This window comes from Rhinoraja longicauda, chromosome 11 (assembly GCF_053455715.1).
Source record: "Rhinoraja longicauda isolate Sanriku21f chromosome 11, sRhiLon1.1, whole genome shotgun sequence".
Classification (NCBI taxonomy): Eukaryota; Metazoa; Chordata; class Chondrichthyes; order Rajiformes; family Arhynchobatidae; genus Rhinoraja; species Rhinoraja longicauda.
Window position 1 is genome coordinate 43,539,149 of NC_135963.1, and position 135,573 is coordinate 43,674,721.

Here is a 135,573-nt window from a genome sequence, read left to right on the forward strand (position 1 = left end):
GCTTGTGTCACATAACTGAGTCAACAATACAATCATCAACAAATTTGTAATTTTACCCGACAATATAAGGGAATTCAATGTGGATAGCCAAAGTATCAGACAACTGGAGATGTGTCACCAAGGTCAGATTGCAATGGGAATCTGCTCAGAAGTTTAAGAGATTTCTTGATTACTTTTTAAAATGTGATACTGATATTAGGTATTGTATATATAATATTCAATTCATGAAGTAGCCGTTATCCGTTACCTGTACTCTTTATCCATAGTCTTTATCGTTTATCTGTACCCTTTAACTGTACTCTTTATCTTGAATAGCTTGATTGTATTCATGTAGAGTCTTGTTTTTAACTGGATAGCACACAAACAAAACCTTTTCACTGTATCTCGGTACACGTGACAATAATAACTAAACTATCTATCTTCCAGGGATCTCACATGCTGGACCTGGGTGTAAGACGAGGCCATTTACAAACCAAGTTCCATGTTGATGCAACGATAATTTAAAACATGGACCTGTTACTCCATCTCCCCGTAAGCAAGGATACAAGAATAGAAATAGCAATAAATTGACACGTAACTTACGCCAAGATTCGAAATATTACACCGGTGTATAAGTGGATGGTAAAGAGCAGGGCACATTGTTAAAACAAAATAATTGACAATTGAACCTACTTCCAACCACATTTTAATATGGTTGCTATCAGTGTTGAAATGGAAAGCTTGATTCCCCAGTATTAATCCCTCTGATATATAAACAATTCAAATAGCCCAAAAAAAAGCATTTTATTAACATATATTTAAATTCAAACACAAAACTATAAGAATCAATTTGAGATAACAACTTCATTCATCGTTTTACAATTAGTTTAATATACACTGTGTAAAGTGGAAAAAAAGGGTTGAAAATTTATTAACAATAACGATCGGTAAACAATTCACATACAAAAGTTTAAAAGCAATATGTGGCATTTGAAGCTTACAATATTCTTACAGTCATAATAAGAAACTTCAACCAAAGGGGAAACCCATTAAAAAAAATTCTGCCTCCACAAAAAGTCTATTTAAAAAAAACCAAGTCTTCTAAATTTGAAAGTTATTCATCAATGCTATTCTTGAATGTTTTATTATATCAAATGAACGTGAATAGTTAAAATCAGTTACCAGCTTAGTGCGACATTTAACAATCTGAAGGTAAGGAAATGATTTATAAGTAGGAACTGCAGATGCTGGTTTATACCGAAGATAGACACAAAATACTGGAGTAACTCATGAAGACAGGCAGCATCTCTGGAGAGAAGGAATGGGTGATGTTTTGGGTCTCAACCTGAAACGTCACCAATTCCTTCTCTCCAGAGATGCTGCCTGTCCCGTTGAGTTACTCCAGCATTTTGTGTCTATCTTTTGAATTGATTTATAAGCTGTGTCCCATCAGCATACAAATTAAAAGTGTTAATTATTTTGCACACACTATTTCAATTTTTATATGGGCAATGACAAAAGGCCATTAGTTAAGATGTGCATTTTCTTCATCCCGAAATTATTTTACACCCGACTTTAACATTTGATAAATGTTAGATTTACAATTTAGTTTTTCCAGAGACTATAATTTAAGATATCAAAGAGGCAAACAACACAATGCAGAATGTTTTTCTCCAATTAGATTTTAGACACATTTGAAGGACAATGCCAAAAATTAGTTTGGGCAATATTAATGTATGAATATGGAAAGCATGTTTTTAAATACTTAATGCCTGCATTAAAAAAGAGACAAATATCATACAGACATATTGGACATTCATGTAATATTATCAAACTCTAACCATTTATAATTTCATTTGACATATGCTATAATGTGTAGTCAAAGCGTCCTCCAAAACAAAATAAGCTTCCCCCATGGACTAGCCTGCAAGTTACAAGATCAATCTGGGAAACAAATACAGAAAGTGTCAAGATGGTCACATGATTCAAATTTAATGAATTTCATATACCATATGAAAAAAAACAGTAAATGTTATCAACACCAATAGGTAAAGCATAGCAGCAATTAGATGCCACATGTATGGCATTTAATGTTGCATTTATACATGGACCTTTGGGCCTGGTTTAATAATGAAATTAAACCCATCTTAGAGTACACAATAACCAGTATGTCCCTCTGTAATTTACTGTTATATCAGTATTAGCAAATAGTTAATTTTCCATTATCCCATCAACTACTTTCCAGATATTTACATTTCAAAAGTCTGTTTGAACTGGGCACAGTATATTCCTCAAGGAGACAATCTTCTTACATAATGTTCATACACAAAAGAAACAATAAATGTCAAATTACCCCTTCTTCAAAATATGAGCCAGTAGGTATTAGAAAGGGCAATATAAAAGCTGTCAAGATTTATTTTGAGTAGTGCTACTGTTGCTTACCAATTCAAACCCTTTGACTTGCACATAGCATCTTAAAGAAAAAGATCCTGAACATCTTAAATACTTTGCATTTTAAATAATACAATCTGGCTCTTTATGAATCTGTATAAACATATCAAAATGGCAAAGACTGAGATTTCTAAAGGAGTAAATGATGGCATTCTATTCATTAGAACGAATATATAGTTGATAAGATGCACTTTAAAAAGTTCTGACACCAAGCTAAATTCCATGTCAATAGAGAGGACACAGAGGGGGAGCAGCGAGAGAGCATGTTACTGAACTCTCGTCGAAGAGAGGACACAGAGGGGGAGCAGCGAGAGAGCATGTTACTGAACTCTCGTCGAAGAGAGGACACAGAGGGGGAGCAGCGAGAGAGCATGTTACTGAACTCTCGTCGAAGAGAGGACACAGAGGGGGAGCAGCGAGAGAGCATGTTACTGAACTCTCGTCGAAGAGAGGACACAGAGGGGGAGCAGCGAGAGAGCATGTTACTGAACTCTCGTCGAAGAGAGGACACAGAGGGGGAGCAGCGAGAGAGCATGTTACTGAACTCTCGTCGAAGAGAGGAACAGAGGGGGAGCAGCGAGAGAGCATGTTACTGAACTCTCGTCGAAGAGAGGATACAGAGGGGGAGCAGCGAGAGAGCATGTTACTGAACTCTCGTCGAAGAGAGGATACAGAGGGGGAGCAGCGAGAGAGCATGTTACTGAACTCTCGTCGAAGAGAGGACACAGAGGGGGAGCAGCGAGAGAGCATGTTACTGAACTCTCGTCGAAGAGAGGACACAGAGGGGGAGCAGCGAGAGAGCATGTTACTGAACTCTCGTCGAAGAGAGGACACAGAGGGGGAGCAGCGAGAGAGCATGTTACTGAACTCTCGTCGAAGAGAGGACACAGAGGGGGAGCAGCGAGAGAGCATGTTACTGAACTCTCGTCGAAGAGAGGACACAGAGGGGGAGCAGCGAGAGAGCATGTTACTGAACTCTCGTCGAAGAGAGGACACAGAGGGGGAGCAGCGAGAGAGCATGTTACTGAACTCTCGTCGAAGAGAGGAACAGAGGGGGAGCAGCGAGAGAGCATGTTACTGAACTCTCGTCGAAGAGAGGATACAGAGGGGGAGCAGCGAGAGAGCATGTTACTGAACTCTCGTCGAAGAGAGGATACAGAGGGGGAGCAGCGAGAGAGCATGTTACTGAACTCTCGTCGAAGAGAGGATACAGAGGGGGAGCAGCGAGAGAGCATGTTACTGAACTCTCGTCGAAGAGAGTTATGTCTTCTTCCTAAAGTGGGGCAGGATAAATAATTAACTACTTGACAGATTTATATCTTCCTGTAGCTCCAAAGGGGGGGGAAATGATAAATCCAAAGTCAATTACAATTGACATAATCATGCACTCATCGCATCAGATCTTTTCTGTTAGTTTTTGTTTTGATAATAAGGTGCATTAACAAAAAACCTGATGCAAGTTTGAAGGGGCCAAGTTGTATTTTCTTCTCTCAACTAAGTAGATGGCAACCTATAATTAATTCTGTTTATTGGTCCACATGAGCAAATGTATGCAGGGATACTCTTTTGCTTTACGAAAAATTGCCATTTTGGAAATGAGACAGATTAGTAAAAAGCTAGGGTATGAACTCACGAAATTAAGCACATTAATGAATCTTGGTTCTTAATGCTTGGTTACTTTTCAATGTTATGCTTGCAGGTAGTGTACACTGCACTTTGGAGTTGGGAGCTTCAGCTTCAATGCCAATCAAAGGGTCATCATATCCAGGGTCCATCACAACACTACCACTGCTCCCAACTAAAGTCATCACCTCTACCAAACACTAGGAAAAAGCCCAAAATGGTGAGAAAGATTACAGCATTGCCTGCCAGCACGAGTCCACAGGCTCCCCACTGGATCTGAAATATGCAAAACAGAATAACAATCTCAGCATAATAGATTTAAAAAATGGAACAATACCTGTACCATGGTGCAGCATGCACATTCAAATAAATATTTCCACACAAAATAACTACCCATAAAACTGTTATTACTTGATGGCTCCATTTCAATCTCTTCATATTTGTCCTCTCCGTAATGAAGAAAATTATTCCCATTGAAGAATGTACATTGAATCAATTAATGTAGTTTGTAAACTATGAGAGTTGACCAGATGACAATCCATGGGTCGATTAAGTAATTAACATTTAATTCAACATATCGATTAAATTACATAGAAATTCAAATAAATAGTTATGTTTACATTTTCTCTTTAATGTAGATTGCAGCAATCTCTAATTTTTTTCTGCTTTTGCAACCCTGAACTAATTTTTTTTCTTTGTGTGTGCAGCTGTAGGTTCAGGCAACTGGAAACGAATTCCATATTGCGTAAAATGATAGTATCGGGCTTACATCAGAGATAGAGAAATTAATGAAGAAAAAGCAAAGTCATATGATACATGTTTATTTGGAAAGGCTGATCAAGCATAGTTAGTATGGCTTTATATGGGTAAAATACTGGCTCATTAATTTGAATGCATTTTGTTTTGAAGAGTCAAGGAAGAATATTGATGAAGATAGGGCGACAGTCACATGGGCTTTAATAAGGCATTTGACAATGTCCTGCCTAGTAGGCTGGTCCAAAAGGTTGAGGCACATGGCATCCAAGACAGTCTGGTTAAATGGATCTAAATTTGGCGTGGTAATAGGAGGCACAGGGTAGTGGTGTATGGATGCTTTTCTGATTGGAAGTCCATGAGCAATAGTGTACTGCAGGGACTGGTGCTGGACCTTTGTTGTTTGCAATATATTCTAATGATATTCCAGCAATAAAGTTGCAGATGATGTTCAAGTTGGTGATGTTGTGCATTAGCATGGAAATTATCTAATGTTAAAGCAACATATTGACCAGATGCAATGTTGGGTAGAGCATTAGTAGATTGAATTTAAACCCAACCAAGTGAGATGAGATGCATTTTGAAAAGTCAGATAGTGTTAGGACATATATAGGAAATGGTACAGTGCTAAGGAAAGTTGATGAACAGAGGGACCTTGGTGTTGAAGTCCACAGTTCCCCGATAGTGGTGACACAAGTTGATGAAAAAGACATGGCATACTTCATGGGCTGAAGCAGAGAATATTAAAGTTGGGATGTTTTGTTTCAACTTTATAAAGCACCTGGGAATTGTGTGTTTAAAGTGTACCCTGAATCTGGCCCTCGCATAGTCACAGTTGACCTCTTCATTTTGGTTCAGATAGGGACAGACACAAAAAACACCTCGTAGAGCAGTGGTAATTTTCTCAAACAAGTCGGTTTTTCAAGTTCTTAACAGTATATACTGGGGAATCACTCTGAGAGAACCTAAAGTTTTTCAATGATTCACAACACCTACAGACTTTTTATAGACGTGTGACACATTGGTGACATGCAGATTTTACATTTTTTAAATAATTAATTGGTGATCAACGTCTCTTTAAAGCCTTTCAATCTTGTTTTTCCCAGTTATCTTTAACTTTCCGTGTCCTGATATTTAGAAAACCATTCTCCCACTTGTCTGATAAACAGGTGCAATAAAGGGCTTTTCTGTTTTTTCCTGGTCAGTTTTATTGCCTTCAGCCTAGTTTACAAGCTGCTATGGTTTATTTTTACTCTACCTAGCTGGGCCATGCAATCAAAACATTTCCTCTATGTCTGCAAGTTACCTTCACTATGTTGGTCTCTTTTCCCATCATTTTCCCAGTGCATAAGCTTGTGGGTTGAATGTATTACAAACTTGCCAAATTCTCATTATGTTTGGAATTTCTTACAGCAACACCATTAGGCCATACTCAGAGTATTGTGTGCAGTTCTGATTACTGTGCTATAGAATGTAAATGGTTGTATTGGAGAAAGAGCGGAGGGGATTCATCAGGAAATTGCTTAAACTGGAGGTCTTTTATGAAACAGGCTGGGTTGTTTTTCCTGGAGCAAAGGACGCTGGAGGGGTGACCTGATTGAGGTATACAAATTTTAATAGGCATAGATAGTCAGAATCTTTTTCCAAGCAAGATTGTATAAGTTTAAGGTGAGAGGAAGCTGTTTTAAAGGGAATGTGACAGAAACATTTTTGTTTGAAAACAGAGAATGTCTCAAATCTGGAACTTGCTGCTTATGACTGTGAAAATAGATGCAATCAATATGTTAAGAGGCACTGAAGTAGGCACGGTCTAGAAGGATATGGACCCAATGTGGGTAAATGGAATTAGTGTATATGGGCAAAATGTATGGTATGGATGTGGTCGGGCGACGGGCCAGTTTCTGTGCTGCACAACTCTAAAACAGATAAGGTTAACTATTTAATCTAATTTAGTGTCCACATTTTCCAACCTTTAGCCATGTTATCATGTGAATACTGCAATAAGGGAATAATGGATTTTTTTTTTTAATGGATTTTAAAAGGTCATTTGTCTTGAAGTTTTAACTGTTTCTTTCTCTGCAGATGTAGCCTGACATGCTGAGATCCAAATTTGATACAGGTGTCAACTGCTAATAGCTATTGTGGCAACAGAAATATTCTCTTGCAGAATTCACAAATTTCCACATAAAAAGTTAAATTACAGAATAAAATTCACTCTTGCGGAATTTGAGAAATAAATGAATAAATACACTTTTCTTTTTCTCAAGCCTCTTGACACATACATAGAAGACATGGCTTTGCTTTAACGAAAATCATAATACGGATTTGCATTTTGTTTTGAAGAGTTAAGTAAGAATATTGATGAAGACAGGGTGATAGTCACACAGGAACACAAAACCCTCTCCCCCAGTAACACAAAGGACCCCAATATATTTACTTTAAGATTTTCAGTATCTGCAGATATATGTGAGGATTCTCTTACATTAACTGTTACACCAACCAAAGAGCAAATACTTATCTTAACGACACAGATATTTTTGCATATTTATTAATTTGTTGTTCTGCATATTTGAATCTCTCTCTAAAATATTCAACGAAAGATTACTTAAAGCTATTTTGAAACCTAAATATATTAATTTATTCTCAAACTTTAAATACTTTCTTTGATGTACAATATGGAAAAAAATGTTCAAAGTATGTTCACTATTCATGTGCTATTCTGATCTATGTTCTGCATTCCTTGGCTTATTACTGTCATTGTTGTAAAATGTCCCCTCAACAGCGTCAACCAAAAACACTGTCAGTTTTTGCATGTCCAAAAACATCACCCTAGTCCTAACTCACTGCTCTCTGTGTTACGAGAATGCTTCAACATTCAATAGAGAAAGAGTAGAGATCAAATGTCAACTGTTTGGAAGATGTAGTCACCATTAAAAAATCCTTTCCCCAATCACGAAATTCCACCCCATTTCCTCATTCCATCCCTCTCTCTGGCAACTGTTTCTGTTTAAACCAAACTGTTTGCAACCGTGCTGAATGACATTGTTGAGTTGATGAACTGCAGCATCACTAAGACCACCTGCTTCCACCTCCATATTACAAGAACCTGCCAAGCTCAACTTCACTCTTTAAACTATGCTTTTGACTCTTTATTTCACCATGAACCAGGTTGATTTCCATCCTTCACCACATACATCCTATTTTTGGCAAACAAAAAAATACAAGCAGGTGACAAGGCTGAATTACAAGACATTTGTCAATCAACATTTAGGGAGGACTTACCACTGAAACTCGAGCAAGAATTACCGGGAGCCCAAAGGCAGAAACAACAATCCCCGTGGTGAAAAAATACGCAAGCTCACGACAGGCACTGCTTGCTGCATCGGAGTCATCACCCAATCTTCGTGCAATAAAGCTCGGGATAGGTGACAGGAGGTAAAATATCAGCACGAACAATGGCCAGTAAACTCTGTAGTGGATTTAAAAGAGGTTAAATAATGTTAAATTAGTATGATAATTGAAACTTGCAGTGAATTCTACAGGAAAAGAGGTTTGTCTATGCTTCTAATTAAAGACAGATTGTATAATGGAGGCACAGAGCCTTCAAATGCAAGGATCAGGTGCAAATAAATGAGCTGCTGGATGAGATGCGTAGGTCAGACAGAATCTGTGGACGCAAAGAAATGGTCGACCCTTCAAGTCGAAACCCTGCATCAGGACTGAAAGTGTAGGGGTGACTGTCAGTAGAAAGAGGTGAGAAGAGGGGTGAAGCAGGAGATTGCAACCAATGGGTGGATGCAAGGGAGTAGTTGATGGGCAGATGGAAAGATGGTGATAACAACAGAGGCTGGGAGGTGTATAGGAAACAGAGGAGCAGATTATGGAATTTGATAGAAAAAAATATGAGGAGTGAAACCAGACAAGAGAGGTATGCTGGGCAGATAAGAACATTGGTGGTTGTTGGTCGGGGAATGGATAGGGACCAAGTTGGCTGAATATGTCAATGGTAGGCAGATGGAACCAGGCAGGGGCGGGGAAAGAAACTGGTAACTTGGGGCCAGGAGGTGAAGAGGGCGTTTGGAAAGAACAGTGTGCAAGAGGACCTAGATTGATCACAAGAGAGAAACGAACCAAAAGAGTGTGGATTACTTGAAACTGGAGATTTCAATATTCATGCTGTTGGGTTGTAGACTACCCAAGCGAAATACAAGGTGCTGTTGCTAGAGTATATGTTTGGCCTTAATGTGGTAGTGAAGAAAGGCTAGGGACAGACTAGTCAGTGTGGAAATGGGGAGGGGAGTTGAAATGGCTAACAACCAGGAGCTCAAGATGGCCATTGCACAGAGTGGAGACCACTTGGCAAAGTGTTTGCCAGACTGCACTTGGTCTCGTCAATGTTGAGGCCACATCAAGAGCACCAACTGCAATAGATAGCCCCATAGCAGAAGCGTCCACCTCACGGGGCTGGAAACTGGAAGTGTCCCGAGCTAATTCTGCTACCACCATCGTCTACTGTACAAGTGAGGCTCCCACTGATTGTTGCCGGAAGCTTGCGCCCTTTTCAGGACGGACGATGATAGTGATATAACGTTTGAATGATGGACATGAAAGAAGAAGACTGCAATAGACGAGGTTGCAGGAGTTACATGTGACTTACATGTGAATATTTGAGTCACCTGGTGGAATGTTTAGGTCGTAGATGATGGTGAGGGAGGAAGTGCAAGGTCAGGTGTTGCAGATCCTACCATTGAAGAGAAAAGTGCCCGGGGACAAGGACGGATGGACAAACTAGGGAATCACGGAGAGTGGTTCTTGCAAAAAGCAGAAGGGGGGGGGGGGGGAGATGTGACTGGTGGTGGGGTTGTGATAAACTAGCAAAAATGATAAAGAATGATGTGCTGGGTGGGTGAAAAGCACCAAAGGAACTACGTCTATTTGATACTGTCCAATTAATTTAGTTTTAGTTCCATAATTTTGTTCATTTTACAAACTTTCAGGCCTTTCATTAGAGGAACCTTAAATTAATATCCATAATGTAGAGTAGAAAAACAGTAGGCAGCAAATCTATTAATCTTCAGACTGTGGGAAAAGAACAATTGAAAGAAAGCTAGAGTCCCAAATTTTCATTCAAGGAGAATGAAAGGTACATTAACAAGGAATGATAACACTGAATTTCTAGTCAGCACCATTTGATCCATTCATTTGGAATGCCAATTCTTTGACAACAGAGATCTTGTCCTTCTCCTGTGCACATGATGTCTGCATTGTTTCGACTTAAAGGCATGCTGCAAAATTATCAATTCCTAGAAATATGTAAAGTGGAATGAAAAGACAACATTGTAGATTTATTCACAAAATGCTGGAGTAACTCAGCAGGTCAGGCAGCATCTCGGGAGAGAAGGAATGGGTGACGTTTCGGGTCAAGACCCTTCTTCAGTCTGAAGAAGGGTCTCGACCCGAAACGTTACCCATTCCTTCTCTCCCGAGATGCTGCCTGACCTGCTGAGTTACTCCAGCATTTTGTGAATAAATCGATTTGTACCAGCATCTGCAGTTATTTTCTTATACAACATTGTAGAGACAGGGAAGAGGTAATGGTAGCAAAACAGCAGTCGATTAAACAAGAGGCACAAAACAAAGTAACAAATAAAGGAATAGCATGAGAGGTACAATAGCTACCACAACCCAAGTGAGGAAGAATTTAGACACAAAATGCTGGAAGTAACTCAGCGGGTCAGCATCTCTGAAGAAAAGGAATAGGTGATGTTTCGAGTTGAAACCCTTCTTCGGAATTAAATGGAAGGAAAGAGGCTGCTGGACCTAGACCTTCCCCCGAACTAGCATCTACAACTCCCTGCAAAATTGAGACATTGTCTCACGTCTCAAACTGGACCAACTACCAGTAATCTGTTCACACTGAATATCCTTTCCTTGTCCTTTCCCCAGTTCTGCTGGATCCATCAAAACTTATAGACATTAGAATATTTCCCTGCATCCTCCTATCCTAGTACCACCAATATTCTCTTAACATGGATTCAACCCTCTTCCAGTCCCTTTCCCAATATTCCAGCAACGTCCTTTGTAGAATACAAATGTCCTAGACCTATAATTTTTCCTCAAAGCTTTGACAGGCCCAAAACCATCTTGGTCCAACCAGAGTCCAGGCAACATTTCCAGTGCCCAAATAGCCCAGGATCACAAACAGCGCTGATAAACCTGTGATGAACTATTACATAGAAGGACATTATCAATAGACAATAGACAATAGGTGCAGGAGTAGCCCATTCGGCCCTTTGAGCCAGCACCGCCATTCACCGAGATCATGGCTGATCATCCACAATCAGTACCCCGTTCCTGCCTTCTCCCCATATCCCTTAACTCCGCTATCATTAAGAGCTCTATCTAACTCTCTCTTAAAAGCATCCAGGGAATTGGCCGCCACTGCTTTCTGAGGCAGAGAGTTTCACAGCTTCACAACTCTTAAGGGCAAGTGAAAAAAAATTTCCTCATCTCCGTTCTAAATGGCCTACCCCTTATTCTTAAACTGTGGCCCCTGGTTTGGGACTCCCCCAACATCGGGAACATGTTTCCTGCCTCTAGCATGTCCAATCCCTTAATAATCTTATATGTTTCAATAAGATCCCCTCTCATCCTTCTAAATTCCAGAGTATACAAGCCCAGTCGCTCCAGTCTTTCAACATACGACAGTCCCGCCATTCCGGGAATTAACGTCATGAACCTACACTGCACTCCCTCAATAGAAAGCATGTCCTTCCTCAAATTTGGAGACCAAAACTGCACACAGTACTCCAGGTGCGGTCTCACTAGGGCCCTGTACAACTGCAGAAGGTCCTCTTTGCTCCTATACTCAACTCCTCTTGTCATGAAGGCCAACATTCCATTAGCTTTCTTCACTGCCTGCTGTACCTGCATGCTTACTTTCTGTGACTGATGAACTAGGACACCCAGATCTCGTTGTACTTCCCCTTTTCCTAACTTAACACAATTCAGGTAATAATCTGACTTCCTGTTCTTACCACCAAACTGGGTAACCTCACATTTATCCACATTAAACTGCATCTGCCATGCATCTGCCCACTCACACAACCTGTCCAAGTGACCCTGCATCCTCATAGCATCCTCCTCACACTTCACACTGCCACCCAGCTTTGTGTCATCTACAAATTTGCTAATGTTACTTTTAATCCCTTCATCCAAGTCATTAATGAATATTGTAAATAGCTGCGGTCCCAGCACCGAGCCTTGCGGTACCCCACTAGTCAATAGCCTGCCATTCTGAAAGGGACCCATTTATCCCTACTCTTTGTTTCCTGTCTGCCAACCAATTTTCTATCCATGTCAGTGCCCTACCCCCAATACCATGTGCTCTAATTTTGCCCACTAATCTCCTCTGTGGGACCTTATCGAAGATTTTCCGAAAGTCCATGTACACTATATCCACTGGCTCTCCCTTGTCCATTTTCCTAGTTACATCCTCAAAAAAAATTCCAGAAGATTAGTCAAGCATGATTTCCCCTTCGTTGATCCATGCTGACTCGGAACGATCCTGTTACTGCTATCCAAATGTTCCACAATTTCTTCTTTTATAATTGACTCTAGCATCTTCCACACCACCAGTGTCAGGCTAACTGGTCCTGTTTTCTCTCTCCCTCCTTTCTTAAAAAGTGGGATAACATTAGCTACCCTCCAATCCATGGGAACTGATCCTGAATCTATAGAATCACCAATGCGTCCACGATTTCTAGAGCCACTTTCTTAAGTACTCTGGGATGCGGCCCATCAGGCCCTGGGGATTTATCAGCCTTCAGTCCCATCAGTCTACCCAACACCATTTCCCGCCTAATGTGAAATTCCTACAGTTCCTCCGTCACCCTAGGATCTCTGGCCACTAGAACATCTGGGAGATTATTTGTGTCTTCCTTAGTGAAGACAGATCCAAAGTACCTGTTCAACTCGTCTGCCATTTCCTTGTTCCCCATGATAAATTCACCTGCTTCTGTCTTCAAGGGACCCACATTAACCATTTTTTCCCTCTTCACGTACCTAAAGACGTATCCTTGACCCAAAGCTTATTACACATCATAATGTCAGATATTTTTGTTTGACAAGATAAAATATTATACTATATAATTATTTATTTGTTTCTTCTGACCTGAAGCTAGGAATTACCAACATCTGCCCATCTCCAAACTTCACTCAACATTTTAAATCAACTAATTAATTTAAAAAAATGTCTATTTATAAACAACAAAGCTCACTTTCAAGATAGTCACACGATGTTCACACAATTACGTTCTGGGCCATAAAGCATATTGCTCTGGGGATCACAAGGCACATATGCATCATTCTTGAACAAGGACAGAACCAACAACATTTATTTTTCAATGTCGCACTTGCTTTATAACTCGAATGCTGTCCCTCTTCAGACGACATCAATACATGCTGAGCTCCACTTTAACTAATCCTCACCGTCTTGTATCACCCAAGCAGCAGTTCTTCGTGTGTGGATCTAGGCAGTTTTGAGACCATACATGATCCTAACTTCATCCAACTTATCACATTTCTGCAAGAACCACTGAAGAATAATTAAGACTCCTATCAGTTTTTTTTCTTCCATAACCTCTGCATGTTAATGTTGATAACAGCATGGTTGTCAAACGTATGAATTCTGGACTTTCAACACCACAATAATCCTTCTGGGAATCCATTTGCTTTCTGGGGTATTTTAAAAGTCGTAGAGTGATACAGAAAATAGTGATATAGAGCGATATAGACTAAAACGTTCAGACAATAAGCATACTAGGCGTTCTTTGTCAGGGTGGGGTTTGTTTCAGCCTGATGATCTCTATAAATTGGAAAGCAAAAGAGAAGCTGCTAAGGAGTGATAGCAAATCAGATTGTGTAATTTCTGACTTGTAAGAAACAGCCCCGTGAAAGGAACAAACAACATACACGGTATTAAAAAAAGGTAGAAATCTTTTTCGATAAACTTACCCATATTGTTCAAGAGCACATCCTAACATGAGAAAAGTCAGGCCAATGGCACCACTGAAGGATAAACCAACCAGAGCTGCAACAGAAATGGAAAGGGCATGTTATCTTGCCATGCCGAAACAAGGAACTGCAGATGCTGTTTTACCAAGGAAAAACACAAAATAGTAGAATAACTCAGCAGGTCAGGCAGCATTCATAGAGAACATGGATAGATGACATTTTTTAGGTCAGGACCTTTCTTTAGACTGAACATAGAACAGTACACACAAGAATGGGCCCTTCAGCCCACAATGTTTGTACCGAGCATGATGCCATGCTGAACTGACCTCATCTGACCGTACATGATCCATATCCATCTATTCCTTTATTTCCATGTGCCCATCCAAAAGTCTCTTACCCGCCACTATCAAATCTGCCTCCAACACCACCCCTGGCAATGCGTCCACCCTGTGTGTAAAAAAAATGCCCCGCTTATCTCCATTAAACTTTCCTCCCCTCACCATATAGCTATGCCTTATAGTGTTGGATATGTCCACCCTGGGAATAGGTTTTGACTCTACCTCTCATAATTTTATATATTTTTATCAAGTCTCCCCTCAACCTCTAACGTGCCAGAGAAAACAATCCAAGTCTATCCAACCTGTTCCTGTAGCTGAAACCATCTAATTCAGGCAACACTGGTAAACCTCCTCTGCGACCAAAGCTTCCACATCTTTCCTGTAATGTGGCGACCAGAACAGCAGCCAATATTCCAAATGCTGCCTAACCTAAGTTCTATAGAGCTGCATCATGACTTCTTGTACTCAATGTCCCTAGCAATGAAGGCAAACATATCATATGCCATCTTTACCACCTTATCTACTTGTGTTGCCACCTTTAACGAGCTATGAACTTGGACTCCATGATCCCTCTGCACATCAATGCTGTTATGTGCCTTGCCATGAACTATACTCTCTCCTTCCATTAAGTCTCCCAAAGTGCAAACCCTCACACTTGCTCGAGTTAAACTCCATCTGCCATTTCTGCAGCTGATCTATATCCCGCTGTATCTCCTGAGAGACTTCCTCATTGTCTGCAACTCCTCCAATTTTGGTGTTGTCAGCAAACATACTCACCAACACATCTACATTTACATCAAAGTAATTTTATATATATCAAACAGCAGAAGTCCCAGCACAAATCTCTACGGAATTCCACTGGTCATTGACCTCCAGCCAGAATATCTACTTTCTACCACAGCACCTCTGTCTTCTATGATTGATCCAGTTCCAAGTCAACACAGATCCATTCGACCAAGTCATTATGAATCACATACATCTTAATCTGCTGGATTAGTCTACCATGAGCAACTTTATCAAAAGTCTTACTAAAATCTGTGTACAACATCCACCGTCCTACCTTCATCAAACTCCTTTGTCACCTCCTCAAAAAACTTAATCAAGTTAGTGAGACATGACCTGCAAACATACAAAGCCATGCTGGCTATCCCTAATTAGCCCATTCTCTTCTAAATAGGAGTGAATCCTATCTCGAAGAATTCTGAAGACAGTCCCGACCCGAAACATCACCTATCCATGTTCTCCAGAATACTGCCTGACCCACTGAGTTACTCCAGCATCTTGTATCTAGCTATGCATCGTCTCTACCACTTACATGATAAATTTTGCAATCTCATTGTTTCCACTTAATGGGATTGATTAAAAGTTGTTCACTGATGGCTGAATTTTCTCTCAGCTTTAACTTCTCCATTACAAATGACATGTGCTGCATCTTAATTTATGAATGCTGCAGTGGTCACAACCTCCCATCAACTATTTCCTCCTAAAATGTTCAAACTGTGGTATTAAATATTGAAGAGTCTGTGTTAAAACCTACATACTTTTGAACACGAACTAACTTCTTAGTCTTGTTTTTGGCCTGCACTACAAATCTTGGTTCTTACAGTTAAATTTTATTCTGGAATTAAGAAAATGTGATTAGCAAAGATGACCACAAATCTGCCAATCCTTATCAGTCTGGCCCAATTCTAGACCAACTGATATAGTGACTCTGAAATATACTAATTAGCCTTTAAATGAGAGGATAATTAGAGATGGTCAATAAACGCTGGCCTTGCAAATGACACCCACACCCTGAAACATATATAAAAACAAATTTCACCAATTCAGAGTGTACACTATACAATATTTTGGATTGACTTAGTGTACACCCCTCAGCTTCCTTCGCTCCAGGGAGAACAAGCCCGGCCTATCCAATCTCTCTCCATACCCAAAGTACTCCAATTCAGACAATATCCTGTTGATTCTCCTCTGCACTCTTTCCAATACAAACACATCTTTTCAATAACGCCGCGATCAGAACTGCAGGCTGTACTCCAAATGTGGCCTAACCAGTGCAACCGGATTAATATTTCAAGCAATTTCCAGTTATAACATTTTCTTTAAAATAAAGAATGTGAACACTCTTTATGTAAGATTTCATTCTGCACACTCCAACTAAAACATGGATAGATCAAAGGGAATCAGGTCTATTAAGTCACATTGTTACACAATGGTCTCTTCTATTGGACACAGTGATCCAAGCATAAATTATGTCCAGAGTTGTATTCATTTAGAAAAGCATTTTCCCCTTTGTTGCTACTCAAATTAATTTGCATCTCGCCAGTTGTAAAACGCCCATGAATCAAGCTGGATTTTGGAATAATTTTTTTTTTTTTTTAATTGCTTTTAAAATATTCCTTGATATGTTTAAGAGTAGCAAAGGTGTAGTCAGAAAATGAGTTGAAACATAAATCATTTCAGGATTCCTGCAGTGCATGGCAAGAAGTAAAGCCATTGGTACGAATAATAATATTATTGACAACTGGGCCATTAGCTGTGAAAAGGTGCAACTTCAAGTAAGCAATACAATGGAAAGGCATTGAAAGAGGATGATGTGGTTAATTACATCAGTGCTCAAGGAAAGAGAATGGAATAATACACCACAGAAACAAAATATCAGTTAATGAAGCAACAAAGAAGCAAAGTTGGGTGGTGCTGGTCAAGGACAGCTGTTTCGAAGTGACAATCCTTGTGGACCTTGTGGATAAGTATTTTAGAACAACTATGGGTTCAAAGATGTAAATGACTTGGATATAAAGGTAGATTTAGGGATGGTTAGTAAATTTGCAGAGGAGCCCAGGTTTGCTGGGACTGTGAGGAATGTTGTCGAACTGTACAGCAGCAGAGAGAGATCAACTACGGAAGTGGGCAAATAAATGGCAGATGGAATTTAACCTGAGCAAGGCGTTTTACTTTGGCACACAAAGGGAATGCAAGGGGAAACGATACAATTAATGGAAAGACCTTTAGTTGCAGTGATTTACAGAGGGATCTCGAGATCCAAGTTCATAACTCTCTGAAAGTGGCAACAAAAAAAACGAGTGGTAAAGAATATATATGACATTCTTGGCTTCATTATTTGAGGCATTGAATATACGAATCAGGAAGTCATGATGTAACTTTTGGGGGCTTTGGTTAGGCCACATTTGGAGTATTGCTTGTGGTTCTGGTCACTTCAATGTAGGAAGGATGTGGAGGCTTTGTAAAGGGTCCGGAGCGGTTACCAGACAGATGCCTGGATTAGAAGGCATTGGCTACAAAGAGAGGTTGTATCTGTGGCGTCCAGAGGGGGAGGGGAGGGGAGGGGGGAATATGCCCAGGGCAGGGAGGGAGGGAGGGGGGAATCTCTCGCTGTTGTGCGGTGATATTGACCGGCTCCCATTGTGTTTGTGTGTATGTGAGAGAGGAGCCACATTTGGGAGCAGGCCCGCCGTTGCCCGGCGTCGGGGACGAGCCGAACGTTTTCACGGTGAACGAGATGACCCTCGGTGCGAGTGGCCGGTGGCGCCCGGTCTCCCGGGCCTCTCGGCGGTGATGGAAGGAGACGCGTCCTACCTTTAATCCCCGCCATCTTCCTGTTGCTCCAGCCTTCCCCCCTGCCGACCGACGGCCGTCCAATCAGCGGCGCCGGCACTGCGCGGCGACCGCTCCTCCAATCAGCGAGCACGCTCCCGCAGACAGCTGGAGCAGCGAGCCCACCAATCAGCGCAGGGCTCGGCCTCCCACGACTAATCAGGTGGCAGGACCAGGCTGACGCTACTCCTCGCCGTCGACCAATTGCATCGCTGACGCGGAGTGGATGCATCTTGCAGGATTTATCCAAACACTTCCTTCACTTCCTTCAGCGCTGCAATTAAAGGTCTACGGTCTAAATATGCCAGCATAATTCAGAAGCAAATTTGTTGTTTTTTTAGAAAACAATAATTAAAATATTCCATATCCGCAAAGTATGCAATTCCATCTTCAAACAAAGGTACATTGTACAATCAATAAAGATTAAGACGTAGAGATCCCGGAAATAAAATGCTACTATCCTCGAAAAATGACCACGAAGCTCTTGGGTTGTCAGAAATCACTTACACATGGCCCCTCCGCCAAATCATTAACGTTTCCATGTTTGTTGATGACACTGGTCTAAGTGGAAGTGTCGCAGTGATAAGAATGGAAAGAAGCTGCAATCAGAACATGGATAAAGTGAATGGGTAATCATAAGGCAATGTGGAAAAAATTGTAGAAAAACCAGAAATGCCAAGCAAAGGGGGCTGGGTGTCCTACAGACACACTGAAAGTTAATATGTCGGCGCTCCTGCCAATTAAGAAGCCAAACGATTTGTTGGTGTTTGTTGAAAGAGGATTTGTGCATAAGACTAAAGATATCTTGCAGAAACAAAGGACATGTGAAATGGCAGATGCAGGCCATACAGTCCTTCAAGCCACCTACGCAACTCATCAAATCATCACTAATCTTATTGCTCAGTTCCATTTTCCAGCTTTATCTTCATGCCCATTCATTCATTTCATGGTCAGAAATCTATCAATAATCCTGTAGCACATTGTCTGATAGTACATATTACATCCGCTGGTCTTTCTGTGCCTAGACCTGTGTGTTTTTGGTGAGTAAATTTCCCCAGTATACTCAAGTGAGCGGGCTGAGGTCAATGATGATCATTGAAAATCCAAAATAGATGGACACAAATTGCTGAAGTAACACAGCGAGTCAGGCAGCATCTTCGGAGGAAAGGAATAAATGATGTTTCAGATCCTGATTCTTTGTACCAAGCTAGCGGAGAAAGCAGAGTCAAGGGATACGGGGAGAAGGCAGGAACGGGGTACTCATTGTGAATGGCCTGAAGGGCCGAATGGCCTACTCCTGCACCTATTGTCTATAAAAGTCAAATGTATTTGGGAAGACTGTCTCTTATTAGAGATGGTTATTCCCTGGCACATCTGTGACATAAATGTTACTTATTACCTATTAATCTCTGCCTGAAAGTTGCTTAGGTCTTGAAAAGGAAAGGAAAGGGTCCCAATCTGAAATGTCACCCATCCTTTTTTTCCCCAGAGATGCCGCCTGACCCGCTGAGTTACTCCAGCAATTTGTGTCTATCTTAGGTGTTAACAGATGCAGACGTGGACTGTTCATTTGCTGAGGACTTGTGAACATGGTGAAATTATTAAAGAACATACCCACTTCTGACCTACTTGTGGAAGGAAGTTAGAATCATAAAGCTCTTCAGCCTACCTTGTCCATGCCAACCATCCCATTTAGCCCAAACCTTTCTAAATCTTTCCTATCCATATATTTGTCCAAATATCTTTTAACATTTCCAATTGTATCCACTTCTATATCTTCCTCTGGCAGCTCATTCCCGATAGGGACTATCCTCAAGAGTGAAAAAGTTGCCCCCAAGGTTCACCTTTGCTTTCACTCTAAGTTTAGAAGCCACTACCTGGGGAAAAACTTTATCCATGTCCCTCATGATTTTGTACACCTCAATAAGGTCACCCTTCCGCCTTCTATGCTTGAAGGAAAAATTACCAAGCCTATCCAACCTCTCCATATAACTCACGCCTGTAAGCCTAGAAAACACAATTGTGAATCTCTTCTGCATCCTTTCCAACTTAATCAGATTTTTTCTATAGCTGGGCGACCAGAACTGCACAAAGCTTTCCAATCATGGTCTCAGCACTTGCAAGCAGCAGAACAAGTCAAGATCAAACCTAGCAGTTTTCAACCTCTCCAGTTAAAAGAAACAGCATAAAGCTGTGCTGTAACTGAGAAGTTGCTGTCCATTTAAATGGGTTAGCATTTTTGCATGGCATGGGATTACAAGAATGCAATGACAGTGTGTACAATACCTGGGGTTAGACAGCAAGGCCAACGTCACAAGATCTTCATGAGGTTGAACCCTTGGAAAGAGTCCAGCACCGATGGTGTACCTGGCCACATTCTTAAAACCTGAGTGGACCAACTGGCTGGAGGTTTTGTGGACATCTTCAACCTCTCATTCCCAACGTCTGAGGTTCCCACCTCCTTTAACAGGACATCAAAAAGGGTGCCCAAGAAGGGTAAGGTGACACTAATGTCCATGGTTTTGAAGTGCTTTGAGAGATTAATTATGATGCATATCAACTCCTACCTTAGCAAAGACCTGGATATCATAATTTGCCTACTGACACAATAGATCAACAGGAGATGCAATCTCGCTGGCTCTTCACTCTGCAATGGACTACTTGAACAATAAAAATACATACATCAGGCCATTGTTCATTGACTACAGCTCAGCATTCAATGCCATCCAAACTAGAGATGAGCAGAGACCCAGTTCCCCTCCAAACTTGTTATCAAACTCAGAGAACTGGGTCTTTGCTCATCTATATGCAACTTCCTCATCAGCAGACCATGATCAGTACAAATTGGCAACATCATTTCCTCCACGATAACCATCAGGAGTGGAGCACCTCCATACTTTGCACTCAATCCCCTGCTCTATTCCCTATACACCCATGTGTAGCAAGACAGTTCCAATTAGGTCTTTAAATTCATTGACAATACCATTATTGCTGGATGAGTAATGGGCAATCATGAGTCAGAGTATAGGAAAATCCGAATACTCTCTTGAATTTCCACAGGTGTAAGGTAAAGAATACACTGACTGGTTGCATCACAGCCTGGTTCTGTAGCTCAAATGCCCAGGAATTAACAAGATTACAGTGGTAGACATTACCCTGTTCATCACAAATACTCCCCACCATCAAAAACATCTATGTGGCAGCACTCCCTCAAAAAGGCAGCCAGGATCATGATTGCATGAGATCACTTATGAGTAATACTGATCAGTGCTATTGGGAATTGAATACATGAAATGATTCCAGATAATACTGTAAAGTTTTGTTTTACATTTTCACAGAGTCTGTAATGTTACACTGTCCAGCAATTAGTAACGGTAACTATTGCAAAATAAATGAAGCATGATGGTAGGGAAACGTTTAGGCTACTTTATAGAGCATTGCATAGTATTTGTCTCAATATTTAAGGAAGAATAATATTTCTTTCAGATTCTGGGATAAAGGATTGACATAGTGAAGGCTAAACCTATAATCAGAGTTTATTAGGGTGAGAGACAGACAAGATTCTGAGGAGTATTATCATGGTGGGTGTATTAAAGATGTTTCTCTTTGTGGGAATATCTGACACTAGGAGGCAGAGATCAGAATAACAGGTTGCCTATTTAAATCAGACAAAGAGGAATTTCAATAGAGGGTCATGGCTCTTTGGAATTTACACCAGAAAATAGTGGATGCAGAAATTAACAGGAATTTGAATTTCAAGAGTTGAATCAGCTGTTATCTTGTGGAATGGTGAAGTAGGTTTGAGGGACTAATTCTACTTTTGGTAGAAACTCAATTAGGCCATAAAGTCTATCCAGCTCCTAGTGGAGTAATCCCATTTCCCACTCATTCACCATAGCCTTGTAATTAGTTCTCTCTCAAGTACCTGTTAAATTTCTTCCTGAAGGCATGGAATGATCATATTTCTATGATTCTCCAGACCCCGAGTTTCAAATCTTAAACACTTGGTGTAAAATAAATAGTTTTTTCAGCACCACTACTCCCAACACACCATCTCCTCCCCCTAGCCCATCCTTCATCTCGTTCAAATCTTAAATCCAGCTTCCTTGGTTCCTAAACAATGTGTAAATGGAAACCACAACTATTTTTCCTAGTAAAACCATTCATGAATTTGTACACCTCTTTCAGATCAGCCCTCAAATGTTTTTCCTTCATGATGAATGTGCCAAACTTAATTTAACGTTATAATAATTCAACCTTATAGCCAAAGTCATTCATTCCTGGAAATATTCTCAGGAATTTCCCCTGTAGTTTCCCTCAAACATTTTGATCCTTTCTAAAGTGTTTTAAGCAGAACCAGATGCAACACTCCATGTGTGGACCCATCAGTATTTCATACAGTTTGGCATAACCCTACATTTGCAAACACCCCATGGATACAACGAAAAAAACCCAGAATCGCCCTTATAAACACTCCCAACGTGGTTATCAAGTTTGCAGTGACACCAAAATTGGTAGTGAAGTGGACCGGAAAGATAGTTCTCCAAGGTTATAACAGGATCTTGATGAACTGGGCAAATGGGCTAACCAATGGCAGATGGTATTATATTTAACTCAAACAAATCCAAAGTGGTGCATTTTGACAAGCTAAACCAGGCGGAACAGGGCCATGGAGAATGTTGTGGAACACTGAAACCTCAGAGTACTGATATATTGTTCTCGGAAAGCGAAAACTATATACCTGTTCTCACAGGTATGAGAAAAGTATGTGAGGTAGAGAGTATGGCGATAAAGGCATTTGGCATGCATGCCTTTATCAGTCAGGGCATTGAGTATAGGAGTTGGAACATTATGTTGATTTTAAAATGTATTAGTTGATGGCGTCTTAACATTTTAACTTGTTTTAATGTGCAACCCATTTAATCAAAGTAACTTTGATTATTAACACATTTAGCATAAATACATTAGGTGGTTGGTTAGTGACCATCTACCTCCATAATTCACTGGAACATTTGTATCTTCACTGTGTAAATTCAGATTTCGTTCACAATACTATTTTAAAAAGTAGTCATTGTTAGAGGAAATGTTAGAAACTAATTGAACGTGCAGTGCAGATAAAAAGAGTCAACTTTGAGCAATACACACATTTATTTCATGTCAATTACAGGCAGTATTATGTACAATTTGGAATGAACATAATTTAGAACTTAGACATTTTCCTAATAGTCACATTTCAAACAAAGACATCAGACATAGCAAACAAAGTTCAACATGAATTTAATATTCAATCTATCCTTCCTTTGTGTTCCCCTGCCCACCACCCCCACCCCCCATCCCTCATCTCAACCTCAAGAATACACAAGTAATAAATCAAGGTTAATGTGACATTTCATGGACTGTAGGTTCAGGCATAAAGATTAAATTGTTGTATTCTTGTACTCTGTAATCATATTAATCTGCATGATTCACAAAATTGAATGGACAACACATCTTTTAGCTCTTCTGTAATACCACAGACTACAGAATAAAGCACCATAAAAAATGGAGAATTCAAACAGATTACATGTACAGATAAACAAAATGGCATGTTAAATAAAACATTTGAAATAATGTTTGAGAACTAAGAATTTTCCAATTAAATAGATACAAGGAGGCATCTGAAAATTGGGTTTCTATATTTACAACTGGTGCTCACATTGCAGCCTGGGACCAATTTGCAGCCACTCTTGCCATGACATTCAACGTGCCACAGTCTTCATTCACAACTTTCCTAGCTTCAGAATGTTGATCTTCCAGGTTATCAATAATCTCCCTTTATTAAAAAAACTTTGCTTCAGCAAAAGAGCCAACGATAGCTTTTGGTTATTTTAGCTTTTGCAAAGACAATATTTCAGTAAAGTACACTTAAAGGATAACTATTTGTCCTATATTTTTCCTCTTGTTGTCGTGAGACTGCCTAAACTCTCATCTTGGTAAATGGCTCACAAGAGCATTATTAATAACTGTAGCTTTGTATGCAAGAGCCACAAGCACAGTTCCATTTTAATTCACAATGCAGCATATTGCAACAATCCCAAGTGGCTGTTAAGCAAGACACTTATGAGATTGCCCAAGAGTAATACTGATCAGTGCTATTGGGAGTTGAATGCATGAGATGATGATTCCAGATAATACCGTAAAGCTCATTGTTCAACGTAGACAAGGTGTTTTTATCACATATACACAGACTCTGTAATGTTACATTGTCCAGCAATTAGTAACAGTAACAACTATGCTAATACACTAATTTCAAATGGAGTGAAATGAAAAGCAGAATTGTAATGTGATAAATTTCAAATCACATGCAACCAACTCATTTCAGAATAAAGACTGTAAATATTAAGAATCAGGCAGTATGTTACAAAATGCATTGCAAACAAAGATATAAAAAAAGTTCACAGGAGTTATTTCTTACCTTTGTCCCAAAAAAGGTCTTGTATTAGATTTTTTTTTCCACAGTTATCATTTACTTTTAACTAAATCCCATGTAAAAGGACGTCATTAAAACAGGCGTTGTGTGGATGAGTGATATCTGCACAATTAAATGAGTGCCTGTATAGAGAGTTACCAAGGGAAGGCAATATACGTCAACATTAAAGCAAAAATGGGACTACACATTCACACAGTTACACAGTTAACAGTAAACACAGGCAAATTGTTTGCATTAAATTAGTACAGAGGCTTTTGCCCTTGAGTTTCAAATTCTGACCAGGCATCGTTCAGTTCTATGAATATCATCTTGGCATATTGTTCATATGGCTGACCAGTAGCCTGTGAAAATAAAATGAAAATGTATACATCAAAGCAGAATGATACCGAAAACCATAACCAGGCAGTAGTGTGGTATTCCATTTGCTGGATTTCTTTATGACTAGTTCAGCCAGAATATAAGATGTGCACAGATGATTACCTACCAAATTATGATTACCAAATAATTAGTCATTTGAAACATTCTTCACAGGAAGAAAATTATACGAGTGAGAAAATGGCATTAGACACTGAGCGTGCATGCTCAAGTTCTTCCAGTTACAATCTATCTTACCATTTTTTGTAATCAAATGTAATCTATTCAATCTTGAGAGAAGAGTTCTTTAACATACATTTGTCGCCAGTCTTATCCCATAGGCTTTTGTCTAAAATAACAATTATAATTTAATGATTGTGACACCATTGTAAATTATTTATGTGGACCTTTACGAAGTTGGAGATGGAGTGCTATTACGAGTACATCTTTTGAGTCAAATAACTTATATTTCCCACACATCACTGTCACGATCCTACAAGCAAAACTTTATCTCATGGTATTTTTAAACATGCTTTACATAAATTTATTCTGATATCCCGCAACTCATTTATGACCAGATATTTACCTGACTTTGTAAAATCAAATATGTAATTTTTTTAAATATAAATGAATTAAATGTGAAACTAAATGCTCTTTTAACTATTTATCACAAATATGAGAAATGTTAGGGGAATTTCTCATTATATTTGCAAAGTTTTGTTTCCCACATCTTTTTTAATGTTACACAAGTTTATTTTAAAATTATAATAAAATGATTGAAATGATAAAATGAAATGTTGATCAATGGAGAGGAATCCTGGTTGATCTGGGCAAAGATGGGTGGCGAGAATGTGTGTAGATCACAGGAGCCAAATTTGTAATGCTAATCCAAATTCGTTTAATTGCCTCAACTAATTCCTTTCACCAAATGGACTGCAATAACTCTAGAAGAGGTCACTACCACCTACAGGGCAACCAAGGATGAATAGCCACTTGTTTGTGGTACCCGTGTTCACCAAATTAATTTCTTCTTATTTCTTGGCATCACCACTCAACAAGCCTGGAAATTATAATCAGAGTAATACAGCATGGAAACATGCCCTTCAGCCCAACTTACCCATGCCAACCAAAATACCCCATCTACACTCGACCCACGTTTGGCCCATATCCCTCTGTCTTTCCTATCCGTGTACCTATCCAAATGACTTGTTGTTATAGTAAAGGCAGAGAATTTAACTCTGCTCTTCTCTCATGGCACTCATGATCATATGGCCAAGTGCAGCTCCAATCCCATCTATAAAATTGCCAATGACAGTATTCAGGAGAGAGATAGAACACCTGGTTGAGTGGTGCCGCAACAACCTCGCTCTTAAGAACAAGAAGACTAAGGAGTTGATTGGCGTCTTCAAAAAGGGGAAATTTGGAGATGGTCAGTCAGTTTTTATTGGTGGCTGGTGGCGAGGAAAGTCAGCAGCTTCAAATTCCTGGGCAGTAACATATCAGATGACCTCTCCTGGACCCCGCACATAGATGCAGTCACGAAGGAGGCTTGCCAATGCCTCTACTTTCTTAGGTTTAAAGAATCTTTAGGTCTCAGAATATACTAACAAGCTTTTAAAGATGTACTTATTCACAAAATGCTGGAGTAACTCAGCAGGTCAGGCAGCATCTCAGGAGAGAAGGAATGGGTGACGTTTCGGGTCGAGACCCTTCTTCAGACTCCAATTTAGAGGAATTTAGAGATGTACTGTACGCAGTATCCTGACTGGTTACATCATGGCCTAGTATGGCAATTCCAATGCTCGGAAAAGCAAGAGGCTGCAGAGAATAGTAGATTGAGTTTGGTCCATCTTGGGTATAGCCCTTCCCTCCATTGAAAGCATCAACACAAGGTATTGCGTCAAGAAGGTGGCATCTGTGATCAAGGATCCCTACCATACAGGCCATAACCTCTGCTCACTGGTACCATCAGGTAGGAGATATAGAAGCCTGAAGTCCAACACCACCAGGTTCAGGAACAGCTACTTTCCTACAACTGTCCGTGAACCACCTATGCAAACCTAACCCTACCTCGACAATTGAATACTACACACCACCTACTATGGACTTATTTCCCTTTTCTAATATTTTTGTAGTAATGTTATTGAACATTCTTTATTTTAGAATGTGTGTAATTTGTGTACAATTTATATATTTTTGTGTATATCCGAGTCTATGTGCCAGTGATGCTGCTGAAGGCAAGACTTTTCATTGTACCACTGCCTCGCCACACTCATGCACACAACAATAAACGTAAACTTCATTTACTTGTGGAAAAAGATCATTGTAATTATAAGACACAAAAAGCTGGAGTAACTCAGCTGGACAGGCAGCATCTCTGGAGAGAAGAAAAGGGTGACGTTTCGGGTCGAGACCCTTCTTCAGAAACATCCTTCTACTCAAAATGTCACCCTTTCCTTCTCTCCAGAGATGCTGCCAGTCCCGCGGAGTTACTCCAGCTTTTTGAGTCTATCTTTGGTTTAAACCAGCATCTTCTGGTTCCTTCTTACACATTGTAATTATAAGTATTGTTTCATGTGTGCCTTTCCACCTTACAATAAATCCAAAATAAAAGTGGATTGGAAACAAACAGGAACTGGATCAATGACAAACTGTTCTTGCACTGACAAATCTAGATCCCTTTTTGTGGATGTGTCTTTTCATCGTTATAACCTCCATTCTAACATTACCCTGATTATGCTCATTCCATTTACCATTATCACCTCCAACGGGATCCCACCTCTGGGCACATCTTCCCATCTCCACCCCTTTCTGCTTTCCGCAGAGACCATTCCCTCCGTAACTCCCTGGTCCACTCGTCCCTTCCCACCCAAACCACCCCCTCCCCAGGTACTTTCCCCTGCAACCGCAGAAGATGCGACACCTGTCCTTTTACCTCCCCCCTCGACTCATCCAAGGACCCAAACAGTCTTTCCAGGTGAGGCAGAGGTTCACCTGCACCTCCTCCAACCTCATCTATTGTATCCGCTGTTCCAGATGTCAACTTCTCCACATCAGCGAGACAAAAACGCAGGCTCGGTGATCGTTTCGCTCAACACCTCCGCTCAGTCTGCCTTAACCAATCTGATCTCCCGGTGGCTCAGCACTTCAACTCCCCCTCCCAGTCTGACCTTTCTGTCATTGGCCTCTTCCATTGTCATAGTGAGGCCCAGCGCAAATTGGAGGAACAGCATCTCATATTTCGCTTGGGCAGTTTACACCCCAGTGGTATGAACATTGACTTCTCTAACTTCAGATAGTTCCTCTGTCCCTCTCTTTCCCCTCCCCAATTCTCCCTCTCTTCCTGTCTCCTACTACATCCTATCTTTGTCCCCCCCCTCCCCAGACATCAGTCTGGAGAAGGGTCTTGACCCGAAACGTCACCCGTGCCTTCTCTCCTGAGATGATGCCTGACCCGCTGAGTTACTCCAGCATTTTGTGTCCACTTATCATTAATATTCTTTGAGAAACAGAGCTCCCAACAGTTTGAGAGCATCACTTCACTGATGAAACCGAATACACACATATCTCACACAAACTTGAACAGTAAACCTATCGCAATTTATGAGGCACCATTTCAGGGTAGGTGCCACCACTACCACCTCTAAACAAGCATCAATGAACTGAAAAGCCCAAGCTGGGCTTATAAACTCCAGAGTCACTTTATCTTGAAAATATTTAACACAAGACAAATTTCAAAAAGATTCACTTTCTTCAAAACACAAGGTAATCAAAACTCTAATACGGTTTTCGCAGAATATCTCTGGTTAATCTCAGTACCACAAAGGGTCAAACACGATTTTTATAATTCCTACGAAAAAGTCTTCAACTTGAAATCTTAATTCTGCTGCTATCTTTACATTCCATATAATTGAAGCCAAAGACAAAAACAAAAGTTCAATTTAAATTCCAGAGAGTTGTTTGATTGCAATCAAGATTTATTACACTGTTAAAATTGTACTTGGGCTGGAACGGGTAGCCAGTAATTCATAATGAGTTGAGCCTATATTGTGGATGTTTGTGGAGAGAACCTTCTCTTATTCAATATATCCGAGTTAAGTGGTAGATTGAGAGGTGTTATGTTCAAAACAAAACTAATCGAGTGGTGCACCTCAATATTAGTATATTAGTAATTTCTTCAAGGCAAATAACATTAAAAGGAACCTCCCCCCCCTAATCATCACAAATTTACACCCATGCACCCACCTTCCAAATCCACACTGATCAATTGTAACTCCTCTGAGTTGAAATGTCACTTGGAGGTTGCAAAAGAACAACCTGCACTACTGATGGGAGATTTCAATGGCTATTAAGAATATATCAGCAGTGCCACCAGCAGATTACTGGAGGATAATTGTCATATTGAGCCAGCATCTGCTGGCAAAGAAATCACTCCGGCACACTTGTGAATGGAAAGTGAAATTGCAATGTGTGTGGGGAATTTACATCGAGTTTAATGACTAGAAAATAGTTTTTGGCAAATTAACACACCCCTTTTTCCAAATCAACTCCAGATCTTAAACATCAATTATCTTCAATTGAAAGGAATTTAAGAAGAATTCAAAATATATATTTCTGTGTTTATTGTATCTTAATTAAACAAATAAAATTGTTTTCACGGGTCGCACAATGGCACAACGGTAGAATTGCTGACTTACAGCAGCAGAGACCAAGGTTTGATCTTAATTACAGGTGCTGTCTGTACGGAGTTCGCATGCTCTCCCCGTGATCGCGTGGGTTTGCTCTAGGCAGTCTAGCTACCTCCAATACTCCAAAGACATATTGGTTTGCTTTTTAATTGGCTTAGGTAAAATTGTAAATTGTCCTCGGTGTGTAGGATAGTGCCAGGGTACAGAGTGATCGCTAGTCGGCGTGGACTCAGCAGGCCTGTTTCCGTGCTCTATCTCTAAAGTCACTATGCTGTGTAGAGTAGAGTTAAGAACAAGATCACAAACTGGACAAGAATGAAATATTACAGGGCACCAGCGGAATTGTATTACTTTAAATTGCGATGTCATAGTGAAGCACACTCTCTCTTAAACCCAGAAACCAAATTAGGTTCAATGAGAATGCACAAAGGGTTTGACAGCAGCTTACCAGGTTTATCTTGCTTGGGACTATGTACCCGCCTGCTGTAGCAATGACAAGTTAAATTTGTTTATAAGTAGCAGTTTAATGACAAAGCAGAGCTGTCCTGACATTTAATGGGGGAAAATCACAGCAAAGCTCTCACACCATTGCACATTAGGCCAAGAATGGTGGACGTTCAGCTCACGGTGAATATTAATACTCAACTTTAACATGCAAAAGGACAAGTTGGGGCCGTCAGTACTACAGCGAAGGCTGAAGTGTGAAAGCAAAATCATTAGCCCATCCTATTCAGCCTGCTATACTCATAGACATGGGTAGTTATAAAATGGCACTAACTGGTTGAATCTATTTTTCTATAAGAAATCGTAAAAAGGTGCAGAGATGATTTACGAGAGGATGTTGCCAGGAATCGAGGGGCTGAGCTATGGGGAGAGGTTAAGCAGGTAGGACACCATTCCTTGGAGTGCAGGAGGGCGAGAGCTGATGTTATAGAGGTGTACAAAATCATGAAAGGAATAAATCAGGGAGACAGAGTCTCTTGCCCAGAGTAGGGGAAATCAGGAACCAGAGGACAGGTTTAGGGTAAGGGAGGAAAGATTTAATAGGAACTAGATGGATAACTTTTTCACACAGAGGATGGTGGGTGTATGGAATGAGCTGCCAGAGGAGGTAGTATCACAATTTTTTAAGGAACATCTGGACAGGTGCCCATATGGATAGGACAGGTTTAGAGGGATATGGACCAAACACAGGCAGGTGGGACTATTGTAGATGGGACATGTTGGTCAGTGTGGGCAAGTTGGGCCGAAGGGCCCGTTTCTACACTATGACTATCAACATTCCCCATGTACTGCACACAGACTGGTTGTGAAATCTCATAACAGCCTGGCTATCCAATTATACTAGAGCCAACATTTTCCATTATAACTGTAACACTGGCATCTAATGGGCAAAAACTGAAATTACACATGGATCCTATCCTGATTAACACATTCCAATCAACTGTTTGACTAGCCAAACAACTATTATCCAATCGTTAAAAGGGACTTGAGTAACACTTGCTCACCAACACACTTGGCTCCAGTGCGTGTTGTAGAACAGAGAGACCCAGGAGTACAAATTCATAATCTCTTAAAATTGATGGCACAGGTAGACATAGAAACATAGAAAAATAGGTGCAGGAGGCCATTCGGCCCTTCGAGCCAGCATTGCCATTCAATACGATCATGGCTGATCATCTAAAAACAGTACCCCGTTCCTGCTTTTTCACCATATCCCTTGATTCATTTAGCCCCAAGAGCTAAATCTAGACAAGGTGGTGAAGGCAGCATATGGCATGTTTGCCTTCATCGGATTAGTAGTGTGTGCAGTTTTGGTCACCATACTACAAAAAGGATGTCATTACGATAGAGAGGGTGCAGAAAAAATTCACAATGATGTTTCTGTGTTGCTGGGATTGGAAGGATTGAGTTATGAGATTAAACAGGTGGTGGCTGTTTTCCATGAGCAAAACGAGGCTAAGGGATACATTATAGAAGTTTACAAAATCATGAGGGGCATGGGTAAAATAGAAGGTCACAGTGTTTTCCCAAGTTAGAAGAGTCTAAAACCAGAGGGCATATCTTTAAGGTGAGAGGAGATAGGAGACCTGAAGGGCAACATTTTCACACCAAGGATGGTGTGGATATATGGAATGACGTACCTCGCAGAGGAGAGTACAATTACAAAGGTTCAAAGGCATTTGGGCAGGAAATGTTTTGGGGTCAGATGGGACTAGCTCAGGAAGGCACCTTAGTCAGCCTGGATGAGCAAGGCCAAAGAGCCTATTTCCATGCTCAAAACCTCTGCTTCAATGACCTGTTGTGGGTCACAAAAAAAGGTCAAATTTATAATACGCTAAATGGGAAGCAATGATTATCAATAAGAAAAAGCCATCCAACCTGGTTATCTTCAATTACAGCATAGTAATTGAATCTTCCAGCATTTACATCTCAGAAGTTAAAATGGATTAGTCCTTTCAGCACTTTGGCTACGAGCCGGGAAATGTTTGGGCAGTCAAGTGACTTCCTTCCTGTGTTTGCAGCATCATGAGTGTAGTAAAACCAACCACTTGTCTGGACAGGTGCAGCCGCAGCACTCAAGGCTTGAACGCTATCCAAACGAAAAAAATATTGGTGATTGCAACTCCCCCTCCCATTTATCAATGCACTATGATTACAATAGACAATAGACAATAGGTGCAGGAGTAGGCCATTCGAGCCAGCACCACCATTCAATGTGATCATGGCTGATCATTCTCAATCAGTACCCCGTTCCTGCCTTCTCCCCATACCCCCTGACTCCATTATCCTTAAGAGCTCTATCTAGCTCTCTCTTGAATGCATTCAGAGAATTGGCCTCCACTGCCTTCTGAGGCAGTGAATTCCACAGATTTACAACTCTGATTGAAAAAGTTTCCCCTCATCTTCGTTCTAAATGGCCTACCCCTTATTCTTAAACAGTGGCCCCTGGTTCTGGACTCCCCCAACATTGGGAACATGTTTCCTGCCTCTAACATGTCCAACCCCTTAATAATCTTATACGTTTCGATAAGATCCCCTCTCATCCTTCTAAATTCAAGTGTATACATGCCTAGCCGCTCCAGTCTTTCAACATATGACAGTCCCGCCATTCCGGGAATTAACCTAGTAAACCTACGCTGCACGCCCTCAATAGCAAGAATATCCTTCCTCAAATTTGGAGACCAAAACTGCACCCAGTACTCCAGGTGCGGTCTCACTAGGGCCCTGTACAACTGCGGAAGGACCTCTGATCCTATACTCAACTCCTCTTGTTATGAAGGCCAACATTCCATTGGTTTTCTTCACTGCCTGCTGTACTTGCATGCTTCCTTTCAGTGACTGATGCACTAGGACACCCAGATCTCGTTGTACGTCCACTTTTCCTAACTTGACACCATTCAGATAATAATCTGCCTTCTTATTCTTACCACCAAAGTGGATAACCTCACACTTATCCACATTAAACTGCATCTGCCAAGCATCCGCCCACTCACACACCTGTCCAAGTCACCCTGCAACCTCATAGCATCTTCCTCACAGCTCACACTACACCCTAACCCTAACCCTAACCCTACCTAACCCTAACCCTAATGCACTACCATGCAAATTTGCTAATGGTACTTTTGATCCCTTCATCCAAGTCGTTAATGTATATTGTAAATAGCTGCAGTCCCAGCACCGAGCTTTGCGGTACCCCACTAGTCACTGCCTGCCATTCTGAAAGGGACCCATTTATCCCCACTCTTTGCTTTCTGTCTGTCAACCAATTTTCTATCCATGTCAGTACCCTACCCCCAATACCAAGTGCTCTAATAAGCATATTAATAACAGAATGTCATTTCCATTTCATGTTGTCATGCGAGCTATCAGTGGGTTGGTGGTGGATTGCCTTAAGCAAACTGCTGCAATTGAAAATTTTAGGTAAAAAGCCAAGTTAGAACACTCAGTACTCAAACAATAAATCAAATCATGCTAAGTGTGTCTGTGATTTCAAAGCAAACTGCTGCCATTTAGCTATCTGTGTTCAAGATCAAGCTTGCTGCAAGCCCAGGATTTGGTGACAGATACTGCTGCTCTCTCACCACGTTCTATCAGCAAGCTGAGAACACAGCCCCCGTCCTGTTAGGAGCCCAACATTAGGGTGGAAAAATTGTCACTCAGATCTAGTTCTCGGTCAGACAGGGTTTCAGATCAGAGCTCCCAACCAATTGGATGTGGATTCTTGACCTCTGGAATGGGAACGGCAAATGATATACGAAACGATACTTTATTTATCCCAGGAGGGAAATTGGTCTGCCAACTGTCATAAAACACAAGATACATGAAATTAAAGCGACGAGTCGAAAGTCCAAGATTTGGCGGAGGGGGTGTCAGTCTACCGCACGGCAGAAGGAGTTGTACAGAAGGAGTTGTACAGTTTGCTAGCCACAGGGAAAAAGGATCTCCTGTGGCATTCTGTGCTGCATCTTGGTGGAACCAGTCTGTTGCTGAAGGTGCTCCTCAGGTTGGTCAGTGTGTCATGGGAAGGGGTGATCTGTATTATCCAAGATGATCCACAGTTTGAGGAGCATCCTCCGCTCTAAGACCACCTCCAATGAATCCAACGCCACCCCCAGGACAGAGCCAGCCTTCCTGATGAGCTTGTTAATTCTTTTGGTGTCCGCGGCCTTCACCCAGATATCCCAGCACACGATAGTGACGAAGATGGCACTGGCCACCATTGATTGATAGAACATCTGCAGCATCTTACTGTAGACATTGAAAGAGCGGAGCCTCCTCACAGTGCCTCAGCGTTCCTGGACCAGTCCAGTTTACTGCCCAGGTAAACACCAAGGTACTTATACCCCTTGGTAAACTGCACATCCACACCCTTGATGGAGATAGGGGACAGGAGTGTTCCTCTCCTCCTAAAGTTCATAACTAACTCCTTAGTCTTGTCGGTGTTGAGCTGCAGGTGATTCAGCCCACACCACTCAACAACTTCTTCAGCTCAATGATTTGCAAGTGATTATGTTTTTAAATATCTTATTTTGAATACTTACATTAATTTCAATAGTTTTTAATTTCTTTACGCTCAAAATATATACAAATAGAAAAAGCTACTTCACAGGTTGTTTGGCAGAAGCTAAAATCACCTTTGGCTCCCTCTTTTGTCAGCATCATTCCAATGTTCACGACTATGTTATCTACGGCCTACTCATTGCGATGCCTCAGCAGCTGCAAAGGCTTATTCAAATTATATCAGCGTATCAGTACCTGTTGGAATGTTGGGAATTACAGATACGAGGACTAAAGCGAGTGGAAATTCTGAGTCATTGGCCAGGACCTGCTTGGCAGAGCGATGATTCTAATATATTGAAGAAATTACAAGCAGGAGCATGCTTTAACATTTGCAGGTGGGATTAACTTACTTTATCAGGATGAACTACAAGTACTGCCTTCCGATAGACTTTTTTCACTTGTTCAGGAGTTACCAGATCTGCCATGCCAATAGGCCTCCATTTTGTTTCTCCTTCCCACAAAACAGTATGCATTGTTGACAACAATGCTCGAATGTTTCTCTCTTTTCCTTCAATCCAATCCAGAAGCTGAAATTGAAAAGATTAATATGTAATATTTAACACAGGAATAGCAGGATAAATGTGAAATTTATTTCTGGGGACCAGGTGCGATAGTGAAAAACTTCAAGGTAAATTATCGTTAAGTTGAAATATATTTTAGTCACAAAATATTCCACAATACTTTCTAATTCAGCTTTTTGCTAAGCATATACACAAACATACATCACCTACAAATTTTCACGTGTGCTGTGGATTTGAGATTTTCTCACTTAAACTGCACATTATCAACATATAAAAATACTGCATGTTAGATGATTTTAGAAAATGCTTTAAATGATCACCTTAAGCGCAGCATCAGTTAAGAATTTAATCTAACAAAGTACGTTACTTCCCAAACCAGAAAACTATTTAAAGGTTTTGATTTAAATAAGGAATTTAAAGGATTCTCAAATTTCTGGAGATTTCCCAAATTCATTTTATACATGACGCATTTAAACAGTAAAAGGGAACGTATGATCTCATCAATCTTTGTTACATTGTTGGAACTTTTCTACTGGTGACAAGACAACATTCCAACAGAGCGATGTAATCCAATCCATTTACAATAAATGCTCTCAGGTATCTGGACTCTTCCTTGAACCATAATCTTGAGGCGTCTCTTTTCTCGAGTCCTGACACAAAATCATAACTAATGCAGGTATACAAGTCTTAGTTTAGCTGAGATGTGTTTTTAAATACCACTATTTTACTTATCATTCTTACTATGATAATGCCATCACATACAATATGCAAGTATTCCAGAAATACCATTTTATATGGAATCTCATAAAGGACAGAGGCACGTGAGAGGCTAGAAGTTGGTATGGAGGGTGGTGTGGGAAAGGTTAGTAGACAGAATAGGCAGGTGAAAGGCGGAGAGCGAGGAAGGAGGGTTGGTTTAAACTGCACATATTTTAATGCAAGGGGCCTGACGGGTAAGGCAGATGAGCTTAGGGCATGGATAGGTACGAGCGACTGGGACGTTGTAGCCATGACTGAAACCTGGCTAAGGGAGGGGCAGGACTGGCAGCTCAATGTTCCGGGGTACAGGAGCTTCAGGAGAGACGGGGGTGAGGGAAATAGAGATGGGGGGGGGGGGGGGGTTGCATAGTTGGTTAAGGAGGATGTCACAGCAGTGATCAGAGGTGACATTACGGACAGGTCATCAAGTGAGGCTATATGGGTGGAGCTGAGGAACAAGAAAGGGATGATCATCTTGCTGGCGGTGTACTACAGACCCCCGAATAGTCAACGGGAATTAGAAGAACAAATTTGGCAGGAGATTGCAGGCAGCTGCAGGTCAAAAAAGGTTGTTGTAGTAGGGGATTGTAACTGAGAGTTTTCTTAAGCATTATTGGTAAATTGGGAAGGGCAAGTTAATGAAGTGTTTGTGGAAGAGCCTTTTGGGACCAGTGACCACAGTTTGATTAGATTTAAGATAGTTATGGATAGGGACGGGGAGGGTCTACCTGTTTAAAATACTCAACTGGGGCAAGGCCAACTTTGAGGGTATGAGAGAAGGTCTCGCTCAAGTTGACTGGAGCAGGTTATTTGAGGGGAAAGGAACATCGGCCAAGTGGGATGTTTTTAAAAGTGTGCTGTTAAAGTACAGGATATGTACGGCCCTGTTAGAGTGAAGGGCAAAGTAGGCAGACGTAAAGAAGCTTGGCAGACAAGGGAAATTGAGGCATTGGCCAAAATCAAGAAGGATGCATGGGACAGGTACGGGTAGCTGGGATCAAGTGCATCCCTGGAGGTGTTTGGGGACCTAAGGAGTAAACTGAAAAAGGAAATCAGAAGGTAGACAAATCTCCAGGGACTGATCAGATATATCCGAGGACATTGCAGGAAAATTAAAGGGGAAATTGCGGGAGCCCTGGTTAAAATTTACGAGTCGTCCTTAAATACAGGAGAGGTGCCGGAAGACTGGAGGGTGGCAAGTGTTGTGCCTCTTTTCAAGAAGGGCTGCAGGGAAAATGCTGGGAACTATAGGCCGGTAAGCGTAACATCTGTAGTTGGTAAGTTACTGGAGAGTATTCTGAGGGATAGGATATACAGGCATTTGGATGGGCAAGGGCTGATTAGGGATAGTCAGCATGGTTTTGTGCGTGGGAGGTCATGTCTCACAAATCTGACTGAGTTTTTGTAAGACGTGACCAAAAAGGTCGATGAGGGCAGAGCTGTAGATGTTGTGTATATGGACTTCAGTAAGGCATTCGACAAGGTTCGGCATGGTAGGCTGCTCTGGAAGGTTAGATCGGATGGGATCCAAGGAGAGATAGCTGAATGGATAGCAAATTGGCTCCATGGAATGAAGCAGAAGGTGATGGTGGAAGGATGCTTCTCGGACTGGAGACCTGTGACTAGTGGTGTGCCTCAGGGTTCGGTGCCGGGCCCATTACTGTTTGTCATCTACATCAATTATTTGGATGAGAACATGCAGGGCAAAATTAGCAAGTTTGCTGATGATACAAAAGTGAGTGATTTTGCAGATAGTGAAGATGTTTGAAAGATCACAGCAGGATCTGGATCGATTGGCCAGATGGGCAAAGGAATGGTTGGTGGAATTTAATACTGAGAAGTGAGAGGTGTTGCATTTTGGGATGTTGAACAAGGGCAGGACCTCCACAGTAAATGGTAGATTTCTGGGTAGTGTTGTAGAGCAGAGGAATCTAGGAGTACAGGTGCATGGTTCCTTCAAGGTCGATTCGCAGGTAGATAAGGTGGTAAAAAAGGTTTTTGGCACTTTGACCATCATCAGTCAGAGTATTGAGTATAGAAGTTGGGAGATCACGTTGCAGTTGTATAAGATGTTGGTGAGACTGCATTTAAAATATTGTGTTCAGTTCTGGACATCATGTTTTTTTAGTTTAGAGATGGAGCGTGGAAACAGGCCCTTCAGCCCACCGGGTCCACGACGACCAGCGATCGCCACACATTAACACTATCCTACACCCACCAGGGACAATTTTTTACATTTACCAAGCCAATTAACCTACAAACCTGTAAGTCTTTGGGAGTAAACCGAAGATCTTGGAGAAAACCCACGCAGGTCACGGTGAGAACGCACAAACTCCGTACAGACAGCACCCGGAGTTGAGATCAAACCCAGGTCTCTAGCACTGCATTCGCTGTAAGGCAGCAACTCTACCGTTGCGCCACCATGACCGCCGTAAGAAAGATTTTGTCAAGCTTGAAAGGGTTCAGAAAGGATTTATGAGGATATTGCCAGGACTAGAGGGTGTGAGCTAAAGGGAGAGGTTGAGTAGACTGGGTCTCTATTCCATGGAGCGCAGGAGGATGACGGGGATCTTATAAAGGTGCACAAAATCAAAAGAGGAATAGATCGGGTAGATGCACAGAGTCTCTTGTCCAGAGTAGGGGAATCAAGGACCAGAGGACATGGGTTCAAGGTGAAGGGGAAAAGATTTAATAGGAATCCGAGGGGTAACCTTTTTACATAAAGGGTGGTGGGTGTATGGAACAAGCTGCCGGAGGAGGTAGTTGAGGCTGGGACTATCCCACCGTTTAAGAAACAGTTAGACAGGTACATGGACAGGACAGGTTTGGAGGGTTATGGACCAAGCGCAGGCAAGTGGGACTAGTGTAGCTGGGACGTTGTTGGCCGGTGTGGGCAAGTTGGGCCGAAGGGCCTGTTTCCACACTGAATAACCCTATGATTCTATCACTCGAATTGAGACAAACTAAAATGAGAAAATATATTTTTTCCTTTCCATTTAATTAAGTTTAAGAACGTTGAGTAGATCTGGAAAAAGGGGAGTGTTCATTTACCTAAAGCTTTTTCCTAGCCCTTAAATTAATGTGCATTCCAAGCAAATTCTTTTTTGTTTGAATAAAGAACATTTTTGCCAACTTTTGTTCATTTTGATTTTGAGGACATGAAATGGCCATTTAAATGTGTCCGAGGAAACAACAGGCTTTTCCATTTGCTTTCATCAAATTGATTTAGCCTTCAGATGCACCCGTCTTTCTTTTATTTCCACTCTCCAAAGATGTACAGGTTTGTAGGTTAATTGGCTTGGTAAAATTGTAAATTGCCTCAAGTGTATGTAGGATAGTGTTAATGCGCGGGGATCGCTGGTCGTCACTGACTCAGTAGGACGAAGGGCCTGTTTCCATGCTGTATCTCTAAACTAAAGCAATCATTCTCCCCTAAAATACTAATTAGACTGGAAACTCAATGAAAGTTACTAAATGCATGCATTTGTTTAATGCTGCGCCAGGAATCAAAGCCAGCAATCATTCAGCTCCCAAGGACTACTTTCAGAAATTTTGAGGTGAGAAGGGAAATATTTAAGAGTAATCTGGAGGGCAACTTTTTCCACACATAGCGTAGTGGGTATATGGTACGAGCTGCCAGAGAAGGTAGTTGAGGAAGAAAATAACAACATTTAAATTAATTTTACCCAAATGCATGATCTCATAGTTCGTCACATTAAACTACAAGTTTTCATCCACTCACTTAATCACCTTGTGTCCCATTGCATAGTAATTATAATAATAATAATAATAATAATAATAATATTCATTTATTGTCATTGCAACGAGTACAACGAAATTAAAAAACAGCCAATCCTGACGGTGCGTACAAACATATATGCAATAAATGCAAAAACAAATAAATACATAAATACAATTAAATTAAGTACAAGATTTTTTAACGGTGTTGCCTAGTGCACAGGTAGTGTTCAGTTCTCGTATGGCCCTGGGGTAAAAACTGTTCTTAAGTCTGTTTGTTCGGGATTTGATTGACCTGAAACGTCGACCAGAGGGCAGATGAACAAACAGACGGTGGCCGGGGTGGGATATACTCTTCAGTTGCACTTCTGCCTATTTTTGTATCATTCGCAAACTTGGATACCTCAAAATCTGCCCCCTCTTCTAAGTCAATAATCGCACATAACTGAGGGCCAATAATTGATCCCTGGGATACTCCCAATAGTACATATTCCAGCCTGAAAAGATTCCATTTATTCCAATTCTGTTTTCCATATGTAACAAATTTTCAACCCATGCTAGCACACTTCCCCCAATGCCACCTACTCTAAAAATGCAAGACAGCATTTCAAATGACTTGGTAAAATACCATTTTCGACAACTGAAACCAGTGTAACATTTCCTAGCTTTTATTTTGAATCTCATTAAAAAATAACAGTTCACCTTCAATTTCTCTGGATCCATGTCTTTAGCCATTTCTTCCTTTCTCATTTCAGATATTGTCTTAGGACCCCTCCTGTCCTTCTGGGAAGCAAACCCTTGGCTTGACAGCAGGTCTTGAAAGTTACTATCTGCAACCTTTGGACGAGTTCCTAGGATAAATTAGAAAACCCTTACCACAAATCATGAAGTTTAAGTTGGCTGATCAAAATAGCAAGATAATCCATCAATTCAAAGGCAAATCTTTTGGAACTGTCATTATTTGAATGAATTGCAAAACCAGCAACTTTAAATCAAATAAATGCCTGTATTACATTATTCCCAGAGACCCACAATCACAAAAAAAGCTCTTGCTTAATTACAGCAAGATCACTTCATTATGTTGCATTACTCCATGGATGGGATGTGTTTAAAGTGGACTTATCTACCAACCATGCCACAGACAGAACCCCAGAGAAAGACAAAAAAAAATTGTTTCAACTTGTGTGCTTCACAAGACACATGGAAACAAGAATAACCGCCCTGGCCAAATTCACCCATTGGCATTCTTTATTCCGATGAGAAAAAAATGTCGATAATTTTAATTTTTATACCTAAAGGTGTAAAGTAAAGGCTGAGACACAAGTTGGGCAACACTTCTTACTTCAGTACTTGGAGATAATGATGGAATTACTTACTCAATAAACGTATCAACATTACACTTAAGAATTACTGTAAGATAAACCACAGTGAAGTTTTTCCTCCTCTTCCTACCCCTACCCCATTTTCTTATATCCTTTACTTGGCATCTACTCTTGCTGGTTACAGTTTAGTAGCAGTCAACTGTAACCTTCCATTCAACTAGCCCCACACCCAGATTCTATCTTTCACATGATAGATAAGACACCCACTTGGCCTGTGGAAATCAATAACTGTTTATATACAGCATATTTTAGGCGATGTCCATGGATAGAAGTCAGAAACCAATATTGTGCTTATTTTGCTTTCCTCCCTTCTCAGTTTAAATGAATTGATTATTATTGCAACAATCCTACTACCTCCCCCAAAGAAATCACCTAACAAGACTTTTTGCTCCTTTCCAGTCATCTTATAATAATAATAATAATAATAATAATATTCATTTATTGTCATTGCAACGAGTACAACGAAATTAAAAAATAGCCAATCCTGACGGTGCGTACAAACATATATGCAATAAATGCAAAAACAAATAAATACATAAATACAATTAAATACAATTATATTAAGTACAAGATTTTTTAACGGTGTTGCCTAGTGCAAAGGTAGTGTTCAGTTCTCGTATGGCCCTGGGGTAAAAACTGTTCTTAAGTCTGTTTGTTCGGGATTTGATCGACCTGAAACGTCGACCAGAGGGCAGATGAACAAACAGACGGTGGCCGGGGTGGGATGGATCTTTTATTATTTTGCCTGCTCTACTGAGGCAGCGTAGTCTGAACAGGTGCTCCAGGGAGGGCAGTGAGCAGCCGATGATCTTCTGGGCCGTCGTGATGACCCTCTGAAGGGCCTTCCTGTCCTTTTCTGAGCAGCTGGCATACCATGTGGTTATACAGTATGCCAGCACACTCTCGATGGAGCAGCGATAGAAGGACAACATGAGCTTCTCCTGCAGGTTGGTTTTCCTGAGGATCCTCAGGAAGTGGAGTCTCTGCTGTGCCTTCTTTACTGTGGTGATGGTGTTGGTAGACCAGGTAAGATCCTCTGCGATGTGCGTACCCAGGAACCTGAAAGCTGGTACCCTTTCCACACAGACCCCATTGATGTAGAGTGGGTCGTAATCTCCACTGGTTTTTCTAAAGTCAATTATAAGTTCCTTTGTTTTGGAGGAGTTCAGGACCAGATTGTTCACTGAACACCATGCTGCCAGCCTTTGGATTTCATCCCTATAGGCTGTCTCATCTCCTTCTGAGATGAGTCCAACCACAGTCGTGTCATCCGCGAACTTGATGATGGTGTTGGTGGGATGGGTGGGGGCGCAGTCGTGAGTGTAGAGGGAGTAAAGGATGGGGCTCAACACACAGCCCTGTGGTGAGCCGGTGCTCAGTGTAATGGTGGAGGAGAGGTGAGGGCCTATTTTGACGGTCTGGGGGCGGTTGGTCAGGAAGTCCTTGATCCATTGGCAGATGGTTTGGGAAAATCCAAGGTCGGAAAGTTTGGTGACCAGTCTGCTCGGGATGACCGTGTTAAAGGCAGAGCTGAAGTCGAGGAAGAGCATCCTCACATAGCTCCCCTGGTGTTCAAGGTGGGTCAGTGCAGTGTGAAGAGCAGTGTCGATGGCATCCCCTGTAGACCTATTTGCTCTGTAGGCAAACTGGTGTGGGTCGAAGGTGGGTGGGAGGCTGGCTTTGATGTGCTGCAGGACCAGTCTCTCGAAGCACTTTGTGATGACCGGTGTGAGTGCTACCGGACGGTAGTCGTTAAGACCGCTGATGACAGACTTTTTCGGCAGTGGGATGATTGTGGCGGACTTCAGGCAGGGAGGGATGGTGGATTTTAAAAGGGACAGGTTGAAGATTTTTGTGAAGACCTCAGATAATTGGTCTGCACATTCCCTCAGCACTCTGCCCGTCACACCATCGGGGCCTGCAGCTTTCTTATGCCATGTTCCCAAGGATCAAGAAATACTATTTATATTTTCTTTTGAACTAACTGCAGGAAAGTACACACTAACAGAGCAAAGCACTTTCCCAATTTATAAAAATGCCTGCTCTAGTTAAAAAAAACAATTTGTCCATCAAAAATTAACCAATTGAAATCAGAAATTGATGTAATAAAGGAAATCAACTGTTTGCCAACAGTCTGCATTGTACAAAAAGCAGAATAGACAAATCTACACATTTAATTATGTATAAAGTAGATATTGAAGACCAGTAAGCAGAGCAACAAGTAGCAGTAATAATTGGATACAATTTATGCTCCTGTTAATTTATAATTTCTGACCTGAACGAATTGTGGGATGTATCCCAAAAGGTTAAAGGCAAGGGAAAACGTGCCATTCTTTGCTAATTCTTGTACCTACTTTCCTATTTATTTGCATGAAAGTTTAAAAAGTTGAGGTGAACAAAAGCCTTCATACTTACCTCCAAAAGGAGGTCCTCGTGCACCACGTTCATCTCTAGAACCAATCACACTAGCAAAGCTCACGTTATAGTTGGGTCTATTTTGTGGAGAAGATTGGGGCACTGGTTGCTGGGGCTTTGACTGTTTAGTTTGTGGCTGTTGCCGGGCTGATGAACCTTGTTGCCAACCAAATCCTGCATTCTGCTGCCAAGAGCCTCCTCCTGCTGGTTGAGGGGATTGTTTCTGTGGAGACCCCACTGGTTGAAATGATCCTGCTGATGTTCCAGTAGGTGTGGTGGGTTTGCTTGAAAATGATGAACCACCTATTTTTGGATCACATTCAACATTTAAACATTAAAAAAAGTGTTTGTAACATGAATGATGCTTCCTCTCCAATTCTGTTCTAGTTTATACTTTATCCAACAACAATTTAAATAAAGTATTGTACATTTTCCAGCCCCCAAATTAATACTTTTCCTTGCTATTACTCTAGATAGGCAATCGAAAATCGACCAAGGTGGCAGATTCAGATATGACAAAACTCTCCAAGCTTGGTCGACCTTGCAGATTCCTCTTTTGAATATCTAAGGACTGATGTCCAAACTGGAGAACTATTGCATAACTGGTCTTCATCACCAATTCATATCTTACAGAAAACATCAGACCCCTCCATCACGATGCCTGGCTTTGTTCGCATCTGACAACAAGACATATCCACCAGGAATTAGTAGATCAGGCTATACAAGCAGAATGGAGAACCTCACAATCAATTCCAGAACCTATGAAGTTCCGAGGCATTGAGTCAAGGAAAGGCAGCGAAAACTCCTGGTTACCACTCCTTGCTCCTTCTTCAAATCAGTGTTCCTTGTTGAACAACACTCAAGAACAATGAAAGTAGAAAGGGCTACAGTGCACTCTGACTTGGGGACTTCAGTGTCCATTATCCAGACTGGCTTGATAGCATCACCATTTCCCAAGCCACACAAATCATGAAGGACATAGTTACCAGATTGAAAATGAGAATTCAGCTACAGTACAACATAAACAAGCACAAATTAGTATGAACTGTTGCACATGGGAAGCACCAAAGTAAAGTTTTTTTGTATAGAAGCAGGAGAAATTCCAGCAGATGGTGTTTATTATGTGTTAATAAAAATTTTTTTTGTCACTGACTGATTCTCTACAACTTTCAAACAATGTATGTGAAATTTTACGAAAAAACTACTACCGGGAAAGAGGTTCAACTTATACAAATTTTGAAAAAGAATTAACCTTAGTTTTCCACCAACAGTATATGCATTTGTAAAGATTCTAAATTTTGTTCCATCTTCTGTCTATTGCGTTGAGATTTAAGCTCTTTGAATGTGGATCTTACTCAGCGAGAACAATTTCTATAATCTTCTTGGCTTACAAGGGAGACTATACAGAGAGTTTGTAAGATCTGTTCCACAATCCTCTATTGGAATCACACAAAAAATAATTTCTGAATAATTAGTTTTTTGGATAATTTCTTAAACAAATAAAACATGAACTATTATTATTCTGATTTGGAATAAAAACAAGTAAAAATAAATGCAGATCATTAAACTTAGTTTGGTCATACCACATTTTTGCAGAGATTTGAGTAGTCCTTGTTTTAAACAGTTTATGTCCTTTTTTAATATAAAAACGAATTCTGTCAATACAGTAAAGTTTTTTAAATGGTTCCGACATTTCTACATGTATATTTACTTATACAAATTTAGTAGCTGAAGGGATCGAACATTATCATCAAGCAGCAATGGGCTAGGACAACATCACTAATTTAAAGAATTATATGCACTTCTTTCACTGTTTATATGTACAACTCCTCCCTCTTCTGTCGTGGGGTAGACTGAGAACGACTCCCTTCTTCCCCCCCCCCTCCCCCTAGCACATCCCCAATCCTTTCCACTCATCACTTTAATTTAATGTATTTTGTGTTTTTATGACGGTTGGCAGATTTCAATTTCCCTCCTGGGATAAATAAAATTGTATTGTATTGTATCGTATGAACTTGTTTCCAAATACAATGCAATGACGATGGAATATGTGAGCTATGAGCTGAAATGATCTGCTGATGGAGGTAGCTGAGACAAGTACTATTGCAACATTTGAGAAACATTTAGATGGGTATATGGATAGGGCAGGTTTAGAGGGATATGGGCCAAATGCAGACAAGTGGGACCAGTGTAGATGGGTCAAGTTGGCCGGTGTGGTGATTTTCGGCGAAAGGGCCTGTTTTCACACTGTAAGACTCTACTGCAGGAAGTTGGCTTTATTATCAATCTTTCAGTATTTATTTCATACCATTTAAAATATGAACTAACATCCGATAACGTTTGCATGTTTTACACTATTGAAACAGAAAGAAATTAAATGAGCACATGAGATGTACAAAACAAAACGAGCAAGACAATGGCAAAGCAAGTAGAGCCATTGTCGTAATGCCACAGAAAGACAAAGTGACCTGAAACGTCACCTATCTGTGTTCTCCAGAGATGCTACCTGGGCCACAAAGTTACTCCAGCACTTTATCAATTGTTTTGTAAATCAGCACCTGCAGCTCCTTGCATCTGTTTTAGTTCCAGTGACTCTGGTTCAATCCTGATCTTGGGTGCGCTTTGTGTGAAGTTTGTTTTTTTCCCCCTGCAACCACATGGTTTTCCTCTAACATTGTGCAGGTTGGTAGGCTAAATTCCCATTGTAAATTGCTCCCAATTGTCTAGGTGCGTTGTAGGATCTAGGGGGCATTTAATGTGAATACAAGAAGAATGAAATATGGAGGTTAATGTATTATTAAATGGATTGTTAATGGTCAGAAGGGACTCGGTGGGCCGATGGGCTTTGTTCCACAGTCTCTATGATTCCGAAATCAGTAAAAGGTTAAATACCCATCATGGATACTTGTCCTGTTTTGAATATTTAATGATATTCATCTCACTTGTATCAAAGTTATGAATTTTTTCTTCAGTTCCTTTCTGTTACAATAAAATGATTTTGATTAGTACAAGAACAATGCAAGATCAATTTTGTGTAAATGTGCACTATTGTAGGCAACTCCATTTATATCTCTGACACCCCCCGACCTCCACCATCTCATAATGCACTCTCTTGATTTAATATTTGCAGCAGATTCTGTCAGTTCTAAAATAGCTTTTGTGCCACTTCAAAAGCATTTTACTTTCTTCCAAAAGCTCTGAGTAAACGTGTGAATGCTAGGCTTAGATTTCAGTTCATTTATGCCTTTAGCTGCAGGAACAGTAACAATTTGTATGTTCTACAAATTATGCTTTTGCATTAATTTCATCAGCAATCACACACACAAAATTCAGATCGGCCAGTGGATTAATTCTCTTGGCACAATGGTATTATAATATAGGGACCATCAAACACTCCCTCCAGTCTCTTTTGAATCTAGCTGAGAAGTTACTTCAAATGAAATGAAAAGATTAACAAAGTTAACCTAAATTAATTACTGGCACTGAACAAAATAGGCTACCAAATGAAAAATATATCATAGAGATGACAAAATGTCACAAAATGCTGGAGTAACTCAACGGGTCAGGCAGCATCTCTGGAGAGAAGGGTGACGTTTCCAGTCGAGTCCCTTCTCACCCACAGACACATCAATGAAAGCACGAACCCCAGGATAATGTGCATTCCCTAGCTATGTTCTAATTACCAGTCTGGAAATTGTTTTATACTTGCATATATACAGTCTGGGGTTCTTTCAGTGTATTATTAAGCATATTACTGAATAATATTTCTCAGGACAGACAGCAAGACATTCTCAATTTCACCAAGTATAGATCCTCAATTATGATTAGTGTCAGAGCCTACATCTTATTTCTACCTTAGCTCTCATCTCAACCACTTAAGAATTTGAAATATTCAGCCAGATATATATATATATATAAACTTGACAAAAGCTTGCCTGTAACTTCATTTCCTCCCTCTCCTCCCCCCTCTTCCCCTCCCCCCCCCCCCCCCCCCTCCAGATGCCCTCTTTTGGCAATACTCTCTATGTTTGACTCTGAACCTCATTACAGCACCTATTTAATCAAATCTTTGGTCATCCCGCTCATCCACACACATCATGAAAATTTATTTCGTCAGCTCTATTTATTTTCTACAAAGCTTCCCAAAATACACAGCAGAGCAGCTTTCTACATCACTTAACAGTAGTTGCTGTTACCACAAGGCAACAGCATTCTCTTCTCCACAAAGAAAATAAGAATTAGTGTATCTAACCGAACCAACCTCCTAAATTGGCACCAAGTGTCCCCAGGTCAGCAAAGGGATCCAGTGTCTGAGGCTTAGGCTGGCGAGTAGGGGTGCTGTGTATTGAGCTTGTAGGACTGGTGTTGGCTGACCTGCTCACACCCATGACTCCTCCTGTTTCGAGGAGGTGAAAACAGGAAAATTAACTCATCCAGGCGTATTGATCGAAAAATGCACTTTAAAACCTCACCCACCACCAATGATTTTCACAAATTGCTTTCACATACACGTCAATCATCTGCTTCTAGTTCTATATCAAAGTCGCTTGAGTAAACCATGACAATTTTTAATGATGCAACAATCTTTGGTATAACATATAATTTTAACAATATGTCACAAATCATCCCGAAGTTAGAAATATATCATAGAGAGGGTAAAATGTCACAAAATGCTGGAGTAACTCAGCGGGACAGGCAGCATCTCTGGAGAGAAGGAATGGGCGACGTTTCCAGTCGAGACCCTTCTTCAGACTGAAGGGTCTCAACCCGAAAAGTCGGCCATTCCTTCTCTCCAGAGATGCTGCCTGTCCCACTGAAATACTCCAGCATTTTGTGTCTACCTTCAATTTAAACCAACATCTGCAGTTCTTTCCTACACATGACAAATGTCACTTCTGGTAATGTTCATTGGTTTTGGTGATCATGACGACATGAGGGAAAAAAGGTTTTTCACATGTTCATAACCAATCTGGGTACCTGGTTTAACAGGAGCCATCGTTGCAGTCCTGCTTGCTGATGGGTTGCAAAACACAACTATATGCACAAAATTGTTTAATTTTTCCTAATAAAGTTGTGTGTGTCACCAATTTCTGCGACTTTATGCCCCCCTCGATCCATAGACAATAGGTGCAGGAGGAGGCCATTCGGCCCTTCGAGCCAGCACCGCCATTCAATGTGATCATGGCTGATCATTCTCAATCAGTACCCCGTTCCTGCCTTTTCCCCATACCCCCTGACTCCGCTATCCTTAAGAGCTCTATCTAGTTTCCAGGATTTTAAGCAAGCATACTCTGACTGCTAGGTAATTAAAATGTGGAGTTTTATGGTCTAATCCCAGCCCTTGTCATTATTCTTCAAAGTGTCAAAGCTCCATTTGCTGGGCATGGTGAACATAGACAACACAATTCTGCCCCACTAATTTCACCTGAAAGCTCAATTTAATCTAATGTTTTGGGTAACTATAGAAGGTTCCAGTAGCAAAGAAGTCAGTGGGCATATTTATTTAAGAATAATTTGAACACCAAGAATCTAAAAGTCTGTTGGAAGACCATCTTCAGATTGAGGATAAGGGAAAACCAAAAAGGAAAATATTCCTGTACATAAACTAATGGAGATGCTGAAACTCAAGCATTTTGAGCATGCACAGTGAAAGAGAAGACACATTACTACAAAGGGAAAGGAAAATAAAGCAGATAAATTCAATACGATTTTCATTTTGATACAGTGGTTGACGATTGGTGATAGATCCGTCAAACTGACTTGAGAACATAATGTTTGTTTAACCTGAGGATGCTGTTCTGTTTGCCCAGGCTGCTGAACCAGCAGGTACATTTGCAGATCCCATGCTCCATCCTCCCATTAGATCTTGCTGAACAGGGACTGCTGGGGTGCATGGAAGACCAGGGGAGACTCTACCTAAGTAAAGTAAACATTTAACAACTTATCATACATTTTTTGTTTACAGAATATTCCAAAAGAAAATCTGAAAAAATATTATTGTAACCTAGTACACCCAGTTAAAATAGAGAAAAGAAAAATTGCATAGACGTCACTGCGATCAGGCCTGTAAAAGGACCTTATGATCCCCTCCATCTACCAAAATATAAGGGCACGTGTAGAAAAAAATGTTGCACTAGTATAAAAGCAAAATACTGCAAATGCTGAAGGCCTGATATAAAAGCATAAAATGTCATAGGTACTCCACAGGTCAGGCAGCACTGTGAATACTGATGAAAGAACATTGAATGTAAACATTATATTGACTCTCCACAGATGCTGCCTGTGGTAGTTACTACCAAAGATACTAGAGGAACATGATGGACCACTCCGTTGAAATCGCCTATACTGAAGTGTAGTATGCAAAGGAGCCATTTTAGTAGGCAAAACCCGCCATTCGCTATGCCTCTCGCAGTGTAATCAGTGTTTTGGGGGAACAGTATGTGTGATGATACCATTAAAATGCAGAATATATCTCATCTATCAATTCACAGAATTTTGTTATTTTTGTTTTTAAATGTTTCTGCAAGTTTCTGCCTACTAAAATGGCGCCATGACATGGTACGGTTTTTAGGGTCGAGTGGTCTATCTTGTTCCTCTAGTATCTTTGGTTACTACATATAACTGGCTCACTATATGTCTCTCACATTTCCCAGTTTCATTTACTTTCGGGTTCAGGTTTATCTCCATGTCTTTCACTCCAGGGAAATTACACCACCAAATGTGTTTAAGTAGACAGACCTAGATATGTTTGAAGAAAGGTCCCAACTAAAAACATTACATATCCATGTTCTCCAGAGAAACTGAGTTACTCCAGCATTGTGTCTTACTTAGATAGTTATTGCTTTCAGAGAAGGATGAACTGATAAGCTAAACTGAACCCTGTGCAGATAAAAAAAAGAAATAACCAATGTAGGGAACGTGAAATTCCCTGTCATGCTGTCAGAGTAGTGCAGCACAGAAACAGGTCTTTTGCTCCACCACATTATTGATGACCTTTTTGGCTATCTACCCTTGCCCTATTTGCCTCCATTAGACGATATACTGCTTGCATCATTTGTGTCAGTCTAAATTCTTCTTGAATGCAGCAATTGCATCTGATGCCAAAACTTCCCTTACCAATGTGTTCCAGGTACCAATCACCCACTGTGTGAACCAATGTATCCTTCAGATCTCCTTTGAAACACCCATCTCTCACCATCAACACATGTTTGATACCAGTTGCATGGGAAAAAAATATTTTAACTGTCTACCCTATCTATGCCTCTCATAATCTTATATACTTCTCTCAGCCTCCTTTGCCTCCTCAGCCTCCTTTGCCCCAAGGGAAACAAATGCAGTTTATTCAATCCCTCCCCATAACAAATGTTTTCCAGTCCAGTGTTGGCCTCATGCAATCTATCACTTCAGCTTTAACTTCTGCAGATTTCCCAGCTTGAGGAAAGTAGAGATTTGTATTTGGTCTGTCTTCTTGCACAAACAACCCCAGTATGTTTGATTGTTTTTGTCAGAGCAAGTTTTAAATTGTTCCCTTTTTGGTCAGTTTATTATTAGGTGCAGCGAAAATCAAATGTAAAACTGCCTCTCTCGAGCGCCAAGATACCCAAATCTGTAGGCGAGAAACATCTTCACTGTACCACTGCCTTACACCCAATTGTTAACTTAACAGTCGTAAATGAAATTCTCAACTTAACTGTAAACTTGCTATCTTTAAAATGCAACTCAATATGACAGACCAGGAAAGATTTATTCCACTTGTCAACCATGATTTGAAAAAATACACATCTGGGAACATTGCATGCAGCAGATGAGGTTAGAGGAAGTTCTTCCAGATGAGACAAAGTTCATGTGCATCTCTTCAAACCTCATCTCCTGAATATGGTGTTCCCAATGTGGCCTCCTTTACATCAGAAAGACCAAGTGTAGACTCACCGACTATTTCACTGAACACTTGAGCTCAGATCGCTAAGGCCTGCTGGATCTCCTGGTTGCTCATCATTTTAACTCCTCTTCCCATTCCCATTCTGGCCTATTTGTATTGAGCCTCCCTCATCGGCAGTCAGGCCACATGCAAACTGGAGTAACTGCACCTCATATTCCACCCGAATAGCTTACAACACATTGGTATGAACATTGAATTCTCAGATTTTGGGTAATTTACCAAACCACCTCTCTTTTTTATCTGCAACTGCAAACATTTCTCCCCTCTCCATCCACCTATATTCCTTCCTCCGGCTTCATTATTTGCATCTCTTGTATCCCCATCTCACACTTTTTGGCTTTTCATCCCTGGCCTTTGTCCAACCATCTGCCCTACCAAACCCTTCACCTGTATATATCCATTATTTGCCAGGCTTTGTCTTGCCGCTCCCCCTCCTCCCTTACAGCTTTCTTCACCCCACCCCCCCATCACCATGATCAGTCTGAAAAATGGCCCTGACCCAGAATCTCATCTATCCATGTTCTCCATCGATGCTGCCTGACCCACTGATAGTCCAGCACTTTGTCATTGTTTTGCAAATTTGCATCTGCAGTTCCTTGTTTCCAAGTTTTCTCACCATTTCAATATGGGCAGAACAAAGAAAAAATACAGGGGTTCTGACCCCTGTATTGACCTGATGTTGTGGCACAATTCCTTCTGGATGAAGGCAGAGATAGGTAGGTAACCAATTTGGGTTCAGTTACTCACTTGGAGGGACTATCAATATAGAAACATAGAAAATAGGTGCAGGAGGAGGCCATTCGGCCCTTCGAGTCAGCGCGGCCATTCATTGTGATTATGGCTGATCGTCCACAATCAATAACCCATGCCTGCCTTCTCCCCATACCCCTTGATTCCACTAGCCCCTAGACCTCTATCTAACTCTCTCTTAAATCCATCCAGTGATTTGGCTTCCAATGCCATCTGTGGTAGAGAATTCCACAAATTCACAACTCTCTGGGAGAAAAAGTTTCTTCTCACCTCAGTTTTAAATGGCCTCCCCTTTATTCTAAGACTGTGGCCCCTGGTTCTGGACTCGCCCAACATTGGGAACATTTTTCCTGCCTCTAGCTTGTCCAGTCCTTTTATAATTTTATATGTTTCTATAAGATTCCCTCTCATCCTTCTAAACTCCAGTGAATACAAGCCTAGTCTTTTCAATCTTTCCTCATATGACAGTCCCACCATCCCATGGATCAATCTCGTGAACCTACGCTGCACTGCCTCAATTACAAGGATGTCCTTCCTCAAATTAGGCCAAAACTGTACACTATACTCCAGGTGTGGTCTTACCAGGGCCCTATACAACTGCAGAAGAACCTCTTTACTCCTATACTGAAATCCTCTTGTTATGAAGGCCAACATGCCATTAGCTTTCTTCACTGCCTGCTGTACCTGCACGCCAACTTTCAGTGACTGGTGTACAAGGACACCCAGATTTCGCTGCACCTCCCCTTTACTTAACCTAACACCACTGGGATAATAACCTGCCTCCTTGTTTTTGCCGCCAAAGTGAATATCCTCACATTTATCTATATTATACTGCATTTGCCTCGCATCTGCCCACTCACTCAACCTGCCCAGGTCACCCTGCAACCTCCTAACATCTTCTTCACAGTTTACACTGCCATCCAGCTTTGTGTCATCCGCAAACTTGCTAGTGTTGCTTCTAATTCCCTCTTCCAAATCATTAATATATATGGTAAACAGTTGCGGCCCCTTGCGGCACTCCACTCGCCACTGCCTGCCATTCTGAAAAGGACCCGTTTACTCCTACTCTTTACTTCCTGTCTGCCAACCAATTTTCTATCCATGTCAACACCCTACCCCCAATACCATGTGCTCTAATTTTAGTCACCAATCTCCCGTGCGGGACCTTATCAAAGGCTTTCTGAAAGTCTAAATACACTACATCCACTGGCTCCCCTTCATCCATTTTACTTGTCACATCCTCAGAAAATTCCAGAAGATTAGTCAAGCATGATTTCCCTTTCATAAATCCATGCTGACTTAGACCTATCCTTTTACTGCTATCCAAATGCACCGTTATTACCTCTTTAATAATTGACTCCAGCATTTTTCCCACCACCGAAGTCAGACTAACTGGTCTGTAATTCCCTGTTTTCTCTCTCTCGCTCCTTTCTTGAAAAGTGGGATAACATTAGCTATCCTCCAATCCACAGGAACTAATCCTGAATCTATTGAACATTGGAAAATGATCACCAATGCGTCCACTATTTCTAGAGCCACCTCCCCGAAGATCCTGGGATGCAGACCATCAAGCCCAGGGGATTTATCATCCTTCAGTCCCATCAGTCTACCCAATACTATTTCTTGCCTAATGAAAATTTCTTTCAGTTCCTCTACCCCCCCTAGATCCTCTGTCCTCCAACAATATGTACCACCAACAATGCCACTCTATAAACTGAATATTTGATAACATTAAGAACAAGTGCTCTTTTTGAAATAAAATATTCCACTACAAAAGATTTGCATGCAAGTACTTTTCAGCATTCCTGCTCGTTAAGTACTTCCATTAGGAAATGTTCTGCAAATATTTGTTGTCCTAGAGGTAATCTATACCTGTGGCCATGGTGAATGGCATTGTAGGCAGACAAACAGCATTATAACCCTTATGGCACGGAAGCAAAGTAAAGACAATTGCTCGCCAAGAATACCATTGATGTAATAGTTATAGTTTTAATTAAAACCTGGCACATTGAACCCTTACCCATGTTGAAAGGATCCCCAGTAGTACTGAGTGGTGTAGGGGATGGTGTTCTGGCTGTTTGCAGGAACGGCTCTCCCTGTCCAACAGGAGAAGTTGCACCACTCCGATTGAGAAAAACACCAAGCAAATCCTGACTGTTTTGGTTGGGTTGAGAATCAAATGGATCAAATGCTGTTCCTAAGATTAACAAAATAGTTATTTGGAACAGTTAACATTTAGAAGCGGCAACTTTTCAGGAATCGAATTAAAAAAACTTACTGAACATCCCCAAGCATCCGTACCATCCACTAACATTTGCATTAAAGCAATGTTTAATTTACAGCAGCGAATATATTCTTATCTTTTGCAAGATGGATAAAATCTTTATTTGTATTTTCACCTTGGCCATAGCAAAAAACAATCCTGATTTTTCAAATCAACCAATTTAAAACAAAATGTTTGGCTTGCACCTTTTAATATTGTAGAATCACAGTGCAATATAACTCAAATAACAGCAATGCTTTGTTATATGGCACAAATCCAATGATTTAAATAAAACAGCAGATACCAGTTTGTGTAGTGAGGAACTGTGGACGCTAGTTTAAACCAAAGACCTGACACAAAAGGCTGGAGTAACGCAGTGGGTCAGGCAGCCTCTCTGGAGAAAAGGAATAGCTGATGTTTTGGGTCGTGACCCTTCTTCAGACTGAGAGTTAGCAGAAAGGGAAATGAGAGATAGAAGGTACTTAGGAGAAATGAATGGGAAATATGCAAAAAGCAACGATAATGAAATTTGGGGCACAAAATAGGCGATTGTTGGCTGTGGGATAGGTGATAACGAGTATACAGAGGAATTCAAAAGGATGACAGTAAAACTTGATCAACGACTAGGGTGGGGGAGGAGAGAGAGAGGAGATGCAACAGAAATTAGAGAAATCAATAATCATACTGCTGGGTTGTAAGCTGCCCAAGCGAAATGTGAGATGCTGTTTCTCCAATTTACGATTGTCCTCACTCTGATAATGGAGGAGGCCTAAGATAGAATGCTTACTATGGGAATGGGAAGGGTTTGGCAACTGAGAGATTACGTACGCCAAGGCGGTTGAGTGAAGGTGTTCAGTGAAACGATCGCCGAGTCTGCCCTTGGTCTCACCAATATATACGAGTCTACAGCTGGAACAGCGGATACAGTAGATGAGGTTGGTGGATGCGCAAGTGAACCTTTGTCTCACCTGAAAGGACTGTTGTGGTCCCTGGACAGAGATGGGGCAGGGTGCTTCAGTTCATCTATTTTACTTTTCCCTTTAGTTTATACAATTTTACTTTTACATTCTTGACATCCTCTTAATTTGGTAGTTTTCTGATTTTGCTCTTGTTGCAATATCCAATTTAAAAGCAAGTTGGAAAATAAACTGCCATTAAAATCAATTCTAAAGGGCACTTATCCAAACAATCATTTAGAAAATTGAAGGTTACCGAGGTTCATTCAGATATCTTTACAATGTTTGGAAAGAAGCCAGCTGCTGACCAATGAATACGGTTTTGATTACTTCCAAAAGAGTATGTTTGAACAGATGGGCTCATCTGCAGCAAGCCAAGATTCCAGGCTTAGATCCTACAAAAGCACAGTAGGAGTTTAGGTTGCAGCTTTGTGAACTTCTGCTATCCTGATGCACAGAATTAAAATTAGAGACACCTACTGCACTTTGAAATTTTCAGTGTAAATCACAGGATCAGAAGTAGGCCATTTGGTCCATTGAGTCTACCCAGATAATTGTTGTCACTGCTGATTGGAACTACATGTACACTGGTTGTATTAGTACAAGCACATGATACTTGAGATACGAATACTCGTCACGGACTTGATCCGTTTAGTTTAAATGCATTATCCACGTTGAATTGGTCCACCAAATTGAAAATCAACTTTGTGCATTCCCAAATATTGCCAGGTTACAACTGTGGCAATTTAAAAAAAATCACAAACCTCACTAAGTGGGAAGGAAAAATTAAAAAACAAAAAAAATCACAATTCAACAAATCCAATGCTGATCAGTTTGTATACATCAAGCAATCCGCAATCAGGGTTGCAGGGCTGTGGGGGAGGGAGGGGATGAGTACAAGGGTGAAGAAACACTATCATCCAAATCTGGTGATATCCAAATGGTACTTATTGGTTACTGTAACAGTAGAGATTCATCACATTTCAGAGGGCATGACAGGCTATCAACCAATGCTTTATTACTGTTATTCAATTTAATATAAACTGAAAATGAAGTTGGGGAAGATGGTACCAAACAGGAAGATGACAAGAATATTTTTCTGTTCCAGAAAAACAAATCAAGTGAGGAAGAGTCCATCTGGCAAGCAGGATAAAATTACATAATGAATGAGATCAGATATCAGAACACTACATACCAAACAATAATTAAATGTAACAAAATGCTGCCTCACAAAATTAAAATGCTGAAGAAATATCAGTTAAATTGAACACATTAAAATTATAGATGGTAAAACGTTTGATTAGGATCCATCATAAAGTTCAATTGACAAGATTTTGTTTTATATTGGTTGGTCTCTGCATTCAGTTACAGATGGACAGTCATGTGATTTAATACCAGTCTAATGCAATCCTCAAAGTATCTGCTCTGAGAATAAATGCTGTTCAGATTGGACATTGTTTTATACAAGTTCTAAATCCACCAGTGCGACTGACACAAAAGTTAGAGTGAAGTTAAATCCATAAGGAAGAAGGTTTGGAGACCCAAGGAACTACAGATGCTGGAATGTTGAGTAAAACACAAGAGTTGGAATAACTCAGTGGGTTAGGCAGCATCACTGGAGGACATGAATATATGACATTTCAGTGCAGAACCCTTCTCCAGAAGCAAGTTCTGATTGATTTAAGTAAATGAAAATTGCCTATTTATTCATGCACATTCATATACATTGAAAATAGACATGAGTAGAAGGGCCTGATCCTGTGCTGTACTGTGCTGTATCGAACATGATGCAAAGTTAAACTAATCCCTGCTGTCTGCACATAATCCATATCTTTACATTACGTGTGCATCCATTTGCCTACCTAATATGAATGCCATTATTGCATCTGCCTCCACCACCAACCCGAGCAGTACCTTCCAGACGTCCACCACTGTAATAAAAAACTAGCCCTGCACATCTCCTTTCAACTTTCTCCCTCTGACCTTAAAGCCCTTTAGTTTGAGATTTCATTCTTAGATAAATGGTTCTCACTGTTTACCCAATCTATGCCTCTGATAATTATATACATTTCTATCAGACATTTTCTCATCCTAACACTCCAGAGAAAACAATTCAATTTTGATGAAACCTTTCCTATTAGGTAATACCCTCTAATCTAGGCAGCCTCTGTAACCTCTCCTACATCTACTCCAAAGCCACATCCTTCCTGCAATGGGGCAACCAGAAATGCACACAATACTCCAAATGTTGCCTGACCAAAGTATAATAATGCTGCAACATGACTTCTGGACTCTTATATTCAATGCCTCAATTGACAAAGGCAAGAATACCATACATAATTTTTTCCACTCCAGCCATTTGGTTTTCCATGCTCATGGAACTATGGACTTGGATCCCAAGATCCTTCTGTACATCAATGCTGTTAAGGATCTCGCCATTAACTCTAGAGATTTCCCTTATCTTTGACCTCGCAAATACAGCACCTCGTACATCCTCTGGTTAAACTCCATCTGCCATTTCACCATCCATATTGGCAACTGTCTATATCCTGGTGTATACTTTGACAGCCTTCCTCACCATTTGCAACTACCAATTTTAGTGTTGTCTGCAAAATTGCTAACCAACGCATCTACATTTACATCTAGGTAATTTACATACATCACAAACAGAGTTCCCAGCATGGATCCTGGTCACAGACCTCCAGCCAGAATAATACCCTTATATTACCCTCCAACATCTATGGATAAGCAAGTTCTAAATCCAAACGACAAAGTCACAATGCCATGCATCTTCATCTTCCAGATCAATCTACCAGGAGATACTATCAAATGCCTTACTAAAATCCATGTAGGCAACATCCACTGCCCTACCCCAAGTCATCTATTGCACTTCAAAAAGGTCAAATCAAGTTAGTAAGGAGTGACCTGACATGGACAAAGTCATGCTGACTCTTTCCAATTATGCCACACTCTCCACATTGGAGTAAATTCTCTTCCAAAGCTGCGCTCCATTGGTTTCCCTGCACTGTTCACATAGTGAGCAGAGGCAATTACCACTCCTATCAGCAACACTTTTATACAGAATGCACTTAGCAGCAAAAAAAGGCAGGTGATCAGAAACAAAAATCCTGCCAATTTATTTTCCATATCCAATGCCATTTCAGAAGAGTTGATCTCAGCCAAGACTTCAGCTGCTACTCCAGCTGAAATTAATTTACTCAGCTAGAGACAGAACCCACATCAAACACCACTTCTTTGCAATATGGGCCTAGATTGAGGGTTCAATTTTAATATTCTGCATGTCAAAATGACCAAGGAATTTCTCAATCGGTGTATGTAGGTAAATTAAATTTTGACGCGGGCAGATTTTTATACCCGAACACGTCTAAAATACATTTTAAATCTTATTTTAATATTGAAAGTGAGCACTAAATAATTCAGTGCGCAAAAATGGCAAGATTCTGCAAAACCATCACGCAGCTCCAATTAATACCTTCACAAATCCTTGGTGACGGTGATGGAGAGGGAGAGCCTGCAGATCTTCGAGGGGTAGAATGTGCTGATCCTGGAGCACCACTACTCCCATGTGCCGATGGAATAGAGGAGGTGCTGCCAAACAAGTCATTCAGCAAGTCAGAGTTAGTTGTTATAGATCTGGCTTGAGCAGCAGGAGGCATGGTCTGGCCTGTAGCATCTCCATTTAAGCCCAAAAGATCCACACTTTCAGGAGCTGTGGACTGAGAAGATGCCTGTGTTTGGCAACATTGCTGCGTCCTGTGCTGTTTTTCCATGCTAGCAGTACTGTGTTGGCTAGAGAGGGACAGAAGCTCATCATCAGATGGCTCACTGTCTTCATTCACAAGAGCTGTTCTGTCTTCCGACGGTGGATTCGCACCATTCTTATCACTTTTTGTTTCTAAGAAATAATAACAAAATTGATTAGTTGCATGGTACATAAGCAAACAAGTCAGTGGATGGATACTAGCTATTTTACAAAAAAGGTCTTCACATTTAATTTTAAAATGGAAAGAGCAAGATTTGCCTTGAAATGTTGTATTGCCTTGGCATAAAAGTATATGACAAAGTGATTTTAGTTTTGTACTCAGCAGGTTTGAGAATGTCTTAAAATGCATTCTTGCAATGTGCATCTGGTGTGAACCGTAGTTGGAGACACTGACCATTGGAAACCCTTGGACTATCTTTAATTGGACTTTACCTTGCACTAAACATTATTTCCTTTATTCTGTATTTGTACACTGAGCGGCTTGATTGTAATCATGTATCATCTTTCCGCTGACTGGACAGCACGGAAAAAAAAACGTTTCACTCTACCTTGGTATACGTGACAATAAATTAAACAAGTATGACATTTTCTCAAAGCGGTGAAATATCCTTTCTTTGATATGAACAATAAAATCTTTGATATGATTCCCAATTACATTAGTTTTCATATCATACAAAATTGGGTTTCCATTGGCCAGAAGGCAATGTTGACATTTAACGATACAATAAAAATTTGATTTGCAAGGGTGTCAGGGGTAATGCGGAGAAGGCAAGGGAATCGGGTGAAGGAAAGATAGATCACCCATGATTGAATGGCGGGATAGACTTGATGGGCTGAATGACCCAATTCTGCTCCTAGAATTTATGAACTTATGAAAATATTGATATTAAAGCAGCCATCCATTTTACACAACATTCAATGTTCCTTCATAATTACAATGCAACTTGAATACCAATCTGTTATGTGAAGTGGGGCAATGCATCTGTTATAGAATTAAACAATTCATAGATTCCTCGATGGCCCAGTGATGAGAGAGAAAGAAAAAAAACTTACTTTGCCCCGTGCTCTTTACATTATCTGATGCAGTTTCCAAATCCACCATAGATTTACCTGTGACAATAAAAGTTAGTGCAGACTCAATGATTCAAGACCTACAATAGCTTCTGGAAGCCTTAACATCAACAAAATTTTAGGATCACCATAACTAACGATGAATAACATATTATTTGAAAGATGCCAGGAACATGTAATATCCTTTGAACTGCTTTTCTATTATCTACCAAAGAAAATAGTGTTTCAATAGTACTTCAAAATATTCCTTTGCATAATTTTGCTTTTTAAACCTGAAGCCAACTAGAAAGTGTGCAATCTTCTGCTTTGAAATTTACCTCTGGATTCTCTCCTCCAAACCAAACGCATTTCCACATACAGGTTGAACACCGATTTTCCAGCACCCTCTGTTCCTTTGTGGTTTATCCGTTTTCACATACCAACAGAGGTCATGTGATAATGAAATGAAATACACCCCTGGCCTACTAAAAACATCCCTTTAGTGTCTCCAAAGCACCGTGGAGTGCCAGAAACATAAATAAAACACATATAAAATGTAAATTGAATATGAATAATGAGAAACATTAGCACAGGTGTAAACAAGGCTGGTTTATTTGAACAGTAAACAGTGCAATACTATTGCTTCCAAAGTGGCAACTCTTCGAATTTCACTGGGGTTGTATTGCTAATCAGAAGTGGAAGGCTCTGACACTCAATTTGCTTGGCTATCTTTAAACACTTCATCCAAGGTAAGTTGTTTCATGTGGTTTGATCTTTCCCTCCAACAAATGGAGTTATCAATTTTTGTTCCGTCTTGAAGGTACATTGCTCTAATTAATTCACCAGTCAACTCAATCAACTTGTCCATCGCAGGTTTTGCAGCAGCATCTGTCTCATCTTCATCACTGTTTTCTTCATCACTGTCTTTGCTCTTATCAGGATTCAGAACAAATCTATAATCTCAGAGTCGGTATAATGATGAACAACAGGTGTGTCTTTGTCGGCCTGATTTCCTTCGACAAGCTATACTCTTGGCAGCAGGTGCCATACTACCTTTTGCCTACTCAAGCAACTCATGAACATCATCTTTCTCCTTAAACGCATTAAGCCCTGTGAAGTCATAAATACTTCCATCAGGTGAAACATCAGGGCAGGCCACAATTTATACCAGCATGTCGTTATTGTTGACGCTTGTATGTTCTTCCAGACACTAATGACGAAACAAAGCACGTCTTTCACGTTAAAGTCTTTAATGAACGTTTCTGCAGGCTTGCCACATCTATCATGCGTTTCATGAAAAGTGAGCGATAACTAGCTTCAAAGAGTGTAGTATTCCTTGGTCTTGGGGTTGTGTAAGGGATGTACAGTTTGGTGTTAAGTACACTGTACGAACATTTCTCTTGCATAGAAGAAGGGTCTCAACCTGAAACGTCACCTATTCCTTCTCTCCCAAGATGCTGCTTGACCCACTGAGTTACTCCAGTATTTTGTGTCTACCTTCTCTTGCATAGGAGATCAGCTTTGGGGCGAGGTGAACAGTTGTCCAGAAGAAAAAAATTGCAATCTTCTGGAAGGCTTACAGACTTTCCTGGGCTTCAGCATGCTAGGCTTCAGGCACACAAGATTTTTCAATCCATTCTACAGTGATCATCCAGCCATTTTATTTATGCAAGTATGAATGCCTTTCAAGGCATTTACTTTCCTCCCCCCCACCACTAGTGACTTACAATTGTGTGTTTCTGTCCCTAGAATGGTAACTCTATCCTTAGATTGTTTGAATCCCATGGGGCCAATAGACAATAGACAATAGACAATAGGTGCAGGAGTAGGCCATTCAGCCCTTCGAGCCAGCACCGCCATTCAATGCGATCATGGCTGATCACTCAATCAGTACCCCGTTCCTGCCTTCTCCCCATACCCCCTCACTCCGCTATCCTCAAGAGCTCTATCCAGCTCTCTCTTGAAAGCATCCAACGAACTGGCCTCCACTGCCTTCTGAGGCAGAGAATTCCACACCTTCACCACCCTCTGACTGAAAAAGTTCTTCCTCATCTCCGTTCTAAATGGCCTACCCCTTATTCTCAAACTGTGGCCCCTTGTTCTGGACTCCCCTAACATTGGGAACATGTTATCTGCCTCCAATGTGTCCAATCCCCTAATTATCTTATATGTTTCAATAAGATCCCCCCTCATCCTTCTAAATTCCAGTGTATACAAGCCCAATCGCTCCAGCCTTTCAACATACGACAGTCCCGCCATTCCGGGAATTAACCTAGTGAACCTACGCTGCACGCCCTCCATAGCAAGAATATCCTTCCTCAAATTTGGAGACCAAAACTGCACACAGTACTCCAGGTGCGGTCTCACCAGGGCCCGGTACAACTGTAGAAGGACCTCTTTGCTCCTATACTCAACTCCTCTTGTTACGAAGGCCAACATTCCATTGGCTTTCTTCACTGCCTGCTGTACCTGCATGCTTCCTTTCATTGACTGATGCACTAGGACACCCAGATCTCGTTGAACTCCCCCTCCTCCTAACTTGACACCATTCAGATAATAATCTGCCTTTCTATTCTTACTTCCAAAGTGAATAACCTCACACTTATCTACATTAAACTGCATCTGCCATGTATCCGCCCACTCACACAACCTGTCCAAGTCACCCTGCAGCCTTATTGCATCTTCCTCACAATTCACACTACCCCCCAACTTAGTATCATCTGCAAATTTGCTAATGGTACTTTTAATCCCTTCGTCTAAGTCATTAATGTATATCGTAAATAGCTGGGGTCCCTCCACTGGTAATGTTCTTTGCTGTGTGCATCGCCAATATAACGCAGCCTCATCTGCATTGTACACATGCTCGGGACACAGGGGCTCGTCAGCTACTCTTACCATCTTTCATACTCTTTCTAATGCTCACTTGCTTCTTGGAATCTCATTACTTTGTCTCTTTACCTCTTTATATCATAAACAGTTGATGAATCAACATCACACAATTTCCACACGAAAACACCACTGTCAAGCTGTCGCAACCGTTTGACCTTCTTTTGTATTGATATATACTTGTGCCTACACTTGTCACCTTGACTGTCACTAAGACCTCGCTTATAAGCCATAGCTAAATATATGCAAGAATCACACAAAACTGAGGAATCACCACCAATAGCTGTAGATTTAGACAAATAACTCTTTCGCAACGGAGAGAAACAGCCCGAAAGAACACACATGAAACAAAAGCCTCAAAGGTCAGCTGCAGGAGGTGCCAGACAAAGATGGCCAGACCGGACTTTGAATAATGGCGCCAAAAATGCAAAAATAATTTGACTGTGCAGTTGCACATGTGACAAATAAAGTACTATTGACTATTGGTGATAATTTGGGCCAGATTATTGGGGTGGATGGACCATCAGTTGCTGGAAAATCAGTGCTCAACCTATACTAATTTTCCTCTACGTTGGCACCATTGTGCCGAATTCAATAGATATGGAATTCCAATGCCACTCCAGGTTACAAACATAAAATGAACCAGTCACTCCTGTCAAGTACTGAGGGAATATTGCGGTTGGACGTGCCATATTTTACTGTGCCCTGTCCAACATACCAGCTCAACCAATATCATAATGAATAATAAGCCTGTTCATTATACTGTTGGCTGTTGGCTCTGACAGCGTGCAATCCTAGTACATTACAGGACAGACCAATTTTTAAAATAATTTAAATGTATTGGGTGCCCAGAGATCACAAGTGTTGCTGCATAGATCAATTCTTTGTTTCCTTTGCTTGGACAAATATTGTTAGAACTCCATTTTGATCAGAGCCATACACAAAATCTCCAGGGGCACCTTCCTTCGATCTACAGGTGTTTAAAATTTAAATTAATGCAATCGAGAAATCCATGCTTCTCATATGAAAATGGTCAGCACTACATTCTCTCTTTCTCTCTCTCCCCCTCACACACACACACCTTCTGTAAACTGCAGTGTCATTATCAGTTAAAATCCAAAAAGGTAGCTCAAGTATGTCACTAATAAAGCCAGATTTGATGACCCCGTACACAAGCTAACTGGAATATCACAATTGTTAGTTGCTTCTATCCCAAGTTAGCATGCAGTAGGAAAACATTACTCATAAATATTATCCAATACCAAAACTCCAAACGATATACCACATTTCTACGAGACATACCATATCTATTCCTAGTGACAAAGAAAACAGTGTTCCACGGATTATTTGCTCCTTTTTAAAAATATATATTTACCTCGATCTACATTACCCTCATCATTAGTTTATCAGACAAGAAGAGGAGATGAAAGCCAAATGTTACACTCATGATTATGAGTGTACTCATGATCATGATTTGATACCAAAACCAAATGTTACACTCATGATTATGAGCCAGTTTCGGCAATATCAAGTTTGTGTACCATCTTAGACAGAATTATATTAATACCTGCTGCTAAAGTTTCTTGATGTTCCTGATGGCTTGAAAAGAGGATATTGGGTACAAGATCTTTGGTGTTCCTTTGTTCCCAGGGTGGAGTCAGGTCAAATCTTTTATCAGAGGATTCAACCTCCACCTCCAATATTACATGAAACAATGGGGGATACTTTTCTGGAGAATCACATGCATCCAACTCAGATCTAAAGGCAAGACAAAAAAAATTATATCAACAGATGGTTATTACCAATTTTTGATTAGTCCAATTCTTATCAAATCTGTTTTGAGATAGTTAGATGTCAATAACTTGCAAAGTCCTTCAGAACCAGACAATTCATTTACTTCCTCCACTCCTTATTTTAGCTGTTAAATTAACTACAAATATAGCTCAGATGCATAAAAGCTCAGAAGGAAACAGTTCAACTGTTGAATCAGTTTTTAATGTTTGGCTCCAAGCAAAAGAAAAACAAATGAATTTATATTGTTAAAAACACAATAGAAAAATGTTTGTGCAAATGATGTATATTCCTGCTCCAGTACAGAATGACATAGTGATTGAAGATTCGAAATTTAAAGGTCAAATAATGTTTCTGATGAAATGAACCAAAACATGTTTAAAAGAGCAATTAATTAAATGTGTAATCTATCTCTCCATTTGTGCAGAAACATGATGCTACTTGGCTTGAAAATATATTTTGAGGAGATGATGATGCTAATATTGGAGTTAAGGCAAATGAATGGAAGTGTTGCAATTTATTAAACAAGTACTGCGAGGTTTACAACCTTTGAAAATGGATAAATTGCCAGGATTGGATGCAATATCCCAGACTGGTGAAAGAACCAAGGAAAGAACTGATGACACAAGGAACTGCAGATGTAGGTTTACAAAGTAAAAAACAAAGTGCTGAAGTAACTCAGTGGATCAGGCAGCATCATGACCTGCTGAATTACTACAGCACTATGGGTTGTTTTTTTTAAAAAGCAACTGGATTCCCTGATAACATTTTTTTATTTTTTTTACAGACTTCTTTGGCTACAGGGTTGGTGGCAGGAGATTGGAGATTTGGCAACATTATACTATTGTTCAAGAGGAACGGATAAACGAGTCATTGCAGATCAGTTAGATCAATTTCAAGTGATGGATAAAATTACTAGCATCCATTCTAATATACCACAAATTACCATTAGAAAAGTCAGATTAATCATGGGCAGTCGAAACAAATTTGTTGAAGGAAGGTTGTGCTAGACTAATGTGACTGAATTTTCAGGTCATAGAGTGATACGGCATGGAAACAGGCCCTTCGGCCCAACTTGCTTACAACGGCCAAAATGTCTCAGCTACACTAATAGGCCCATATTTGGCCCATATCCCTCCAAACCTGTCCTATCCATGTACCTGTGTAACTGTTTCTTAAACGTTGGGAACTACCTCCTCTGGCAACTTGTTCCAAACAACCACCACCCTTTCTGTGAAAAAGCTACCCCTCAGATTCCTATTAGATTCTTTCCCCTTCACCGTAAACCTATGTCCTCTAGTCCTCAATTCACCTACTCTGAGCAAGATACTCTGCGTCTACTTGATCTATGATTTTGTGCACCTCTATAAGATCACCCCTGATCCTCCTGTGCTCCAAGGAATCCAGTGAGGGTAGAATGCTTCATGTAGTTTACATGGATTTCACCAGGCTTATGGCAGCCTGGTCAACAAAATAATAGTCCAGAGGATTCAAAGGATCCTGGATTTTAGATTAGCTCAGAATTAAAGGTATTGGTTTACCAATGTTGATGTAAAAAGATGAAGTCTATTACCAGTGGGCCACTACATGGCTCCCATTTCGTCATTTGCTTTCTCTCATGTTAGTGATTTAGTCCAAAATATGAGGAATGTTAACAAATTTGACAAATAATACAAAAATTGACATGCTTGACAGTAAGGGGAAAACTTCAGAACAGAAAAATATCATATTTCCTTATTATATACAAGACCAATCAGCTCATCAAGTCTACTCTGGTTCTCAGAGCAGCACCATCAATCCCATGTCTGCAATTAATTCCTTGAACTCTAGTCTTTCACATGCTCATCAATTTTACCTACCCATCTAGTCCAGGAGCGTTAGTGGCCAATTAACCCAACAATCCACACATATTTGGAATGCAGAAGGAAGCCAGAATCCCAAGGGAAAAAAACCCTACCCAGTCATGTTCATAACTGATAGGGGCAGAATTAGGCCATTTAGCCCATTCAATCATGGCTGATCTATCTTTCCCCTTCAACCCTATTCTCCTGCCTTCGCCCTATAACCACAGAACCAGGTCATAGAGAAAACATGCAAATTCCATACAGTGAGCACCCATGATCAGGACTGAACCTGGGTCACAGGAGTTACAAGGTGTCTGTGCCTCTGCTGCCCCAGAAAGTGTGGTCAGTTGATCAGAAAAATAGCACACAGAATTAAACATTGGCTGAAAAATTAGAGGGAAGATGAAGGAAATAATTTACAGAGTGTGGGAGGTATTTGAAAAGTGGTGTCTGAATGGCAGTGCGGACAGAATCATTGCCCAGATTTAATCAATATGATAACCTACCTGAAAATAAAATACTTGGCTGTGATGCTTCCTCCTGCAGAGGGGCAGTCACTGAAGATCACAGGTCTGGCAAAGAGGATTATACAGGGAGGGGGGGGGGGGGGGGAGCAGTGGAGCTACTCTGCAACTGCTTGGACTCGGGCTGGGTGACGTGCAAGGATTGGGCAACAGATGAATAAATCTGCTCAACAGTTGTTACAAACTTCAAAGAAATGTGTGGAGGAGTGTGTTCCTTCCAAGACCATCCGAGTGTTTACTAACCAAAAGCCTTGTTGAACCAGAGGGTCTGCAATGTACCAAGGACCAGATCTGTGGGGTAACTAACAAAAGATTTCAATCTAAACCATACTTGCCCTTTCCAGATGCTGACCAAGCTCATGTATTGTCATTAAAAATAATAATATTTCTAGTATTTATACTTTCTCATGGTCCAATGTAGTAGCCAAATTAAGGTTTACAATAAATATCTCTTAAAACACTCAGCAGAAATCTATCGTAAATTGACTTTGAGTAAAAACAGATTACTGTAGGATTCAGTGTAAATGAGTGGTTGATAGTTGATGCAGACTTGCTGGGCCGATGAGCCTATTCCCCAATTATATTGTCTTCTTAATTCTACCTAAAATGGGTGCAAGTTTAATTCTGCAAATTCATTTTCAAGTATTGAAATACAGTTTGTAGCAAATATTGGAACGATGAGGGATGGAAAGGCTGGAAGGGAGCTGAGCTGTAACATGACTGGAGTTGGTAAATACTGGAAAGAATGTTTCTGTTTGAACTGCACCATGAAGCAGGAGGTTGGCGGGAGGGGATGCAGTGATGACAGACGTGATGATGAGGCAATCATTATTTTGAATGTTAATAAAAAGTCATTAACATTTGATAGATTTTGTTCTGAGGGCAAATTCCCTGTTAGAGTTAAAAATATCCAGAAATATGTTTTTGTTGGATTAAAAACAGAATAGCTAAGCTCTTACTCACTTTGTAAACTTTAATATTGTGGTTCCAGGAGCAATGAATCCAGTGTGAACTTGAATCTGAAATATCTGAGTGTTTGTTAGCTAAATTGAGAAAGGAAAAAGGCAAAAAATTTAAATTCTAATAACAAATGCAAGTGATCAGCCAAAGTATGCACAGAACAGGCCTTTTAAGTTAGAAATTTACAATGAGAGCAACATTGCGTTAAAGATCATACATAACATAATTTTCAGACATTGATTACATGGATTGTACTGTTCCGTTCAAGATTCTGAAGCCACAGAATTTTACTAAAATATTCTGCTTAAAAATAGAGCAACAACCTTGAAAGCCTGAATATGAAAACAATAGCACGTGCGAATAGCATTAATAGATAAAAGGAAAAAACATTCAGAACATTGAACCACAAAGTGCTGTAACATGCATTTCAGCCCACCATGTCTGCACTGACCATGATACCAATCCAAACTAATCCTGCCTGCCTGGACATAGTCCATATCCTCCATTCCCCGCCTGTTCATGAGCCTGTCTAAAAGCCTCTATTACCATCATATCTGCTTCCCCCACCTCCCCTGGCAGTGCAAAAACATGATTTGTCCCATCTGTGCCTTTCATAATCTCATGCACTTCAATAAAGTCACTACTCAGCCTCCAATGCTCTAGTTATAGTCCAAGTTTATCCAATCTCTCTTATTGCTAATACACTCCAATTCAGGCAAATTTCCTCTGCACCATCACCAAAGCCTAAACAACCTTACATTTAAAGAAAAAGTTTTATGCAGCTGACACAACTTGCCAATTTTTATACTCGGCCCTGATCGATAAAAGACATGGATATCATCCATCTTCTTTACTACCTTATCCAGATTTTGCCACTTTTTGGGAGTTTGGGACTTGGAACCCAAGATCCTTCTGGACCTCAGTGCTCCCAAGGATCTTGCCACTTAAACCTCCAAAATGCATAACCTCACCTTTGTGCAGATTAGACGACATTTGATGCTGTCCATATCCTGATGTATCCTTTGACAAATTTCTTCACTATCCACAATTTAACCAATTTTTGTGTCCTCTGCAAACTTATTAATCAGACCACCTACATTTTCATCCAAATCATGACTATATATCCTTGCAGAACACCACTGACGGGGGGGGGGGGGGGGGGGGGGGACTCCATTACTCTGTCTTGTGATCAAGCCTAGTTTGGATCCAATTTACCAACTCACTGTGGATCCCTTGCAATTCAAAGTACATAGTTCCTTGAAAGTGGCATTACAGGTAAATAAGGGGAAGGTGGCTTTCGGCACATTCCTTGATTCCCTGACTGTTGAAGCCCAGAGAAGTTGGAACGTTATGTTACAGTTGTACAAGATGTTGGTGAGGCCACACGTGGACTAGTGCGTTGAAGTTTGGTAACCTTGCTATAGAAAAGATGCCATTAAGCTGGCATTTAAGTGAGAAGATTTACAAGAATGATGCCTGGACTTGAGGGCCTGAGCTATAATGACAAGTCAGCCAGGTGCACAGGGTTGCTTCATTTCCCTTTCTCGGCTTCCCTTAACTGTAACTTTATCCCACCAAGCTCTTTCTTTTCCTCATCATGACCAGGATAAGCTCACAGCAAGAAACAACAACTCTGTAGTTCTTCCTATGCTGTTCATATCTGCTTCTTGGACACATTCCTATTACATTTCTGACAGCATAGCTTCCCTTTCTGTTCATTTAACTAGCATTTCAAATGATTCCCTTCTTATACTTCACCCTTGCCAGCAGAGGTTGTCAAATAGGAATGGAAAACTCAATGGTTTTCTACCATCCCAAACCTGTGATTGGAAGGATTTTTTTTCCCCCCATTGCTATAATTATGCAGAAATCCTTTGGCAATGAGCAATGGTATTTTATCTTTTTGTTTATAACCATTACTCAAGGAACATAAAAATATTACAGGGGTTTCGTAACAGAAGATCAGAACAATTCATATATCCCTATTCAATGAGTGAAGAAGTAACACAGACTAACCTTTGCTTGAAGTCTTCCGCCAATTGTTGACCGCATATGAAAGGCAGCAACAACAACATCTCCATGGGCACTAACCCCCAAAGAAGCAAAGACTTTTCCCTCCTGCATTCGATGTTCTCTTTAGGATTTAAGAAATGTTTAAATAGTTTATTATTTTTCTTTATTATTTTGCTCTTGAAAGCCTTTAACAAGAAAAAAGAAAAAACATTCTTGCAGGTACTATTGAATTTTACATTTAAGACATCGTGCAAATGATGTAGTCGCAGGAATATTTATTTCCAATAGAATCTGTATCTTAATACATGGCAAGTAATACTATCCCCTACAATCTCGTTCTACATGACTGTTGACTGCTGCATAAACGGATTCATCTAATATTAAAATTTGGATATTATTAGATAAAAATGACATATGGACAGGGACATGGACAGGAAAGATTTAGAGGTGTATGGGCCAAATGTTAGTATTTATGACTAGTTTCGAGGGGGCATACTGATCAGCATGGAAGAGTTGGGCCAAAGGGCCCATTTCCGTGCTGTACAATTCCAATATTATCACAAGAAAGTGAAGCTGCACCTACATACAGCAACTTTGCATCACATTAAATTTATAGCCAAAAGGCAAAACTCAGAATTTAGATTACTTCAACCAATCTTGCATATCACCAATTCTATGAAATATGGTTTCTATATTATGTTCAACTTCAAGGTCAGTTTATTGTCACATGTACCAATTAAGGTACAGTGAAATTCAAATTACCATACAGCCATACTAAAAAAAGCAACAAGACACACAACTACATAAAAGTTAACATAAACATCCACCACAGCAGATTCCCCACATTCCTCACTGTGATAGAAGGCAATAAGGTCCAATCTCCTTCCTCTTTATTCTCCCGCGTCGAGGCGGTAGAAACCCCCGCGTCGGGGCGGTAGAAACCCCCGCGTCGGGGCGGTAGAAACCCCCGCGTCGGGGCGGTAGAAACCCCCGCGTCGGGGCGGTAGAAACCCCCGCGTCGGGGCGGTAGAAACCCCCGCGTCGGGGCGGTAGAAACCCCCGCGTCGGGGCGGTAGAAACCCCCGCGTCGGGGCGGTAGAAACCCCCGCGTCGGGGCGGTAGAAACCCCCGCGTCGGGGCGGTAGAAACCCCCGCGTCGGGGCGGTAGAAACCGCTGCGTCGGGGCGGTAGAAACCCCCGCGTCGGGAGGGCCCAAACTCCCGCGGCTTGGAGTCCCCGATGTCAGTCTCTCACCAGAGACCGCAGGCTCTGCGATGTTAAAGTCCCACGGGCTCCCACGGTTGGAGCCCCAAAGATGACCCGCGACAGGGATGGCGAACTCTGTGACGGTAAGTCTGCAGGCTCCCGCGATGGAGCTCCTGATCGATCTCCAGCAAAGACCGCCAACTCCACAATGTTAGTGGGGATGCAGAACAATACGGAAACCCCACCCCCCCAAAAAAACGCATCTCCGTCGAGGTAAGAGATTAGAAAAAGTTTCCCCCAACTTCCCCCCACCCCCCCACATAAAACAAGCTAAAGAACACTAAAAAACATTCATTTTAACACATGCAAAACAGACACAAAGAAGGAAAGGACACAGACTGTTGGCGAGGCAGCCATTGCTGGCACCACCCGGACTTAAGTCCATTTTTTAAAAATCATGTAAACAGAGCTGCCAAATATAGGCACAAATCTGTGACTTGCTTAAGTGAAGCAAATCAACATGTCAAACATTCATTATTGCCTTATCCATAGATCATTTTATTTCTTTACATAAACAAAATTATTTGCCTATTGTGGAACAAGCTAACTCCCAGATAATGTACTGGTGTGAATATACCTAGAACTTGGTATATTGTGTATTAGGCGGGTCCACAAAGAGTTTATTTCAGCATTTAACTTTCCTCGTGCCATCCAATATCAAAGTAGAGTGTCAGAATTTGCCACCCAGGGCATTTTCTCCCAAAGGGAATGTGATGAATGCAGTTTCAATTTAAAAAAAAATAATAATACAGGTCATTAAGGCTAGGTCAGCATATACTAATCCTACTAGATTGTCATATCAAGGATATTCCACAGAGGAATCTTAAATGGAGAAGCTTTAAATCATTACTTGAAGCTTGTATCAAGGACGGTTTGTCTGGAAAATCTTCTCTGGTCATGTGCTTCAGTATGTTATACTCTGTCTCCAAAATTCATTCCATTGACTCTACTAGATATCCCATTTAATGTTACTGACTTCGTAGCCGAGCAAATGCATGTTAACAATTTAGGAAAATCTGATCAGATTAAAAGCAATTGTTGTTCATTTGTTTTTCCCAAGTGTTTGATAACTAATTTAAATAACTTCTCAGAAGGACAGAGCTAAATGGAAACATTGGGAATTTGTTGGAGTGCATCAAAATTTGGCTCCATCCTTTTTGCAAAACTACTTATAAATGGATTAGATGGGAGCTGAATTGCCAGTACAATCTTTGACCTGGAATATTAACTCTGTTCCTCGTTCCAAAGTTGCTGCTTAATCAGCCAAGTATTTCCAGCATTTTGTTTTATTGCAGTTTTCCAGTAACCACATTAATTTGCTTTTGTCTTTAGAATCTTTGCTACGTAAAATTCTTATTAATAAACCAGATGCAGGTTGTGATAAAGAATGTTCAATACTATTGTTTATATGTTAAAAAACATCATGTTACATTCATTTTGTCTACTATTTCAGTCAATCTATTTTTTGCTATGGATTAATGTCGCTGATAAAGCTATAGATATAGTGACTGTGCATTTAATAATAATAATTTGTAAACTAAAACCAAACAAGTTCTAATGCCTGTGGAGTTAAACGGGTACAAGGATTCATGATGCTCACTGACCAAATGCATAGAATAATGGATGATCATGCTTACATGGAAATTAACCACAAAATATTTCAAAGTCTTAAAATAATACCTCATTTTATCATATTCTTGTGCAGTTGAAAAAATCTTTGTTTCGCCAATAAAAACCTCAAAGAAAGGTCGGCAGCCATTTCTCTGCTTGTTGAAGCAAGGGACCGGGCTCACGGTAACGGTTTTAATGATGAGGGGTTTGCAGTGTGGGAGCGAAGGTTTATCAGAAACCATTTCACAGATATATCCAATGTACCTGAAATGAAAATAGTAGCAACTTTGCAATCTGTCATTGCTTAGATGTAGATAATACATCAGCTTCAAAATCTACATCAATTAGATCTTTAAAACACAATAGGAAGGTAATTCCTCAAACTACTTTAGATCTTAATGGAAGATTTTCCGAGCAGAGACTTGGAACAGAAATTAAATGAAGGAGATGCTGAAAGGGCCAAGTAAAACATAGTTATTTCACTAATTTTACCATACCGTTAATTTGAGAATGAGTGCAATAGAACTTTACAAAATTGCAAAAAGCTTTTACAAAGAGCAGGGAAAGATCATTTATTCTGATGGCACTGGGCCTGTCATTGCTGGTCACACCTTCAGAATGGAGATGAGGAATTTTTTAGCCAGAGGATGCTGAATCTGTGGAATTCACTGCCAGACAGCTGTGTAGACCAAATCATAGGGTATTCTTAAAGCAGAAATTAATAGGTTCTTGATTAGGAAGTGTCAAAGGTTACAGGGAGAAGGCAGAAGAATGGCATTGAGAGAGACTGAGGCTGTGGATACAAGTGGAGCCACATCTTCTCACCACCTAGTTGAATTCTCCGTTAATATCAGGAGTAGATGCAGTGGGATCGAAACGTTTATTTCATAGTTATGGTGCAAAGAGCATGTTGTGGGATGAAAATTATGATTTGGAGATATTGCAATATCCATGAAGAGGTGACTTTTGGTGAGTGATTTCTAAAGCTACTTACCGCCTGTGTGAAGGCCAAAGTGTGGGCTCTGGTCGTTTTGTATTCAGTAACTGTATAGCTGGAACTGGGCAAGAGAACAGATGGCAGAAACAGAACATTCCGCAAACTAAAATGGCAGAGGCAGGACAGCCATCCTGGAACGTTAAAAACAAAGAGTATGGAGATGCAAAATATATTTCACAAAGTTATCAAAACCAAAAGACTCCAACAAAAATCTTGAGCAGAAAATTAACTTTCAAACTAGTTACAACAGGAGGTGGTAGGGAGTAGAATCTTTCCCTTTCCCTTTCCCAAATTAAAGTTCCTCACTCTCCCCAAAGTCCCAGCCTGACAACTTCCCTTCTGCAGTCTGCAGGGATTATTCATGTTACTTTATTGTGACTATTCCACCTGGTGCACTGCACAGAGTGCCAAGTGCTGGATCTAAAGAAGCAAGTTGTACATCCATGGGCTAATCCCAACGCTCACCAGTGATGCCAGGCAAGTGTCAACCATCTATCCTATTATGCTGATGTCAACATTCTCTCCTGCTCCAATAACCCGAGTAACGAGACTCTAATTATGCTCAGTCAATTCAAATGCATAGCTCGTGCTGTTTGCATGCCTTACATCAAATTCATTAAACATGCACACTATTCAAATTTCCATCATAACAGGAGTTCTAGAACTGACAAAAAAGTTTCAAGGATATACTAAGTGAACGACTCATCGGCTTATAGAAATCCCTAACTCGTGTTCACTTAAAGCAGAAAAATATTATCCAGGAAGGCAATGAGCACCTCAATGCCCTTTGATAGGAGCAAACATAAGTCAAGCACAAATCATAGCAAGAATACAAGACCTCCCAAACAACCCACCTGCCTGCACTGTGAATGGTGGAGTCTGCACATCTTGCAAAGACCAAACTGGCCACCTCAGAACCTATGGAACTGGAGTGGAATCATTTCACCCTTGACCCCTGGGATTCCTTAGAGAAGACTTTGTGACCAACAAGAATTCCCAGAATGGTTTTCACATTCCCTGCTTGACTTGCCAAAATATTTCAAACTTAATGGTGACCAGAGGTAAATGAGGTGACACTAAACTTCCTTTTCTACATTTCTTCACATTACATGGAAAATTTACCCAAGAGTATTTTCAATAGCCCTCAGGTTTTTTTGCATCTTACCACACAGTGAATGGCACAGACATTCTTGGGGTTTTGCTGCAGCCAGTGATGCATATTCTTACACACCGCATACAAGTTGTGTAAACTGGGGGCTTGTCGAGCTGGCCAGCTGCATTCAGATATCTATTGAGAGAGAGATGGCAAGTAGCAAAAATTCTCAAAAGAGAATTCCATGTGCAGCATCAAATACTATTTTACGGAAAAGGTTGGGATAGAACAAACAAAGCAATAGAGAGCAAGCATGCATCATATTAACTGCAAGAAGCACTTGGGTGTATAAATGGTCTTTTTTTACAAATTACTTATTTGCAGTACGTGGGGACCCTTGGCTAAAGAGTCTATTCCTAATCCAAGTTTCCCTCAGAGATGATGGCACCCCACCATTTTAACCACTGCAGTACTCAGTGCTGTTGGTGTGGGATTGAGACAATTTATCAAAAGATGACAAAAAGTCAATTCAATAAGAAAACTTTTCACCAGACGAATATGCTCAATAAAGCTCAAAAGATTCAGGTTGTGAATGCAATATCCTGCAGATAATTACAAGGGTTTCTAAATATAACGCATTGAATTTACACTAAACAACCGGTTCAAAAGGAAAATGATTGCACAGTTGAATACTAATTGAGTGCCAGTGTCAAGGACGAATACAGCGAGAAGATTTCAATTCTTGACCACCATTCAGCGATGTAACATATGAATGTCGAAAATCTAATTTTCCACGGTTCAGATGTCTATTAAAAGTTATGAAATGTAACCACTGAAGTGTAAACACTCATGCAAATAAACATCAAATTAAGAATCAGCTCCTTTAACATAGATGGGGGAAAAAATCTTGCGTAAATAAAATTTTCAGCAAATATTTTATTTTACTTTTCAACTATTATGTTTCCTTTCACAGATGCATCACTGCTTAAGATCATATCGGCTGAACCATCTTGAAACAAGGATTTGGGAAGCAATAACAGGGAACCACTATGACACAATCATATTGCTATGGTCTGGAGTCACATGTCACCATAGCCGATAAAGGCCATCGAAGACATAATTGAAAACCTGATTAGTGTCGTTCACAAATCTGATAATTACATTGCCACCATTATTAATAATTACATAAACCTGGACTAAAATCATTTAACAATATAAATTCACTGGCTGCAGTTGTGGAACGTAAATGCCTATTTTTAGACTATTACTTCAAGGCCGCGTTAATCATTCACCATATCATTATAATCTGATAAGTCTTTTCATGGTCTAATGGGAATTTCAGTTTGAATAAATTAAAATATGATTTAATTTGCTTAGTTCTTTTATCATATTTCTATAGATACACCAAGACAGGTGGGCAGAGGGGGTGGGGTTGCTCTGATGGTAAGGAATGATATTCATTCCCTTGCAAGGGGTGACATAGAATCAGGAGATGTTGAATCAGTATGGATAGAAATGAGAAATTGTAAGGGTAAAAAGACCCTAATGGGAGTTATTTATAGGCCCCCAAATAGTAGCCTCGACATAGGGTGCAAGTTGAATCAGGAGATAAAATTGGCGTGTCAAAAATGTAATGCTACGGTGGTTATGGGAGATTTCAACATGCAGGTAGACTGGGAAAATCAGGTTGGAAATGGACCCCAGGAAAGAGAGTTTGTAGAGTGCCTTCGAGATGGATTCTTAGAACAGCTTGTACTGGAGCCTACCAGGGAGAAGGCAATTCTGGATTTAGTGTTGTGTAATGATCCTGATCTGATAAGGGGACTAGAGGTAAAAGAGCCATTAGGAGGCAGTGATCACAACATGATAAGTTTTACTCTGCAAATGGAAAGGCAGAAGGGAAAATCGGAAGTGTCGGTATTACAGTATAGCAAAGGGGATTACAGAGGCATGAGGCGGGAGCTGGGCAAAATTGACTGGAAGGAGGCCCTAGCAGGGAAGGCGGTAGAACAGCAATGGCAGGTATTCCTGGGAATAATGCAGAGGTTGCAGGATCAATTTATTCCAAAGAGGTGGAAAGACTCTAAGGGGAGTAAGAGACACCTGTGGCTGACAAGGGAAGTCAGGGACAGCATAAAAATTAAGGAGAGGAAGTATAACATAGCAAAGAAAAGTGGGAAGACAGAGGATTGGGACTCTTTTAAAGAGCAACAAAAGTTAACTAAAAAGGCAATACGGGGAGAAAAGATGAGGTACGAGGGTAAACTAGCCAATAATATAAAGGAGGATAGCAAAAGTTTTTTTAGGTACGTGAAGAGGAAAAAAATAGTCAAGGCAAATGTGGGTCCCTTGAAGACAGAAGCAGGGGAATTTATTATGGGGAACAAAGAAATGGCAGACGAGTTAAACCGTTACTTTGGATCTGTCTTCACTGAGGAAGATACACACAATCTCCCAAATGTTCTAGGGGCCGGAGAACCTAGGGTGATGGAGGAACTGAAGGAAATCCACATTAGGCAGGAAATGGTTTTGGGTAGACTGATGGGACTGAAGGCTGATAAATCCCCAGGGCCTGATGGTCTGCATCCCAGAGTACTTAAGGAGGTGGCTCTAGAAATAGTGGAAGCATTGGAGATCATTTTTCAATGTTCTATAGATTCAGGATCAGTTCCTGTGGATTGGAGGATAGCAAATGTTATCCCACTTTTTAAGAAAGGAGGGAGAGAAAACGGGTAATTATAGACCAGTTAGTCTGACATCAGTGGTGGGGAAGATGCTGGAGTCAATTATAAAAGACGAAATTGCTGAGCATTTGGATAGCAGTAACGGGATCATTCCGAGTCAGCATGGATTTACGAAGGGGAAATCATGTTTGACAAATCTACTGGAATATTTTGAGGATGTAACTAGGAAAATTGACAAGGGAGAGTCAGTGGATGTGGTGTACCTCGACTTTCAGAAAGCCTTCGACAAGGTCCCACATAGGAAATTAGTGGGCAAAATTAGAGCACATGGTATTGGGGGTAGGGTACTGACATGGATAGAAAATTGGTTGACAGACAGAAAGCAAAGAGTGGGGATAAATGGGTCCCTTTCGGAATGGCAGGCAGTGACCAGTGGGGTATTGCAAGGTTCGGTGCTGGGACCCCAGCTATTTACGATATACATTAATGACTTAGACAAAGGGATTAAAAGTACCATTAGCAAATTTGCAGATGATACTAAGTTGGGGGGTAGTGTGAATTGTGAGGAAGATGCAATAAGGCTGCAGGGTGACTTGGACAGGTTGTGTGAGTGGGCGGATACATGGCAGATGCAGTTTAATGTAGATAAGTGTGAGGTTATTCACTTTGGAAGTAAGAATAGAAAGGCAGATTATTATCTGAATGGTGTCAAGTTAGGAGGAGGGGGAGTTCAACGAGATCTGGGTGTCCTAGTGCATCAGTCAATGAAAGGAAGCATGCAGGTACAGCAGGCAGTGAAGAAAGCCAATGGAATGTTGGCCTTCGTAACAAGAGGAGTTGAGTATAGGAGCAAAGAGGTCCTTCTACAGTTGTACCGGGCCCTGGTGAGACCGCACCTGGAGTACTGTGTGCAGTTTTGGTCTCCAAATTTGAGGAAGGATATTCTTGCTATGGAGGGCGTGCAGCGTAGGTTCACTAAGTTAATTCCCGGAATGTCGGGATTGTCGTATGTTGAAAGGCTGGAGCGATTGGGCTTGTATACACTGGAATTTAGAAGGATGAGGGGGGATCTTATTGAAACATATAAGATAATTAGGAGATTGGACACATTAGAGGCAGATAACATGTTCCCAATGTTGGGGGAGTCCAGAACAAGGGGCCACAGTTTAAGAATAAGGGGTAGGCCATTTAGAACGGAGATGAGGAAGAACTTTTTCAGTCAGAGAGTGGTGAAGGTGTGGAATTCTCTGCCTCAGAAGGCAGTGGAGGCCAGTTCGTTGGATGCTTTCAAGAGAGAGCTGGATAGAGCTCTTAAGGATAGCGGAGTGAGGGGGTATGGGGAGAAGGCAGGAACGGGGTACTGATTGAGTGTGATCAGCCATGATCGCATTGAATGGCGGTGCTGGCTCGAAGGGCTGAATGGCCTACTCCTGCACCTATTGTCTATTGTCTATTGTCTATTATGGTTTATAAACAGGGTGACAGTTTGTGAGCCGTAAAATCCAAACAAGGCAATAATTTAAACTCTTGTTTAACTATAGTTGGTCAAGAACTAATTATTGGCCTGGACTGTCCTCTATATTCTTGAATTGGGCTTGGTACTTTTAATGTGCTATTAAAAATTCAGAACAGACAGATAAATTGCACATTTATTAAAACATTAATTAGAGTGCTCGCTAAATCGGAAGTACAATGCTGATGGTAAACATCAAGCTCATGGAATGCAATAATATTAGGCGATAGGATTTTTTGGCTGATTGCAACTCTAAAGCATCTTGGAATATTTTAAAGATACAATTTAAATGTTCATTGCAGATTGGCAAGATTATTACAGATCAGATCACAGGCTAATCAGCAAAAGCAGATCTGCCAAACATCTATTTTAAATAACTTACTTAGAAATACACAAGAAAAATCGTAATAATCTCACATGTTCTTGTAACTAATAACATACAAGAGGTTCATTAATGTATACTTACTCTATTGTGAAACTTGGCACTTCTGTGTGATTTCTGAGATAAATTGAAGATTGTATAATGATCGAGGTGCCGTGAATCCAAGATTGATCGAACATCATCAATTTGATTCTTGAAACTTAACTCTACTCCTTCAGCAGGATAGGATATCACTATGAAAGAGCAGAAACTATCAGATAGATATTAATCTTAACATATTTAACTAAGTCAGCATTTTTCCTTCACATATTTCATTTTAAGTTTCCATTTTCTACAAGACATTTGAAACCGAAAACTTCAGCAGATATGTAGTTCTAACCGTCTAATTTCACTATTCCACAAATCCATCATAGTTTCCATCCAATCAAGTTAAGCAACATTGGGAAACAATTATAGGGTCCGGTTCCAAGAAGACATAGTTGCTTTATGTGCATTTTTGTTCTCTTAAGTTGCTTCAGTTAGTCTCTGAAATTTGATATACAATACACTGTCCATAAACACATTTTTACAGCTCTGTGACTAACAGTGAAGATATACTTTCAGCTACAAAGGACAGGTAATTTGAATCTTCTAATGAGATATGATACAGATCATAACTCAATAAGGCATCAAACACGCATTTCTAAATTTCATGAAGATTCTATTGAATTAACCAGAAATGAACACAGGTCAGAAGATCACATGTGCAACTCCACACAATTTCATTTTATTCCAAGGACCTGCAGAGTTAGTGCAGAAAGACATTTATTATATTTCTCCACTGCCACCTCCAGCACAAGTTATGAGCATTCAAGAACTCAAAATTAAGCTGACTATATCTAACCTGGGCAACAGAGAGCAGAATACATTCATTTAGAACTCACCCATATCAGTCCAGATTTTTTTTAAAGTATATAATTATGTAAACAGATATGGGTGCTTCACCCAGTCATTACACAAAGTCCTAAAAATCTTTCAGAAATAATTGGATAGTCATTAACAGCTTTAAATTCTATCCAACTGGAGATTTTTGGACCATGAGAAACTTAGCACCAAGAAAATCTTTAAGATATTAATTTTCCAAACGGATCCATGTTAAAAATTAGATCTGGATTAAATATTTAAAATCACAGAAATGAAAGATGGATGCACTGTACCTATTATCCTTGATGTGATGTATGAAATATTAAGTTCTCCCTTGGCATAACTATCAAAACAAAGTAAGAAATTATTTAGGAATAGTTTGGAAATCTTCAGCAACATTAATGTAATTATTACTAGTTTTATACAAGAATGTGAGATACAGCAATGAGGAAAAGAAAGACAACCAGTTTCAAGCATTTAATGTTAAAAATCAATAGAATCCGTTCTTATAAACATTACCCTCTAGAGGCGACATAAACAAATAGTAAAATAATTGAAATGCATTGGCCTACTTTAAAGTGTCCTTTATGGCACTTATTGTTTTGATATTACTGTTGTAATGAAACAGGGATGCAAAAATTGTAGACGTGTAACAACTATTAACTCCAAATTAAAATAGAGATATAATAGCAAAGTTAGTTAGTACAGTCGCTAATTTTGCTAAATATCGCTAATTTCAAAGAATACGCTGGCACTGAAATAAATGTTTGTAACTTGCAGGATTGTAGTAATTTAGGCTGTTATGCTTGAAGCAGGGGGGAATGTCTGGGACAGAACATGCACATTAAATCTACAAGGAACATGTTAACCAAGTATGGTACTTGATACTGGTAGAGCCAGATAATTGATTAAAAGATAAGAGAAGACAAAGCCGGCATTGAACATTCAAAGGGCCACGTTGTTGAAGCAAACGACATGTGGCAGAATTCTAAACAATTATAAGAGGACCATTGAAGGGGTAGTTCAGTCTGCAAAAAAACAAAGCAAACAAACATGATATGAAATGTCTCAATCCGCAGAAGAATGGGGCTTGTAATAACTGGAATTAAAACAAAATTTGGAATGGATAATTTACAGACAGCTCTGGAAATTGGTAGATGATGTGCAGGATCAAAGGGAAAGAGTGCATGAAAGGCAGAGACAGCACCTGCAGTGAACAGGGCACTGCAGGAGACTTGCACTGATGTCCGAGGGCAAGCCTCCAGAGTTTTGAGGAAACACCTGCAACCATTTTACTCTAGAGATTACAGCGTGGAAACAGGCCCTTTGGCCTGCGGCAACTAGCGATCACCCCATACACTAACACTACCCTACACACTACGGACAATTTAGAATTTTACGAAAGCCAATTAAGCTACAAACCTGTACGTCTTTGGAGTGTGGGAGGAAACCGGAGCACCTGGAAAAAACCCACGCAGTCACAGGGAGAAAGTGCAAACTCCATAAGGATAACACCCGTAGTCAGGATTGAACCTGGGTCTCTTCAGCTGTACGAGAGTAGCTCCACCGCTACACTCCTGTATGCATCACTTCTTTGTGCTGCATGCAATCTAGTTAATAAATGAGTTGTGCTTATAAACAATACATTCGTACCCCTAGTGGTTTAGACAATAGACAATAGGTGGAGTAGGTCATTCGTCCCTTCGAGCCAGCACCACCATTCAATGTGATCATGGCTGATCATTCTCAATCAGTACCCCGTTCCTACCTTCTCCCCATACCCCCTGACTATCCTTAAGAGCTCCATCTAGCTCTCTCTTGAAAGCATTCAGAGAATTGGCCTCCACTGCCTTCTAAGGCAGAGAATTCCACAGATTTACAACTCTCTGACTGAAAAAGTTTTTCCTCATCTCTGTTCTAAATGGCCTACCCCTTATTTTTAAACTGTGGCTCCTGGTTCTGGACTCCCTAACATTGGGAACATGTTTCCTGCCTCTAACGTGTCCAACCCCTTAATAATCTTATATGTTTCAATAAGATCCCCTCTCATCCTTCTAAATTCTTGTGCATATAAGCCCAGTCACTCTAGTCTTTCAACATACGACCGTCCCACCATTCCGGGAATTAACCTAGTAAACCTACGCTGCATGCCCTCAATTGCAAGAATATCCTTCCTCAAACTTGGAGACCAAAACTGCACACAGTACTCCAGGTGCGGTCTCACTAGGGCCCCGTACAACTGTAGGACCTCTTTGCTCCTATACTCAACTCCTCTTGTTATGAAGGACAACATTCCATTGGCTTTCTTCATCACCTGTTGTACCTGAATGCTTCCTTTCAGTGACTGATGCACTAGGACACCCAGATCTCGTTGTACGTCCCCTTTTCCTAACTTGACACCATTTAGATAATAATCTGCCTTCTTATTCTTACCACCAAAGTGGATAACCTCACACTTATCCACATTAAACTGCATCTGCCATGCATCCGCCCACTCACACAGCCTGTCCAAGTCACCCCGCAACCTCATAGCATCTTCCTCACAGTTTACACTATCACTCAGCTTTGTCTCATCTGCAAATTTGCTAATGTTACTTTTAATCTCTTCATCCAATCATTAATGTATATTGTAAATAGCTGCGGTCCCAGCACCGAGCCTTGCGGTACCCCACTAGTCACTGCCTGCCATTCTGAAAGGGACCCATTTATCCCCACTCTTTGCTTTCTGTCTGCCAACCAATTTTCTATCCATGTCAGTACCCTACCCCCAATACCATGTGTTCTAATTTTGCACACTAATCTCCTAAGTGGGACCTTGTCGAAGGCTTTCTGAAAGTCAAGGTACACTACATCCACCGGCTCTCCCCTGTCCATTTTCCTAGTTACATCCTCAAAAAATTCCAGAAGATTAGTCAAGCATCATTTCCCCTTCGTAAATCCATGCTGACTCGGAACGATCCCGTTACTGCTATCCAAATGCTCCGCAATTTCGTCTTTTATAATTGACTCCAGCATCTTCCCCACCACTGATGTCAGACTAACTGGTCTATAATTTTCCGTTTTCTCTCTCCCTCCTTTCTTAAAAAGTGGGATAACATTAGCTACCCTCCAATCCACAGGAACAGATCCTGAATCTATAGAACATTGGAAAATGATCACCAATGCGTCCATGATTTCTAGAGCCACCTCCTTAAGTACCCTGGGATGCAGACCATCAGGCCCTGGGGATTTATCAACCTTCAGTTCCATCAGTCTACCCAACACCATTTCCTGCCTAATGTGGATTTCCTCCAGTTCCTCCGTCACCCGAGGATCTCTGGCCACAAACATCTGGGAGATTGTTTGTATCTTCCTTAGTGAAGACAGATCCAAAGTACCGATTCAACCCATCTGCCATTTCCTTGTTCCCCGTAATAAATTCACCTGTTTCTGTCTTCAAGGGACCCACATTTGCCTTAACTATTTTTTTCCTCTTCACATACCTAAAGAAACTTTTACTATCCTCCTTTATATTATTGGCCAGCTTACCTTCGTACCTCATCTTTTCTCCCCGCATTGCCTACGATCATCAATAACTCACGAGTTAGGTTAAATTAATTCTTATAGCCCCTCCTTCCAATGGACAAGATGCAACAACATAAAAATGCAACAAGATGCAACAACATAAGACAGCCTTCTTCCACCTCAAAAACATTGCCCGTCTCCGTCCATCCCTCTCCTCCACAGCTGCAGAAACCCTCATCCACGCCTTCATCACCTCCCGTCTGGACTACTGCAACAGCCTCCTCTATGGCGCACCCTCAAAAATCATCAGTAAACTTCAATACATTCAAAACTCCGCTGCCCGTCTACTCACCCACACCCCGATCCGTGACCATATCACCCCCGTCCTTTACAAACTCCACAGGCTCCCCATCCCCCAGAGAATCCAGTACAAAATCCTCCTCATGACCTACAAAGCCCTCCATAACCTGGCCCCATCCTACCTGACTGACCTCCTCCACAGACACACTCCCACCTGCACCCTCCGTTCTGCTGCTGCCAATCTCCTATCCCCCCCCCCCTCCGGACCAAACTCAGATCCTGGGGGGACAGGGCTTTCTCCATCGCTGCTCCCACCCTATGGAACTCACTACCCCAAACCGTCAGAGACTCCTCCTCACTCACCACAAGTCTCACCTGTTCAGTACTGCCTTCAACCACTGAAGGTCACCTCACCTTCTGTCTCCTTTCTCTGTTCGTTTACTTATTTATCTATTTATTCACTTCCCTATGTTCTTTAAATCCCTGTAAAGCGTCTTTGAGTGTATGAAAAGCACTATATAAATGTAATGCATTATTATTATTATTATTATAAAAACAAGCAATTTCTATAAAAAGCAATCTGGATTTTCCCACATAAAAGAAATATTCAAGATATCCCACCTCAACAAGTGATCTCTTGAAACAAGGTCCCACATAGGAAATTAGTGTGCAAAATTAGAGCACGTGGTATTGGGGGTAGGGTACTGACATGGATAGAAAATTGGTTGGTAGACAGAAAGCAAAGAGTGGGGATAAATGGGTCCCTTTCAGAATGGCAGGCTAGTGGGGTACCGCAAGGCTCGGTGCTGGGACAGCAGCTCTTGAATCATTCTCTGGACACAAGCACAGCATCTGAAGGAATGTTTGAGGAGAAAGCATCCTTACAAGTACCTCGTGTTCAATTAATTTATCGTCCCCTTTGATTTGTCATTTTCACACCTTACATTTCCATATTTGTCTCCCTTTCCCCGACCCTCAGTCTGAAGGAGGGTTTCAACCAGAAAGAGCAGCCATTCCTTCTCCCCAGAGATGCTGCCTGTCCTGCCGAGTTATTCCAGCATTTTGTGTCTATCTTTGGTGTAAACCAGCATCTGCAGTTCCTTCAGAAACTATTTCAAAACTTGACTTCACCTTGCCATGGAGCTTTAGTCAACCCGAGACAGGATAAGATGCGAGAAAATTGATGCATTTTTGGCACTTTAAAACTTCGTCAGTCTGTATCTCTGCAAGCACTGGACAGTGGGCTCAAGTTTCCGAGCAATATTTTGGAGTTATGTTTGTCCTCTGCAGAGCTGAAAACTGATCAGACAACAATAGACAATAGACAATAGACAATAGGTGCAGGAGTAGGCCATTCAGCCCTTCGAGCCAGCACCGCCATTCAATGCGATCATGGCTGATCACTCTCAATCAGTACCCCGTTCCTGCCTTCTCCCCATACCCCCTCACTCCGCTATCCTTAAGAGCTCTATCCAGCTCTCTCTTGAAAGCATCCAACGAACTGGCCTCCACTGCCTTCTGAGGCAGAGAATTCCACACCTTCACCACCCTCTGACTGAAAAAGTTCTTCCTCATCTCCGTTCTAAATGGCCTACCCCTTATTCTCAAACTGTGGCCCCTTGTTCTGGACTCCCCCAACATTGGGAACATGTTATCTGCCTCTAATGTGTCCAATCCCCTAATTATCTTATATGTTTCAATAAGATCCCCCCTCATCCTTCTAAATTCCAGTGTATACAAGCCCAATCGCTCCAGCCTTTCAACATACGACAGTCCCGCCATTCCGGGAATTAACCTAGTGAACCTACGCTGCACGCCCTCCATAGCAAGAATATCCTTCCTCAAATTTGGAGACCAAAACTGCACACAGTACTCCAGGTGCGGTCTCACCAGGGCCCGGTACAACTGTAGAAGGACCTCTTTGCTCCTATACTCAACTCCTCTTGTTACGAAGGCCAACATTCCATTGGCTTTCTTCACTGCCTGCTGAACCTGCATGCTTCCTTTCATTGACTGATGCACTAGGACACCCAGATCTCGTTGAACTCCCCCTCCTCCTAACTTGACAACTCTAGATAAAAGCTGAGACGAGTTTCTAAGCCTCAATTCATACAAGACAGGTGAACATTGCCCACTCCAGAGTTAAATGGCACTGCTCTCTGTCACAACCACACATCCCAAATTCACTGCACTGACTGAAGTTTTCCCAACTGCAGAAACTTTTTTTAAAAGAAGGGGCATCTTGGCAAAGCTGCCAAAATCATTTCAAATGCACCATTGTTCTTCTCCATTGAAAACAGCGGAAATGAATGGTGATGTTCACCAAGCTAAATTTCTCCCAAATTGCATTACCCTCTCAGGTCAACAGTCACACTAATTTACTAGGATAGAGATATTTTATACAATTTAAATATTACTTTACCTCTCCCCCCCTCCTAAAAGTTTCACAATAATTGGTTGGGAGAAGATATTCATTCTGACAGCCACTGTAGAACGATCAGGAAGAAATGTCTTGGCTGCTTTTTCCCCTTTCATGCACACACTGCCAAGTTGCTTGGGCAGCAATCACAGTAACAAACATCCAAAGCTCAATGGCTTCATCTCATTGCAGATCCTGGTCGCTCTTTCAAGCCATTTGAAAGGCCAAAGATTTGCTTTGTATAATTCCTTTGCAGGTGCCAGTTGATTTATTCATTTTGATCAATATTACAGTCAGAGTCGTACAGCATGGAAACAGGTCCTTCAGACCAAATTGTTCATGCCAACCAAGATGCCCCAGCTACCCTAAATCCACCTGCCTGCATTTGGCTTGTATTCCTCCAACCCTTTCCTATACATATACCTGTTCAAATGTCTTAAATGTCAATATGGTATCTGCCCTAAATATCTCTCTGGCAGCTACTTCCATATAACCCACCACCCTCCGTGAAAATATTACCCTTCAGGGTTTTTTAAATCTTTCCCCCCTCACCATAAATCTTAGAAACATAGAAAATAGGTGCAGGAGGAGGCCATTCGGCCCTTCGAGCCAGCACCACCATTGTTTGTGATCATGGCTGAACATCCACAATCAGTAACCTGTTCCCAACTTCTCCCCATATCCCTTGATTCCACTAGCCCCCAGAGCTCTATCCAACTCTCTCTTAAATTCATCCAGTGATTTGTCCTCCACTGCCCTCTATGGCAGAGAATTCCACAAATTCACAACTCTCTGGGTGAAAAAGTTCCTTCTCACCTCAGTTTTAAATAGCCTCCCCTTTATTCTAAGACTGTGGCCCCTGGTTCTGACCTCCCCCAACATTGGGAGCATTTTTCCTGCATCTAGCTTGTCCAGTCCTTTTATAATTTTATATGTCTCTATAAAATCCCCTGTCATCCTTCTAAACTCCAGTGAATACAAGCCTAGCCTTTTCAATCTTTCCTTTTATGACAGTCCCGCCATCCCAGGGATGAATCTCATGAACCTACGCTGCACTGCCTCAATTATAAGGATGGCCTTCCTCAAATTAGGCGACCAAAACTGTACACAATACCAGATGTGGTCTTACCAGGGCCTTATACAACTGCAGAAGAACCTCTTTACTCCTATACTGAAATCCTCTCGTTATGAAGGCCAACATGCCATTAGTGTTCTTCACTGCCTGCTGTACCTGCACGCCAACTTTCAGTGACTGGTGTATAAGGACACCCAGGTCTCGCTGCACTGCCCCCTTTCCTAACCTGACACCATTGAGATAATAATCTGCCTCCTTGTTCCTCACTGTAGGACTTGTCCAGGAACGACTCCGTTTCTCGGATGAACCCGAGGTCATCCAGTTCTCCAGTTCCTCAACACAGTCCTTCAGGAGCTGAACCTGGACACACTTCTCACATTTGTAGCAGCCAGGGGCACCAGCGGCGTCCCTGACCTCCCACATCCTGCAAACATCACACTGAATCAGCTTGCCATGAAATTTCCTCCTTGCGTCTCACCCTCTCCAATTTTTTTGTGTGGCCTCCTCCCTCAGCCTCCTCGCCGAAGACCCGCAGCCAAAGACCCGCAGCCAAAGACCCGCAGCCAAAGACCCGCAGCCAAAGACCCGCAGCCAAAGACCCGCAGCCAAAGACCCGCAGCCGAAGACCCGCAGCCGAAGACCCGCAGCCGAAGACCCGCAGCCGAAGACCCGCAGCCGAAGACCCGCAGCCGAAGACCCGCAGCCGAAGACCCGCAGCCGAAGACCCGCAGCCGAAGACCCGCAGCCGAAGACCCGCAGCCGAAGACCCGCAGCCGAAGACCCGCAGCCGAAGACCCGCAGCCGAAGACCCGCAGCCGAAGACCCGCAGCCGAAGACCCGCAGCCGAAGACCCGCAGCCGAAGACCCGCAGCCGAAGACCCGCAGCCGAAGACCCGCAGCCGAAGACCCGCAGCCGAAGACCCGCAGCCGAAGACCCGCAGCCGAAGACACGCAGCCGAAGACACGCAGCCGAAGACACGCAGCCGAAGACCCGCAGCCGAAGACCCGCAGCCGAAGACCCGCAGCCGAAGACCCGCAGCCGAAGACCCGCAGCCGAAGACCCGCAGCCGAAGACCCGCAGCCGAAGACCCGCAGCCGAAGACCCGCAGCCGAAGACCCGCAGCCGAAGACCCGCAGCCGAAGACCCGCAGCCGAAGACCCGCAGCCGAAGACCCGCAGCCGAAGACCCGCAGCCGAAGACCCGCAGCCGAAGACCCGCAGCCGAAGACCCGCAGCCGAAGACCCGCAGCCGAAGACCCGCAGCCGAAGACCCGCAGCCGAAGACCCGCAGCCGAAGACCCGCAGCCGAAGACCCGCAGCCGAAGACCCGCAGCCGAAGACCCGCAGCCGAAGACCCGCAGCCGAAGACCCGCAGCCGAAGACCCGCAGCCGAAGACCCGCAGCCGAAGACACGCAGCCGAAGACCCGCAGCCGAAGACCCGCAGCCGAAGACCCGCAGCCGAAGACACGCAGCCGAAGACACGCAGCCGAAGACACGCAGCCGAAGACACGCAGCCGAAGACCCGCAGCCGAAGACCCGCAGCCGAAGACACGCAGCCAAAGACTTTTCTCACAGGGCACTTCCCTCAACAGGGCTGCGTCCAGATAGGATCCAGACTGCTTCTATCGACCTTGACTGAAAGACTGCAATCGGCCCTTTGGCGCTCTTTTTTAAATGGGCATTCTCTCTGACTCACTCACACTTTCAGCCAATGCATGTCCTCGCTGCTGCTTCTCCCGACCTTTACTGAAAGGTCTTGTTCTTGATTCTTCTATTCTGGGTAAACAACTGTGCATTCACCCACTTAATTCCCCTGATTTTGTACACCTCTGTATGATCGCCCATCAGCATCCTGTGCTCCAAGGAATAAAGTTCTCGCCTGCTCAACCTCTCACTATAGCTCAGAATCAGCAATCCTGGCAACATGCTCGTAAATCATCTCTCCTTTTTCCAGCATAACATCCTTACTGTTGACCAAAACTGAACACATACTCCAAGTGCAGCCTCACCACGATGCTGTACAACTGCAATAAACATTCCAACTTCTATACTCCATACTATGACTGTTGAAGGCCAATGTACCAAACGCTTTCTTGAACACCCTACCTACCTGTGATGTGACTTTCAGGTAGCAATGTGCCTACATTCCTAGATCCCTCTGCTCTACACTCCCTAAGGCCCTATCATTCACTGTGAAAGTCCTGCCCTGGTTTGACTTCCCAAAAAGCAATGCCTTACTTGTTTGCTTTAAACTCCATTAACCATTCCTCAACCCACTTCCAAGCTGATCAAGATCTGCTGTGATTTTTGAGAACCATCTTCACTCTATGATAGCCACTTTTGTGTCACCTGCAAACATACTAATAATGCCTTGTGCATTCTCATCTAAATCACTGATAGAAACCACAAACAGCAATGAGCCCAGCCTCGATCCCTGGAGCACACCACTAATCACAAGCCTCCAGCCCCAAAAACAACCTTCCACTATCACCCTCGGCTTCCTTCCATGTAGCCAATTTATCCAGTTAGCTAGCTCTACCAGGATTACATGCAATCCAACCTTCCAGAGCAGCCTACACTGCCGAACCTTATCAAATGCCTTGCTGAAGTCCACATAGGCAACATCCTTGGCCCTGTCAACCTTTCCATTTTCTTTTTTTAAATTTCCCGACGAATATTAGTTCCTGAAAGAAATCACACTCAATAAGACGAGATCTACCAGGCAACCTAAACATCAAATAAAACAGAAAATTCTGTAAATAGCGAGTTATGTCAGGAAGCATTAGAAAGAGTTAATGTTACAGGTCAAATCCCTTTCATCAGAATTACAGAACTCAGAAAGCAAACATGTTTTAAGTTGCAGAAGGAGAGGGATGGGGAGAGCAAAGGGAAGGTTTATGATGGAAGGAGGAAATCATTACAGACCATCACAAAAGTTTTTGGTGCTGGCAGAGAGGGTAACAAACAGGACTGCTGAGTATTTCCAATTTTCTATTATTGAGATTTTCTTTTTAAATATAGTCCAATTAAACACCATCGTCCCTCTTTCTGGAATGTTGGAAGAATAGATTACAAGTAATATTAGTGTGGAATGGAATTGTTCTGTGAGCTGCTACAGACCCATTGGTCCAGATGGCCTCCTCCTGTCATTAGAAAATATGGAAATTAAAGTCAATCGAAATTCAGATGCAACATCAGGGGTGGCACAATGGTAGAGTTGCTGCCTTACAGCACCAGAGATCTGGGTTCGATCCAGACTAAGGGTGCTGTCTGTACAGAGTTTGTACGTTCTCCCTGTGACTGCATGGGTTTTCTCCGGGTACTCCGGTTTCCTCCCACACTCCAAAGGCAGACAGGTTTGTAGGTTAATTGGTTTTGGTAAAATTGTAAAGTGCCCCTAGTGAGTAAGATAGCCAAGGGTAGGGGGTGATCGCTTGGTCGGCGTGGACTCACTGGGCCGGTCGGTGCCTGCTTTTTGTGCTGCATCTCTAAAGTCCAAGTCTAGTCATTCTGAAACTTTACCTGCCAAGCATTTCTACTATAAATTTCAAATAAAGGCCGCTGTCACTGCTCCTTAGGATTGGCGCAGCCTATAAATCACACTATAAATAAGAGATATGATGTCAGTGCAAGCCAAGGCCAAGTTCTCTGATCGTCATTCTCTGCGAAAGAGACAAGACCGATTTACATTCCCAGGGTTCCATTAACCTTCAAAGCACATCTTTAAAGCCCAAAATCGGCTTTGATTTTTTTGTTAAAGATTGCAATTTTTGCAAAGTAAATTAAATTTAATTCTTAAAATCCTTTGTGAAATTAAAACAAAAATCCTGCAACTGGAGGTTTAAGAGAGAAAAGAAAAACAATAGGACCAAGACAACAATTGAAGTGATTCCCACATTCTCAGGGCAAGAAGCTGAACCTGAAAAGTTCCCAGAACCTGGATTACATTTGTAGAATGTGTAGAAAGGAACTCCAGATGCTGGTCTATACCAAAGATAGACACCATGTCAGCGGGTCAGGCAGCATCGTGGGGAAAAAAAAAGACGAGTGACATTTCAGATCAGGACACTTCTTCAGACTGGAAGTGCCCGTCCCGGTGTGCCTCACGCCTGACCTTCCTCCCACGATGCAGCACGCCGCAGAGGCTGTGGCAGAGGGTCCAACAACATGGCCATCACCGCCGCTCGCAACTGAGCTGCGGGAGAAATGGGGCCGAGGTCAGTGCCTTCTCCCTGTCCACTCTCTCCCACCCACGGCCCCGCCAGATGCTCCCCACCCGGCAACGGGTCCATGCCGTCGCACCGTTCCCCGCCGCAGATCACAGCCGAGTTGCAGGAGACGCTTCGGCTCCATAGGAGAAACCGGGCCGACGTCACCACTTTTTCCCTCTCCCTCTTGCTGGCACACGGCCACGGGGGCACTCCCCGCCCGGCAACGATTCCACAGTTGGGCCGAGGGGGCGGGAGGGGAGGGAGAGGGGAGGGGAGGGGGAGGGGTGAAGGGGATGGGGAGAGATGGGGAGAAGGGGATGGGGGGGGGTGGGGGGATGGGGGGAGGGGGGACGGGGAGGGGGGACGGGGGGCGAGGGGGGAGGATGGGGAGGAGGGGTGCTGCACCAATGCAGGAGAGGTTTGGACCCAATGGGTCCACTTGGTCTGGTTTATTTTAAAGTCAAGTTAATAAAGATGCATGCAGAAACTAAGAACTACAGATGCTGGTTAATACACAAACGGACACAAAGTGCTGGAGTAACTCAGCAGGTCAGGCAGCATCTCTGGAGAACATGGATATGTGATGTTTCAGGTTGAGACCCTTCTCATATTTCCAAATTAGTAATCAAAACTGTTGGATCCTAGCCCAGTATAACTTGAACAGGACGCTGCGATACCCCTGAAAGTTCACCAAAATCCAGGATAGATTCATTCAATTGTCCACCTTCCTTTTCTGTGCAGTAAAAAATCAACTGTTTATATATTTATTTTCAATGGAGCTTACAGGTGTTCTTATAAAGCAATTAAAAAGACATGGACTCACATGAAATTAATTCCATCAAGATTAAACTGGGAAAATGAAAGCCCACACTAACTAATTGGTCAATTAGAAACACATATACAAACATTTGGGCCTCAATTATTTAGCATTTCAAGAACACAAGAAAAAGGAGCAGTAGAAAGCCATCCAGCTGTTCTAGCCTGCCCTTGTATTCATTATGATCATAGCTAACGTTCTACCACAGTGCAATTTTTGCAAAACTTTACCCCAGCTGTGTCCTTTTCTGGATTACAATTGGTTCTTTGTCATGCGAATGGCACTTCTTTTGTGTGATGTGGTATAGCATTTGGGATGACAGGCTGCTGGCCTCCAGCAATCTAGACTTGACCTGAACTTCAGATATATTTGCAAGGTGGATAGAGTTTGCATATTCTCCCTGTGAATGTTTGCCTTCCTTCAGGTGTTCTGCTTTCTTGCCACTTCCTTTAAATGACCCCTGATATAAATTTAGATGGGAAGCAGACGGCATTGATGGGAATGCGAAAGAGAGAAGGATGTAAGGGGAATAAGGCTAATGGGAGCTAGCATTGTCTGGATGGCCTTCTTATGTTGCAAGAAATTATGTCAAATGAGAGTGGTGTGTTTTTGAGTGCTCTTTGAATATTTAGTCAAGAACACAAAATGAACTCAATCCACATCTTCTATTAGGAGCATATTCCACATCCTACAATGGACTGAACACTTCCCTTGCACCTTGCAGACATCTCCAGCATTTACCCACCCAGGTTATCAATACTTGCATTTTAACTCATTTGCTGTGCAACTGATTGGCAAACATCAATCCCAGAAACATAGCATAGGCTTTGTGATGCATTTCTTCTCCAGTACTTCTCAGATTGCTTACCTGGCTACAGACTGCATCACCTTTGACGAGGTGTCTTTCAGGTTGTCCTTTAAGTTGCTGAAGAGACGTCCAGCTCCACCTTTCACCATATCGAGCAGGCCTCCCCCAAAAATGGGTTCCATATCTGGAGCAGAGGTACCTGTAAATGACCAGATGGACCATAATGTATCTTTTGGAATTCTCTATCTCAGAGAGCAATAGAAGCCTCCACACTATTCAACACGATCAAAAGTCACTTCAATTTTCTGTTCTCAAATCTGTTTTAATAACTAAATAGCCATGCCTTTCAGTCTAAAGGTGTTTCTTTGATGTAATAGCTCCTGAAATAAACTTGGTTTCTGTTGCTGGATACTTCTCCGTAACCATGTACCGGCAAGTTGGACAACTCCTGGCAGCTTGCCCTCTTTAAACCAGAATTCCATATAATAATTTTTTTTTTTTTTTTTAAATTGCTGCTATCTAAATCATAGTTGTTTTATTGTGATCGCATGGGGATAATATTTTAGTTCGTAATGTTTACAACATTCCAGAATATTAAAAGGCAATAACATTAGCTTGTGAACTGGAATAAAACATGGTTGATGCAATACAACACTGGTAATTGTGAAGTATTGAGTTTTGGTTGGAAGAATGAGGGAAAAAGAGAATTCACCTAGACAATTCTGAAGGTGATGCAGAAAAAGACAGGCATGCGACTCTTTGTAAACAAATCTTCGGAAGTGGGAGGTGAAGTTTTGCAGGATCCTTGGCTTTATTATCAAAGCAACAGGATTCAAAAGGATGGATCAGGAAAACTGCTTTCATTTCCAGACAAAAGAACACAAAGTGCTGGAGTAACTCAACAGGTCAGTCAACATCTCTGGAGAACATGGATAGGCAACATTTAGGATCGAAACGCTTCTGATTGTCTGAAGACGGGTCTCGACCCGAAACTTCACCAGTCTGAAGAAGGGTCTTGAGCTATCACAGTAGAACCGCAGGTATAGCTGCTGCCCAAAGCACCAGAGATCCAGTTTGATCCCGATCTTGGATGCTGTCTGTGGAGTTTGCACGTTCTCCCTGCGAACACGTAGGTTTCTTCTGGGTGCTCCAGTTTCTTGCCACATCCCAAAGATGTGTGGGTTTAGGATAATTGACTTCTGTAAATTGTCCATCGTGTGTAGGGAGTGGATATGAAAGTGGGTAACATAGAACTAGTGTGAATGGGTGATTAACGGTTGGCATGAACTCGGTTAGCCAAAGGGCTTGTTTCCATGCTGTATCTCTAAACTAAACCAGCATTGCCTCTCCATGATCTCCAGAGATGGTGCCTGACCTGCTGAGTTATTCCAGCACTGTGTGTCCTTTTATGTATCAACCAGCATCTGCAGTTCTTTGTTTCTTCAGTTCCAGGCAGCATACTTTGGAAGGACATCAAGATTTCGCAAAGGATCAAAGTGGTTTACATGATGGGACATGTTCTCCTCACCAAAAAGTGGGTTATACGAAATTTGGTGGGGAAAGAATCAACGGTAAAGATATTTGACCAAGTCTCATAAAACCTTTAATAGAGTTTAAATCCAAGGCAACCATTACTTTCAGGAGCACAAAAGCAGGTTACAAGACACAAATCTATGAATGACCAAATAATAATCCTTAAAACAGCTAGTTGTTGTGATCAAGAATGTGCTAATAAACAAAGATGATAGAAACACACCCAACAACAATAAAACAAATTGATGAATATTTAGAGAGAAAATTATCAGGCTGGTGGGATGGGGAGGAGAGAGCAAGAACAAGATTCATTAACTTTTCTATCAAGGAGTCAGCAATGATCTCAATAATGTTTAATGACTTTTGTTCAATATTCTTCTGTGCTAATTTTGTGTAATTTTCTTGGTGGATTTAAGCATCAAAGGCAGCTACACTTCATTGTAACTATCAACATAATATTTATAACTAAACAAAATACTTGCAATTAAATTGATCACTATTGAAGGAATCAAATGGGAATATAAATTCATAATAAAGATGTCCGACACTTCTTGATATCAACTCCAGGAGGGCCACCATGCAGAGGCAGTTACCAGGTAAAGCCGCCGAAGAAAAGAGATTGTGGGATGCAGGGAGCAAATTTATAAAAATCAATGTTTGATTAAGAGCATAAATAGTTCCTTCAGACGTTATTCTTCAGCAGTTCCTGGGGGACAAAAATGACTTGCTTTCTCTCCGATTTGGTGCAGTCGAAGATAGCAGACATTGGCCAATGCAGATCTCCGTATTCTGCCATTGGTGGGGCAGGAGGTACTTGATAGGTTGAGGTGATAGGTAGTTTGAAAAGTGATACATCTCTCTGCATTCCTCCCACTGCTGGTGCCTGTATGTCCTCATGATGTTTGATTGTGTTGGGGGCACTACTTGAACATGGATCGTAGGTGTCGGCAGCCCTATCTTTTTCTCAAGAGATACTGGCTGAACAATTAAGTTACTCCAGCACTTTGTGTCTACTTCTGTTCATATCAGTTAGCCTGATAAAAAAAATCAGTTTAGGAAAGTAATACTGAATATCAGTATCAAGTCAAGTCTAGTCAAGTTCATTTGTCACATGCACATACACAATGTGCAGTGAAATGAAAATGGCAATGCCTGCGGATTGTGCACAAAAAAGAATTACAGTTACAGCATATAAATAAAGTTAATACAGAGAAGACAAAATTTAGTCCCTGGAGTTATAAAAGTTAACAGTCCTGATGGCCTGTGGGAAGAAACTCCGTCTCATCCTCTCCATTTTCACAGCGTGACAGCGGAGGCGCTTGCCTGACCGTAGCATCTGGAAGTCCGTTGCTGGGGTGGCAGGGGTCCCTCATAATCTTGCTTGCTCTCGATCTACACCTCCTGATGTATAGGTCCTGCAGGGGGGCGAGTGTAGTTCCCATGGTGCGTTCTGCCGAACGCACTACTCTCTGCAGGGCCATCCTGTCCTGGGCAGAGCTGTTCCCAAACCAGACTGTAATGTTGCCGGACAGGATGCTCTCTACAGCCCCAGAGTAGAAGCAATGAAGGATCCTCAGAGACACTCTGAATTTCCTCAGCTGTCTAAGGTGGTAAAGGCGCTGCTTTGCCTTGCCCACCAGTGTGGCAATGTGCGTTCCCATGTCAGATCCTCTTTGATGTGGACTCCCAAGTATTTAAAACTGCTCACCCTATCCACAGTAGACCCATTTATCTCCAGTGGCGTGTACGTCCTTGGATGTTGAGCCCTTCTAAAGTTCACAATCAGCTCCTTAGTTTTTTTGACATTCAAGAGGAGGCTATTGTTCTGACACCAGAGTGCCAGATCAGCCACCTCTTCCCGGTAGGCCTTCTCATCGTTGTCGGAGTTCTGGCCCACCACCAGTGTCATCAGCAAACTTGATGATACTATTTAAGAAACTGAACAGCCAACAACTCAAGCATACACTCCCCCAAAACTCAGTGTATCACAGACCCCTCCCTATAAAAGGGGAGCAAAACCCCAGCATCACCTTCCACCATCAGAGAAACAGGGAAGATGTAAACCTGATCTAAACTTGGACATCAAATAGCAAGGTATGTTGCAGGCAATAACAAAAAAAAATTGCAAGTTTGTAGCATAATTCATACTGTTAAAATTAGTAAGACTCAAGGTATAAACACGCAATCCTACAACACAAGAGCACGAAAGCCTGTGATACACGAAAGCCTAGGAGCAAAGAGGTCCTTCTACAGTTGTATCGGGCCCTGGTGAGACCGCACCTGGAGTACTGTGTGCAGTTTTGGTCTCCAAATTTGAGGAAGGATATTCTTGCTATGGAGGGCGTGCAGCGTAGGTTCACTAGATTAATTCCCGGAATGGCGGGACTGTCGTATATTGAAAGGCTGGAGCGATTGGGCTTGTATACACTGGAATTTAGAAGGATGAGGGGGGATCTTATTGAAACATATAAGATAATTAGGGGATTGGACACATTAGAGGCAGATAACATGTTCCCAATGTTGGGGGAGTCCAGAACAAGGGGCCACAGTTTGAGAATAAGGGGTAGGCCATTTAGAACGGAGATGAGGAAGAACTTTTTCAGTCAGAGGGTGGTGAAGGTGTGGAATTCTCTGCCTCAGAAGGCAGTGGAGGCCAGTTCGTTGGATGCTTTCAAGAGAGAGCTGGATAGAGCTCTTAAGGATAGCGGAGTGAGGGGGTATGGGGAGAAGGCAGGAACGGGGTACTGATTGATAGTGATCAGCCATGATCGCATTGAATGGCGGTGCTGGCTCGAAGGGCTGAATGGCCTACTCCTGCACCTATTGTCTATTGTCTATTGTCTATTTCAATTCTGTCTTGACGACATTTTCAAAGTTGAACACAGTGTCATTTAATCAGGTTGACAGCTGCATATTGGATGATGCCTGCACAGGACTCCAATGGACAAGAACTTGGCAGAAATCAAGTCAATGTTAATATGTTTTTGCTCATTACTGAAGAAGGCATTTGGGTTGGTCTATCTGCAACATTCCGGGTAACGTTATTTGGCTGGAAATATTGAGTGGCAAGAACTCAAGTTTGCAGTAAGCTGACAATTGTACTTTCAAACAGGAACCTGCTGCAACTTCAGGGTGATGGCCCAATGTCTGCAGATATTTCCCTTGCCATGCATGCAAGGTAACTACATTTTGATTTTAAAGGAAACTTTCCTTTTTTTTAAAAAAAATTCTGAGAAAGATTACTTCCGGCTAAGGGAAATGAAGTGAGGGTGGGAACCCAGAGTGTGGCTGGCTGCAGGGTCCGAGGCGGGAGGTGAAATGGAGCACCAACACAGGTGGGAGCAGCTGTGCTAAACAGAAAGGTTGGAGAGAGGGGTTCCAAGGAAGTGTAGAAGGTCGTCCCAGAGTTGGAATTGGGGAGGATTCAAGGATAAGGATTGTAGGACAACAAATCAGTTGTGACAAAGACAAAGTGAGAAGTAACATCACATCTGTTGTGATTCAGACAAAATGAAAGCTTGCAGTATGTGTTAATTTGAAATAAATATACCAACAATCTGTAAACTACTAGAATGAGTGGCATAATAGTCCAAAAAAGGCAGCATCGCTAGAGCCATTTTGTGTTGTGACCCTTCGTCCTCACCCTTTTTCTCCAGGTATGTTCTTTTAGTGATATTGTTACCTTGCTTCTTTGTATACCAGCCAGAATATGGCAACAGGATTTCGGACATTATTAATTTCATGAAAGGTGCTGTGCAAAAGCAATTTCTTTCTTTCGGATGGCAATCGCTGATCTAGATTCTAGACAAAGATTTAGTGGCTCAGATGCACTCCACATTTTGTATTAACGTTTTAGGCTTCCATTTTGCATCACCTGGAAACTACAATACAAATCTCTAACTCCTGACGACAGGCTACATGTGATAATTTTCACAAAAGTTTGAAGAAATGCAGCATTTAAAGCCAAATAGTGATGCAAGTTCCTCAATTAAAATTTGAACCTAAACTGCCTATAAATTGCCTTGTTAAAAGTAGAAGTTCTTTAGCTAAAAGGACAAAGTGCTGGAGCAACTCAGCGAATCAGGCAGCATCTCTGGAGAACATAGAGGTGACATTTTGGGTCAGGACCCTTCTTCAAGCTGACTAGGGGAGAAGTTGGAAAGAAAACTGGGAGAGAGAGGCAGGAGAAAGTGTGGCAGGTAGTAAGTAGGTGGACACAGACAAGGCGGGATTTGATAGGCAGATGGTTGGAACAAAGGCTAGATTAAAGCAGAAGGTGCAAAACAGAAGGATTGAAGAGTAGCCAAAAGAATTGTGAAGTCAGAGGAAAGAATGTAGGAGGAGGGGGAGGGGAGAAATAGGTGCAAGTCCAGCTGGGCATGGGGGAATGCTCATATCATTTTGAAAGCTACCCAAATAGAATACGAGGTGCTGCTCCTCCAGTTTGCGTGTGCCTTCACTCTGGCAATGGAAGTGGCCCAGGACAGAAAGGTCAGTGTGGGAATGGGAAGGAAGTTATAATGTTTAGTGATCGAGGCGGCCTTGGCAGACCGAGCGCAAGTTTTTGGCAGGTGTCTATCTAATACCTGCTAAGCTCCATCCTGCCTCGCCTCTCTCCCAGCTTTCTTCCCCGCCCACCAACAGTCCAAAGAAGGGTTCCAATCCAAAACGTCACCTATCCATGTTCCCCAGAGATACTGCCTGGCCCACTGGGTTATTCCAGCACTTTGTCCTTTTCTGTAAACCAGCATCTGCAATTCCTTGCTTCTGCTTTCTGAAGTTCTTCAGCTCCTCTATCATTACAAATCTTGAAGCCAACAAAGAAAGCCCTTCTCGTGTCTCATTTCCATTTTATCTGGATGGTGAATAATATGAAGATGGCTGTGTAATTTGCTACTGACAGTGCTGCTTCCAGCCAAATACTGATCTCAACCAGTATAATAACACTTTACCAGTTTCATTGTATCCCACTCAATAAACACTGTCAGAACAAATTCATCAAACCTTTCAGGCTCTCAGTAGATAAATAAAATTCCACTGTAGAAGCTGATTATAATCTTTCAAAGTAGAAAGACACAGATCAGCTGGAAAGTTGGGTAGAAACAAGTGTCTTTCTATGAGGACGCAAATGATGTTCATGTACAGAGCTACCTGGAGGTACAAATTTATAATACCCTAAAAGTGACAACACGGGTGGATAGGATAGCAAAAACGGCATTTCATATTCTCAATGCCTCAGCCACGAAGGCAAGTATCAGAGTTGGGACATCATATTGTACATGCACAAACATTGCTTAGACTGCACTTACAGTGTACATTCCTAGACTGCACTTACAGTGTACATTCCTAGACTGCACTAACAGTGTACATTCCTAGACTGCACTTACAGTGTACATTCCTAGTTGTCCATTGAAAGGATGTGGTAGTAATCGAGTGTGCAAAGGAGATTCACCAGGATTTTGCCTGGAATAGAGGGCTAACATTGTAGGGAGAGATTTGATGCATTAGCTTTATTCCCACTGGAAAGTAAGAGGCATGGAGGTATATAAATTATGGAGGTATATAAATTATGAGAGGCATAGTTGGGTTAAATATCAGAATCTTTTCCCAGAGCAAGGAATCTAGAACAGAGGGCATAAGTTCAAGGTGCGAGTGGGGAATTTTTTTTTAAATTAAAGGACACCACAATTACTTAATTGACTATTAATTTATTTTCACTTATTCATTAGAGGTCAGTAGTGAGAGCAGTATATATTGCCCAGCCTTTAAAAAAAATAGATGGAGGGAGCCACATTCTTGAACTGTTACTTCTATCCAGTGAAGTTAGTCCTACATCGTTATTGGATAATGGATATCAGAATTCAAACCCAGTGATGATCTAATCACAAATGTGAGCAACGTGGGAGGAAAAACACTAATAGTGCTCCCACACACCTGTACCCTTGTCCTTGTTGGCAAATGTGGTGGGTTTAAGTGCTGCCAGCGTGTCTAGACAGGAAACTGCAATGTGCTCTGCAGATGGTGCACTCTGCCGCCATTGTGCTTCAGCAGTGATGGATAGGAATATTTAGTTTGGTGGGTGCAGTTCCAATTAAGTGATCTCCTACATTCTGGATGGTGTCAAGCCTTTGAAGTATTCTAGGAGCCACAGTCATACAGGCAAATTAAATAATGAATGTTCATACTACATTCATGCAACAACATGCTGCAGTAACTCATTAACTGGTCTGAAGAAGGGTCCCAACCCAAAGCGTCACCTATCCATGTACTCCATCAGAGATGCTGCCCGACTCATTGAGTTACTCCAGCGTCTTTTTTTGTAAAACAGCATCTCTGGAGTTCCATGTGTCCCTTCTCTACATAAAAGCTACGTTTTTCTTTGAAGATGCATTGATCCCATGTGTTTAATGGCAGATCTTTAAACATTGGATAAACTACCATGTTAATAGAGTCATGGAATCACAGAATGGAAACAGGCTATTCAGCCTATTGAGCCCCCATCAACCAGGAAGCTCTCAATTACACTAATCCTTCCCTACATTTCTTCTCCCTATATTCTCATCAACTCCCCCCCAGATTCTACCACTAACATGCAGACTGGGGGCATGCTACCAATCTGCACACCAATGTAATGCAGAAATAAATAGACCACCCATGAAGAAACTCGTGCAATCATGGGGAGAAAGTACAAATTCAACAGACAGGCCAACAGATCAGTAGCCAGTCTTGTTCATTAGAGCTGAGGCAGCAGTTCCATTAGTTGTGTTGGTAGAACTCGATCAAGTATAGAACTTGAACAAGTTTAACCAACTGCACTTGGCAGTGTCGTAATTTCACTTTAAGTTCAGGGGTTCTGGTGAAGGAACACGATGAACAAAATTAAAGAGCAGAAACTGAAAGATGCTGAGATTAGCACAAAAAAAATGCAGACAAGTTTTAAAGCAGAATGGGCGGTGTTCATTTCAACAACGAGGATCTGCAGACAGAAATGATCCTGCAACACTATACATTACTGGTCTAGAAATACAGGAAAGAAAGCATACAACACAATGTACCTTAAAAGTACAAGTATAATTATGGCTTTGGACACAATGAATCGTTGTCAGAAGAAGAAAAAAACAATAAATGAGCCAAATTAGAATTAATCAAACGAATTAATGCCTGCTTAATAAGCAAATTTTTAATTGTTAGCAATTTGATAATTTACTGGACAATAACAGTGGAAGGTCAGAGTCTGCAAAATTCCCAGTAGCTAATGCGTAATTCTTATCCACGCTGCAGGCAAAGTGGTCCAAAATGTAATTCAAACAATCCAGTGCATTGATCCCGCTCTCTTAATTCTTTTTATGACACCAACACACGGATCAATTCAATGATTATTAGCTCATTAACACGAAATCGCTCATGAATCATTGTTCAAAAGTCAACGCAAGAGCGCGTAAACATAAAGCTCAATATATAGACAAAGGGATAAAGATTGTAAAGTGTGAATGTTAAGATGAACACAACGTGTAACAGAAGGACGCCATACTGCTAACTATCCAGAATGCAATTGCCAATACATTGCAGTGCCTCTCCCCCAACGTTTTATGTAAGAATTGTGATTAAATTCTCCACTTCCAAGCTACATCATTTACATACTATTGCACTAATATTTCTTTCCCTACGCCTTGAAAACGAAATAATGTACGAATACAGCGGAAACAATGGAAAGCACACAAATACAAAATTGTCTAAAATATATTGCGCCTGATTATCCAAGAGTATTATAAACAAAAAAGACCAATGGAAATATAATTAGAGATATCAACGATTGGCGGGTGCACAGTACCACAGGAAGACATTGTGACCCTGCAGGAGCCAGGAAAACACAGACGACGGCATACATTTAACAAATACACATTTAACAAATACACATGCAACACACAACTCAATGTGCAAGCACGGGGTTAATGAGTTGAACTCGTGCTACTGAATGGCACATGACGTGCGAGAGAGTGTAAGGAGCATTTACCTGACCTGTCCATGGTGCTGTAGTGGGCTGGCTGCGGGATCGATCCGCTTGCTGCTGTCGGGGCTGGGGCAGGGGTAGGGGCGGAGGCTGGGGCAGGGGCGGGGGCCGGCGCCGGGATCACCGCATCGCCGGCTGGTTGCCGACTCTCCAAATCCCCGGAACCGGTATCCACCAAATGCAACGATTCGTAGCCGTCATAATTGGTCTTCTTGCGATAGTTTCCAAGCAGGCTCATGGGGCGTTCAGACTAAAGTCGCCAATAGATAAAGGCTCATTCACAGACAAAGGGCGGAGACCAAGTCATGACCTTGTGTGATTAACTCACTCACTCCCTCCCTTCAAGAGGCAACGCGAGGTGGGCAATGATCAGTCCTGTTTCCTGGAAAGGGGCAGAAATGGGAAGAAGGCGAAACTCCGGCAGCCCCAGTGATAAACTTGCAAAGGCTCCCCGCTACCTCCCTCCCGTTGCTTTAACAGGTCCTTCTCTGGGCTTCTGCCTGGCTCCTCGCCCGTCGCCTGACGAAAACGGTCATCTCTAGCCAACAGTTGCCTGCAGCTTGCCTGCAAACCTGTCGGCCTTTGAAAGCAAATGCCATCACTTCATGGTAAGGTGTTGTAACTGGTGTGAGGATATGTTTCAATGCGGACCTGTCAAGCCTTTATTCCCCTCTCCATTGTCATGATTATTATTCTTATCCAAATGTAAGAAGGTATTGTCTGCGTCGGTGGAATGAATTCAACTCTCCAGTGCCACATCCTTGATCATGGGGAGCTAATTAGGAGGGTATTGTAGCCCAGACTTGTTTTCATTCATTATGTATACACATCCAGTTTTTGCAGAAGCCACTGGGAAGCAGCCATGCGCATCGAGTGAGAGAAATCCCACTACAATAATAAGGGATGTTTCCGATCTAATTATACCGACCGACAATCCTTGGGTGACAATTGATTTTGAAATAAAATATTTCATTTTTGTTAGTCTGTTGCAATTTTAACAATATTTCTGTTTTTAATTTTTCCTTTTTTTAAAATTCAGTAATCTCATTGGGCTACAAATATGTTTTCGGACCAACATACATCAAACCATGAAACAATTAGACAAGCAAAGACTTCATTCCTTGGATATGTGGCACCAGTTCCATCTGCAGCCTCAACCTGAACACACCACAGTATGGCCCAATGTGTCGAATCATCTCCACACAGCCTCTGTTAAAATAAATACGTATAAAATGGGCCATATGAAATATTGTGCCATCTTGCAATCCACAATACAGGAAATATTAGAAATCTACAGCAGGTCAATCAGCGTCTACAAATTATTGATTGCTTAACATTCCAGATTTAATTATTTCTCACGATCCAGCCTTCTGGTCAGGAGATGTGTGAGGCAAGTTTTTGTTATCACCATGTGTGTTCTCTCAATCCCCCCATCCAAAGTCACAGTGCACATGACCTCCATGTGAAAATTTGCCTTTGGTTGTATATCAACCAGCTGTGTGAGTTCATATGTGAAAATTTCTATGTAAACCCTTTACTTCAGAAAATAACAGAACATGGAAGATGTAGTCAAGGACCAAGTACTTTGGGCCATCAGGTCTGCGCTGACATGTGGGCGGTCACGTTGGTGCAGCGGCCGAGTTGCTGCCTTACAGGGAATGCAGCGCTGGAGACCCGGGTTTGTACCCGAGGTAGACACAAAATGCTGGAGTAACTCAGCGGGTCAGGCAGCATCTCGGGAAAGAAGGAATGGGTGGCGTTTCGGGTCGAGACCCTTCTTCACACTGATGTCAGCGGAGGGGGCGGGACAAAGATAGAATGTAGTCGGAGACAGTAAGACGAGTGGGAGAACTGGGAAGGGGGAGGAGATAGAGAGGGAAATAGAGAGGGAAAGCAAGGGCTATCTAAAGTTAGAGAAGTTAATGTTCGAACCCGACTACGGGTGCTGTCTGTACGGAGTTTGTACGTTCTGCCCGTGACCTGCGTGGGTTTTCTCCGAGATCTTCGGTTTCCTCCCACACTCCAAAGGCGTACAGGTTTGTCGGGGTTTGGTAAATGTAAAAACTGTCCCGCCATGGTTTGATTTTTTTTTAAATTGTGTTCATAGACCTTGCCTAAATATTTCCTGAAAATTCATCTCTAAAATTTAATTGATCTTCCACTGATGGCTGTACTTTTATCCACCAAGCTGCACAATTCCCTTTCTAATCTTCTCCACCTCCCTAATTCTTTCCAATTTTAAGGCTCCTCAAAATTTACCCTGAATGAATCAGTTTATCCTGGTCCAAACACTATTTATCTCAAGTAGGGCTTTATGCTGTGCTCATCTTCACTTTCAACAGGTGGATTGGCTGAACATTTATCAACCCATCTTGAACATCAAAGGTAAATGGCAGACCTTCTCTGATGTTATTATAGATTAGAGGAATTGGTAGCTTCAATCCTATTGCAGAGATGATGCCAATAAAGTACAATGGTGTCTTGACTCTGAACTTTTGCCCGCATCTGATCTTCTCTTCCTCATCATGATAACAGGACGGTTTATTCATGGTTTATTCAGTGAAATATGAATCAAGAATGATTAGGCAGAAAACAAAAATAACATAACAATGTTTAAGATGGGGTACAGAGAATCCAAGGAATTATAGGCTGGTGAGCTTCATGTCAGTGGAAGGAAAGCTATTGGAGAGAATTATTCAGGGTAGCATTTACCCCCATTTGGAAGAGAATGGGTTACTTGGAGAAAGCCAGCACGGCTTTATACATGACAGGTGATGTCTTACAAACATGGTCATGTTTTTTGAGGATGTGATGAAGGTGAATCTGTGGAATTCTTTGCCACAGAAGGCTGTGGAGGCCAAGTCAGTGGATATGTTTAAGGCAGATATAGATAGATTCTTAATAAGTACAGGTGTCAAAGGGTATGGGGAGAAGGCAGGAGAATGGGGTTAGGAGGGAAAGATAGACCAGCCATGATTGAATGGTGTAGAATTGATGGGATGAATGGCCTAATCCTGCTCCTATCACCTATGATCTTACATATAGTATAAGAAAATAACTGCAGATACTGGTACAAATCGAAGGTATTTATTCACAAAATGCTGGAGTAACTCAGCAAGTCAGGCAGCATCTCGGGAGAGAAGGAATGGGTGACGTTTCGGGTCGAGACCCTTCTTCAGACTGACTATGATTCAGACTATGATCTTATGATTGATGAAGGTAGAGAGGTGAATATTGTCTACAAGGATTTTAGTAAGGCATTTGTTAAAGTCCCCAAAGTATTGGTTTACCAATAGAAGACAGAGGGTTGTGATGGAAGAACAATATTCACGCTGGAGGTCTGTGACCAATGGTGCTCCACAGGGATCTGTGCTGGAACCTCAGTTGTTTGTGATATATATAAATGATATACATAAACATAAATAGGTTGGGTAGTAAGCTTGCAGATGACACCAAGATTGCTGGGGTCACGGACTCTGAGGATGGCTGTCAAAGTATACAGGGGATATAGATCATCTAAGAAATGGGCATAGAAATGGCATACGGAGTTTAATCCGAGCAAGTGTGAGGATTTGCACTTTGGGAGGTCGAATGTAAGGGGAAAATATATCATTAATGGCAAGACCCGTAACAGCATTAATATACAGAGGAATCTTGAGGTCCAAGTCCATAACTCTCTGAAAGTAGCAACACACGTAGATAGATTAGCACAGAAGGCATATGATATGCTTGCTTTCATTGGTCAGGGCATTAAGTATAAGAGACAAAAAGTCATAATGTAGCTTTTTTTTACTTTGGTTAGGCCACGTTCGAAGTATGGTGTACAGTTGGTCACCTAATTACGGGAAGACTGTGGAGGCTTTAGGAAAGGTGCAGGGGACTTTTAGCAGAATCGTGGCTGGATTCAGTATTAGCTACAGGGAGAGGTTGAACAGACTTGGATTGTTTTCTCTGGAATGCTGGATGTTGAGGGAAGACCCGATAGAAGTACATAAAGTTATGAAAGGCATTGATAGGGTAGATGATCAGAAGCTATCTTCCCTGGATGGAAAATCAAATATTAGAGGGCATAGCATAAAGGGAAGAAATATCAAATACTAGAGGGCATAGCCTAAAGGGAAGAAATGTCAAATACTAGAGGGCATAGTCTAAAAGGAAGAAATGTCAAATACTAGAGTGATAGCGTAAAGGGAGGAAATGTCAAATACTAGAGAGCATAGCGTAAAGGGAAGAAATATCAAATACTAGAGGGCATAGCCTAAAGGGAAGAAATGTCAAATACTAGAGGGCATAGCGTAAAGGGAAGAAATTTCAAATACTAGAGGGCATAGCATAAAGGTAAGCAATGTCAAATACTAGAGGGCAAAGCCTAAAGGTAAGAAATGTCAAATACTAGTGGGCATAGCGTAAAGGTAAGAACCGCAAATTTTAAAGGAGATATACAGGAAAAGTTTATTCTATACAGAGAGTGGTAAGTGCCCGGGACTCATTGCTGGGGATGGGTAGTGGGAGCAAATACGATAGTAGCATTTAAGAGACTTTTGGATAGGCACCTGGATAGGCAAAGAATGGAGAGATATGTACAATGTAAAAAGTCGTTTTTGGCATCATGTTTGAACCAGACATTGTGTTCCATGCACAACATGAAGAAAATTGTGGTAAAAGTATTTACAAATGCACAAATTAATGTTTATAGTGAGTCAAACAAGACATCAGATGAGAACTGCATCAGATGGACAATGTCTATCAATCCCAAAGTGGTTTTCTTTCTTGTGGTGGAGTTATGTCGAGCGGACATGCACTTTGCAAGGAATTTAATCCGATCTTAGTTTCAATTGCTTTCCAATTAAAGAAGTAATAAATTGTTTGCTCTCTCTGACATCACACAATGAGGGAAAATAAATCCTTTGCCAATCAGCTGCTAAAGATTTGAAGAGTTGTATCCTTGTCAGTTGCCGTTGGCCCAGTGCCACATTCAAAGTTACATATCTGCATTTTGTCACTCTTTGGTTGTTGGAATTAAAGTCAATTGCCAGAAACACACATTGTAATTGTGAACCTCATGTGTGCTGAGTACACCTAATGACCACTGTGAACCCTGAAGAAATAACCAGAGGTGAAGGTGAAAGGGATCTTTGCATAAGAGCAGATAACATTGATGTAAGCATGACAAATACCACTGAATTGGTTACCAAAGTTCGAATGGAAGTAAATGAACACAGAGCAATTTTTAGCATCTGGAAAGCAAAAAAATTGCAGAGATTTGAAATCTGAAATAAAAACAGTTGCTGCAAGAGATACTCAGCAGTTCAGGAAACATCAGTGGAGAGAGGAAACAGTGTTAATGTTTCAGGTCGATGGGGTTTAATGAAGGTTCATGACCTAAAATGTCAACTTCGTTGCTCTCTCCAAAGATGCTGCTGAACTCTAAATATCTCTAACATTCTGTGCCTCTTTTTTTTTTTTAGCTTAAGTAATTATTAATTTTAGATCTTGAAAAAAAAATTCTAGTTAATTGACAATATCATATTTTTCAGTATTTTAAGGTATACAATATAACGCACAAATTGACTGAGTTATTATACGTAATATGTGTTATACACATTTCTCCTATATGTGGTAACAAAAGACAAATGTTCTCTCATGTTTGCTTTCACATATTCTGTTCCATGCCATCTGACAATGTGGGTAGGTGCATGTGGTGTGAAAGATAACGCCTAAGAAATTACTGGCATCTTTCATTTCAGTTTTAGGAATAGCTTGGCAGCAACCATTTTATGGGCAGTTGATTTTGCATGACAAACATATTGGTTTCATTATATTTACAAATTTACATCAAATTACAATAATGAAATGAAAATGTAAATAAATATTTTTCCTGTCCATGAACAAATAAAAGTTCCTGTATGCAGTACATAGCTGTGGAGGCCAGGTTTAGCAAAAGAGCCCTCTAACTCTTGGGGTAACAGTTACCAAGTGATAGCCTTTTTACAAGAATGACAAAACAAGAAAAAATGTTTTCGTGTTTTCTCCTCTTCCTTCACCTTTGGGCCGGTGGGGAGTATTTTCACTTATGAGTTAAATGCTTACTGTGAGATGTGAACACGTAACCTAAGCATTTCTTTATTCTGTACGGGTGCAGTCTATACGGAGTTTGTACATTCTCCCCGTGCCCGCGTGGGTTTTCTCCATGATCTTTGGTTTCTTCCCACACTCCAAACATGTACAGGTTTGTAGGTTAATTGGCTTGGTATAAGTGTAAATTGGCCCTAATATGTGTAGGATAGTGTTAATGTGCGTGGATTGCTGGTCGGCGCGGACTCGGTGGGTCGAAGTTCCTGTTTCCGCACTGTATTTCTAAACTAAACTAAATTCTCCATCAGAATCGAGGACATGCCCAGTCTCACCTGCCGGGCAAGTCTTCATGGTCTCCATTTCGCAACTCCTATGTTCTTTTGTCTACATTCTTTTATCTATGTTCTTACACTCTAATTGTTCCCATTCACTAATTGACCATATAATCTTGTTTACAGTCACAATGTTTTTACTGTCTCAGAGATATCCTCTCTCCCCAGTCTCTGTGGACCTTTACGAAGCTTCTTTTGTCTCCTTCCCAGTTCTGAAGTGTCTTTGATTTGAAACGTGAATTCTGATTTACTTTCCTCAGGTGCAGCCTGATATGCTGAGTATTTCCAGCATTTTCTGTTTTAACTTTGGATTTCTAGCATCTGCAGTTGTGTTTTTATTTTCACATAATCAATGACATCTTTAAATGAAGCTCCTATATATCCTTGCAGATGGACATGAAGTATTCAGTGGCACAATTTGATGATGAACTGGAGTTCTTTCAACCATAGTGGCCAATATTTAATGACGTCCTCCCTATATTCACCGTCTTGACTCAGATAAAGAAAGCAGAGAAGATGTAAAGTACTAGTCGCATCCAGAAGCAAAGGAGCATGAAGAGGCCAGATAGCCCCCAGAACCTATTGTACAACAGCCCATAGGTACCACATTGCCAGTACTCACAACAGGATATACTGTAATTGGAGAGGACATTTCATCATGTGGCAGGATCTATAACCAGTGTCGAAGTTCGGAAGTAAGGGCGCATCTGCTTAAGCTAGAACTGAGGTGAAATGTTTTCTCTCAGACCTGTGAGATTTTTGAACTTTCTTCCTGCAATAACAGTGGAAGCAGAGTCTTTGAATATTTTTAATGCAAAGGTAGATACATTTTTGAGAGCCGAGAGGATAAAAAGTTACCAGGTGGATGGGAATTTGGAATCGAGATCCCATTATATTACGCTATTTCTGCAACTTGCGGCTAGTGGCCTTCTCCTACTCCTAATTCTGATGATCACACTGAAGATGTCATTATACTTTATGCTTCATCTTTGTCTCATTACATGTATTTGAGTATTTTTTTAAGCTGTGTTTCATAATTTAAAACAATCTTTGATGGAGCAAAATTTAGCACAGCGGAATGGTAAAGTAGAGAATTATGCCTTTCAATTGACACCACATTGAACACGAAAATCAAACAGAACCGCAGAAGGGAATTGTACAATGCTGGATAGATCCAATAAGAAGAAAGCTGTAAATATTTAAAATTTGGAATCCCAAAATCTACGAATTTAAAAAAATCACTTTTGGCCAAAGTCAAGCACCATATTTAAAAAATAAAATGTTAGCGTGATTTGAACCTTGGGTTGACCTGTATATTAGTTAACGTTGTATGCATGCTTTGGAGTAAACTATTCTTAAGAACTAAGTGCTACGACTTGATACACCGTACTGCTTTAAAACAAAAGAGTAAAACAAGAATATACTGTACATACTGTCCTTCAGAAACCTTTTTGATTATTTCTGTTGATAAATTCTTTTGTAGATACTGTGGGTACATTGTCAGAAAATATCTGATTCGGATATGGATCAGAAATAATTAATGGAAGAATTGCTAAGGATGTTGAAATTAAACATGAAGGGTACATTGCAACTGCTTTCACCTGTTATTAACAGGACAATAATAGCATCAAATTAGGACCATTGGCTTTCCTACAATGTTGCACCAAAGAGAGCCACACATGTTCCCAATTAACTCATTCAGTTTAGTTTAGTTTAGAGATACAGCACGGAAACAGGCCCTTTTACCCCACTGGGTCCACGCTGACAAGCGATCCCCACACATTAACACTATCCTATACCCACTAGGGACAATCTTTTTTTACATTTGTCAAGCCAATTAACCTACGTCTTTGGAGTGTGGGAGGAAACCGAAGATCTCGGAGAAAACCCACGCAGGTCAGGGGGAGAACATACAAACTCCGTACAGATAGCAACTGTAGTCAGGATCGAACCCGGGTGTCGGGTACTTCATTCGCTGTAAGGCAGCAATTCCACCGCTGTACCACCATGCCCCCAATGGCAAGTCCAAGCTATCTCCAGATATTTAAAGGTATCTGAAGCAGCCCCTTTTTACTGAGAATCCAGTCTGTTGATGTTGCAATAAGTTCCAGATAGCTATGTTTAGTTGACAATGGTTAGACTGTGCACATGCATACAGTGAACAGTTTAATGGAAGGTGAGGGCAGAGCAAACAGACAAACCAAGGCCAAGTATCACATTTAGTTTTATGAGGGAAAGCATTCCACTGGTCCTCACAAAAACAGTCTAGGCTGCTGCAGCTCTGGGATATTCAGTATGTACAATCCCATTGTTCCCCTCTCGCCTCCCCCCCCCCCCCCCCCCCATGCCCTCTCACACCTTGGTTATTCTTCTCCTACGCTGCCATTTAACATCACAGTTATCGTTGTTGGCAGCCCTGACCTCAACTTGAAGCCTTAGCCCATCGAACAACATGGGCACACTCTGTTGACACCTGGCCAAAATGGGGTGAGAAAATGCCTCAAAAGTGCAGTCCCAAATCTTTCACTGGTCAGTCACCTAGAAGTCAAAACAAATTCCAATGTTTACAGTAGAGCCTAAATGCGTGATGTTTGAAAACCATTGGGTTGGATTCAGAGGACATTACACACATTTATCCAATGTCTGCCACCTATCGCACTAGATGGCATCCTGAGGTGTGGAAAGACAAGAAACAAGGAAAAGCTGGAACATTTGCTTTGATTTTGATTTTGAGAAGCAGGAAAATCGTTGAGAAAAGACATATGTCTTTGCTAGTTTAACAGCAGCTAAAAGATGGAGGCTGACAGAGGTTCACCAAGTTGAGGGCAAGGTTAAGGTAGTGTTGGAGAACGTAGTTCCACCTACCTGACAGGTTTAAGAATTTGCAATTGCCATGGGCATCTCCTGCTATATTTGCACACCATGCTAGGCCCTCTGCAATAGCAAAATCACAAAACTGCATGGGAGTTCTAAAACCCAGAACAGTTGATGCTGAGTCCAATATTCTCGTTCATTAGGATCAACTGTACTTGTATGGTTTTGTTACTCCATATGGAGAATGGAAGATGAGCAACTGATTGATTGTAAATCAAGGTTTCTGTTTAAAGCAAAGATTTAACCATTGAGATAATGAACATTTAGTTACCTGGGGCTGCCAGTGTTTTGACTTTTTCAGTCTCCATCCTTCTCCCCCCTCACTTTTGAAAGAAATAATTGTTGATCCTTTTTACCTGGCAAGATGTGTCTTTAAAATAAGTCAATTCATTGAACATGTTCTCTGCGTTATGTCTGTGAGTGAACATTTTCATTTTGGTGACTAGTTACGGACAAGTGATAAATTCCCACACGTGGTTGCTTGAGTGAAACATTAAATGTACGTAATGAATCCAAGAGGATTTGTTGGTCAGCCTGTGCCAGAGTGCAGAGGTGAACGTAAACTAAGGCTGTACAAGTCTGTGTCCAGGAGCACAAGAGCAGACAATCAGATGCTGATACTCTGAGTCAATTGCCAGTCAGTGCATCCTCCTGTGAGACACTGTTACTGGGTGAGGGTGTTTAATTGCTGGAATCCATGAACAGAACACAAATCACAATCCAAAAGTTTGCCATCATGACAAAACATGACTCTTATCCTGTTGCAGGTGTACAAAAACCTATTACATGGTTTGGAAGGAGAACATGAAGGTGACATTTCATTGCAACTTCACAGGAAAAGGTATCAATTAATCATCCAGAATGCTGGTGTTTCAAAGACCACTTTGAACTAGATAATCCTATATTTGTACAAGGAAGCTGGTTGTTGGTTATTGATTGCACAGGATCAGTTTCACCCATGGTTCAGTGGATAAAGATCATGTGATGAATTATCAAGACTTTTGACTTCAGACTTATGGCATAAGACTTCATACATCATAGTTTTGAACTGGACCAGGTGAGGATTTACTAGAGTCAGAAATTTCTCATCTGAACTGAAACTGGTGATTGATTGATTTGGTGGGTCAAAGGGCCTGTTTCTGATTTGTTGACTAACATTGTGAAGGAAGAACTACTCATTTTGGTGCCATTTAGTGGTTATGTTCCAGCACAAACTGAGTTTGTTATTCAAAGTGAACAAGAAAACCATAAAATTAAATTTGTAACTACGGAAATGATTGTTATATGGCTTTGTTGTACTTCCTTGATTGTGCTTAATGTACGTGACATTCCACCCACAGAAAGGGGAGAGATATGGTAAGCCTTTTTTGGAGATGTTTCTATCAAAGATGTTGTGATTCTATTGTTATCAACCACTAAAGGTTAGGTGAAATTAATGGAATTATCAGCGAAGCACGCGATGAAAACTGCAGAATGCTGAATGTTTAATAACATGAACATTTAAAATAGAAGCAGAAACTGGCCAAATGGCCTTCATGCCTACCCCATCATATGATAAGACCATGGCTGATCTTGACCTCTGAGTTTCGTTCCTACATGTTCCCTTAATGCATAATGACCCTAGAGACAAAAATCTGACTCTCCATTTTGATATATTCCAAGGAGACAGTCTTCACATCTCCCTGAGACAGAAATTTCTGTTGATTCATGACTCTCTGTGAGGGTGCTGCGTTGTAGCCAGAGTCCTTGACCATTGATCAAGAGACATCAGCTTGAATAGCACCATTAAAAAAAAAATTAAACTGAGACTAGTGATGGTCAGTGAAACCATGACCAACAGGTCATCTCAACCTTTTTAAAACATTAGTTTGATTCTGGTAATCAAGAGTTTAATGTAACTAATCAAACTCACTGTGTTATCGTCTATGCAAATACCATCCTTCTTAAATAAGAAAAAAACAAAACAGTACTTCAAGGAACAGCACTGCTCTAGACTGCAAGAGATTGGAGAATTGTGGATGTAGCCCAGTCCATTACACAGACCAAACTTCCCACCATTGATCCCCATCTACACTTCAAGCTGCCTCGGAAAAGCAGCCAACATAATCAAAGACTTGTCCCACCCTGGTCATTCCTACTTCTCCCTGTTCCTGTCAGGCAAAAGATACAGAAGCTTAAAAGTATGCACCACCAAACTCAGGAACAGCTTCTTCCCTTCGGTATTCAGGCTTCTGAATGAGGGTTCTGTCCAATTATTGTCTACCCCATTGTAGACATTGGACTTTGGTCTGGTGCGTTACAATGCCACAAACTATATTCTGCACTCTGTATTTTGCCCTTTGCTCTTCCCGAAGGGCCTGCTCCTATGCTGTACTGTTCTGTTCTATGTATAAATGCTGAATTTGCTGTATCTTTATACTTTTAATTTCACCTGAGCCTGAAGCAAATTTTGAAGTTATAATCCTTATAGTTATTAGCTTATAGGTACAATTAAGTGTAATTAGTTAATATTCTCTTAGTCTGCAAAAAGAACCTGTACCCCACATTCCCTGTTAACACTGTTAAATATTCTGGATGCATGTTTACAAATGGATTGAGGATTTCTGTATTAATTCGCTACTAAGCAATATTCAAGGCAGCGAACCTGCAACTTATAACAGCTACTATTTATACATCCATTTTTTGATGGTTTAATGAAGATACAGTTTCAAGTGTAATATTTCAGGCACTTCACAAGTTTATGACCTTTGAGATTAATTGCAGCTGTATCTTCTTGGTACATGGAAGATGCAAGATCAGCAGACTTAATTATAATTTCCAAATCTTAATGTTTCAAAATTGAGAACATGGCCTTTTTCCACAAATCAACTGTTTAATACTTTTAACATTCAAATGTTTACGGATGATGAAAACTAATCTAAGTGTTATATTAATATGCTCTGTGATTTTAAATCCTAAATCCTTTCACAGTTGAAGCTGAACATGTTGATGACATAGTGCTGACTAAAGAATTTGAAAAATGAAAACATGTTTTTTATCTCAGGTTAGAAAACCCTCATGGCATTACACTAATTGTAAAAACATGGCAACTGATTAAATAACATAGAGAGCAATAAGATTATATCAGCTTCAGAATAACTTTTACTTGCTTTACATAATTTCGAGATTGATGCAGTGGTTAAAGAAATATTTTTAAGAATCTAGTTTCTCAATAACACATAATGTCCTGCATACTATTTGTAAAACTTGTCTAATTATGTTAATATTCTTCAGGAAACGGGGCTTCCCCTCTTCCATTATAGATGAGGCTCCGCTCTTGCTCCCCCTCTCCCCATTCATAACAAGGACAGAATCCCCCTCGTTCTCACCTTCCACCCCATCAGCCAGCGAATCCAACAAATCATCCTCCAACATTTCCGTCACCTACAACGGGACCCCACTACTGGCCACATCTTCCCATCCCTTCCCCTTTCTGCGTTCCACAGAGACCGTTCCCTCCGTAACTCCACTCGTCCCTTCCTACCCAAACCACCCCATCCCCGGGCACTTTCCCCTGCAACCGCAGGAGATGCAACACCTGTCCCTTTAGCTCCCCCCTCAACTCCATCCAAGCACCCAAACAGTCTTTCCAGGTGAGACAGAGGTTCACCTGCACCTCCTCCAACCTCACCTATTGTATCCGCTGCTCTAAATGTCAACTTCTTTACATCAGCGAAATCAAACGCAGGCTCGGCGATCGTTTCGCTCAACACCTTCGCTCAGTCCGCGTTAACCAACCTGATCTCCCGGTGGCTGAGCACTTCAACTCCCCCTCCCACTCCCAGTCTGATCTTTCTGTCATGGACCTCCTCCAGTGCCATAGTGAGGCCCACCGGAAATTGGAGGAACAGCACCTCATACTTCGCTTGGGCAGCTTGCAGCCCAGCGGTATGAACATTGACTTCTCCAACTTTAGATAGTTCCTCTGTCCCTCTCTTCCCCTCCCCCTTCCCAGTTCTCCCTCTATCTTCCTGTCTCCACCTATATCCTTCCTTTGTCCCGCCCCCCCTGACATCAGTCTGAAGAAGGGTCTCGACCCGAAACGTCACCCATTCCTTCTCCCCTGAGATGCTGCCTGACCTGCTGAGTTACTCCAGCATTTTGTGAAATAAATACCTTCGATTTGTACCAGCATCTGCAGTTATTTTCTTACACTAATTATGTTAACATGTCATTTAGAGTATTTCCAGGCATTATGAACATTTGTTTCTGTAATAGATTTTGTATTTCACCTACATTCTAATTTTGTATTCTCTTGGTTCCACATTTGTCTCCAGTAGGCTTCAGGCTTGCTTCTGCTAGCTGTAGTTAGCTTTAAATCTCCATCGGCCTGCCAGGCAGATGCAGAAGAAAATAAAAACAGTAAGAGGAAAGGGATTATGACTGTTAGCATGAAAAGCACTTGTGTGCACTCTTACCAATGCAATAAAACTGCTGCTTGGAAGCAAAATAAGGATTCCGTTTTACAGATCGAATTTGTTCTTATCTCTTTGCATGGAGGTGCTCTGTGCAGTAAAGCTGTACATTCCATGGCTTTGCAGCAAATGGACATTTAATAGGCATAAAATGGAATAAATGCACATAAATTCATTCTGCACTTAATTGACTGGTAAATCCATGTTAAATTATCACTTAACATATTAAATACAAATTTCATTCAGCATTTAAAAAATTAAGAAAATTACAGCTAGGAGAGTTGGATCTGAGCATTCAAAAATAAAATCTCTAGCAATGCTCTTCTTTTGTGATATAAAGGATTTCAAAGCCTTTGATCATTCTAAACGTTTGGCACAGAAGTTTAAAAATAGCATTGTCCTTCTGACGATGTCATAGTGCAGGCTTTTTTGCATTTTTAAATAATATTTTGGAACATTAATTGCTTGGTTTCGAAATACTTCTGAAACCTTTAGTAGAATTTGTTTGTCATCTTATCTCTAGTGCCGTGAACTAATTAGTAGTCATATTCCCTACCTTTAATTGCAGTCGTTGTTAAATCTTTTCATGCCCAGGATCGGCTGCTGAATAGTGCAGGAAGCCAAACTGGATTTCTAAACTGCTGACCTTTCATTTGTCATTCACATGCAATCAAAGTCAAAGGTCACCCCAATTCCATCCAATAATCTGGGACTGCTGATGCACAGCACTGTTACGTGATTGTGCCCTGAGCTGGTAGGCAGAACCGTACAGCAGCACAGGAAGCAAACATCTCCACGCACAGATGGCATGAGAAACAATGCTGGAACTGCAGGCGCTTGACATCAAAACAACAATGCCCGACAGATTCAATTAAAATCAACCTGCATCATTAGTCCCGAAGATACATTTCACTTTTATTTAAGTAACCGAATCCTGCGTCTGCTTTTATCAAAATGTACTAGATGAAAAGAAATGTATTTTCCTATTTTAGTTTCTTCCATTTAATCTTTTAAAAATATCTATCAGTCTTTTTGTCACTTTTCCTGAAGGCATTGACTCATGCTTGGGACAGTTATGATGGCTCGTTCATTGTATACCAGTCCAAGGCAGTGAGTGTTGGCAGACTGCCTGCCAACCCTGCCTAGCACCACAGAACATGACACTGACCTCAACCAATATCTATGCACATTCAGTAACAGAATCAGAAACGGAAATTATGTCATAAAAATGAACAACTTTAGCAAGGCAGAGCAAATTTAAAATGGAGTGGTCAAGTGTGGTTCAGCTATTTGGCTAAACTATTTCAGACATGTGGAATCTGCATCCTTAGAATTGAGAGTGTTGAGATACCTGCATAATGATTCATTTTACCAGAAGTAAGGCCATTTTTAAATTCATTCCTAGAATATGGCCATTGCTGGTAAGACCACAACTTTCCTCCATCCTACATTGGCCCTAAAAAAGTGGCTCTCAATTGTGTTCTTGAACTACCAATGTCCTTCTGATGAGTATTGGGGTTACTGATTTACTGAATTGTTGTTTCTTATACATTATCTATGTGTATTGTCTACTGTGGATAGGGTGAGCAGTTTTAAATACTTGGGAGTCCACATCACAGAGGATCTGACGTGGGCAACGCACATTGCCGCACTGGTGGGTAAGGCTAAGCAGCGCCTTTACCACCTTAGACAATTGAGGAAATTCAGAGTGTCTCTGAGGATCCTTCATTGCTTCTACTCTGGGGCTGTAGAGAGCATCCTGTCCGGCAACATTACAGTCTGGTTTGGGAACAGCTCTGCCCAGGACAGGATGGCCCTGCAGAGGGTAGTGCGTTCGGCAGAACGCACCATGGGAACTACACTCATCCCCCTGCAGGACCTATACATCAGGAGGTGCAGATCCAGAGCAAGCAAGATCATGAGGGACCCCTGCCACCCCAGTAACGGACTGTTCCAGATGCTATGATCAGGCAAATGCCTCCGCTGTCACACTGCGAAAACGGAGAGGATGAGACGGAGCTTCTTCCCACAGGCCATCAGGACTGTCAACTTTTATAACCCCAGAGACTAAATTTTTGTCGACACTAATAGTAACTTATTAACTTTATTTATATGCTGTAACTGTAATTCTTTTTTGTGCACAACCCGCAAGCATTGCCACTTTCATTTCACTGCACATCGTGTATGTGACAAATAAATTTGACTTGACTTGTGTGGAAGGCCTGTTATGTTGTGGCAAGTAAGAATTTCATTGTTTCATATGACAATTGCCTCGATTTCTTGACTCTTTGAAGAAGGGCTCAAGATGGGTAAAAAGATTTAGGAGATCTTTCCATTATTGATGTATGATTCTATTTTTTTTATGAGGTTCTATTTTCCTTTGAGGCGGTGCTGGGGAACTCTCTTCTTGAACCTCTATTGAAAGTGTCTCTCATTTTTGATAGGGGAGTTTTAGATGAACACCCGATGACACTAAATGAATGGTGAAACACTTCAAATCCTAGAAAGTACCTTGCAAGTGGTGGTGTTCCTGTACATTTTGCAATCATATCCTTTTAAATCACCAAAGGTTTTGATGGTTTGCTGCAGTTCATTTCTCAGATGTGCAGGTGGTGCAGTGAATGAAAGCTTGGAATGATGGAAGGAGCTGTCACTGAAGAGGGCTGCATTGTCATGAATAGAGTTGAGCTTCAGTGCTGTTGAATTTGCTTTCATTTAAGCAAGTGGCGGTCATCCCATTGTACCTTACAGACAACGTAAAACCGCCGGGGAATTAGAAGATGAATGAGGGTAACACAATTGCTCAGCTGGTAGAGCCGCTGCCTCACAGCGCCAGAGACTCGGGTTCGTTCCTGACCTCGGGAATTATCGAGCAAGGATAATAATGAAGCACCCCATACAAGGGCCAGTTTCCACGTTGCATCTCTAAACCAAACATAGCAATTGATGTGCAAATACTATCTCAAAGCTTTTGTTAACCAAAGATAATAAAGAATCTGGGGCAAGTGTGGGCAAATGCATTTTTTCCACAAATAACCAATGATGTTATTGATCAATAATTAAGTTGTTAGTGTCAATTCTGTTCCTTTATTACTAAATGCGTTTGGCCTTAAAAATAAAAGAATAGAAGAAATGTTGCACCTCAAAAATTGACTGAGGAAAATTGAGGCTAGATTCAAATCGAATCCAAAAGACACTAATATAGACTTTGTTTCTACATAATCCCTCCGTAACATATGAACACAAGAAATAGAGTACACATGGGCTTATCGTGTCCATTCCAACATCCAAAAAGATCAAGACTAATCATTATGCTCAGAGCCACCACATTGCAATACCCCATAGTCCTTTGATTCCCTTGTTATACAAAAAAAATATTGTTCTCTATCCTGAAGATGTTCAGCAAATGAGACTCCACAGCCCTCCAAAGTAGAGAGTTCCAAAGATACAGGGTGAAAAATCTCTTCCCATTTCAGTTCTAAATTGTGCACCTTCATTTCGAGACCATGATCTTGTTTCTGGACATCCCATTCAGTGGAATCATCAGTCATCAATATTGACCCTATTAATCCCCTTAAGAATGATGTACATTTCAAATAAATCACCTCTCACTGCCTTAATTTACAGAAAATAGTCCTAATTGCATAATCTCACCTCATCAGCAAAACAAACCCTTCAATTTGGTGTACCTGTTTTGCACTCCTGTTACTGGTATCATAAAATCACAGAGGAAATTGCTCACCCAATCTTGTCTTCCTTGACTCTCTATTAGGTCAACTCACTAGTTCAATTTACTAGCCCCTTTCAACAGCCCCTTTACTATCTTGCAAATATTTCTTTGCCATAAATTTAGCCCATTCCTTCTTGAATGTCACAGTGGAACCTGCCTCCACCAAGTACTGCATTCCAGATTCCAACTACTAGCTGCAGAAAAATAAAATTCCTGTGTCAGCCTTAATTTTATTACAGTTCTTTGCCATTTCTTTACTGCCTAACACACTTTGTTTGCCTCACTCTGTAAAGGTCCAATATTAGCTTTAGTTAACACATCTCTTTTTACATATCAATAAATGCTTATACAGTCTGTTTCAGCTTCTCACTAAACAGGAGCAAAGAGGTCCTTCTACAGTTGTACCGGGCCCTGGTGAGACCGCACCTGGAGTACTGTGTGCAGTTTTGGTCTCCAAATTTGAGGAAGGATATTCTTGCTATGGAGGGCGTGCAGCGTAGGTTCACTAGGTTAATTCCCGGAATGGCGGGACTGTCGTATGTTGAAAGGCTGGAGCGGTTGGGCTTGTATACACTGGAATTTAGAAGGATGAGGGGGGATCTTATTGAAACATATAAGATAATTAGGGGATTGGACACATTAGAGGCAGATAACATGTTCCCAATGTTGGGGGAGTCCAGAACAAGGGGCCACAGTTTAAGAATAAGGGGTAGGCCATTTAGAACGGAGATGAGGAAGAACTTTTTCAGTCAGAGGGTGGTGAAGGTGTGGAATTCTCTGCCTCAGAAGGCAGTGGAGGCCAGTTCGTTGGATGCTTTCAAGAGAGAGCTGGATAGAGCTCTTAAGGATAGCGGAGTGAGGGGGTATGGGGAGAAGGCAGGAACGGGGTACTGATTGAGAGTGATCAGCCATGATCGCATTGAATGGCGGTGCTGGCTCGAAGGGCTGAATGGCCTACTCCTGCACCTATTGTCTATTGTCTATTTCTTATTCAACATTCCCTTTCCTTCTCAATACAGTGGCTCTCATTTGCTGACTTCTGAAATATTTCCAATCCTTGGGTTCACTGCTTTTTATATTAACATTGTAGCCTTTCCCTTTCATATATCATTTATTATGTTCTCATACTCATAAAATCACACATAGCACAGCTCCAAATAACACATAGCACAGACCAGAACTCTACAGACCACAGAATCCATCAAACCATTTTTTACTCTAATCATATAGTTAATATGTTTTATACTTCCCACATACCAATTATTTTCCACAGAGTTTTCCACTTACTTGCACACTATGCACAATTTACACATGTCACATGCCACCTGTGTGTTAGGTGTACACAGTGGAGCAATCCAATTACTGTAATGAGGGGAAAATGTGACTTATTCCATAATGACCTATGTAACCTTTCACCCATATTTAGGGAATCTCAGGTTTCAACTTCAGATCTATCCAATGGCTCAGTTTAGTACATATTTTTAAGCAGAGGGGGGCCAATGTATTGACAAGGAAAGAGAAAGTTGTGTAATAACATATTGACCCATATCACAAGGAGAACATACAAATACCCATCAGGCATCAGAGGTCAGGACTGAACGGTGGTTGCTGGGGGCAACAGTTCCACTAACTGCCCCTGAGAGTCAACCAAAACTGTTCCTGCTTCTTCCACTGTTTCCACTTTTCCAAGCTATGATCCTTTCGCTGAGCAATCTCCATCCTGTCCTTTGTGATGAAGGGTCCTTTTCCCCTTCTCTATTAAATGTAACTATCCAGTAATATTTCTTAGAAGTCATTTTGCAACCCCATCTCTGTAATGGCTATTAGTTTGTACCAATTCATTTTCTTGCTCTGCTGCTAACTCTTTATCTTATTACAAACGCAGCATTAATTCGGCTTCAATTGTCTTTTTTCCATTTTTTCCCTACCCTGACTCAAACACTTATTTTCTCCGCTCTATTTATTCTTGACAAACTGGTTATTATTACCCCTTTTGTTGCCCTGCACTATCACCTTGTCCTTACTCCAACCTCCTGAATGTGCACTCACCACCACATTAACTCCAGTTTTCAAAGCCTTAATTTTAAAAAAAGCAGATGCAAAAATGATATAGCAACATCTATTTAATCCGTCAAGCATTTTTACAACAGTATGAAACACCTGAAGGGTTCCGACCCTAAAAGTCACCCATCCTTTTTCTTCGGAAATGCTACCTGACCCACTGAGTTACTCGAGCACATTGTGTTTATCTTTGGTATAAACCATCATCTGCAGTTCCTTCCTACACAATGTGTCTGCCCCACTGTGGAAGGGAACCCAAAACATCACCCATCATTTTTCTCCAGAGATGCTGCCTGACCCACTGAGTTACTCCAGTGTCTATCTTTGGTATAAACTAGCATCTGCAGTTCCTTCCTACATATTCTGTGTACATTTAAAACCAGAATGAGTGGTGTTTAATATTAATATCTGTTAAAGTACAGGATGCCAAATAAAACTGTGGCTGATGGACCCCAGCGATGCTTTGGAAATGCTCTTCATGCGGCACTTGGATACCTCCTTGAACCTTGCAGAATGCTGCATTGTAGTGATAATTTCTAAAGATCTAAAATATGTAATTGTCGGTGTTGGAATACTGTCTTTCAGCATTGAGAAGCAAATCCATGCAGCATTATTATAGACCCAGGTTAATAAAGTCAACAAAATAATTCTGAGTATGAGATCTGAGCTATTTGCACTGTGGAAGTCCAATTTTGGAGCTTAGATGTAATGAGAGAATATTTTCTACACTTTCTAAAAGGGATTGGTAACTTTGAGAAAATAATCTAAATATTGAAATGTTGCAGATATAGGAACAAAACTAATTTAGAGGAAAAGATTTGGGGACAAGCATTCATTCTGATGCTATTGTGCAAGAGGAAAGTGTAAAAGGATGCCACTCGTAGGCAGAGTCTTTTACTATATAAGTTTATTAATGACACTACACATACATTATGCCCTAGCTGTCCGTGGTCATCACTGGCACTAGAGAGCGAGCTGGAGGTGGGGAAGTTACAATTATACCAGAGACAATGGGGAGTGGTTAGTAGTGGTGAGGTCACTATGTTAAAGGAACATGCACTGATCTACATCCTTCCTCTTGGAAACAAAGTGACCACGGCTCATGCGCTAGGCTCAAACTACAAGCAGACTACTCGTACACACCGTACCGGACAGGCGGCCTGACCACTCTCCCAGAGCGGGTGCGCAACCCACCATCCCCTCCGGTCGAAGGAGCAGCATGAACGGGTGCGGGTACAGAGGCTGGGGAACCAGGGGAAGGAGGAGGACTGGGAAGCGATGCACGCGCAGGCGAGGGAGGGGAAGGTGGCTGGGGCGACTGCGGATGTACCGGAGCAGGAGGCACATCAGGCACCGCGGACTGGACGGGAGGTGAATACGGGATCGCGGGAGGCGGTGCAGGCTCGTTTACCAGCATCAGGTGCTGGCGGGTACGACGGTACACGGTGCCCTCGTAGTTGACCAGGTACGACCGTGGAGAGTCAGCATTGCCGACGACCACGGCCAGCCGGTGGTGACCGGAGGTCGACTCCATCCGTACAACCTGGCCAGCGAACAAAGGTGGAAGGGGACGGGACGACCTGTCAAAGGAGCGCTTCTGAATGAGCTGCTTTTCAGTGATGCGCTCCCTGACAGCGGCAGGGCTCCGAGCCGTGGGTTGCAGGGATTGCTGGGAGACGGGGATAGGGGGTCTAGTGGTGCGGGACATGAGGCGCTGGGCAGGGGAACCGAGCGCGGGGTCCCGGGAGATGTTGCGGAGGTTGAGGAGGGCAAGGTACAAGTCCGAACTGTCAAGCCGGCAACGTTCCATCAGTTCCTTAGCGCTGCGGACAGCGCGCTCTGCAAGTCCATTGCTTTGCGGGTACTCAGGGCTGCTGGTGATGTGGCGGAAGTTCCACCGATCTGCGAAAACAGCAAACTCGGCGCTGGTAAACTGGCTGCCGTTGTCGGACTGGAGAGATGCCGGGGAACCAAAGGTAGAGAAGTGGCGGCGAAGCTTCCCGATGACGGCAGCAGACGTGAGGGACGGCAGCAGGTCCACCTCGAACCAGCTGGAGTAGGAGTCCACCAGGACCAGGTAGTGTTTGCCACGCCACTCGAAAATATCAGCGGCAACAGCCATCCACGGCAACTCGGGAGCCGGCTGCTGCAGGAGAGGCTGGCGCTGCTGATGAGGTAATAGGCTGTTGCAGGCAGCGCAGGCGGAGACCCTGTCCCGGATCTCCTTGACCATGCCAGGCCAGTAAAACTGTGCTTGGGCCTGGGATAACGTGGCCTCCACCCCTGGGTGTCCGTTGTGGGCAGTGTGGAAGTAGTGATCTCGCAGCGCAGCCGGCACCACAACCTTGTGACCCTTCACCACCACGCCCGCGTGCAGCACCAGTTCATCCCGAACCAGGAAGTAGGGCACGGCACCAGCCGGCAGGGAAGACCGTCGTTCAGGCCAGCCACGGCGGATGACGCCCTTAAGCTGTTGAAGGTTCGGATCAGCGGCAGTGTGTGTGACCAGGGACTGCATCTGCCAAGATGGAACGATGTTGACGTTCAACACCATCAGGTCAGCCGATTCGTACGGATGGCGGGAAATGGAAGGTAGTGGGGCACGGGACAAAGTGTCTGCCACGAACATCTCCTTGCCTTTGCGGTACACGATTTCGAATGTAAAACGCTGCAGCTGCAGCATCATTCGCTGCAAGCGGGACGAGGCTGCGTGGATGGGCTTGTTTAAAATAGAGACCAGCGGCTGGTGGTCTGTTTCGATGGTGAAAGTTTTTCCCAGAACGTAGTCTCTGAATTTGGAGCACGCGAACACCACGGCAAGGAGCTCCTTTTCAATCTGCGCGTAGCGCTGTTCAGCAGGGGTCATTGTGCGAGAGGCATAGGAGACGGGCAGCTGTCGGTCGTTGTAGAGCTGCAGGCAGGCAGCACCAAGGCCGAACCGAGATGCATCGCAGGTGAGGACAATTGGCCTGTTCAGGTCGAAAAACTGCAAAGTCGGGGTCCGTGCGAGTCTGGACCTCAGGGCCACGAAGGCCGATTGGTGGTGCGGGAGCCAGACCCAGGCATTGTCCTTCTTGGTCAGCTCCCTCAGGGGGGCACTCAGTTCGCTGAGGTCGGGTATGAACTTACCCAAGTAGTTGACCATGCCCAGGAAGCGCTGCAGGCCGGGCACGTCAGTGGGAGCGGGCATTTCGGTGATCGCCGCCGTCTTCGCGGGGTCTGGCTTCAGGCCACCCGCCGTGAAAACGTGGCCGACGTAGGTGACTTCCTCAACGCGGAACCGACACTTCCTTCGATTAAGCTTGAGGTTGATCTCACGAGCCTTGTCCAGGACCTGGCGGAGGTGTCGGTCATGCTCAGCGACGTCCCTCCCGTACACCAAGATGTCATCCACGATGATGGCGCACGGCAACCCAGCAAACAGCTGCTCCATCGTACGCTGAAAAACCTCGCTTGCCGAGTTGATCCCAAAAGGCATGCGGAGGAAACGGAACCTGCCGAACGGTGTGCTGAAGGTGGTCAGGAAGGAGGAACGTGCATCCAGCGGTATCTGCCAAAAGGAGCTCTTGGCATCCAGGACCGAGAAAACCGTGGCTGGACCGACCTGTGCCGCGACGTCCTCCACCGTCCGCATGGGGTAGTGCGGGCGTTTAATAGCCAGGTTCAGGTCCTTGGGGTTGATGCAGATCCTGATCTCGCTCGCGTCCTTCTTGGCAGCGACCACCATGGTGGAGACCCACTGGGTGGGGGCACTCACCTCCTTGAGGATGCCCATGTCCACCATGCCACGTAGTGTGGACTCCACGCGGCCCTTCATGGCAAAAGACACACGGTGGGCCGGTCTGACCACTGGGTCGACCCCCGGGTCCACAACGATCTTGTAGGCACAGGGCAGCTTCCCCAGGACGTCATCAAATCGGTCAGGGTACTCGATCAGGGGGTCCATGGGGGCCTGCACCAGGTGGATGTCGCGGTGAAATGAGACCAAACCAAAGTCCTGGCATGCACGGGCGCCCAGCAGGGTGACGTTTTCAGATGCTAGCAGGAGGAACGTGAGGGGCCGAGAGGTCTCCAGAACAGTACAGATAACCGTTGCCTTTCCCACGGCAATCAGAACGCCTCCCCCATAGGCATGGAGGCGGGAGTTGTCAGGAGTAACCCTCTCCCCCGAACTTATCTGCTCGAAGAGGCGCACAGACATAACATTTGCAAACGCCCCAGTATCGACCTTGGCAGGGAAGGAGTGTCCATTGACTGTAACATGCACGGATGGATCCGTTATCAATGCAGGTGCTCCCAAGAGCGAAAACACCAGAGAGTCTCCATGGGAGGAAGTCGTATCTGAGCCATGGAGTACCTCATGTTGGTTCCGGGAACCGGTTTCGCTATCATCGTTGGCAAGGTTGTTTAGACTCCCTCTAGGAGCAGGGACAGGTCTCCCACGAGAACGACAAGCTGCAGAAAAATGGTTCTGCTTCCCGCAGGAATTACAAGTTTTGCCCTGCGCTGGGCAAACGTTATACCTGTGTGACGAGAAGTTGCAGTTTGGGCATCTGCGAGGGGTGACCATAGCGGGCGCGGAGGGGGCGACCCGGGTCTGCGGGTCATTCAATCGCCGGCGGCCGGTGAAATTTATGTCCTGGGGCGCCGGCCGAGATACTGAGCCAACAGCAGAGGCCATGCGTGCGGCATGTATGGCGTCCGTCAGCGACAGGTCAGGCTTCATCAGGAGCTCATCCCGCAGCTTAGAGTTTAGGAGACCGTTGACCAGGACGTCCCTGATCATCTCGTCGGGTGTAATCGTTTGAAGGCGGCACCGCCGAGCCATATGTCGTAAAGATGCAATGAAGGCGTCAACGTGCTCCCCTGGAGTCTGACGCCGCGAGAAAAATTTGAAACGTTCGATAATGTTATTGGTGGGTATATCGCACAGGGCAGTGAACTTAGCCATGAGACATACCGGGTCGTTGCGGTCCTCCGGAGGGACGAATTGGAACGACGCATAGCGTTCCATTGCCTCCGGACCAGCCAGGTTGAGGAGCAGGTGAGCTTTTATCGCAGCAGTTGCATCAGGATAGGCAATCGCTATATAGTGTTCGTAGTCCCGCTGGAAGACAGTCCAGCGGTGCACTATGTCCTCATCGAAAACGAGCGTGTCCGGACGACGACACGAGGAAGACATGGCAAAGTGGAAGGAGGGGACACAATTGGGAGAAACAAATGATAAACTAAAAAACCGATAAACAGGAGACGCAAGTCCACCGATCTGACACCATGTAAAAGGATGCCACTCGTAGGCAGAGTCTTTTACTATATAAGTTTATTAATGACACTACACATACATTATGCCCTAGCTGTCCGTGGTCATCACTGGCACTAGAGAGCGAGCTGGAGGTGGGGAAGTTACAATTATACCAGAGACAATGGGGAGTGGTTAGTAGTGGTGAGGTCACTATGTTAAAGGAACATGCACTGATCTACAGAAAGCCAGAATTTTTTTCACAAATATGGAATCCAGCATATTTCTAGTCTCTACGCATAAGAACATCAAAGAGTGTGGAGATTTACTGCTGGCCAGTGAAGTCAATGCCATCAAAGAGAAGGAAAAATAAAGGAAAAAATAGACACAAAAAGCTGGAGTAACTCAGCGGGTCAGACAGCATCTCTGGAGAAAAGAAATAGGTGACGTTTCGGGTCGAGACCCTTGTGTTAATTTGCAGCTCAACATGCCATCACCACAGGTTATTGCCAGTCAGTTAAGAGATGAGCAACAGATTCAGATTTTCCTTTCAACTTTGATCACAACCTACTTACCTTGAAAGGAAAAAAAGAGGCAAATGTGTGCTGCATGATCTTAAATTATGCAAAAGGAAATATCAATGTATTGATGAGTCTGCCCGCCCTTGTTACCAAACTAATTTTCCAAGCTATTGGTCTTCTGGAGTTTTATAGATATGGCTTTGGTTTTGAAAAATATTCACATATTAGACCATAAGGCATCAGAGCAGAATTAGGCAATTCGGCCCATCGAGTCTGTTCTCCCATTCGAACATGGCTGATCCATTTTTCCCTTTCAACCCTATTCTCCTGCCTGTCCCTGTAACCTTTGACACCTTACTAATCAAGAATTTATCTTTAAAAACACCCAATGGCTTGGCATCCACTGCTGTCTTTTGGCAATGAATTCCACAGATTCACCACACACTGGCTAAAAAAAAATCCTCTTCTTCTCCATTCTAAAGGTGCATCCTTTTATTCTGAGGCATCCTTTTATTCTGGTCCTAGATGCCCCCTCTCCCAGAAACATCCACTCTATCTTATTATTTGTTAGAAGCACTATCGTTAATATTTAAGAATAACACAAAGTTAATTAATTGAACCGTCGACTTATGAATAGTCAGTGATTAATCTTGACTGGCAACTATACGGTTTGGTCAGAGCATCACTTATTCATCATATGCAGTGGAGCACCTTGTTTTACCCTACATCCACCAGCAATATTTTGTAGTATATAAAGATATGGAGTAAAGATATGGAGTAAAAATCCTACATAATATTATTGCAGGGTACATACAGTGGGTAATATATTTATTTGTTTATTGTTATTAGGGCAGCATTTTTCATTTCATTTGTGTATCCCATAACAGCAAATATTGTTTAGATTACATTGAAAATAAATATCCAAATTTACACCCTCCAAAAGTGCAAAGTAGGTATTCATAAATGCTTCATCAAAATATAATCTCCAGCAAATCAATAGCTCAAGGCAGAACCTTAGATTTTGCAGTCGGAAAATTTCGCACTTAAATTACAAGTACAACAATGTCATGCACAGCTTTACTTTACATTTTAAAAGGAAGCATAAAATTAGAAAGCATAAAATGTTACAATTAATCAATTAGAAGAGTTAAAGCAGTTGCCAATTGCTATCCTACCTTAGGTTGGTGAACCTGTGCGTAATGTTCTGCCTGTAAAAGACATGTCACTTTGGGGTCCCTTGTCCTCCAGAGCCTGTCCAATGGCATCCTAATTAGGAAAAAAACCACCTGCTTCTGGGAATGGTCCTATTCAATGTGATAATGGTGCTGGATTCAGACCAGGTGGATCTGCTGGATTGATAAATGCCATGTCCTGTGAGTCATATGTGGGTACATATGAAATATCGATGCAAATTTGCCCTGATCATTGTAAAGAACAGAAGAGCATGTAAAAACAGCAATAGCTTTCTATGTGATGTCAACTGAGTGGATGTGGAGAGTAGGAGATAATTTCTGCATTGTATCATAGATAGGTGATATACTTTTAAAGTCATATAATTAGATATTAATTATAAATCAATGATATAGTTACATACATTGCAAATCTAAAGTTGCCCCCATTTAATTAGACATCAATTGCAAACTTTGTTTGTCAAGAAGTAAAATTTGTGTCCTGTAAACCTGCAGAAATTTTACACAGGTATTCATTTGCTTCCATATTAACACGAGCATTGGCCATGATGGCATAGAGGGAACTCCTTCCCAGTGCAAAATACGTGTCATGAATACCATTTTCTGGGTGCTATGTCCCACCCTGACTACAAACTGCCAAGATTTAATAACCTCCACCTGCCTAGGCCACAATTTTGGTATAAGTGTTGGGCCTCTTGCAGATCACGAGCCTAATGTTTATTTTAAGATCTCGCTGCTCAAATTCGGGCCTGTACAATGCATTCAACACTTTCTTTTCCTCTGTCTAATGCTGCCTAACCAGAGATTTCTAAAGTGACTGCAGGCTGGCTGCAAACTGTGTGGTAGGTTATTGATTTTTAACCACCTGAATGTGGAACAGTAGAAAAGCAATTTCTTTCCAATTTATCCAATAAGATCCCAATGTCAATCACCAATCAGTGCAGGTTCTAGCACATCCAGATATTATAAGTTACAAGGACACCACCACAGAAGAAATCAAACTATTGAAAATCTTTGTTTCTGTTCTTCCAAATCGTCCTTGCCCGGTGACATAGATGAGCAGAAGGTTAAAATTGACTGTAGAGCTCATTTATAACTAAATAGCTTGTCAAAATTCAATGCTGTTCACAGGTCATGAAAAACCTTTACTTGGGCAAAGTGCCGAATGTCTTTGGTGCCAGTGAAACAATTCTTGCTCAATGTTTCCCTTCCATTCTGTTGTGAAAGCATTGGTACCTGGTTAAGATCAAATATCTTAACCAGGTACCAAAGCTTTCACAACGGAATGGAAGGGATACATTGAGCAAGAATTGACTAAATAAATAGGCAAGATTTTATAGACTTTAACCTGCGTCTCTGTGCTCATCGATACCTGGCAGAAAGTAGGCACACTTCAGGATCATTCTCCAGGCAGCCTCCCTTGCCGCTTGGAGACCAGTTGTGACCTGCTTATTTTCTCTCAGCTCATTAATCCACATGAGATGTGACTGCTTTTGGTGCCTCGTCCATCCAGGGTCAAGGCAGGAAAACAGAGGGAGAGCAAAAAATATCAACATCTCCTGATGTTTGTAATTTAATCCCTATTCAATGACCTCTGATAGCATAGGGTTATTGGCAGTGATAGGTGGGGAAGAAAGTTAATCTAGCAGTGCCACCTTGCCTGTGTGAATAACCTGCCTATATCCATTATCCGAGCATTGTAATAATAATAATAATAATAATCCATTTATTTTATATAGCGCCTTATCACATGCTCAAAGCGCTTTACGAAAACAATTAACATAGAAACAAACAGACAAACTATCCTGACGGAAAAGCTGCGAATACACAACGCCAGCGTCCTCTCACGTCAGGGTCCGGCAGTAGACATTAACAAGCACAAGACACACAGATATAATTTTTTACACAAAACAGCCATCACAGTGATTGCTCTAGGCATACCCTCACTGTGATGGAAGGCAAAGTCTTATCTCCTCCTCATTCTTCTCCCGTGGTGCCACGAGGTGATCGAGGCTCCCAACTTTTTGAAGCCCCCACCGGGCGATGGAAAGTCCCAGGGCCGAGCCGAGCAGGCCGATGAAAGTCCTGAGCCCCCACCGGGCGATGGAAAGTCCCAGGGCCGAGCCGAGCAGGCCGATGAAAGTCCTGAGCCCCCACCGGGCGATGGAAAGTGCTGCGGCCGGGCCACGCAGGGCGATGAAGGGCCTGCGGGCGGGTTGATCGTACCTCGCGCTTCGGGGCGGTCAAAGCTGCTACGGCTGGAGCTCCCAAAAGCCGGTCGCCAGCCAGGGACCTGCGAACTCCCGATGTTGCGGTCTGCAGGGCCCACGGCCGAAGCCTCCGAGATGGTAAGTCCAGGCCCTGCGACCGGAGTCTTTGAGGTCGATCCCAGCTGGAGGCCGCCGACTCCACGATGTTAGGCCGTAGCGCGAACGGAGATACGACACGGTAAAGGTCGCATCTCCGTTGAGGAGGAGATTTGAAAAAAGGTTTCCCCCAACCCTCCCACCACCCCCCTACATACACAGAATTAAAAATAAAACAAAACGTACATTTTACACGCCCCCTCTAGTAATTATAATCTAGATTGTAATATCATTGTAATGAATGCTGTTCACTAGAAAATTTACCCAGGATAGAAGTAGTCTGTGAATCTGAAGAAGTTTTTTAAACTGAAGAAACATTTAGGAAATGGGACATTTGTTCACAGGTTGACAAATATTTACCGTATATCACATCCATTTATTCAGCAAAGGCACCATTCAATATGATACAGACTGACAACAAAAGAATAATGATTTCTGTGTTAAAATGCCATTGCACACCAAAGCTCCAAGCATTGGTCAGATAGATAGTGGAATATCTTTAGTCAGAGGGTGGTGAATTTGTGTAATTCTTTGTCACAGAAGGCTGTGGAGGTGGTCAGTGGATATTTTTAGGGTAGAGATAGATAGATTCATGATTAGTAAGGGTGTTAGAGGTTATGGGGAGAAGGCAGGAGAATGGGGTTAGGAGGGAGAGATAGATCAGCCATGATTGAATGGCGGAGTAGACCTGATGGGCCAAATGGCCTAATTCTTATCCTCTCACTTATGACCAGTGATGGAAATGGGTTTTAGGAACTAGGGGTACTCTAAGGTCCGTGAGGCTGAGGTTGGGAAGGGGGGGGGGGATTTTTTTATGTGCGGTCATACCCATGTAAGAGTACAAGAATGCGTAACTTGTTTATTGTGTATTTATAATAGTTTATTGTGTATTATATGTCATAGCTGCTTTCTGGCATCTCTCTCTCTCTCTCTGTTTACATTACAAAATGTTCCATAATAGTATATAATCTCAATTTTTTTCTGTCACCTCCTCTTTCTTTCTGCATGCCGTTTCTTCAGCATGCCTTCTGCCAGTAAGAAGCCATGCCCTCACATATTCTTCGGGGTTGAATTTTGACAGAGGAGGTCCCACCAACTTAATAAATAGAAGAGTTGAGAGATGATCAGTTTGATGTCTTGCACGTTGTGGTGACATGCAGAAATTCATGCCACTGAAGCTTCTTTCACATTCTGCTGTTGATACCGGAATTGTATTTACAGCCGTTACCAGCTGCTGAAAATCTGCAGAAACTATCTTCCCTTTAGATTCCTTGAATTCTCTGAAGGCTCTGACACAAAGCCGACCATTTAAGCCAAATTGTTCTGCCATTTCTTCTACATCATTATCCCCAAAGGTAAAAAGTGAATCTTCTAGAATATTGTTAATATCTAAATATTTCGACTTGTTAATTAACTTTTTACATTTATCATTGGAAGCTGTTGTATATTCAAACAGCCTGGATTTCATATTATTGGCCAAACTCCTCAAAAACTGTCGTCTATGTATAGTAGGTACTTTACTAGCTCTCAAATGTATTCCATTAAATATCATCTGGCTTGTTGCTTTCTACACTTGAGTATAAAATTTTCCTGGCTTCTCTATTTGACATTCAAGAACCTTGATAGTTCGTTTAATTTCCTCATGTGCTTTACTAAGTGTACAATTTCAGTTCTGCAGTTCAAGTGACAGTTCAGACGACTCTAGCAAACTGTCCATCAACAAGCCCAAATTATTTACGAAAGCTGATGACGCTAATACTTTTTTCAGCCCCTCGTATTTTGCTCTCTCTGCACTAGATCTTGAAGCATCGCAGCGTGCTTTTCCAAAATGCTCCCAAATAACCCATTTCAACTGGTCAGCTGAAACTCATTTCCATCACTGGTTCCAGTCCAGTCTGAAGGGAGGACGTGGTCACAGGGAGAATGTGCAAACAGACAGCACTGGAGGTCAGGTCAGGTATGGAGCTGTGAGACATGTGTGATACTTCCAGTGCCATCTTGTTGCCTATGAAGCACAAAATAAATGACGAGGTTAGGAAAATTAATTTATACAGCCTCTTGCAAATTTATTCAGAATTTAGGTATATTTTCAAATTGCAAATTGGGTAATTGCTTAAAAGAATAATTTATAAGGATCAAGCAGATGAGTGGAATTAGACTCCTTAGTTGTTGCAGAAAACACAATGGCCATACACTTGTCCAGTTGCTGAACACTTTATTCCCATACTGACCTTTCTGTCCTGGGCCCCCTCCACTGTCAATGGAAATTGGAAGAACAGCATCTCGTATTTCACCTGTACATTGCTGCAAAAAGTCTAGCTTTGAGATGAGTACTATCAATAGAAAGCCTCACTCATCAGCCATTCTTCATTGAAATTATAAAGGTGACATTCAGATATTCTGCCATAATTCAACAGACAACAGGAAAAAAGCACCTTCATCATCAGTGTACAGTTTGTGCAAGCAGCTCTATTGTCTCATATATTTCTGTATACGATTAAATGACTTACCTAATCTGCAAAACAATTCATTTCAATGAATGGATCTATTACATTCTGTATTTTAACTTCCAAAAAGTGTTTTAACTGATTTATGTTAGTCTGATTGAACATACATGAACATACATATATGCACACACACTCAGGTTTTTTTTTCCTTCAACAAAATGCATCAAAACTATGTAGCATTACAGCCATGGGCAATTGAAAGACTATCATCTTCCACAACACTGCTGGATATTTCTCTTAATGGTTATTTAATAGCACATCATAATTATTTGATATAATTAAAATATCATTCTGGTTATGTCCTTTTTAAACCTGTTGATAAACAGCTGAGAAAGTTTCCCAATTGAAAGGTTTGCTGTGCAGGACAGCAAGTACAATACATTTCCTAAAGTACAAATAATTTCACACTGTTATATAATCATGTTTATATGCCTTTGTACATGTAATTCACCGATGCATGTACAAGATGTGTAGGAAAATAACTGCAGATGCTGGTACAAATCGAAGGTATCACAAAATGCTGGAGTAACTCAGCAGGTCAGGCAGGATCTAGGAGAGAGGGAATGGGTGACGTCTCGGGACGAGACCCAAAACGTCACCCATTCCCTCTCTCCTAGATGCATGTACAAGTGTACCGATGTGCCAAAAAGATTGACCTAAAAATCAAAAGAAATTTCAGAGGTATTTCAACCTTAGTTAATATTTTTGACACAAAATATTTTGGCGTAATGATTTTAAAGCTATGATAAAACCAACATATATCTGCATTGCAAGTTATTTCGGACCATTTTTTAACATTAGGCGGAACCCAGGGAGATTTTTTTTTAGTGTTGAATCAATCAAGATCATTTAGGTTCCAAATTGCAGTCTACCCCTCATTTTGAATGGAGCTTGGCATTGATTTCAGTCACAACGGTTTTTAAGTTTGGGCTCCCTGCTGCAGTATAGAAGGGTTGCAGCACTTTGCAAGTTACTACATTTCAAAAATAACAACAGCTAATTGCATTTGTGTAGCATTTTTAATGCTGTAATCTGTGCACGATAATTCACAGTAGAATACCCCAAACAATTGGTACGACAGGAGGGCAGACAATTATACATTTGATCAAAAGTGATCATTTTAAATAGTGCCTCAAAAGTAGGGAGTTGGAAAGGTGAGGTGCTTGACTAAG

General features: G+C 41.8%; 2 protein-coding genes across 6 annotated transcripts; both read right to left on the bottom strand.

Annotated features, from left to right (window-relative positions):
- Nucleotides 1–824: 824 nt before the first annotated feature.
- LOC144597841 (leptin receptor gene-related protein) lies at nt 825–17,889 on the bottom strand. Its single transcript, XM_078407501.1, has 4 exons — nt 17,757–17,889; nt 13,822–13,897; nt 8,089–8,275; nt 825–4,329 (listed from the first exon to the last, which is right to left on the bottom strand). Exons 1-4 carry the CDS (start codon nt 17,770–17,772, stop codon nt 4,213–4,215), a joined length of 396 nt encoding a protein of 131 aa, XP_078263627.1. The 5' UTR covers nt 17,773–17,889; the 3' UTR covers nt 825–4,212.
- Nucleotides 17,890–22,920: 5,031 nt separating this feature from the next.
- dnajc6 (DnaJ (Hsp40) homolog, subfamily C, member 6) lies at nt 22,921–117,496 on the bottom strand. 5 transcript variants are annotated; one of them, XR_013547798.1, is made up of 20 exons: nt 103,056–103,539; nt 93,569–93,707; nt 80,667–80,716; nt 79,555–79,703; nt 74,964–75,086; nt 73,796–73,929; nt 72,871–73,065; nt 69,928–70,045; nt 67,915–67,994; nt 64,360–64,550; nt 59,910–59,966; nt 58,566–58,988; nt 53,874–54,050; nt 48,949–49,080; nt 47,426–47,560; nt 43,165–43,467; nt 40,070–40,218; nt 34,700–34,876; nt 24,229–24,584; nt 22,921–23,586 (listed from the first exon to the last, which is right to left on the bottom strand). XR_013547798.1 is itself a non-coding variant. In XM_078407505.1 (20 exons), exons 2-20 carry the CDS (start codon nt 116,637–116,639, stop codon nt 24,483–24,485), a joined length of 2,865 nt encoding a protein of 954 aa, XP_078263631.1. In that variant the 5' UTR covers nt 116,640–116,702; nt 117,344–117,496; the 3' UTR covers nt 22,921–24,482. The 5 variants fall into 5 exon arrangements, 4 of the variants coding, with proteins under 4 accessions (XP_078263631.1, XP_078263632.1, XP_078263628.1 ...); XM_078407505.1 differs by lacking the exon at nt 103,056–103,539 and adding exons at nt 116,609–116,702; nt 117,344–117,496 and having other exon boundaries at nt 22,921–24,584; XM_078407506.1 differs by lacking the exon at nt 103,056–103,539 and adding exons at nt 116,609–116,692; nt 117,344–117,485 and having other exon boundaries at nt 22,921–24,584.
- Nucleotides 117,497–135,573: the final 18,077 nt, after the last annotated feature.

What these genes read in the sequence shown, in the direction of transcription:
- LOC144597841 (XM_078407501.1), bottom strand. An exon ending in TGTGCTCTTGAACAATATGG is followed by an intron (nt 8,276 to 13,821) that starts GTAAGTTTATCG and finishes AATCCACTACAG; the next exon opens with AGTTTACTGGCCATTGTTCG. An exon ending in TTCTTGCTCGAGTTTCAGTG is followed by an intron (nt 4,330 to 8,088) that starts GTAAGTCCTCCC and finishes TGCATATTTCAG; the next exon opens with ATCCAGTGGGGAGCCTGTGG.
- dnajc6 (XM_078407502.1), bottom strand. Translation starts at nt 103,290, where the DNA reads ATGAGCCTGCTTGGAAACTATCGCAAGAAGACCAATTATGACGGCTAC. An exon ending in GCGGAAGACTTCAAGCAAAG is followed by an intron (nt 67,995 to 69,927) that starts GTTAGTCTGTGT and finishes TTCTCAATTTAG; the next exon opens with CTAACAAACACTCAGATATT. An exon ending in GTCACCAAGGATTTGTGAAG is followed by an intron (nt 54,051 to 58,565) that starts GTATTAATTGGA and finishes TGTTAATCTTAG; the next exon opens with GAACAGCATTTGATCCATTT.